Source organism: Chlamydotis macqueenii, chromosome 17 (genome assembly GCF_036417535.1).
Source record: "Chlamydotis macqueenii isolate bChlMac1 chromosome 17, bChlMac1.mat, whole genome shotgun sequence".
In the NCBI taxonomy this organism is placed as follows: Eukaryota; Metazoa; Chordata; class Aves; order Otidiformes; family Otididae; genus Chlamydotis; species Chlamydotis macqueenii.
Genome location: NC_141572.1, coordinates 2,427,924 through 2,562,539, shown reverse-complemented (window position 1 = coordinate 2,562,539; position 134,616 = coordinate 2,427,924). Strand labels below are relative to the sequence as shown.

The 134,616-nt window shown below is 54.9% G+C and overlaps 1 protein-coding gene across 3 annotated transcripts; it reads left to right on the top strand.

The window, feature by feature from the left end:
• The first annotated feature begins 16,617 nt into the window (after positions 1-16,617).
• On the top strand, positions 16,618-115,335 carry MN1 (MN1 proto-oncogene, transcriptional regulator). Of its 3 annotated transcripts, none has more exons than XM_086761550.1 (3): positions 16,618-20,135; positions 113,294-113,481; positions 115,050-115,335. In XM_086761550.1, exons 1-2 carry the CDS (start codon positions 16,718-16,720, stop codon positions 113,479-113,481), a joined length of 3,606 nt encoding a protein of 1,201 aa, XP_086617676.1. In that variant the 5' UTR covers positions 16,618-16,717; the 3' UTR covers positions 115,050-115,335. The 3 variants fall into 3 exon arrangements, with proteins under 3 accessions (XP_086617676.1, XP_086617674.1, XP_086617677.1); XM_086761548.1 differs by having other exon boundaries at positions 115,027-115,335; XM_086761551.1 differs by lacking the exons at positions 113,294-113,481; positions 115,050-115,335 and adding an exon at positions 49,659-54,860 and having other exon boundaries at positions 16,623-20,135.
• Positions 115,336-134,616: the final 19,281 nt, after the last annotated feature.

The window sequence follows — 134,616 nt, the reverse complement described above, 5'->3', positions numbered from 1 at the left end:
TTGTGATTTTAGCTCTTTTCATGTTGAAAATACACTTTGAAAGAGATGCGTACTTTCAGATATGATGAAAGTTTAAATTGTAGCATCTGACGTATTTCTCTGGTATTTGTCAGGAACAGACACACAAAAGAGAAGGTGGTGTACTAAAGACCTCCTGTAGATAGCTCTCAGATAGGGAAAACTCCAGCATTTTTTAAGGAAATATTCAGAACATATCATAGAATATATTATCAAAATGCTTGCTAGATCAGAAACAAATTATTTTAAAAACACTAGTTAGATAAAGTTCTGTTAATGCCTGGCTCTACTAATGCCCAGCATCCCCAGCAGCCGCAGTGGGGCAAGCCTTGCTTAAGCTTCTATCTTCATAATCTCAGATGCATCCAAGCGTTTCAGAACCGTGTTGGACCTACCTTGCTCGCAGAAGGAGCGAGCTGATTTCCATTGCGGGCGGTGACAAAATTTTCCGAAGCTCCCAGGCTGGGCTGGGTCTGCCACCTGACTTGCCCTGCGGGCACACGTGCCTGTCTGCTGCAGGGGCCGGCGCTGCCGCCGCTGCGGGGGTGGGCACTTGTCCTCTCTCCTGTGGAACTGCACCTTCCTACCCTCTGTGCTGCAAATTTTTTTTTGTTCTTTGCTGAATTAGCTGTTGAACGGTTAATTGTCCTCTGTACCATCAGGAGGTTGGTTTTGTAAATACTCGTAGACACGCGCACACATACAAACACGCCTGTGGTTTTGAACGTGCTTCCAGCCAGGAGCGCTGCGCACGCCTGGAATGTGCTGGAGTCCCAGTCCCGCTGTCGTTAACGTGAGTCATAACACAAACTGGGGAGAGGGACCCTACGATTTTCATGGTTTTGGGCTAGTTGTGAAACTTTGAGAGAATCTTGTAGTGGATGTAAAATGTTTAGTTTACTCTGGCAGTCTCTGGTGTGACTTACAGTAAAGCAGTCAATGAAATTTAATTAAATAAATTTGATCATAAAAAGCTCTGTCTCTTGTCTTAGGTATTAGTATTTGCAGTTTGCTAATGAGCTGACAGTTTTATCGAGCCGTATGAGAAGGTTGGAAGTCTTTGGTTGTGAGCTCAACCCTGCGTTTGAAGGTCGGTGGCAACTGGGGGAGGGAAGGGCCTGTTGGGATTTTTGTTTTGTTTTGGTATTTCCAGCTGAGCAACACGTTCTCAGCGGGGACCTCGCCACTAGCTAGAGCAGGGAGGAGGTGGTGTGCTTTTGTGCATTCCAGCTGCCTGCCTTACTGTGCCAGGCTGACAGTCTGCAGACGCCGGTGTTCAATGCTCGTGGTCTGCAGCGGCTCCCCGGTTGGTCAGTGGCTGTCTTCGTGTCGTACAGCTGCTGCGAATTCTGCATCTTGCCTGTGTGAGGAGGGGTCACCCTGCCGTGCGGAGGATGGGGCGGTGTAAGGCAGAGGCACCGAACCCCAGCCCAGCCTGGAAGGGCCCTGCCTGCTCTGGGCTTGGTGACCCTGGCCGCTGCCTTCAGGGCCCCGTTTCGTTGGGCAGACGCGAGGTGATGGGCAGCATCATTCACATGGGTTTTCTCTTGGTGAGAGGCTCAGAGCAAGGAAACGTCACTTCCTCAGGGTGTTTCTGAAAACGTAATCCAAAGCCTGACACGGTATGATCCAAGCAGGGCCACCCTCTGATCCGCACCCCGTGCTGCGTGCGTCCTTTTAGGGCAGGCTGGAAGAGTTTTCACAAACGCGGTTTAGGCTGGTCTCTGGTCCAGGTGGATGCTGCGGTGTGGAATTGGGTCTCTAAGGGGCTGTTGGGCGCAGCTGTGCCGGGAAACGGTGTGAGCTGCCCTCCGGCGCGGGCACGGCTCTGCCTCGCTGCGGGCAGACCTCTGCCTGCTACGGTTGTGTGATCGCCTGCTGTAAACTGAAACTTGTACGGCTCCTTTTGGTAAACGCAAAATTGAATTCTTTTTTACTACACAGCTTGTTTAGCTTCCAGATGGCAAACCAACATGAAGTAATGGAAGTGCACCATAGTTTTGTTATAATGGATATGTAAACGTGATATTTATTCACTGCGATAGACTGCTGTGAACCATATTCCAGCAGTAACCTTTTAAATCCATCACTTGGCTGCACATCAGTGTGGTCTGAAAGGAACTTGTGAGGAATTTGGTTTTTCTGGAGGATTTTTTTTAAATCATTGAAAAATAGGAGGAATGTTTTCCGTCTTTTGCCTTAATGTGTGGACCGGGAAATGTTAGGGGGGAAAAAAAACCAAAAATCTGCTGAGGGTTGTGTTTTGGGATTTTGGATGTGTTGGTGTTGGGGTTTTTTTAGGTACGCTCTGAGCGGCCTGAAAAACGTCTCTGACAAGACAACTTACTATGAACTTCCCAAAACTCAGTTTATTCAGCTGTTTTTAGGACCTACGTCACCCCGAAAGTGCCGCTGGGGACCAGGTGTGAGCTGAGCCCCACGCCCAGCACCAGGACTGGTTCCATCCCAGGGCCTCGTGGCTGAAGGCAGCCAGGGGTGACCGTGTTCGGGCAGACTGGCCAGTTTGTCCGCGGCGAAGGCGGCGTCTGCTGCTCAGAGGCTCTACGGGGCAGGATGCAGCCCCCGGATTCTTGTTTTGATGCAGCAAAACCCCTGACAGCTGAGGGCAGGTGTTGGAGCCCTGTTGTTTCTTTGTCTACTCACCTGTTTGTGGCAGCGGAACTTTTCTCAGTCTCCTGAACCAGCAACAAAGTCTTTGAGCAACTAAAAATGCGTTTAAAGCTGTTGCTCAGCTATGTGTTAATGGTGGCTGCAAGGAAAAAATGGAAACAAACTAAAAAGACTAAATCTGACTCAACAAGGTGCCTTTTTATAGCAGTCTGAGCACGGGCATGGGCCAGCCTGGGAGCAGGAGCGCAGGGAACGCCGAATTGCAGCAGGACCTGGCCTGGCTCCGACCCCTTCCTGCCATGGCAGACATCTCTCCGATGATTTAATGAGGTTCATTTAATCACCTGCCAAAATGCAGTTGCTCTGGCTGGACTCTCACAGGCCGCGTATGAGGGGAAACAATAGCTGCGAAGGATTTTGTGTTGCATTTCCACAGCGCTTCAAAATCCGGAAATGAATTCTGTTCCTGTTGGGCTTGCACTGCCTCTCCTCAGGGCAAAATCCTGCTCTGGGAGAGTTCTGCCAGCGCGAAGGACCAAATCCTGCTCCTGTCTCCCCAGTGGGACTGGAACAGCGTCTCCAAAGAGGTTTGTGTGGTTCCCCTAAACACTGATGAACTGTGTAAAACTGTGTCCCGTGTCGGCAGCTGCAGCACACGACAGCAGACAGCAAGCTGCGAGCTTTGGTGTGGCGGCCGTGTGGGTCCGGGTGAGTGCTGGGTCCGGCCCTGCCAGCGCCGCAGGGGTCGGTTACTCGCGATCAACAGCTTGGGACCGAGATACGGAAAAACTTACCTGTACCCAGTAAGCACCCGGGACAACAGTCAGGGTGACGGGCTGCGCAGGCGGAGGGCAAGCATCCTGCCAGCCACGCAGCTGGCCCCGTTCCTGGCTCGGGGCTGCTCCTGTGGCAGTGGGCAGCATCGGTCTAAAACGTCATCTTGCCATGAGCAGCTTCTGTTTTCTGTGTTGTTGGTGGCTTTGTAGTTTCAAAACCGCAGCGTGCTGCCATCATCTGCCAACATCCACCAGCAAAACCAGAGGATTAATGTTGCTCCTGGCACCCAACACCTGCGTGTTTGCAGCGCCTGGCCTCGTGGCCGCAGGCGGGCACCGACGCACGCCTCGGGAGCTCACAGCGCGTCCGACCCACAGATAACCCTGCGCCGGGTCTGGCGCTGATGTACAAGAGCTTCCGTCTCTTTGCTTTCCGTCCTTTGAACCCAGAGCTGTGGAGCAGCGGTGCCTTGAGGCCTTATTCCTCGTGGTTTTTAACCGTGCCCGACAGATGGATTTTAACACCATGACCTCTCCTCAAAGAGCTGGGCTAAGTAAGTGCTTCACTGTAAATATTGAAATAGTATGATTAGGCTTGTCAGGAAGAATAAAATAGCTTTGTAACGTTTAAGAAGCTTGCAACCTGTTTGCCACAGTGCTCAGCTCTGCAGGTACGCGGGCTCTCCTGGGGCACGGCGGCGTTAAGCGGAGGAGCGGGTTCTGCTCAGGGCTGATCAGGGCGGAGGCTGGGGTGGGTCGGGGGGCCGAGCACGGACCCCACAGGTTTGCAGCGGGTTGGAAACACTGCACGTGGCCACAGGCCCTGTCCCCAGGGCCGTCCCGGGGCGGCTGCCGTGGCTCTGCCCTGCCTGGGGGCAGACACAGGCGTGCGTGGGTGCCTGGGCCACGGCGGCCGCGCGGGGCCCTCCGTCCTGCACCTCCTGCTCCCATCGTGTTTTTGGCTGAGAGGAAGAACCGGAGGCTGATTGGCGGTTAGAGCAGTTGACGTTTCTGTGTATCACTAAATCATACTTGCTTGGTGGGAAGTGATTGAACATTAAAAATCAAACGCTGGTGTCGGTTACGCTGGCGAGCGGCCCCTCTCTGCGTGTGCCTGGAGCTCACCTCTGCAGAGGCGTGGGAGGGTTTGCGCCGGCTGATCCGGGGAAAAGCCTGGCGATGTGGAAACTGCGTTTTGTGCCGTTGCTCGTTGGTGGGCAGGTCCTAATGGCTTTTATTTGCTCTTGCCCATCACGTCTGTGGTGTGTGACTATTACTGCCTTTGACCGCAACACAGAGGGTTTCGCTGTTTTCTGGGATACAGAGTGCAGAGCTCCCAAAGTGGGCACGGTGAGGTGGTCCCTGCGCTGAGTGGAGGCCACGCTGGGAGCTGGAGAACTGCAGGTGCCTCCTTCCCGCAGTGCCTGGCTGGGGCAGAGGCTGCCCGGGGCGCAGTTCTGCCGCAGCCACCGCCTGCGCGGGGCTCAGGCATGGCGTTTGGGAGTGGCCTGTCGCATTCTGGGCCTGATTGTCCTTCGCCGCTGTTCGCTGTCGCTGCCTCCGGGCCTGTGAGGGCAAAGCTCCTTCAGGAAAAGGCTACAAGGTAATGAACCGGATTAACTGAGTTTGGGGGATTTTGAGAAGTATTTCCTTTTAAAAAAGTTCCACCGTGTTCACTGTTTTGCAGATGCCACCTCCCGTTTCTGTCTGCCTTGCGGAGCAGGAGGTGGCCGAGGTCCACTTGCTTCTTGCTTTTGTAGCCGCACCGCCAACCGCAGCTGCAGGGCCACGCCAGCTCGCCTGTTCCTTTGCTCTCTGGTAAAACTCGGTGCAGTGAAGAAGAAACACCTCAGGTGCCCGTGGTGACGGGGCGATTTGTTCTTGGTACATTTCCTCCCTCCTCAGAATCTCTGCAATGAGAAATGCTGTCACAGTCAACACACTCTAAATCAAGCGTTAGTAGAACACCATGTTGAAAGGAACAGATTTTTTTTTTTTATTTTATACCACTCATACACACAATTTAAACTTCAATCTTGGTCCCATGGGTCCTGCAGCAGGTATCTCCCTCCTCTCCCCAGCTCCTGTTGTCAAGGTCTCATGGGTTACAGCTGGAATAGGGGGTCAGAAGAAAATCGGAACACGGTCTCAGGTCACCATCAGCCCATCAGCAAAACCTTTTCCTCACATGCCTGCTAATTTGCCAGCTTCCCTGAAAAGGCTCTGTAGCCAGCATTAACGAGAGTGGAATATTTGCCAATTGCTTGAGCTTGAAAATGAATACAAAGGTACCTGAGGAGTGAGAGACCAGCCAGCGTCCCAGCCGCAGCACTGCGGGTACGGCGGGTCGCCCCCCGCAGCGGGTCTGCCCCCCGCACGTACTCATTGTGTCCCTGCATTGCATCCTTCCATTTGAAAAACTTGTTTCCTGAAACTTTATACCAGTAAATTGTCTTTAATTTGAAGCTGGTGGTAGTAGAATCAATATTTACAATAATTTTTTTGCAATTTATGTTATTCTGTTTAGGTAAAAAAAAAAAAATTCCTTCTGTGGCTCCATCTGAGGTGGGAGTGACCAGGATGTATTTCAGGAGTTTCCAGCTACTGAAAGCAGTGAGATTTCAAGGTAAGCATTAGACAATTTCCTAATAAACCAGCCACATATGACAGTACTTTTGAGTGTCTCAGGATCTGTTTATTCCATACAAATAAACTTTGATCTATTTCTTGTGAATGGCCATGGGCATTAACATTCTTCTCTGAAAGAGTAAACTTGCCTTTTTTTTTTTTTTTTTTTTTTTTTAGAACAAACTGGTAAAATCATGTGAAATGTATTTGCTGATCCAGAATTATGAAAATAAGGTGTATAAAAGGTAATATATAAAACTCAGTGGTGTTATTCACCATCTTTCTGCCTTGCCTTCGCATGGTTTTAGCCACGTTACGTTTATGAACACAGCATCTGTCATTCGTTTCTGCTGTAGCCTTCCCTCTCTGCGTGCGTTTCTCAGAAGTCAGAGCACGCAGAAGTCAGGCTGTTCTAATTTTGAAGCTGCATCATAAACTTTTAGCACAATAGAAAGAAATAGAAATAGTATTCAGTCAATTAGAGTGTCTTCTTATCTCAAGAGCATTTCATTGGTAACCAGGAAATAGTAGTTCACTGCACGTAAGAAATTTCTCGTTGCTAGAAAACATGTTAAAACCCTTTCAGATGTAGGTTTTAGGAACAAATCTCTCGGGGGACAGGCTGCAGCATTTCCAAACAGCGGAGGCTGACACAATGAAATACGGGCTGTGATTCTGCAATTGCTGCTGGATGGGGAAAAGGATCTGAGTGTTTGTGACGTAGTCTTCCAGTTCAGATCCAGCCTTATCTATAGCACCTTTTGCTGCTATGCAGCATTTGTGTTGGGCAATTAGCTGGAGCAGACATTTATTTTCACTTGCCATTAATTTGTAGATAATGGCGTCTCCCAAAGTTAACATCAGCTTTAGCAAACGATGATGCCTTGCAGAAGTTCGAGCCATCCTATTCCTTTTTACAGTAGTCCTGCGCCGGCCACGACGTCCTGGGCTTGTTCCGTGGCCGGCAGCCTTCCTGGCCAGGACTCTGCCCCTGTGCCCGCCGCAGTCACCCGTGCTGCAGCCTGTGCCCGCGGGCACCGCGAGGAAGAGCCGGGCTCTGTCCTTAGGCTTCCAGCAGGAACCGGGACGTCTGCCATGGCACACCACTTCCTTATGGATTCACGTCAGGGGGGAGGAGAACCTGTCGATCTGGTGGTGGGGATCAAACGATCTACGGCGAGGCTGTGGGTAATCCTATGGCAGATCTTTGTTTCTTCTGACGTAGAAATCTGTCGTTTTCTCTATGCTTGCATTTTGTAGCAAAAACATTTTTCCCAAGGGTCTTTGTTTTTAAGAACGATACTAGAATTACTTTAAAGACTTTTCCTGTTTTCACATTTTTTACTTTACAAAATTCCTGCATAAACAACAACAGAACTTAGTGGTAGTGGTTGCTACCCTTTTGTTGACCACTGCAAAAATTTCAGTGGCTGCTATCAGTGTTTTTCAATTCATCTGACAAAAAAAAAAAATTATTTTTTTAAGGATTGTTCAAAAATTAGGGTTGTTCTGAGATCTTGCACAGAGGACTTGGTCCCCACCGAGACGGTGGCTGGAGACAATGAACGGCTTTCTGCAGGGACAGCTCGGCTGGGTGCTGCCGGGTGAGTGAGGGCTCTCAGAGACGCTCCCGTCTCCTCGGCCTCTCTGCCCCACTTTCCACCGCTGCCTTGGGAGCTGCCTGCCCCTCTGCTCCCTGGCCCCAGGCAAGGCTTACGGGTCACGTAAAACTGAGAGCGCCCGGGTGCCATGCAAATACACTCTTTACGTGTCTGTCCTTAATTCGGCTTTCTGTGAGTTTCCCTTTGGGAATGCTATTTCTCACATAGGCCACAGAGGGGGAGGGAAAAAAAAAAAATAGCGAGTGCTTGTGCGTGGTATAGAGCTGCGGGTTTATGGCAAAGTCTGCAGCTTGGGGCTGTAACCGTGATTTTTTTTATTTGGTGCATGCAATTCAACAGAGTCTTCGCTATTGGATTATGTCACAACATAGACTTCAGAAAAAATATTTTCTTTGTAGTTTTGTAACTCTTTTTATGAAAGACTTTCTACTTGCTTGGATTTATATGGAGAATGAATTTTAATCAACAGCAACTAATTGGCAAGCCCGTAGTGCCGCCCTGCAAGCTTTGCCTCAGCCTTATTCACAGCTGGGCTGGAAATGAACGACTCTGATGGAACTTGCCGAAGTCAGGAAAGCGTCCCTTTCCTGAGGAGAAGAGGGTGGCTCTGAGCTCTGAGGAGAGCGGGAAACTGAGATCATCCAGAGGACGACGAGCGCCGTGCCTGCCAGCGGGGCGTTGAGCGGGGATTTTATCCACTGTTACTCGCAATAGCCTCCCCTGCTTTGGTACCTGCTGTGGGCAGAAATCTCTGTGCAAACCATCCCACGAAGAAAGTTCTGGCGTTGGCAGTAATTTAAAAGAACACCGGGTCAAACCCAGCTTTTGGAGGCATGTTTCCAGTGACCCCCACCTGAGGCATTGCCTACGTGGGGACAAGCTGGACTCTGAATTTGACTGGAGTGAAATTCTGACAGTTCAAGTATGTGCAGGATCCTGTGTGTCCTGTGTGCCGCTGCCGCTGCTTGGACAGTGGGCTATGGCTCTCGTGTTTCTCCCACTTCCTCACAGAGGAGCACCCGAGGCGGCTATTTTAATGTACAGGCAACAGAGAGAAGAGCGACTTGCTGTGTTTGGGTACGTATCGCGCGTCTGCTTTGCAATGCACTCTGCTGACAGGATCCGGAAGCAGTTCTGCTGTTGCCCTGTGCCTTATTTTCTAGTACTTGTTCTTCTACTTGTTTTGATACTTGTTCGTGCACGTACCCTGCATTGTTGATCTTTTCCTCCATTTTTCCTGTATTTCTCAAAGGCGAATCTCGGCGGGCACCCGCGCAGGCCGCGGTGTGCTAGCGTTACCTCTCGGTTAGATCTCTGCCGTCCATGCTTCAGAGCAGCTGTGTGTTTCTCATTGCTGTAAGCACAGGAAACTCACATTTAATTTTAAAACTTTATTTCCTCAGGTCGGAAACATGGTTCATTCTAGAAACCCATCTACCTTGTTTCTTTCTTCACTTTTTCTCTCTTGAATTATGTGGCTTCCTTTTTAGCATTGCATATCATGGATGTGGACAAGAAATTAAAGATATTTGGTGAATGTGAACTTTGCAGTGCTTCTCCAACCCCAGTTAAAATCGTCATACTCTAATTTAACAGATTTCCTAATTTTAAAAGCTTGGTTTTAGCACCCTCTGGAGCAGTATGTAGTGCCCGTGCTCCTTCTGCAGCGCGCTCCGTCTCCCTTGTTTCTTAGGGCCACCGAACGCAGCCGAAGGTAAACTGGGGGTCGGGTACCGTAAGGGCTTCTGAGCGACGCGGCAGCCACCAGCTAAACCGCACCGTGAAAAGAACCGAGCTGCGCCAACCAGCAAAGTCCCTGAAAACGCCTGGGAGCAAAATGGCTATAATTAAAACCTGAAAGCAACTACTTCATAAAGAAGTAAACCAAGAGGCAGGCTTTTTGTAAATGATGGTCTAAAAAGTGTTCTGGCTTGGGAGACCTCATTTCCAATGTATTCATGAAATCATATTTGAATCATTTAGCAGTTTGAACTCTACTGCACTGCTAATATCTTCAGGGGATTTTTTTTTCAGTAACAAAGAGGCCTTTGTTCCTGCTCGATGCTTGGGCTGCGCCTTGGATATTAGTTGGAAACTCGATAGCCTGACATCGCTAGAAGTCTGTGAGTACAATGTGCGTCGTCTGCAACCAGGATTAAATCAGGCCTTTTGTACGGAGATGCTGAGGGGCCATGTGATCCCGGAGAAGCGCTGGTTATGGATGGCAGGAGATGGTTAACCCTTTGTGCCTGTGGCGGGGAGCCGGGGGTTTGCTGCTGGCAGGGGCAGCCGGGGCTGCGCGTGCCAATTGTCACTGCGCCCGAGTAGCTCCTGCCGAAAAAGCAGATAGAGCCTTAGGTGGCGTGGATGAAATCCAGCCCCGTGCGAAGGCCCGGGCGGGGCTGGGATCCCTGGCCGGGGCTGTGGGGCACCTCTCGCAGCACAGCATCCCCTCTGCTCCGCGCGACACCCAGCCCTGCCTGCCCTGCTGGGGTGGCTGCCGGGGGCTGGCGCGGCCGCCGGGCCCTGCTGCCGAAACACACGCTCGCTGCCTTTGCGACGGCTCTTCACGTGCTCATGTGGGCAGAGGCGCTTTTGATTTAAACTGGACAAATCAGGACTATGAGCCAAGGGCTCAGAAACGTGAGTCATTCTGTAAAATCTTGTGAAGTAACATGGTAAATAATAAACACAGGATTATCTTTATTTGCTTAGTGGCTCTGAGTTCCGGGCACCACGCTCCCAGGCGTTCCTCTTGCCCGTAAGATGTGCAGCTTGCTCTTCAGCGGAGACTGGGAGGCACCAGGACCAAGAGCCTTACCAAAGACCCCGAGGGCTGGCGACGGGAACGCACTGGCAGCGTTCAGCAGGCATAGGGCGAGAGCGAAAAGCAGGGGATGCTCAGAAGTGCGGCCCATGGGGGGTTCTCCAGGAGAGGCCACTCTGGTCCGTGCTGGGCGAGTTCCTGCGAAACGGAGACAGCTAAACCCACATGCAGCAGCCCCCGCTGCTCCCCCAGCGCAGCCTGGGCAGAAAGACGCTGTCTTGCAAGTGACAGAGGGGAAGGACTTGCAAACGCAGCGTGTGAAATGTCGCAGGACGTCAGGATGTGAAAAGGAAGCACTAAGGTGAACACTCTCATGGAGCTAACGCTCAGGGAAAATTAACTCCTCAGGACTTTACAAAATAGCCTCTGGTTCTCTGCTTTCACAACAGTCCAATTTGTAAGATGATTAAAAATGGATTAACTTCAGTGGTTTAGCTGGCATCACCCACAGTGAGCTAGACTTTCCAGATGCTCCAAGATCGTTCCTGCTCCCCCAAGCTTACATAAATTCCCACCTGGTTCAAGTTTAAGAAAACAACAGAACAAAGCCAATCGTACAAGCTCCGTCACAAAATACTGAGGAGAGTTACACGCTGATTATCCATATAGAGAGGTACTGTTTTTTATTTGTGTTTCACTGAGTTATTTTAGGAAATATAAAACTTTTACAGTTCCCGCAGCCAAACTAATTCTTTTGTGCTGTACATATGATCTAATTTCTTTTTTCTTCCCCCTGCAATCAAATGTGTAACCCTAGGATGTGTGTTTTAGATGGGAATTTGGAGGGAAGAAGAAAAGCCCAGGAGGTGTACGATCATACAGTTATCAGAGACGGGAACATTTGCTTCAGCATTTCCTCGTGTTTTTTCAAGACTAACTGTGCAATCTCAATGTTGTATTATTTTAGCACTATCCTGGTTTTTAGTGATCTAAATTAGGAAAATTTAAATGTGTTCAACATGTACACCTCAGTGTCCTGTAAACCGTAAAGATTTTCACCCCACTGACACAAATGGGACCCAATACAGAGTTAATTGATGCAAAACTGCTCTTGGCAGACACGGAAAAACCTCCCAATATTGTGAAAATATCACGATCCACACTGAGGTATCTGAAAAACCCAACAGGACCGATATACAGCATAAGGTTGCAGAGATGTAAAGGCACTAAGCCAACCAACCAGCCTTGCGGAAGAGACAAACGGGAAAATCCTTGTGAAGGGCTGAGTTCTGAAACCGCGGCTGATCTCTGCTGGAAACGACAGGAACGGTTTTAGTCCTTCACTCTTCTTATTCAGCTGTGCATCTTTTTAAAATGGGAGGCAGTCAAGTGTCTGAAGGAATTTGCTTCAGACTTTCCAGAAAACAACGTTGTTGGCAAAACTAAGCATGAAATATTTACATGGCTAAGGCAAACTTTTGAGAAACTGAATGCAAATCAGGTTTTACAGATGAGATTGTCCTTAATCTCAATTACAAAATAGTCACTTCCAGACATTCAAGTAGGGAGGGACAAGGAGCGACGGAGGCGGTCGGATCCCCGGCCATGTTTACACACTGCCTTTCAGCGCGATGCCCAGTGCTGCCCGGCTCAGGAGCCCAGCGGTGCGATGGTCCCCAAAGCGAACCCCCGGCAGCCTGTTGGACCCCCGTGTGACGCATCTGCTCGGCGGCTGTGGGCACAGCCCGTGCCACAGGGGGCCCAGGGATCCGTGCCCCTGCCAGAAAAGAGCACTTCCATACCCACACCGTTCCAGGGAACTGAAGCAGGCGCACACAAATAAACATCTCCTCTGGAGGAACACCTTCCCTCGTGAGCTTGCTCCGCAGGCGCTGCGCTGCCGAGCTCATCTAATGATTTTACATCTTTGCCCTCAGAGTCGGTCCAGTCGCCGTGTTCGCTGTAATTTTGAGGAGAGGAAATGCAGTAGTTTCCCTGACTTCCAGGGAGAAATACGGAAAACCTTCCCGATAATGGCAGCCACCAGACTTCGAGACCTGTCCTTCACAATATTCAAATTCCTTTCACTGAATAGCCGTGCTAGGAGCAGAGCTCACTGCCAAGAAAAACCTATCCGCTTTCTCGCAACGTAACTGCTGGGAGCCCACGCTCTACAGACAGGACTCGTCGCTTCGGCTGGTACGTGACGCGTGGCGGCACCCGGTGCGTGCCTGCATTGCTCCAGATGGCTGCACCACCCGGCTCTGCAGAGGTTATTTAGCAGCTAAATTTCTATACCTGAACCCCGAGACGTTAATGAAATGGTGTCTTAGTAGCGCTGGGGGTACACACACCACAGAACAGTAAGACGTGGTTTTGCTTGACGGAAGGGTTTAAGAGGCTCCTGGCTGATGGCTAGCTGGGCTAAAGTTTTTCCAGCATATGGGCTTGTTTTGTACAGTTTGTGTGGTGGTTTCTTCGTTAGATTCTCAGTGGTAATGAGCCCACACAGTTGATTGCTGCAGGGAGAAAAAAAAATCATTCTGAATAGGTTTGCTGAATAATTATGAACTGAGCTGAACTCTTACATTTGCTTACTAATTGTATGGTTCGTGATGTTTTATGTATGATGCATTCATTTTGTTAAAAAGGAATTTTTTTTTTGCTGAGCAGCAACTTTTCTCAGTGCAAGTTAAACTGGCACAGTGGAAAGAGCTGAATTCAAGTCTGATGAATTGATGTTGTTTGAATTATTTTTTTTTTTAAACATCAACCCCATCATTTGGTTTTCAGAGCTTGCAATATGAAACCCCAAATTGTGCTATTGTCTTGAGAGTCAAAATAAATGAATCCCCTCAACTTTGGATTTGGCAGGAGCAATTACTATTGTTAATTTAGAAAATAATCCCCTGCAGCTACAACTATTTAAATAATGCCTTTCCCTGCTTCCCCCAAGATGACCAAAACCCAAAGACTGAAAGTAAAAATATGTTTTGTAAAATATACTTTTCACTACTCGGTACCATTTGAGAGAGGCTTCCTTCTTCTTGGCTGGGCGACCGGGGCCCTTTGCGGCCAGTGCTCCCCACTGTGCCGGCCTCAGCGCGGGGGCACCCTCCCCAGCACCGCACTGGGCCGCGAGGCGCACGCAGGCTGGCAGCCCTGGGGCGCGGTTAGCCCAGACCGGGCTCCAAGGCGGAAACCAGGGTCGAGCCGCCTTCCGACGGAGTGCTCGCACCGCGAGCCCGCAGAGCTCTGCAGCCAGGTCGGACAAGTCACTGGTTTTACTGTCAAATTGTTTAGGCTGATATTATCTCCATATTTGCCATCGGCCAGTTACGTACTGCTCCTGAGCCGCAGCCGGATCTGTGCAGCACTGCTGGTGAGTTACCGTGCTGAAATTTTGGAGTTAAAATCTGTTCCTGGAAGACAGTGATGCCTGGGCCAGCGGTGGAGGAGCAGAAGAGCCTTCTGGTGAAGCAGTTCGGCGCCGGAGCGAGCGGTTGGCCGCCGCTTGCAGAATACGGTGGCAAGCCTCGCCGCTGGCCCCGGCAGGGACATCTGCGGCTGCTGCTGATGGCACTGACCAGAAAGGAGCAGAGCGGAGGATTAACGCTTGTGTAACTGCTCCGAGACGGGCACTTCCCTGGCCCACCTGTCCCGGCGAGGCTGATCCGGTCCTCACCAGCCGAAGAGCCGCAGCCCTGCTGCCTGGCTCTGTGCTGGAAGGACTGGCGCTAAAATGCCAATATCGTTCTGCTTTACAAAGCTCTTACTTGTTCTGCTGCACCTACTGCTTTGGTTGGCACTCTTAAAATTAATCCAGCTTTTAAAATTTTTTTTTCACTAATCCAGTTTTTAAATGGGATGCTACTTCGGCCAGAACAACACTGGATCATAACCGAACGCTGCCTTACACGAGGATCGCCGGCCGTTTCAGGGCCGCAACAGGTGCCAGTGCAGACCCAGCGCGGGGCCCGTCTGCGCACGGGGGCGAGCGGGGAACTCCCGGCCCGTGCACGGCGCCGCAGCCCCGCAGCCCTGGGCCGCGCAGCGAGCGGGCGGGGCCCCGCGGGGGCGGGCCCGAGGCCCAGCTCGGGGGCGTGGGGCGCGGCGGGGCTGACCCGGCTGCCCCGGAGCAGGGTGAGTCGGGCGGCGAGGGGGCTGGGGCGGTGGGGAGCCGCGGAGCAGGGCCGGGACGAGCCAGGCCCAGCTGGGCCACGCCAGGCCGAGCTGAGCCAGGCCAACCCAGGCTGGACTGGGCCACGCTAAGCCGAGCCGACCTGTGCCAGGCCAGTCTGGGCCGAGCCAGGCCAAGTTGAGCCAAGCCAAGCCAGGTCAAACCGAGCCAGGCCAGGCCGAGCCGGGCCACTCTAGGCCAAGCCGGGCGAGCCCGGGCCGAGCCGGGCGCCAGGGGGCGCTGTGCCCGTTCGGAAGAGCCGGCTCCGACGGCGCGCACGCAGGCGCAGAGGGAGCGCGGCGGCGGCGCGGGCCCGGGCCGTCCCTGCCCCGCAGCCTCGGCGGGGAGCGGGGCCGCGGCGCGGGCGGGCGGGTCCGGGCCGCTGGCGCTGCGCGGGGCCGGGGGCGCAGGGGCCGCCGTTCCGCGGCGGACGAGGCTGTCCCGCTGTCCCTTTGTGCGGCTGTCGGGCTGCGCCGGCCTCGCTTCCCGCCCTGCCGCCAGCCCCGCGGCGCGGCCCGCGCCCCCCCGGCGCTTTGCTAAGTAATAATTTCCACGTCCGATTCCATTTCTTCTCCAGTTCTGAAATCTCCCAGCCATCAGCAAGGAGGATAGTTCACATGAAAACTAATTACACAAAATCAATATTTAATCACAGCGCGGCATCCTGATCCCGCAGAAAAAAAAAATCCCTTTAAAACTCTCCTGCCATATACAAATACTTCTCGGCCGCTTATTTATAGATCTCATTTTTTTTTGGTGGGAGTAATTTTCATTTTTATTTTTTCACACTATCGACACCTGCAGCGCGGTGCCCCGCCGGCTGCTCCCACCCCCCGGCCCGACGGACGCCTTTTCCCGCGGGCAGGCCGGGCTCCCGCTGGAACGCGAGTGGGGCGCTGCCCGCCCGCCTCCCCTGCGCGGCTCCGCCTGCCCGCCCGGGCGGCCCCGGCGGGACGCGGCGCTCGGGGACCGGCTCGTCCCGTCCGGACGGGCACCACGGGGTGGCTGGGTGTGCGGGGCCGGCTGTGCCGGGCGGGCGCCGTGGGGCCCCGGTGCGGCCCGTCGGTTCCACCCGGTGCCCCCCGCCGGGACCCCGGCACTCCACGGCCACCCGCGCTCCGCGGGAGCAGCCGGTCACGGGGACCAGCCCGCGCGGGCCGAGCGGAGCCGGGCCGGGCTAAGCTGAGCCACGCCAGGCCGAGCGCAGGCGGGCCGAGAGGAGTCGAGCCGGCCCGAGTCTAGCCGAGCCCAGCCGAACCGGGCCGAGCCCAGCCGAACCGGGCCGAGTCTAGCCGAGCCCAGCCGAACCGGGCCGAGCCCAGCCGAACTGGGCCGAGTCTAGCCGAGCTCAGCCGAACCGGCCCGACTCTAGCCGAGCCCAGCCGAACCGGCCCGAGTCTAGCCGAGCCCAGCCGAACCGGGCCGAGCCCAGCCGAACCGGGCCGAGTCTAGCCGAGCCCAGCCGAACCGGGCCGAGTCTAGCCGAGCCCAGCCGAACCGGGCCGAGTCTAGCCGAGCCCAGCCGAGGCGCGGGGCGGGCGGGGCGCGGGGCCGGGCGGCGCGGCGGAGCCACCTTAAGGGCGAGCCCCGCCCCGGGCCGCGCGGCGCTCATTGGCGCAGCCCCGATGGCTGAAATTCATCGCTGAAATGCAAAACTTGTTGCTGCTCCGCCAGCGCCGGGTGAGAGCGAGGGAGCGCGCAGGGGAGCGCGGCGCAGCCCTCCCAGCGCCCGCACGCAGCGCCGGCCCCGCCGCCCGCCCCGGCCCCGGCCCCGCCGCCGCCCGAGCCCTGCGAGCCGCGGGCAGCGCACGGCGGGCCGGCGATGCGGCGCGCAGCTCCCGGGCGCCGGAGCCTATGAGCGGCGGCGCGCCGCCCCGTCGGCTCTCGGGCAGCGCAGCGCGGCCGGCGCCGGGCGGCAGCGAGCGGGGAGCCGCCGGGGTGAGCGCGGGCGGGCGGCCGGTGCCAGCGGCGCGGAGCGGCGCGGCAGGATGTGAGCGGGGGGCGGCCGAGCGGCGGCCGGCGCGGCGGGGAGCGGGACGGCGGAGCGGAGCGGCGCGGCGCGGAGCGGCCATGCCCTTCTGAGGAGCCGCGCAGGATGTTCGGGCTGGAGCAGTTCGAGCCGCAGAGCAGCAGCCGGAGCGGCGGGCAGGGGGAGCGGGGCTTCGGCCAGCCCGGACTGAGCATGAGCGCGCACTTCAAGGCGCCGGCCTTCCCCGGCGGCGGCCCGGCGGCAGCTGTGGACCCGGCCCTGGGCGCGCTGGGCGAGCCGCCCCTCCTGGGCATGAACATGAGCCTGGCCGGGGACGCCTACGGCTTCCCGGGCCGCGGCCCCGCCGAGCTGCACGGCGGCGGCATGCAGCCGCCGGTGCACGGCTTCTTCGGCGGGCAGCAGGCGCACGGCGGCCACGGCGGCGCCCACCACCCCCACCAGCACCCCCCGCACTTCGGCGGCAACTTCGGGCCCGACCCCGGCGCCTCCTGCGTGCACGGCGGCCGGCTCCTGGGCTACAGCGGCGCGCTGGGCGGGCAGACGGCGTTCACCGACGGCTACGAGCACATGGCCGAGAGCCAGGGCGGCGAGGGCTTCGGGCAGCAGCGCCCCGGGACCCTGCCCGACTTCCAGCACCACAGCGCCGGCGCCTCCAGCCACGCCGTGCCGGCGCCCTGCCTGCCCCTCGACCAGTCCCCCAACCGCGCCGCCTCCTTCCACGGGCTGCCGGCGGCCGGCTCCTCCGAGCCCCACGGCCTGGAGCAGCGGCGGCTCCCCGCGCAGGGCGGCGTGGACTCGCTGGAATACAATTACCCCGGCGACGGCCCCGCGGGCCACTTCGAGCTGCCCGTCTTCTCCCCGTCGGAGCCCGAGGGGCAGCTGCCGCACTACGGCGGCGGGCGGCAGGTGCCGGCGGGCGGCGGGTTCGCGGGGGCGCCCGCCCTGCCCCGGGCTCCCGGCGTGGCCGTGGCCAAGGCGCATCCGCCACAGCAACACGGCGTCTTCTTCGAGCGCTTCGGTGGGACGCGGAAGATGTCCGCCGGCCTGGAGCCGGGGGCCAGCGCCAGGCACCCGCTGATGCAGCAGCAGCAGCCGCCGCCGCAGCAGCCGCCGGGCTTGCTGGCCAGACAGAACTCCTGCCCGCCAGCCATCCCTAGGCAACAGCAAACAGAAGCCAACGCTCCCAACCCCAACCTGCAGGACAATGGGCCCATAATGCAGAACCAGCATGCACAGTTTGAATACCCTATTCACAGACTGGAGAACAGGAATATGCATCCCTACACCGACCCCGTGTTTAATATGCAGCACCCTCCTCCGCAACAGCCACCAAATCAAAGACTGCAGCACTTCGATGCCCCCTACGTGAGCGTCGCCAAGAGGCCGCGGTTCGACTTCCCCAGTAACCCCGGCGTCGAGCGCTGCGCCTCCTGGGGCAGCGGCATGCATGGCCCCGCCATGGAGAGCCACCTCTCCCCGACGGCCTACCCCGGCCTGCCGGGCGAGTTCACCCCACCGGCGCCCGAGGCCTTCGGGGGGCCGCTGCCGCACGGCGGCCCTGAGCACCCAGCGCTGGCGCAGCGCCAGAACGCGGCCCTGGTGATGAAGCAGATGGCCTCGCGCAGCCAGCAGCGCCTGCGGCCGCCCAACCTGCAGCAGCTGGGGCACCACGGCGAGGTAGGCCCGCCTGGCGGCCTGCCCCCGCCCGCCTTTGACCGGGAGGCCGGCAGCGGCGGCCGCAACTTCGACCCACCGGCCCCACACCTGGCCCCCGACGGCGCCTGGTTCGCGGGACCGCCGCCGCCCGGGGAGCTGCTGCCGCGGCGCATGGCGGCACCGGGGCTGCCAGCCGAGGCGGCCCCCCACGAGCTGGGCCTGCAGCCGGGTGGTGCCACCGTGCTCTTCCGGCCGAGCGCCGGCGGGCTGGGGCTGCAGGAGCCTCTGCGGATGGCAGGTGAGGGGCCGGCGCAGGCCCTGCCTTCGCCCGGCGTCCACCCGCCCTTCGCACCCGCCATGGGCGGCCTCTCGCAGCTGCAGTCGCCGGGCGGCGGCGTGGCGCTGCCCAGCGCCCCTGCCGAGCGTCGTGGCCCCACCGACTTTGCCGCCCAACCTGGCTTCCCCTTCGCCGCAGCGGCACGCCAGCCGGCAGCCCACGGGGCCGCGCCCGCCCTCAGCGCCTCACCGGGTGCCTACCCGCCACCCCCGCCCGAGTTCCCCCCTCCGCCACCGCCGCGGCCCGCTGCCAGCAAGCTGGGCGCCCTCTCGCTGGGCTCCTTCAGCAAACCGGCCAGCAAGGACAACGTCTTTGGCCAGAGCTGCCTGGCTGCCCTCTCCACCGCCTGCCAGAACATGATCGCCAGCCTGGGTGCCCCCAACCTCAACGTCACCTTCAACAAGAAGAGCCCGGCGGAGGCCAAGCGCAAGCTCAGCCAGGCCGAGCCTGACCCGCCACCGCCCACCGCCCCGGACTACTTCCCAGCGGGGCCGCCGGCGGGCGGGGGTGGTGCAGGCAAGGCGGCGGGCGCTGCCCCGCTGCTGCCCGCCGAGAGCAGCCTCTCGCCCGGCTACGCGCTGGAGCCGGCGGCCGGCGGTGAGGGGAAGGCGGCCGGCGGGCGGGGGCGGGGCCGCCGGAAACGGGACAGCGGGCACGTCAGCCCTGGCACCTTCTTCGAGAAGTTCTCAGCCGCTGAGGGCAACGGGGCTGGTGTCAGCCCGGGGCAGCCTGCGGTGCCGGCAGCGGCAGGGGGCCCGCCGGGGGCCGCGGAGCGCGGTGGGGGTACCCCCCACGACAAGCCTCTGACCTCGCCCTCCTGGGGCAAGGGTGGTGAGCTGCTGCTGGGGGAGCAGCCGGACCTGATGTCCTCCCTGGACAGTGGCATTCAGAGTGTGACCAAGTCGGACGGCAGCTCGCCGCACGTGGACTTCCCTGACGAGGTCAGCACCAGCTACGGCAATGAGGACGAGGTGTCCTCCAGCTCCGACAACGCCGCCTCCAAGCCCACCCGCAGCCCGCTGCTGGGCGGCTCGCCCAAGCTTCCCCGCGGGGAGCACACACTTCTCAATGGACAGAAGCCCCTGGCCCTCGGCCTCCTCAGTACGTCTACCTCGACCCCTGACAGCTACGGGCTCAGCACCACGGCGGGCGCCCATCCCGGCACGCCGGGCATGGAGCAGGTGCGGACCCCCACGAGCACCTCGGCCCAGGATGAGATCCACCCCCTGGAGATCCTGCAGGCGCAGATCCAGCTCCAGCGGCAGCAGTTCAGCATCTCGGAAGACCAGCCCTTGGGGCTGAAGAGCAAGAAGGGCGAGTGCGCGGCGCAGAATGGGGACAGCGACCTGGGCAGCTGCTGCTCGGAGGGTGTCAAGGGCGCCATGAGCACCATCGACCTGGACTCCCTGATGGCGGAGCACAACTCCACCTGGTACCTGCCCGGCGAGAAGGCCCTGATGGAGGGGCAGGAGGAGGACAAGCCCATGGCGCCCTGGGAGAAGCCCAAGCCCACGAACCCCAGCAAAGAAGGTATTGGTTGTCCCGCGCGGGTGCCGGGGAGCTGCTTGGGGAAGGGGAGGTGGTGGGGCTCTGGCCCTGGGATGCCGGCCCCGGACCCACTCCACCCCCGGCGAGGACCGTGGTGGGTGCTGGGTGCCTTCCCGCACCGAGCTGGGCCTGCGGATGCCGGGGGGCCCTGCCAGGCGCCTGGCAGCGGGGACGAAGTGCCTGCTGCACAGCTGGCCCCGAGTGCCAGCCGGCCCTACGGCGTTCCCTGCCGCCAGCCCCGTCGCCATCGCTGCTCCTGGGGCTGCGGCCGCCCAGGCTGGCGCGGGGCTCCCGGGCCCGGGGTGCCTCGGAGCGGGGCTGCAGGCATGGGGGGCTGAGGAGGGGGCTCCCGCGGAGCCCCGTGCCGGCTGAGCCTTCCGGCCATTTCCCCCAAACTGTGATAGAGATCTTCCTAAACCGTGAAAAGGTGGATTTGGTAGTGGTGCTGTCCCTCCAATTCCAGGCGTTTCCCTGCCTGCGTGAAGAGCCTCCTAGCAGTGCAATACCGAACTGAAAGGCTCTTAACGTATTTTTTTCTGTACTAGAAAGGCAATTTAAAATAAGGCTCTGGGTCTGCTGGTATAAAATTTGCTTAGTTGACAGATGGTTAATTTCAACATTAGTTGTCATTTTTGATCCTTCCCTGTGTCCAGAGGGCATCATAATTCCCCAAGCTCAGGAAAAAAATATTTTAATGGAAAGCCCTCTGTTGTAAAAGCTGTTCAAGATAAAGGTCGTTACAGACTCAATTGGTTTCTTTTTTATCTTACCAAAGCTGTATTTTCCAAGCTGCTGTGTGTGAATACTACAATAGATGCACGTGCATCTACCTGCGATATGGATGCACACAGGCAATTTTTTGGCATGCTGTAAGTACATGTGTGTAATTTACACCATATAAACTCAGTATTCCTGCCTTGGAAAGCTGAGGTTTTGATACTACTAGTGTAGTTTGAAATTGTTTTCGCTACCTCTGGTTGTACGGACTGACTTTTTACAGTCCTCCACATTAGTAATTTCTCTAAGAAAGGTGTTGGGAAAATGAAAAGGGAGCTGGTTTGAAAACTGGGCAATTTCCTACCCCCGGTTCTGGTTGGCTTTCCAGCTTTGGCTTTCTGAAGCGTGAATCCTAGCCCCCACGGTTTGTCTCTTTGTTCGTGTTTAATGCCCAGCGCAGGAGACTCTCGTTTCAGGCGGGGGTGTTTAGCATGCACAGCAGACTCTGAGAAGCCCATCAGCATTCTCCATGCTTCACCCAGGCAAGGACATAAATTGGTTTGTTTGGGGCCCTTCTTTTCCATTTTTAAATGGAGTTGCACGCAGCATCCTTCCTGGCCCCTTCTCTTTTATTGTTTCTTGTACACAACATCTAGATCTGACTGGATCAATAGCTAGTTAGCACAAATCACAGTTCCTGTCACTTCTACCTTGGCAGGCTCGAACACGTAGATACGTTCTCTCCCAGCACACGCACCCGCACCCCCGTTACGTGTGCGCTCTCACACACGCACGCATACGGATACACAGAGCTACACATCGTGCTGTGTTTAGAAACAGATTTTAAGAGTGACTTACTCCGTAGATCTTAATTTAATGGATTACAAAAAAAAAAATCCTGAGCAGTGATTTAATCCTGAACAGCACATTTATTAAAAATATAATTTGGCTTAAAATTATGTGTATTTTGTATATGTGTGAGATACGGAGCAGTGCTTTCTGTAACGCCTTTAACAGCACTCCTACGTTCACTTTGATCACCCCTATTCTTAGTAACATCCAGTGAAACAGGGAATTGCTTTCTGGTCGCGATAACCACAGTGTTGCTGTTAAAACAGTTCATCGCTTGGAAGGAAAACCATTTGATCAGCCTTCCTATATAAGGGTATGTTTTAGTATTTCAGAGGCTTAACGTAAAATAGCAAACCAGTTTTACGACAATGCACAGAGGCGCTCATTTGGCTTCACACTTTAGTCGCTTGAAGGATTTGAATGGGCCGGTTCTTCGGGTGAGGAATCGGAGACCAGCGGAGGATTTACTTTAACTGTTGTTGGAAGTGATAAAGATACAATAGGTGGGACAGAGCAGGCCGTTCTCCTCAGTTAGTAGAAATAATTTAACTTTACATTGCCATACTCCCGAGTGTTTGAAACTGTGTTTAAGAAAAGGCTTCATTTGCCCAGTGATGAAAATTCTAAACCCGTTTAGGCGACTGGGATTTGTGTCCGTGGGATTTGTTCCAGCAGTTCCCCGGTGCACGCGCGCAGACCGAGCGCGCAGGCTTCAGGCAGCGCTCCTCCAAATTTCAAGCAGTTCTTAAATGTGCTTAATGCTGTGCCGGGGCAGCATTCTCGTTTCGTCGTAACAGAATATTACCAAGTGCGGTTAGTCCTTAGACCCCAGTTCCTTCGCCAGCACGTAGGCGTTGTTTGTGGGCTGCTTAATTGCACCTGCCGTGATGGGAGGGGAGCGTCCGGTGATTTATTCCTATTGTGGCACAGCCGCTGCACCGGTGGCTCTGCAGGCTCCGGGCAGGGCAGAGGAAGGGACGCGGGTGTCGGTGGGCAGGTCCCCTCGGCGAGCGCGAGGTCCCCCTCGGCGAGCGCTGCGTCCTCACGACTCCTCGCGCGGCGAATGCCAGGGCTTCACTGCGGGCCATGGAGGGGGGCTTCTGAAGGACAGGCTTCCTGAAACGCAGCAGAATTGGGAATGGTTTGGATGCTCCGTTAATGCCCGGGCTACTGGAGGAAACAACTTGTTTGAGTTGTTTTAATGGCTGGGCACATTCCTTCTAGCCCATCTCTTTTTTCTCGTAACGGCATTAAAGTGGCTTGCTCGTACGCAGCAGCCTGCGTGAGCTGGGCGTTTAAGGAGATGTGGGAGCGGGTAAGGTTATTGCAGCCCGTGCTGTGGGTGCCTGTGTAACGTGAACACCCCCACGTTGGTGAGCAACAGCCTGCAGCCAGTTCTGTGCCTGCCTCCATGCTTTGTTTCTGAATTTAATGTTTTTAATGCTGACTGGACACTGCTCTTCGCTGAAATGCGATTTTCTGTTAGGAGTTTTCTATGATACATTATTTCTTGCACTAATATGTTTTGTGTGAAGTGTCTGATAGTTTGGGTTTTTTCCCCAAAATGCTCTCTAGAATTTCACGTTTTCCTCTGCCATGCAGCTAAAGCTGGGAGTGAGATACACTAATTCTGAGTCCAGAGAGGCTGCGTTGACTTCCAACACCGCAGCTCCAGCTAACAAAGAATAGCCAGAGCAAATTCACTTAGAAACCCAGGGCCGGAGTAATGGGTTTTTGCTTTGCCTGGTTTGACTGAGCAATTTCCCCTCAGTGAAACGTTGATTAGTATTCTCTACAAACCCAGTAATTAAGTTCTGGTGGGCTTTTGTTTTTAGTTTTTAATTGAAATTTCTAAGGTCCCGTACTGCAGATGTCAGGTGAAGACATCAATGTGTAACCTAGAGCCATGCAGGTGCTGACTGGAGAAAATGGGAATGTACTTGGCTGCTCGGCGGCCGTGGGGCTCGTCTGCCCGAGCTACGGCCCGTGCAGAGCGGCTTGGTTCGTTTGGTCCTTGGAGTTTTTGTTGGTGCTTCGTCCTGACGCCGAACCTATCGTTTGAATGAGCCAGCAGGCCAGATCTCTTGACGAGGCAGCGTGCAACGTCTGTAAATTGCTACCAAACGAACGAACAAAGGTCAGATTTGGTCCAGATGCAGCTAGGAGCCTTTGTTTTCTTCCTCTTCCTAGCGTGTTCTGCTGCGTGCTTTTATTTCAAATGCTGCTAAATTATTTGAGAGGCTTTACCAAGGGATTAGGTTTGTTTACTGAGATGGAGTTTGTCAGCCCTCTTGTGCGGTATTTGAGGCGCTTCAATCCCAGGGAAAGCAGGATGTGATGTGGAAGGGGTTTGTGCTGTGGAAGGGCTGTTGGAAATGAGTTCACTGATGGAGCTCGGTGCCCTTTGCAGCGGTGGATCTGTGGCTGCCGGCGCTGCTTTGTTTCCTTGAAAGGGCTGCTTAAACTTACACAAGGAATTTTAGCAGTTACTGAAAAAAATGCTGTTACCTTGGCCAAGAAGTTGTGTGATGTGCTGCACAGATGTGAAATACGTATCGTTAATGCTCGGGATAAATGATCTGAGTTTGCATGCAGATTTATGAGGAAAGGGTATTCCCCTTGCATGGCTTAGGAGAGAGCTCAGTGTGTGTTAGGCTTGGGTTTAATACGATCTTTTAAACTCTTCTGACCTGGTTAAAAAAAAAAAAAAAAATCGAGAGGTTGCCCCCACTTGGCCTGTCTTCATGTGAATGACAGTGATACTCTATTGTTTACTTTCACTGACTCTCATTTTTCATATTTTGTGCTAGAAAATGGCCCTGTTTAGAAATGTTTTCCTTTGTTGTACAAACACTGCGGCAGTGTGTTTTAGACCTTTATGGCAAGGGGCAGAGTTTTCAGTATCATTTGCTCTTGCTGCTGTGATGCACTAAGACATTTAATGCAGAAAGTGTGTGAATTTATTGGCATTTCAGTAACCACCATTACCGCTCTGTTTGCCTGTACATCCATCCGTCCGTCTGTTTGGTTTTGGTCTTTGGATTTACCTGTCCCCACTTCAGGGGACAGTCTCACTGTATTTGGATTAATCCAGATTATAAATTTGGGTTGCATCATGCTTACTTTTACCGAAGTCTGTTATTTTATAACGGCACGTTTAGTTGTGAGCTTGGTTTTAACTGGGATGTGTTGTACACACTTGGTGTGGGAGAGTGCGTGAGACAGACTTTGGGGGATACATTTCTTGAAAATTGGTGTGTGAATGTGCTTCAGATCTTTACGTGTGATGTAAAAGGAAATGAATTAGACTTAATATTTATATATGAGCTTAGCTGAGAGCATAGATTTATTATATTCTATGATGTATTACAGCATGTCTGCTCTTAATTTTTAACACGCAATGCCTGTTTTTTTACCAATGACCTAGTGGAATACTCTGCCATAAAACTGCACATAATTTTTTTTCTAAAAAAAGTTATTAATCAGCAATATCTACAGATAGAGTTTGTTGTTATGTGTATGGAGCAAAGGACAAGGCATTAAGCAAAAGTCTGACCTAAAAGTACACAGGCTGCTTTTATCTGTAACAGCTGACTCCCAGCCTCTGCAGTGTTCTATGCCGGGGAGAGGTCTGGTACGGCAAAATGTCTTTATGTGGCCATATAAAATTTTAGTACTAGACAAATTACTGTGTGTTTTTAGTCTGCGGTTTCTCGTCTATTTCTATTAAATACCAGTGTGAGTAGAGTATCCACAGAAAGTGTAAAGCCAGCTCTAAAATGAATCTTCAGGTGGCCTAACACGTATGCTTTTTTAATGCTAAATTTACTGAAATACCATAAACAATTTAATTCCCTAATTCCTAGAGCACACTGAGAATATCCACAGAGACCAGTCAGATTGTGGTCAGTGGGATCCTTCCCCTGTTCTGTCCCTGGCCTAAACAGATCGTCCGTGCCGCGTTCCGGGCTGGAGCGCTCCGTATGCAGGCGGTGTGGAGGGCACGCGTCGGGCACTGGACACCTGCCTGTCCGTGGCGGCCACCGCTCCAGCCAGCAGCCGCCTTCCCGTCCGGCTGCTCTGGTTTTGTCCATTGAAAAATCTGAGCCCTTGACAAGAACAAGGTTCGCACCTGTAAATACATGCTTACAGTTTGCAGGAGATTTTTAAGATTGATGTGTTGTTTTTTTTTTTTAAATGCAGAATTATTTTGTTTCATTTATTTGAGGGGCGACTGAGAAGAGAGCTTCCATTCCTGAGGTTTATTTAGAACATGGCTTGCTTGTGCACTTCCTCAGCATCGGTTCTTGGGTAAGGGACATGGGCAGGGAATGCTACGGAAATTCAATAGGTGAAGCTGTGGAATCTTCCAGGAAACTTGGGGTCTGCCCTGGCTTTCCTGATCTTGTTTAGATTTCTCAACTTTTAAAATGCAAATCTGAATTTTTGCTCTTCAGTAGATAGACTCAGTTTGCACATAGTCATAATGTGACTAGCTTATGTAAAAATACTGAGTTCCTTGTTGCTAGCTGCTTTTCCTTTGCAAAACATTTTTGTGTTGCTGCCGTTAAAACATAATGAATTATTAGTGACCTTTTTTAATGCAAAGATTTTTTTTTTTTACAAATTTAAATGTATTTTGTGTATTATGTGCCAATGTTCCAAAGTCAAATACCTTTTAAATTTAAAGCTGAGAACTGAACAGTTGGAGGTCTAATCCATTAATTTTTACAAGCTGACTTTCCTAATGCTTCAAAGAGGACATCTTGGATGGCAGGGCTCTGCCGCCCTGCTCCTCGGCACCCCTTCTCCTCGCCCCCAACGCCCTCTCTCCTAAGCCGTCGAGTTCTGCTCATCCCCTGGCAGACGGCACGGCGTGCGTCCGTGGGGAGTGCATTTTCTGTAGGTGATGTAATGTGTTGTAGAAATGCGCGCTCTCGGTGTTGCGCTGTTTGTCGATGTGCTGGTGCAAAGAGTACTGTGGGCCCTGCTTTTCCAGCCGTCTTCTCCCCGCGCCCGGGTTATTTTTGTGGCAGTACGGGTGTTGCTGTGAGAGCGTTCATGCTCAGCAGCTGTGTGCGTCTTCTGGGCCCGTGCCCTTCCCAAACACCTGACCCAAATGTCCAGTGCATCCCTTTCCCACAGGATTGGCTCTGATCCCTGCTGCCCATTTGTAAATAAACTTTTTCCAAGTTTTGTCTTGTCCTTTGTGAGGCAGTAACGGCTTCAGCACATCTTACGATTCCGCTCCCCACGATGCACGTCGGTGTCAGTCCTGGGGAGGTCCTGGGGATGAACCGTTTCTGGTCTGCGTGCCGAACTGCTGCTGAGAGTCCTCAGTGGTGCGATTTATCTCTGTTTGTTAGCAATTTTAGGAAATCTATTTGTGTCTGTTTAGTATGTTAACATAAAAACGCAGCGCGTGACACTGCACTGTCTGAATTTCTGTTAGCTTCTAAGATTTGCCTAAAGAAGGTTCTTGTGGTTTGGTAAGCAGGAACCTGGTTACATGTAAGTGCTGCTTTGATGGCCTTTTTTACCTTGAAATGGGCAGAGTTTATTTGGGGTTAAGCACAGAGGAGGTGTGGAGCTGCGGAGGCCGCGCCAGCTCTCTGTGCAGCGTGCTGTGCTGGGGACTGTGCCGCGGCCTCGCGCTCCCGGCCAGTTCGCTTGAGCGTCTGGACATTCATCTTTTCTTTTTTTTTTTTGTGGGTTTTTTTTTTTTTTTTTTTTTGTTTTCCCCTCTCTTTGAAGCATTTAAAAAGCTAGATGAGGAAACTGAGTTGCTACCTTTTTTTTCTTTTAACTCTCTTACCTTTGGTTCTGACCACTGGGCCTGTAGGCCTTGATACTCTTGGTCACTGAAAAGCCTGTAATCAGTCAATGTTGGAAACAGTGGTTTTTTTTTTTGTGGTAAAATATATGTTTTCAGAGTTAAGTCTGCATTTAATTAATTTTGTGAATTAGTATTCACAAAATATTAGAAAGCATTTGTATTGCTAATAGAAAGATCATCCTGAGGCTGAGGAAGCACAGTTAATTGAAAAAGCAGCCGTTTGTAAAGTGAAGAAAATTTTAAAACATTTCATACTCTAATTAAGAATATACTCTTGATTTAAAATTGAGAATATTAATTCGCTGTGTGAAGCAAATACACTAAAAAACCCTGGAAACAGTCATATCCTTCCTTCCTCCTCTTAATCCTCTCCCAAAATGCAGTTTAAGAAGAAAGGCATGACTTTTTTTTTTTTTAAATGTAGCCTGAAACTGTTTTGCTAGCAAGATGTAAATTGATCTATTAACAGGAAATGAAGGCTGGACTAGGGTTATTACCCGCTCAGCATTTTAGGATCTCTTTCCTAGAAAAAACTACTGATTTTTTGGTGGGAGGGGTGTAATCTTCCTCTATAAAGACATTTTAAAGCCTGTTGGCCTTGGGTAGCAGTCAGGAGAAGCAGAGGATGCTGTGGATAGGGATGTCTAGGAGATACAGACGGGAGTGCGTGGCACACAGGGCCAGGTCCCCGGGGGTCCCTCCTATCCGCTCCCGGAGGTGATGCTCCGATCGGCTGTCGGTGGGAAGTGGCGGAGAGCGAGCTTCTGCCTGAGCGTTCCCATCTCCTGGCTAGATGGCACAGTCGGTCAAGTCATTACCATTGCGCTTATGGGCACTCAGGTTTATGCTTGATTCAGATCGCGGTGGAGTCCGTACTCAGGTTCCGCTCTATTACTGTTTTTATTATTTTAGATCGTATTTATTGCACCATAAATTGACACGGTGCTTTAGAAACCTGGGAGACATTCCCACTACTGAAGATTTACAGTCCCAATGAGATAAAACAGACATCGTTCAGCCGTGGGGCTTTGGCAGAGGATGCCGGTGGGGTGCGTGGTGGGGTCCCGTGCTGGCAGAGCTGGAGGGGCCCTGGGGATGTGTCTGGGCACTTGACTGGCGCACTGGGACCGAACGTTGCTGGGATGGAGCGTGTGGCCAGGGTTCTGGCTGTGGTGGTTGGGAAGTGCGTGTCGGTAGCGCATGGTGAGGGGGAAGGAAGAGCCAAGAGCATCTTCTCCCGCTCGGTAATCTCGTTTTTGCGTTGGTCGCTTCTTCCTCTGGCACGCTGCGTGAGGACGGCGCAGCCACACGCCCTCCCTGGTGCAGCCTTTCTCCTCTCCTGGACAAACAACAAAAAAACCCCAGTTATGGCACTTCTGATCCAGTGTGTGAGCGAATTTCTAAACGAATATCTCAGTCTGAGCACAGGAAAAGAGACCGGCCTGCTGTGGCAGTTGCGTGATGCGAGGTGGGTTCTCGCCCCCTCCAGACGCCGCGGGATGGAAGCAGCAGCGCGGGTGGGCATCTACGCCAAGGTTTGAGCTGTCTTTTCATCTGACACTCTTGCTTTGTTAATTTTTATTGGTGCCAAAATGTTATGCTGAAAAACTTTTTTTTTTTGCCTGGTCTGAAGAGTAGCCCAGATTTCAGACCAAATACAGTTTTATAAGCAAAAAAATAACAAATGTGCCTATTGTTTGTATTCTACCCAAAAAAAAAAAGGGAATTCCCCAGTAATCATAATAAAAATTACCACAATCTATGAGAATAATTCTGAAACACTTCAAAAATAGTATTATCATTCAAAGTGCAAAGCAGCTGGTATTTTGTGATGGAACAGATTTTATTGTTGCTGGATATAGGGTCAAACACTTGCAACACGTTCTTGATTTAAACAAAACAAAAACACAAGTACTTTTTTGAAGATAAAATCAGTATGATTTTTTCCCCCCTGGCTGCTGTAGTTCCTTTCTGTACCTCTAAATATAGGCACATGCTGCTCTTTTTATGCTGGGAGAAACAGCTAGCATCCCAGCTCTGTGCTCTCTTTACCATGCCATCGTTCTAGAGGCAGAGGAAAAAATAGGACTGTTTCAGTATAATTAAAATCTCATGCTAGCTATTTTGAGATAGGCAAATCACCAAAAAAGAGAGAATAGCAACAGATTTTTTTTTTTTTTTTTTTTTTTTTTTTTTTTACATTATCGTTATTTGCCACCAATGGGGAGTTTCATACCACGGGCTGTTAATTGGTTGTAGCTGTCTGAGGATGGGTGTGGGTTGTCTGGTTTATCTTAAGAGTTTAAACTTTGTGCGTGCGAGGTGGTGTTACGTACTGCTCGGTAGAGCGGTTTCTGCTGTAGGTGAATCCAGTTGGCATGCCGCGTCCTGACTGTGCTCGCTTTAGCTGGGATGGTGCTTACGGGAGCTGCAGAGGGGACTTTGCCGCCTGCGGCCGCGGGCCCCTGGGTGCTGCGGGTTCCCAGGGGAGGCTGGGGTGCTGCGGGGGCTCCCGGCCCGCACCCCGTGCGGTGGGCTCTGGGGGGCTGGCTACGGCGGGCTGACAGCACTGCTTGGGAAACCTCAGGCCTCAGCAAAGCAGGGAAGTTTTCCTCCAAGTAACTGTCCAAATCTTGTATTTTGTGTAGTTTTTTCAGAGCAGTTTATGCCAATGGTGCCGAAATATTTCAGTTACGGAAAAGAACAGATTAAAAATCTCTTCCTTGCATCAGACGAGCGTGAGCTTCAGGAGCTGGAGAAGCATACAGTTGGAGAGTGGTGATACAATTACAGTTTTATGTCTACCTATTAAGCATAATGAAGGGTTGGTTGCTGGCCTTAAATTTGGGAAGAGCTTACTGTAAAGCTTAAAGCAGAAGTAGATTCCTGTAATTACTGCTTTGCAGGGAGGAGTGTGGCTAGGTAAAGGGAATAAAAACCATTCATTGTCCAATTGTATTTCCACAACTGCTGCACGTTTAAACATCTGCTTTGAAAGATAAAATTTTTGATGATACTAATTTTCAGTAATCTAATGAAAGCCAACACAGGAAAAAAAAAAAGGTGAGGAATGTCAAATGCCTGACGCCTAGAAAATATACAGCTTTAACTTCTTTTGTGAGCTCTGCTACAGTATTTGGAGAATCAGTTGATTTGCTTATTAAACACAAGGCCAGTGTGTTTTGGTTTGTGTTTACGTGAGGTTGAGATATTTGATGATAGAATTTAGAATTTAAAAATCTTTGATTTTTGTGTTTGCCTTTATTTGCAGAATAAAGGCAAACATTTACCTTACCCTGGTAAAACATGCTTCAGTCCGTTCCGAGTCTGCTTTTGCTTTTACTTTTACTTGACTCCATCCTTGTTGCCTGGTGCCGTATATCAGGCAAACTTGGATCGTTGTGTCAATGGTTTGAAATTATTGTTTAGGTTATGTTCAGTTTCAAATGGAATGGAACTGTTCGTAGTGAGAAATGAGCATTTGTTTCTGATTATAAAAATAGGTTTTCATAGCCTACTTCTTTTTCATTGTATGTAACAGTAACTGTTACGGCTCAGAATATCCCCTTGCAATTTTTCAATGTGATAACGTGGCACCGCTTTGCTCTTGGTACGCGTCTGGGACTGGGTCCTGCCTTGAAGAGGAGCTCCTTCTGCTTCACCCAAGGAAGAGGAGAGGGAAGACCAAACCTTTTCTTGTCCCTTAGGAAAAAAAAAAGTAAAATACATCTCCCACTCAAAAATTTGGCGTACGTCTTTGAGATGGAGGGCCTTTTCCTACCATCGTTTAAGATGTGTGGTACTGGCCTTCCTCCTGCTTTTTGTGGAGCTTCTCTTGGAATCTGTTTGAAGGGTTATGTTGGAAATGTTCCTGAAGGCTGCTCCTGCCTTCCGCAGTGCTCTGGCCCAAATAGAGATGTGAAAAGTTCCCATTACTGAGCTGTAAAAGAATACTGTAAATGGGTTATGCAGGAGAAGCCATTTAGATAAAAATGCAATTTTCCCTTCCACATACACTGCTAAGAATTAATGGCACATTCTTCCTCTAATGGGTACTTCTATATTGTATTTTCACCTTAATGAAATTTTTCCAAAACAGGAGTGTTTCATTTAAAATTTCAGCGCAAAATGGATCTGTCTTTATCCTCGGTGCTCCCCCCCCTTTAGTTAAATCTTGCTGGAACAGCTACTGCGGGCTGTCCGGGTGCTTTATGGAAAATGGATGTTGGGTTCAAAGGTCAATGTCGCATCTGACTCCCCATCCCTTGGCGGGGTGTACGTCACGGGGTGGTTCTTACCGCTGCGATTTCCCGTCTGGATTTGTGCTCTGTCTGGGTGGCTTGTGGTGTGTGCGCCAGCTGTGCTGCTGCTGGCTCTGCTGCTCGGCCTGTGGCCACCGCGCGATGGAGACGGCAATGTGCCACTTCTCAGGTCCCTTTTCCTGATGTTTGTCACTCCGGGTCATCGTTCCGGTGAGCCGGGGTGGCTCCGGCAGCGGAGAGCGATGCTGGCCCTTCCCAGGGGGCACGGGCGTTGGTGAGGCAGGCGAGCGCACGGGGGCTTTCACCAGCACACCGTGGTCATAAACAGCAGAGAACCAAGGCGCGTATCCATGCTTTTTAACAGTTTCCTTTTTAATAAAAGGGTTTTAATAAAACGGTGAGAACAGAACTGTACTGTAGGGGCAGGGCTAATAGAAAGATTCCTGCTTTAAGCAGCCATTCACTGCTGAGTTGCAGTGGGGAAAATGCTTTTATTAAATAAATTACTTGGTGTTTTCATAGTATTAGTAAAATGGTTCCCACCTATAAGCAATGCTCGTAATGATGGAAACACGGCTAGGAGCTGATAGAACTCACAGTCTCCGTGTTAAAAAAAAAAAAAAAACAACTTTGGCAGTAATGCAGAGCAGTCTTTTGCGTCATTTTTGTGACAAACTGCTCTTGAAGGGACTCTCTGCTCGGGATATCCTCCAAGACGTGAAGTATGGGAAAAACATAAGGCCTTATTTTGTCGAAACAGTTCTGATGCCTGTGAAAGCGCTCCGGAGCTCTTCTCCATTATACTGTCTGAAAAGGTATTGTTTGGACGCCTTAGTTGAACCCAAAATCTAGCTGGCCTACTGCAGGTGTCCCGCAGTGGGGTTTCCATGGCTTTTGTACGCAGGCGTTGCTTCCCTGTCAGTGTTGGAAGGGTCTGCTCCCGCAGAGCTGCGTGACTGCCATCGGTGGAAGCACTGCTGCTGCCTCGGCGCTGCGTGGGCACGGTCGCATGCGGCAGGGGACCGCGGTTGTGAGTGTCCCCATCTGTTAGTTTGGAAAGTTGGGGAGGAGCTGCTGAGTAAACGCTCTTGAAAATCACCGTGTGCATTTGTCACCTGGGTGATGTAGTGCCCGGAGAACCAGAAGGTGCCCGACCTGCCCGTGTGTGTGTGGCAGGCGGGACGGCGAGGTTTGGCCGCTCGCGTCCTGACAAATGGCTTCGGCGGATTCCCCCTCCCACCGATTTGCAGTTTACTGGGAAATGGACCGCTGAGTTCTGCGATTCGTTGTTCAAAATGTGTTTTCAGGCTCCCTCGGCAAATGGTTACCAGTTCATCTGCGCTTGCGACTTTCTGTTCCTGTTGGTACCGTACTGAAGAGACTTGGCATCCGTTTGTTTTCTTTCTGACTCTTACTCCTAACTAACACTGCGCTTAATCCAAATTCCGGTTTTGAAAGGGGCATTTGTAGTCAGTGAGGCTCTGACTACTTACAGTCATCTTCCAATAGTCTTCCAGTCAAGGAACAGAAAAATACTACACTCCTCATTAGATGGGTTACCTAATAGCTATTTATTCAGTCACAAAATTTCCCTTCTGTGATTCACTTTTTGTGAATCACAGTAGTTCAGTGAAGATTGCGTATCACGACTTCTACAGCCAAATATGCAATTCCCTGGAAGCAAATGTTGAAAATTTAAATATGTCTGTGTAGTTCTTTGTAACTTGCAAGTTTTGTATTATCGGCACATTGGTTCTTGAGTTTTTGTGTAAAATGAAATTTTAAAAGGCTCACAAAAATGGCTTGAAGTAACTCAAAGTCAAACATTCCTGAACAGTGAGAGCCTGCCTTCTCACTTGCGGTACGTGAGGATGAGCGGTGTAGCGCGTAGCGTTTGCTCTATCATCACTCAGACGTGCTCTGCAGTGCGGCCGGCCCCTGCCGCGGGCGCGCGGAGGCCTCCATTGCCACCCGCCAGGCAGGACACGTCGCCGTGCAGAACGGGCCACTCCGCTCCTCAGGTGAGCGGACACCGCGAAAGCTGGGTGCCTGGCTCTTGCGCAGATGTTGTGTTGTTGGGAAACCTGAAGCTCAGTCTGAGAGGGAAAAGGCAGTGTGGCTAGCGGAACGGTGGGCTGCTCTGACTGCTGCCTTGGCGCATCGCCCCTGGGACAAGCGTGCCTGTCAGGGGGAGCGTTTGCTGCCCTGTGTGAGTGGTTAACCCTTCAAAGAGCGCTGCTTAATTCCACTCCAGGTATGAATTTCGTGTGCGTCACTGTTTATTTTTTTTTTTGCTGTTGGTGCTCAGCGTATGTGGCAGGCACGCTGAATATTCAGGTGTGCATTTAAGCATTGGTTGCTGCATTAAAAATCTTGATGGCCATTGTTTCTGTCAAAAAACCCTCTTCTCATCTTCAAAGTCACTGCTGTTAACAATAATCTTCTCTTTGAACATGTCAGGATTCTGTCTTTGATTATATACTGGATTGTCTCTTGTCATTGCATAATGACTTTTTTGGGGGTAGACAGAGACGTTTTTCAGTTCATCACAGTTCATCCCCCATCCCAGTACTGCGTTAAAAAAGAGACTGTGTTGGAAACAGGTATTTAAGAACATAGATCTTCAAGAAAATAACTAGTTTTGACTTCTTATTTTCCTAGGAATTTTATAAAGCTGATGTGAAATATAGCTTTCTTTTACAATTTGAACTTAGACTTTCAAAATTTCCCTTTTTCCCCCTTTGGTTCTTATTGCACCAGAAATCACTATGTCAGAGATTTTCTTCCACTTCTTAATTTACTGGTTTTGCAACTTACACTGCTGTAATTCTACCAGCAGTTTATTCAGCTTTAGACAAATTTTGAAAAAAAATAAAAGAGAATGAAAAAGGGAGTTTAGAAAATTAAATAACACTTATTCTTTTACCACAAAAAGAATGTGAAATACTAGATTTTTCCCTTTTGTGTGTTGCTATTCTCTGAAGCTGGGAAGGTTTTAGAAAAGAAATGTTAGAAAAGAAAATGGGGGGAGATAAGTGATTAAATAAGTATTAACACTTATTTTTGTGGTTACTGAGGGAATGCAAGAGAGGAAAGGATGAACTCTTATGGCCAGCTTTTAGAAAATATATGTGAAAATTAAAAAACATTTGGAATAAAGAGCAGGCTGGTGCCATGCTAGTGATGCTGTTCTGTCGGCCAGCTCTGCCGCTCAGCATCCCTGCTCCTCGCTGCATGGCAGTGGAGGAGGCACGGCTGCCAGCGCGGTGGAGGTTGGCTGTGTGGTTGGGTTGGGTGGGTTGGCTGTGTGGTTGGGTTGGGTGGGTTGGGTTGGTTGGCTGGCTTTGGGGTTGGTTGTCTGGGTGGTTGGTTTTTAAGGTGACTGTGTGACCTCAGGGACCGAGAGCTCTGCTGACAGACCCTCCCCACCCTGCTCTCTGTTGAGGACTGGTTCAAAGCCTTGGCCAGTGCTCACCAAGGCCACGTCCATCAGAAGCCGTTTTCTGGTTTGTATGATGAGTACTGGTGGTCTGCCCACTTCGCAGGGACAAGAGTTTCCGTGGCTGCTGTGATGGGTGCTCACTGGCGAAGTGAAAGCCCAGGGACAGAGGTGTTTGCTGTTGCCTTGCTCCGTGTGTCTGTGCAGTCTCTTCCATCACTGAGTGATGTTGATGTCACCAGGGTAATGGGAAAACCGGATGAAAATGGGGGATAGTAGAGGCGTGTCAAGCACCGAGCAGATTTATCCCTTGGAAGATGGGTGTTCTGTAAGAACAGCAGGAGACCCCAAGCCCAGGTAAAATCTGCAGACCCGAATCTGGTTATGATTACGTGTGCGCATGCTTGCAGCAGGTTGTTGTAAAAACACATGACTTGTTGGATATATTGCTGCAGCGGGGTAAGTACGACTAAATCCAGGGTGCCCTCTCAGTGGGGCTTCATGCGTGGTTTCGTGTGGTGGAAGTCTCTGTGTGGAGTTTGTAAATCCCAGCTGTGGCTTTGAACAGGCGCCTCCTGCCCTTGTGTTTTGTAAGGAAAAGAGCTAAAAAGGACTTGCTGTGTCTGTAAACTTGCAGATCCCCCAAACCTCGCAGGGACTTCGAAGGGGGAAGGGACCCTTTCAGGATCAATTAAACAGAGATGTCTTGCTGTAGACTTGAGGGTTTACTGATGAACCCAGCCCCTCACCCACGTCTGGTGGTGGCTGCTATTATTTAATCCGGGCTATCACAAGAAATCTGAGAAATCCTCCCTTTCTTCTCCTCTGTCTTCCATGTGTCTGTCCTCCCGACGGCTTTGTCTGCGTACGGTTGGGTCTGCCATGCCAGGGAGAGGCAGAGTGGAAATGTCAGGGGTCAGGCCGCAGGCAGGGCAGGGGGAACAGCAGCCCAGCGCCCCTGCAGCCCTTGGCTTTCTGAGAAATGCGTGTTCCCGGCGGGATTAACTCTGTCAGCTCAGCTCCTTCTGCGCAGAAAAATGGGGAGGACTGGAGAGAAGGTGGGTACGTGAGCACGCGGAGTTCCGTCTCTGTTCCTGCATCTGTCCTTGCGGTGCCGTTGGTGCGGGGCGCTGCCGCTGTCCCTTCGCTCGCCTCCACCTGAGCCCGGCAGCCCAGCATCTCGTCTGCCATGCTGCTGGAGGGGCTGCCTGGACCCAGGCCTCTGAGAAGAACGCAGGAGAACCTAATTTGTTGCAGTGCTGTTATGGATACTTGTTTTCTAGCATGTTTTCCTGTAAACAAGGTGTTAATCCACAAAGGGTGCGATGCTACTGTTTGGAGACATGATTTTGAGCAGAGCGGTGGCTCGCGGTTCAGCACTCAGAAGATGCCTAAAGGACAGTCTGAGTGCCCGTGCCTTCAGGACACCCAGTTTTGGTGTTGGGCCAGGTGAGTCTGTGTCTCTCAGGCGTTAAGGTGTGTGTAGCGCAGTGGTTTACGTGCACAGCAGCCCTGGCTGATGCCACAGCGATAGCTGGGGTTTGGTGAGCGTTTTGGTTGTGACTGAAGCCGTCCTGCCTGCGTCTCGCCCCACCTGTGTGAGTGAAACGCGTGGCTCAGCGGTGGGGTGGAGGACTTCGTGTGGGGCCTTCTCTGTGGTTGCGTTGCGGTAGCGGAGCGGGTGCTGAAGAGCCAAGTTTGGGGGAGCATCAGCGCGTGCACAGTGCCCCGCTTGGGACAGCTGGGGTGGAGAATACGAGGCAGTCCTTACGCTGTCGCGTGGTGGCTTCTTCAGGTTTGCCTTTATTTCAGCGGTGAGGGGTTTGTGTGGAGCTTGCCGGCACTGAGCTAAGGGGCGCTCCGAGGGGCGGGACAGGGGCGCGAGGTGACCGTCACCTCGTGGGTGTCAGGGTTGCATTTGCAAACAACGTCCGTTCACAGAGGGGTCCCAGTCTCGGTGCTTTGTGTCTGATGTGGCCGTGTTTGTAAGCTTTAAGGGCCTTGCAGCCTGCGGGTGCGGGAAGGTTACGTGGCTGTCGCCCCATCAGCTCGTCCCCAGAACGCTGTCCCGTGCCGCAGAACCGCTTTGTATGGGGGTGATGAGCCCCCCCATAGCACATTTCTCTGTGTAACTCACGCGGGTTAAGGAATGGTGTGGCCTCTGTCCGGAAGGATGAGGCCGCTTGCGCCAGCGTTCCCCTCCAATGGGCCGTGCCACGTCCAGCGCCCGTCGGGGTGGGGGGACGAGCACGCTGTCTGTCGCCCCTCGTGGTGTGCCCCGCGGGGCTGGGCGTGGGGGGCAGTGAGGAGCTCCCCGCTTCCTCTGTGCGCTCTGCTCCTCTCGCCGAGGGCTGCGTGCATGCGGTACTTGCTTGAAACTTGCCTTCCTCCACCGCGGCCTGTGACTCGGCTCGCGGGACGTGGTGCAGCAGGGGAGAGCATCGCTGTCTCTGGAGGCCGTGCTGCTGGGAGCCTGGCGACCGCGGGCTCGGCCCTTCCAGCAGGACGGTCCCCGCTCCTGCACCGCCCGGGCGGAACCGGGCTGAGAGCAGCTGTCAAACAGCCGTGGTGGCGGGTGGGACAGGAATGAACTCCACTCTTGGGGCTGCTCCTGCATGGGGTCCCCCTGCGGTGAGGTCCCTGGGGACCTGCCACGCTCCCATGTGCTGGCCCTGCTCGGCCCCCGCCCTTGCCAGGGGCGCCGGCGCTTTGGGCATCCCCTCCCGAGTGCCATAGGGCAGAGCCCACGCAGCTGCCAGCATAGCGGGGCGAGCTAATCTTCATTTTCCAGGGATACTGAAATTGCTGCGGGTCACAGACCACCTGAGCACAGGCTAGAGAGGGAACACGGCCCGCGTATCAGCTTTGGGCTTGACGTGAGCCTGTCCGTCCTGGGTGGTGCTGCCCGTTTCATTGATTTCTGGCCTGTGAAACTTTGGAGTTAATTTTTCATGGAAGCAGTGAAAGTCTGTCTACCCTGACTTTCTTGCTTGAACAGCTGTTTGCTCCTGATTCGCTGCTATTCTGAGAATTTCATGAAGACTCTCCACAGTGATGTGACAATTGGAAGAAAAAGATGAGCTTATATTTTTCTCATCCTGGTAGTGGCACTTACGGACGTACTGAAGAAAGCCAGGTTTCTTTGCGTAGGGTTGTTTGGTTTTTTTTAAGGTGAATTTCCCTTGCTGCCATTGCTCCTTCACATGGTTGTGTATTTCTTCTGTCTGATGATTCTTTTGCTTTTTCTTCAGGTAGATTTAATTTTAAAATTAAAAATGGTGGTCGAACAAACCCTGATCCTCCATCAGATTTATGACCCCCCGCTGAATCACCGCCCCTTTCTGCTGCCTTAGGGGGTGTTTCCGAATGCACCAAATCAGTTATACGGCAACAACATTTCCCTCGCTTTTTGTAGCCAAGATAAAATGTTGGGTATACCAGAATTTGGGGGTTTTCTATAGCAGAAAAGACCTAGGAAGAATTTACCCAGAAAGGTATTTTGAGTTGATAGCATCGTAACAGTCTGATTTGTAAATGCGCACATGTTTTCCAGCAGAGACTTTGACCCTTCTTTAACAAACTCAGGCTTCCTCACAATTCTACTTTTTAAAGTTACTTTTCTTAGACTCCTTAGCAGTCATCCATGAATTACTAGGAATTTGCAAACTGTGATTTGAAACCCACTGGTTTTGGAGTGTCACACCTCTTGCGTTCCTCGCACAGAGCGGGTCGAGGGCTGTCCCTGCTCTCGCTTTTTTCTTCTCTCTGCGTGGTGAAATTGTTTGAGCTCCTCTGGATTTCAGGGAGGCTGTTTCCCAAGGTCCCCTCGTATCAGCTGCTGCTTTCCAGACACCAGACTGCAGCCGGAGGTAGCCGAGGGAGGAAAGGGGTGTATTTCGAGGTAATGCTGTAAATAAATGGGATAAAAGAGCTGAAGATGCTGGATGCTGTTTCTGCTCGCGTGCTATTAGCCTTTGGTAAACTCCAGTAGTATTTTCACGAATACCCTTGAACTCGCGTGGTTTAACCCAGGCAGTAATGTACACGATCACCATTTCTTGGTGTGCAGGAGCCTCGGATGTGGGGCCCTTGGGACAGATTGACTTTGCCTGTGGCAGTTCTGTGTTACGGTCTCTCGTAACGGTGAGTTATAGACGGGGCAGAGGCACTTCCAGGAGCTGCAGGCGGAGCTGGGGAGGAGGTGGGGGGCACGGAGGGGTGGGCGGCCGCAGGGCCCCCGATTCCCCGGCCCTGGCCGTCGCGCTGGAGGCAGATCTGGCTTTGGGCTCTGAGGACATGGCTCCTCTGGATTTCTTGGGAGCAAGGCGATTAAACACGTAAAAGTCTTTGGCTAGCTGCATCCAAGCCTTCACCTCGCAAGAGGCTGGCAATATTTCAGAGACAAATCCTTTTTTTTTTTTTTTTTTTACACTTGGCTAACAAGTGCTCATTTAATTTGCATCCTGAAACCAAGCGACCACAAACAAAGTTCTTAGAAGGGAATCTTCTTCTTTCATTCTGTTTTCACTTCATTTAAGGAAAATAGAGATTTCCATGTATAATATGCAGGGCTTAAATATCCTACTTACTGTTGTCATTTCTATTTTTTCCCCAGCAATTATGTAGAAGCTCTTGCACAAATCTGACGAGGGAAAGCTGGAATTTACAGGCTTCCTCCTCGGTTGCGCTCTGTGCGTAATCACCCTCTATTCATTGCTGTTACGGACCCCGTTCATACACCCACTTCCCTTGCCAGCGTGAGTGGGCATTGTGCTATTTTGGGAGGCCTGCTCCGTGCACTGACACGCGCGTTAGGCTGAAGGTGACACTGGTGCTTTTGACCTGTGTGTCCTCAAGAAGAAACGAGAGGCAGCAAAACTTGGTAAAATGATCCGGCAGGTTGTAGAATGAGCTGACAGGTAAAGCAGATATTGCTCTTCGGGCACCGTCCCCTGGTGAAGGTGGAGGTGCAGCGGCAGCGCAAAGCTCAGGCCGGCGCGAGCCATTTTTCAGTATTTAACATGCATTAAAAGGTTGGGAAAACCAGCTCGGGGATGGATCAAGGCCGGCAGGTAGTCTGGGACTCCATCTGAAGGCAGTCTGACGCTGTTGGAGGCCGGCAGCGAGCTCTCGGGAGCGTGGGCCGGTGGTGGCCGCTTGTGCAGGCCCATGGGAGGGAGCAGGTCGGTGAGGCGATCCCGCGCGGGGAAATGGCAGGCATTAGGCCCCCTTATTCGGCTTCGCTTCTCCGTTGAGTTGCTCAGTGGCAATTTAATGCAGAACATTTAAGTAGTGTCTTTTTTTGAGTTTTGGCCTGTCCTGAAATAATACTAGGCAGTGTCCGGGACCTGCTTTTTGTTAAATGAGGGCACAGTGAACAATTTCATGTTACTTCCGTGCAGGCAGAAAATTCCACTTTGGATTTTCTGAACAACCTTTTATTTGCTCAGGCGTTCAGGCTGTCAGGGGATGGATTTCACGCGGGTTGGGTTGTGCGTAAAGCTCCCCTATGATAATTTGCGTGCATATGAAATAAATTGTAAAGTATTGGGTGCAAAACCCAGCATTTCCTTACTCACCGTGGATGTGTGGGTTGTTACCCTTGCAGAAAATAGGCTCCAAGCATTTAGTTAGTGCAAGCGAGTGGTGTACGCCAACAGCAGGGAAAACACGTAACCAGTCAGCCGATACGCCCTCCTCCTGTGCAGTTCTCCTTTCTGCCTTGGCTGCTGGCTGCAGACATGGGGACGTGGCTGAGGCAGCCGCCGTCCTTCGCAGGGAGGGTTGGGAGGGGGCATTCGTAGCCTTCTTCCCAGAGCTGGGTCTGGGTGTAAATGTGATGGAGCCGGCGGTGGGATTTAGGCAGCTCACTCCTTTCCGAGAGGAGCAGAGGTGCTCAGTTTTTGCAGGGGGAGGACAGGCCCCAGACAGTAACCGGAAGCTCCCAGAGGATTTGCTGGTCCCGGATGGCAGTGTATGAACGTCAGGAGCGTCGAGCTGGCTGTGCAGGGATGGGTTGCAGTCACCAGACTCCCATTTGTTTTCTCGTGGAAACACCCAGAAATGGTTTGACTGTTGGTGGCGGTTGGTTTGGTTTGATTTTTTTTTAAGGCAATTCTCCTCACTTGAGCAGGGTCGTAGCTTCTCGTACCGTGCAGAGCTAGGAGAGCACGGTGTTGGTGATGGCCGTGGGGAGCCCAGCCGGCAGGTCAGAGCCAGCGGCTGGGCTGGCTTAGACTCTGGTTGAAGGTTTGGCTGTCAGTAGGTCAGCCTTGAGCAGCTGTTACACATGAGCCGTGGTTTCTTTGCGCGGGGGAAGGCAGGACCCATCTCGCAGGAAGCAGCACTGCAGCGCTGTCGTTGCGATGGGACCTGGTTTGCAGGAAGGGTCTTCTATTGTGCGAGAACCAAAGCCCCAACATCAGCCTCTTCGCAAGGGGAGCAGGCAGAACTCCCCTCTGCGGTTTGCTGTTTTGCAGTAAAGCCAGTCTGGGAGTCAGGGTGTTGAACCAAAATGAGGAACTGGAGGGAGCCAGGAGAGAGGAAGGATGTGAGTTAAAAACAGCCTCTGGTCCCCGCGGCCGCCTGGCAGGGCACAGGCACAGCTGCCGTCCCGGGGTGCGGAGCTTCTGGCTTCCCCCTCGGACACAGGGCTTACGTTTCTGCCCTGGGAATCGTGGAGAGGGAAAGCAGTAATTTAACAGCAGCTTCCAGAGAAATAAATGGGTGTAGGCAGCTTCATGCTTTCCTGTAAAGCCATAGATGGGCTTTGCTGTCCCGCTGGGCAGTGGGCAGCAGAGCGGGGAACCGTGTGTTCCCCCTTGTTTGTCTTCTCCCGGCATGGTGGAGGGAACGTGGTTTTTGAAACTGCAAAGTCGTTCTCATCCCCACATCGTCCGTTCTGCACTCATCCACACATCGTTCGTTCTGTATCTTCAAGGTCATGCTATGTCTAAGATGCCCGCTGCCCTTCCCACTGACAGGGTTAGCATTTTTTCTGCTTGATGGTGTTTTCACCCGTTTCTTCAGAGACCGGCATGTGGCCAGCAGTCTGAATCTATCCTCAAGTGGTATCAGCCCCAGCTTGGCGTTGGAGCTGTAGGGTAGGACGCTGTGGTCTGACCGTAGCCCTGCAGCCATAACAGTGAACCCTTAATGCTGCCATGGGTTTGGGCGGCCTCTCTGTCGTGGCATGCGCATCCTTCCGTTGCTCCTGGTGAAAACAGGAGCGTGAAAAGAGGTCAAGGGAGAAAAAAGAAAAATATGTATTCGCAGCAAGCGCTCTGTGTCTCTTGTTATCTAAATTCTGTGCAAGCAGCGACGGAGCTCCGTGCGAGCTCTGAGACCACTGAAAGCAAAATAAACATCTTTGCAGCATGGGCTGATGCCTGCTCCCTTTAGAGGCGCAGGCACCTCCAGTCAGTCCTGCTGTCTGTGGAGGAAGAGGCTCTGAGGATCAGAGGACGTGGCCAGACCTGGTGGGCTGAGGAGGGCTGGGCACTGCTCAGCGTTAAGGGTACCACGCAGCCCGAGCGAGCGGGGACGCCGCGCCGTGCCTTCCCGTGCCTTCAGCTGAGCGGTGCCGTGCCTGTGCAGCAGCCAAATGCTTTAGTCCCGGTTTGCGGGATGCGTTAGTGGTGTGGGACAGTGCTTGCTGCTGTGCGCACGTTTTCAAGTCAAGAGCCTTCCCTCCTTTGTGAAAGGGCTCTCTCAGGGCAGCTCCGCTGGCTGGGTCTCAGCAATAAATCTGTGGGCTGACCACGCCAAACGACTTCTTGAAATGTTAATGGGCGAGATGTGGCCAGTTCCCGGGAGCTGGGCTGTCCGCACGGCGCTGCTGGTCAGTGGGGAGGGCAGGTTGCAGCTGCCATGTTTGTGTTTCTCAACAAATGCAAACCCTCTGCTGGCTTCTGCTCCCGGGTCAGGAAAACGATCCTCCGTCGAGGGTTGTGTCAGCGGTGCCTTGGCCAGGGAGGAGATGGCTCGTTTGTTTATCAACACAAATGATCTCGTTGTGTTTAAAAATACAATCTGTGGAGTAAATTAATCTGTGGAGACTGGGTCCAGTGTGCGGGGAAACATGAAATGTTTTCAGACCTTGTTTTTCTTGAAAACTGAAAAAGATGATTCCGTAGTGTGTACAAGTGCAGAGCTATGTGCCTGAACCAATATGTCAAACTGTCATGTGGGAGATTTGGTGAAAAACATCTTGTCCTAAGGGAATAATTTTAAACACTATATGTAGGTTTGCTGCCTCATAAGAGATCATTACTCAAATCTATTCCCTCTTATGGTAGCTTGGCCTCTCCTTAACGGGCGCAGAGCGAACAGAAGCCCGTTAATGCATCCTTTAAGAGTGGTTATCAGATGGTAAAGGGAAAGCTGATTTCTGATCAGGGAATACAGTGTTTTTAGCCAAATCCTCTGATTTAGCCTTAACAAGATGAGTGGCAATCTAGGGGCTTCACGCTCGGCTGGCCATCGAGGGCGGTGGCGGCGGGGCCATGCTGTGCCGGGCGGCCGGACCCTGGGCAGCGCGGGCGGCTGCGGCTTTGTCAGAGCCGGTGAAGAAGTGTGAGGGACGAGCCCTGGGGCAAGGAGTGGTTCCAGGGATCTTCACCTCCTGTTTGTCACTTCAATCTCACAGGAACGCTGAAATGTGGAGTGGAACCCATTCCCAACCAGACCCCTACCAGACTGTGACTGCGCTCTCGCTCCTGCTGTCGCTGCCTCCCCTTCCTTTTGTTGGTGGTGGTTTGGCAAAAATGGGAGAACGGCACGAGCGGCACCTGGAGAGCAGCGCAAACCGCTGGCGCCTCTGTGTAGCATCCACCGTTGCCTTGACTACGTGCCGTCCCTCCCTCACGTAACCTGCTCTCTCTCGAGATGATGCATGTAATGCGTTCTCGCGTTGCGGGTGAACCCGGTTTTAATGGGATTAGCTTACCTAAAAATGGGGACGCGTCTGGGTTTGCGTAGTGTTCGGTGGGGTTGTCACAGCGAAGAGAACATGTTTATTTTTGAAGAATTCATGTGAAGGCACTACACGAGGGGAGAGGCTTTACAGGGCAGCTTAGCGTGGGCTGAGGAAGAGGGAGCGAGAAGGGAGCTGGAGGGAAGGGGAGTGCGCGTACGCGGTGTCTCCAGCAGTGCGGAGAGCCAGGTCTGACCTCGCCAGAAGGAAAGGTGGTTTTCCTGGGCCGATGTGAAAGGCAGTCTGTGGTGCGCCTGTTGAATTTTGGTGAGCAGACCCCCTCGTCTCCTCCCCGTGTCCCGGCCGTGGGTTCCTGGAGGCTCCTGCCGTAGCTCCCAGGCCGCTGCTGCCGCTGCGTAAACAAACAAACAGCAACCTTTTCTTCTCTGAAGGCGCGTGTGCCTTTGCAAAGTAGAGCAGAACGAAAGAGCAGCTTCCTGGACGCGGAGGTCGGGGCAGGGGGTACGGGGCCTGGGAGAGTGGCGGGGCGAGGTCCACGCGCTTCTGTCCGTCGGCTGGTTTCTTCGGGACCTAACGGCTGAAATGTGTTCCTGTGGCAAAGCCTCTTCAGAAGCTTAATGTGTAGCTTTTACGTACAAGCAAACTTTAATATTATTTTTAAAAAAAAAGCTTTTTTGGTCTTTTGGGAAGGTGAAGCTGTCTGTGTATGCGTTTGGCGCTGCGAAGGAGAGCAGCCCGGCGTTTCTCCCCCAGCCACGTGATGCAGTTCTTGCAGCTCCTGTGTATGTTGCTGAGCTGGCGATGTTACCAAGCTGCTCCCAGAACACTGTGAGATGTTTCCCTAAAACATACCGTTCAAACGGCAGTAAACAAACTTGCTGGAGTCCTGGCTGAGCACGAGCATGTGAGGGCTGTGAAAACGGCCGGGCTTAATTCACTTCCGTGTTTCAGTGAATGTGTGCCAGTATTTCTTTGCCGTAGCCGCCCAGCTCCTCCGGGTGTTGTGGCTGGCTCTCGGAAGTGCCTGTGTGCCAGCTGAGCTAGTAATATTGATCAGAGCTCACATTAGCGGCCAGGGCACTCCGTGATTACTGCGGAATGTTCTCTGCTGTGAGCAACCTTGCACAGCTGGTTGGGATGTGCGGTGGAGGGTTTTCCCCGTCTTTATCCTGCTCTGAAGTACGGAGTGCGGGTTGCTGCTGGGCAGGATGGTGCTGGGATGGGCCGTTGTAATCCAAGTTAAAGGAAGAACTCTTTTCCAGTGCTAGAAATCGACGCTCGATCCGCGCAGTAACTGGTGTCGGGGACCAGCATGACTTCACCCGGTCATGGTGTGAGCGACGGGGCTGCTGCCGCGGGGCGGGAGCGGGGTGTGCCGGAGGAGCCCCGCTGCCGTCAGGGGCAGCCTGCGGCCTTTGCTCTGCAGGTGACTGTGCTCCCTGGCGTCGCAGCCACCGCCGTGTAGGGGAGTCGCAGAGGCTGCCACGGCCAGGACGTGCACGGGTCACCGCTTTTGGTGCGAGGATACTGTCACGGTTGAGCCGTTCCACACTCCTTTTGGTCTTTGGTCACTGTATTGCTTTGAGTGTCATTGCTTTATTCCCCGTGAACACGCTGTGTGCTCACATGTGATGTCCTGTCTCCTATCTCTGCTTCCACATTTGCCGTTTTCAGGCAGCACAAGCTGTCCCGCGCACCGGGTGGTTTCGCTTGCGTCTGTCCCAGGTTCTGCTGTGTCACGTCCTCTGGTTTGGGGAGGAAGTCTCCACCCAGAGCATCTTGAGATCTTGGGTGTGGAGGATGGCTCTTATTACAAGGCTGTTGCTTTGTTAATAACACTTACAGCTTTTGTGCTAATAGAGGCAGTTGTGCAGTTGAGACATTGGTTTGAAAATTCCGTGCTTTCAGTTAGGTGTACTTCATGACTGACAGCGATTTATCGGAAGCTTGGCAGCTGCGAGGCAGTGACGGGATGACACCCCTTGCGTTACCTGGCTCGGCTTACCCCGCTGCGTCCCATCAGTCTCCGCTAACGACGCCCCTCAGGCCTGCGAGCGCTGCGGAGGGTGGGTGCTGGGGCACTGCTGGTGTGAAGCCCTGTAGCTTTCTAAAGACAGAAATACTGGAAAAACATTAATCGGACGCAGTATTTCCCTCCAGATTGACTTTGATAACACTTGTGCCCGGGCAGGCCTCGCGGCAGGCTCTCAGCCTCTTCTCTTTTGGATTTGGACGCATCCCTTCTGTGCCCTGAGCAGCAGGCCAGGGGAGCTGGAGCTCCCGCGCAGTGATGTTGCGTTAGGCGTCGTGTGAACGCTGGCAGTCAGCATTAACTTGGCGAGCTCAGGGTCAGTCCCTGCTCACCTCGTTTGCTGGGGTTTTCTTTGAACCCTGTTCATCGCTGCGGGGCAGATTCTGCATCGATTCCTGTATCAGTAGTTTGCTTATGCATTTCATCCACAGCAAACGTTTTAGAAATAATGTCCTGACCTACAAGTAAATAAGCCTCATCTGTTCTTCAGGTGCCTGTGGCACATGAACTTCCTCACTTGATCCTTGGCTGAGGACCTGAGCCTTGCTGGGTGTCGGTGGTGCCTGCAGGGCCGATGCCAGCGCAGCGCAGCGAGCTCCGGCTCTGATCCCGGCCAGGCACGCGCAGCGGCTGGGTGCTGGGTCCCGCTCTGGGAACCGCTGTCGCTGCCTCTTGTCTGGGCGTGCTCGGGCGAGAGGCCAGACCCCTGGAGCCCGCAGGCAGTGCTCCTTGCGGGAACGCCACCGAGATCCCTGGCCCCTCGTGACCGCCGTGCAGCAGTGGCACTCTTTCCTCTTTCTCCGCGGCAGAGGAAGAAAGCTGCTGTCACAAAGACTAATCTCAAGGCGCTGGCTTTTCCTGTGCCGAGACCAGCATGTCCTGTACGCTCAGGGAGACCTAAGAATAAAAAATACTGGGTCCTGTGCGCTGGAAGGGATGTGAGCAAATACAAATAAGAAAAACATTTCTCTTTCTCAGTTCTCTGCAATCCCATTTGAGTTTTAGACTTTTTACAAGTAAAAAGTTATTCAGGTGTATTTACGTTCAGGACCGTAAGTTTAAATTGAACACTTGATCAAGTAGCGTTCATTTGGGGAGTCTCTTTTATTCCTGGCGATTTTCCCGGGGTGACACCGTAACGTCAGCTTGGGATCCTTCGGTCTGCACGGCTGCAGCTGCCAGCCGTGTGCTGCGGAGCAGCGCGAGCCATTCCCTGCCCCACGCAGCCCATGGAGCAGCTCCGCGGCACAGGCGTGTTCCTTGCGCCGGGCCCGGGCTGGAGGCGCTCTGCCGGGAGGCAGAGCCGCTCGTTCCTCTTCGGGGGCAGGCGCAGAGGATGCAGGGGCGCGATGGGGTACAGGGGGAAGGGGAAAGGAGAGACAATGTCCCTGCGTTGGAGCAAAGGCGGGCTGTGCCAGTGCTGGCTCTGCCCGCTGAAACCCCGCATTTGGGTGTACCACGCCGAGCTCTGCTCCTCGCTCCTGCTTGTTTATCAAGACTGACTTCAAAACCCGGCGCCAGCTGCGGGGGACTGTAATCCCCTCTGGAGTGCAGAGAGGTGAGCACCTCTGCCTTGCTGATGCCGAATTCTTTGTTCGCGCAGAGAGGGAGGGCGTCGTACAGAGACGCGGACGCGGCGAGCGGCTGAGTGCGTATGGAGCTTTGTGTTGGTTGTGCGCATGGTTGCGCTGGCACGGCGCATGGCTGAGCAGGCAGCAGCGCTGCGCGGGAGCCGCGTGCCTTCTCCCGTTGTTCGTAGCATCGCATCCCCAGTTCCAATTTGTTTCTCTCTGTGGTGTTATGATAGCATTTTGAATACGAGCATCTCTGACATCCTGTAATCAAACATTAAACGCATTTTCCAGTTTGAATCAGGGATTTCCAGAGTAGTTTAAGATTATTTTTTAATGTCACTGTGATTGTGTAATGGAGCTTCTCCGTTCCTGTTTCGTATCGGGTGTAGCGGCTGCTTAAATGAAACCAATACAGCTTGCTCTGTGAAGTGTGGCGAACTCGGATGGCTTGGCTTTGTGGAAGGTTGGAAAGCCGATGTGAACAGAAGTCTAAAGGAGGCTGAATGTCCACAGGCATTTTTTGGCATCTTTGGTGTGCTTCAGCATCACCCTCGGCCCTGCGTGATGGGAAGTGTTGGGGTCTGCTGGAGACATTGCGGTCCCCGCGTTCGCTGGTGCCGCGGGGCTCTGCTCGCACCTCTTGTGCGCTGGGTGAATGTGAACGAAATGGTGGACGTGAGGAGGTGCAGGCTGCCTGTCATGATGTTCTTGGCTTTTTTGTCTTGCCTTGCCCCGTTCTGCTGTTTCCTCCCTGTTTTTCTCACAGAAGCCCTCCGTCCGGGCCGGGGGGGCTGCCTGCGCTGGCTCGGGCAGAAGCAGCGGTGTTGCCGGGGGCGCGTTGGCGCCGAGAGGGTTCTCTGTGGTCTCGGGCTGGGGCAGCCGCTGCCCTGCCGCTTCAGGGGCTCCCTGGGGAGAAGCCGCGGAGGGGCTCCGGGGGACGAGAGGACTTGGAAGGCAGGGGGGAGGCTGGGGGGGTTTGTCCTTGGGCTTTGTTTGGTGGTTTGACTACAAGCGGTGAGGAAGAACTAAGGAGGTGATTTGTTTGAGCGAGGACGAAGGCGATGAAAGAAAGATGTCCCCGGCTGCACCGGGCAGGGAGAGGGCACAGGCACCCAGGCAGATTTGGAAGGTGAGAGAAGATTACTGAAAGTATTAAGAACAAAAGCAAGGAAAATCAATGGAGTGGCAGTGGGAACAAGTCATGAGTGCATGGTAGCATGCTTTGGAGGGAGCGGCTCTAGCTACGCCTCACACTGGCTGTAACATGCAGAGGAAGGGCCTGGGACGTGGATTAGGGTGTTCAGTTAGAGTCTTGAACTTCTGTGGTTAGTGAAAACTAATGGTGGCTGAAGATTATACAACGTCCCAAAATGAAGAAATGATAAGAAAGATGTTACTGTGGCGCTCCATTAAAAGGGGGGAACGGGGAGACCCCTGCCTGTTCGAGACCGACGATGGGAGTGACCTGGAGGACACAGAGGGGTCGGGGCCAGTGTCCTCCTCCGGGAGGTTTCGGTGCTGCCGTCAAATGGTGGGGGGCGCACGAGGAGCAGAAGCTCCCAGTTGTGCTGCAGTCCAGGACACAGATAATGGGTCATGTGCGCATCCCCAGCGCTCAGACGTAGGGCCGGTTCCCTTCAGGACGAGTGCATGCGGAAGGGAATGGTTTTGGTGTTCTCTGGCATGGTGAGAAATCAGCCAGCGGGAGGAGGGAGCCGTACCGGTGGTGGGGGCGCGGGCTGGCAGGGCCCAGGCGGGTGCGGAGACGCGGGGCCGTGCCCGCTCCCCGCGTGCCACCGGGCGTGCGAGGTGATGGGGTGGGGTGGCACCTCCTAACGTTGTCTCTGAACCTTTCCAGCCCACGACCTTCCCCCGAGCAAGACCTCGGCCGCGGCGCAGAGCGGCAGCCACCTGCAGTGCCTCTCGGTCCACTGCACGGACGACGTGGGCGAGGCGAAGGGCCGGACTGCGGTGCCGACGTGGAGGTCCCTGCACTCGGACATCTCCAACAGATTTGGGACTTTTGTGGCTGCCCTGACTTGAACAAAAGAAATTATTTTTTTTCTCTTTTTAATTTCAAAGGGCCGCTACTGCTAGGTGGACTATTTTTCTAGGTTGGTACCTGCTTAGTGGCATATGGACTGGAAAGGGTTAATTTAAAGTAAACCTCAATTTTTTTTTTAATCTTCTGCCACAGTATGTTACCAGTGTTAACCCTTCTGCAGTTAGCACACTTTTGCTTAAGATTTTCCTGCTAGACCACTTTTCCCCATTATTCTGTAACCTTGGCATACATTTATAGATGAGGCCTTTTCCTTTTTCATCTCAGCGTATGTCCAAGTCACGTATGTCATGATAAGACAAAGATCCTCCTCCTCCTCTACTTCCTCGTTTGCTTTGTTTTTCTTTTTCTTTTTTTTTTTGTTTTGTTTTTTGTTTTGCTTTGTTCAGTGCTTATTACGATGGTGATCCTGAAGAACAGCAGTTCAGGAATAAACGCCGGTTAAAGTGAAATGGTCATCATGGTATTATATACTGTATCGACACCCAGCTTTTGCCAGTCACGTACAAACCAAACAGTTAATGCTCTGTTGAGTATTGAGGCAGCGAGTCTGCCCTTGCCTGGGAAAATGATGTTCTGTCATTAATAACGTTCAGCCTCGTTTGCTCTCCACCTTCCCCTCTGAGGCGAGGACGCTCGCTCCTGTATTTACCTTGGTGAAGCCCAGAGATGGAGCTCTGTCATGAACGGGCTGGTTCAGACACAGCCGGGGAAGGTACAGAGACGGAATTTTTTAAATAAGTCTAACAGGAAGTTTGCTTAATAATGCAGAATCATTATCTCCTCCACTGAGCGCCCAGGCTCCCGCTCTGCTTGCGAGGAGGAGCAGGGGGTGCTCCCCAGCGTGGCCGCAGCCTCCTGCTCCTGGTGATGCCCCCAGCTGTGGCCAGCATCCCCAGGCCCTGCCAAGCGGCACTGCCGCACCGTGCCCATTTTTCACCTGTTTTTAGCTGAAGGAAGCCACTGTTGATTGGCAGCGGGTGCAGCATCCCGTGCCCGTGGCACGCCACAGCCATCTCGGTATGATGGCAGTGGTCGGGGACGGCCCAGGCGGGGGGATGTGGGTGGCTGTATGCCCAAGGTCAGCGTTTCCTAACCTGCCAGGGCAGGGTGACCTATCGTAGCCCCCTCCAAACTCATTCAAGGCCCCATTTTTGCCGTGCACTGAAGAACGGCGTTACTAGATGCACACAATAAAAGGAAAACCGTATTTTCCTGCTTGTGATAGATAATATTCATTTGGGAAGAAAGTTGGAAGCAAACCAGATAAAAACACGCCTGACACGATGATCCGACGCTCCTGTGGTTTTACGTAACACTGCCCATTATTTGTGTATCCTCTGCGCACAGGGAGCGCGAGCCGTCCCGCCCCGCTCAGGCCAGCTCGCTTTCCTCTGCGCCCCGGAGCTTCGTAACGCCGCTGGAGATTTAGGTTTGAGCTGCGAGGTAAAGGTCGGCCTCTCTGGGGTTATTTATTACTGTCGAGAATTCACAAAATGTGTCCCTCCTCAAGGGATGGAGTTTGAAGACTGCTTTGTATTTTACCTTCGATGATTGTGCTGAGCCTTTAATTATTTTGCAGTAATGTTCTCAGTAGACACCAATGGCGAGGGAGTTCTGCCTAAAATGCCAGTGGTGCAGGGTGGTCTGAAATCCTCACCCGATCGTACGTGGCTTCAGAGAGACTCACAGTGTGGAAATGTTATTGGAATGTGCCCTTGTTAACCGTGCATGGATTGATTTCCTCTTATGGTTCTGGTCAGTGACTTGGGAGTTTTTAACCTTGATTTTCAGTGTTATTTTGCTTTGTATTGAAGCTGGAGCTACCACGAGGATGAGGGTTTTTGTCCGTCCTGGAGCGATTGGCTGTGGAGCTGCCTCACGCCCGCTTGGTTTGGAACGAAGGGATGGGATGTTTTGTACCTTCTGTAGGTGTGCGCTGCCCAGAGCTCCTCCACCCTCCCAGAAAAGCACCTGCCGGTAGGATCCCTGTCAGCCCCTGCTCTGGAAGTTGCCTCTTTGCCTGTGATTTCTTAAGCCCCGGTTCAGCAAAATATGTGTTGAACTTTAACTCCTGTCTAGCAAAGCACTGGGGGGCTCTGTGCCTGCTGCTGCGGGCCAGTGCTGCGTGCTGGGTTGGGTCCGCAGCTCCCACCGCGCCCTCGCAGCTCCTGCCCGTTCCCGCGGGTGGGTCTGGGAGTCACCCCTGCGAAACATGTGCCGAGACACATGATGCTGCGTTTCAGTGCTTGGCGCTGAAAATTTAGGAAGAGTTCATGGTCTGGTGGCATTCCTGTACTGGAGTGCAGCCCCATGGCTTGCTTCTTTGTTTTTAGTTTTTCCTGCTGCGTTGAAGAGAACAGGTTTTTCAGGCTTCCTGAGGTCAGGGATGCACACCCTGTGCTACCAGGAAGAGACCTCTCAGTGAGATCCAGCATTTCACATGGCTGTTAAAGAGAAACCCTGCTTTGAGGAGAAACCCGGTGACTCACTGGGTCCCACCCACCCTTTTCTCCTGGCTTGCTCCCTGCAGCTTGTGCTTCTCCGGGAGTTGTCCTTCTCGTCCGCTTGGGACTTACTTTCTCATTTGCTCATAGAAATCCAAAGCGGAAGCAACGCCTTAAAACCCAGCGCAGTCCTAGCAGGTTTAAAAGCTGTGAAGTGAGGAGGACGGGGCTGTGCTGAAGGGGATGTGTCTTCAGCTGCCGAGCGTGGAGTTGTGGCAGCCGTGGCACGGGGCCGCCGCCGGGTCTGCTCCCACCGAGCTGCTCTGCGGGGCCCCTGAGGTGGATGCCATGGGAGAACGGGGTTTGTAGGCAGTGAGGAGTCAGAAGGAGTGGCTGATTGTCTTCTGGGCCTTGTTGTCCCTGTAGTTTTGGTGAATAATGCGGTCACACGCAGTCCTTTCGCTAACCTCCCGTCTATTCGGTCTCGCTGAATGTAAGTGACGTTACCAGCTGAGCAAAAGGAGACAGTGCAAGCCCTACTTGGGGCAGCTGCCAGCAATGCCAGGTCCAACCTTTATGGTTGCTTTGCTTTTTGCTTAAGATCAGAACAGAAGCAGTGCACACGACCGACCAGGATGGGCCTTGCTTCGTGCTCATAACCGGTGTTTGTGGTACTGACAGGACAGGCAGAAGGCTGGAGCTTTGTGCAGAGCTTGTGCTGCCCGTGGTAACCTCATTGTGCTCATTTTCTCCATTAATGTGGCACTGAATGCGCAGGGGTTTTCTTAACATCCTAGAAAATATCAGCATAGCCCTGCATGGTAAGAACTGAAATGATGTGATTTGGTGAACACTGATGCTTCCAAGCGGAGCGTGTTTGAGAGCTGTAGGTAAGAGCGGTTGTGCGAGGTGTAGGGTGCACTTCTGTGGAGAGGGAAACTGAGGCACGACAGCATCAGCCCGAGCTGGGCCAAAGGCACGTCGGTGGCAGAGCTGGGCTGTGCCCGAGCTCTGACCTCCGCTCTCAGCCCTGGTCGCTGAGCCGCGTGGCGTGAGGCTGGCTGCCTTCGGGGGACGAGCTGCTGCACGGAGGGTGGAATTTCATGAGCTACAATTCCCCAAATGGCCGGGCAAAGCCAGAGTAACTAAACTCGCACCTGCTTGTCCCACAGGGCTGCCAGACACCGGGCTGAGAAGTCAGAGAGCTGTGGTAAATGTGCCACGGGGTCTGCACAATCCTTGCTCTGCATCGTGACTGACAGCTGAAACGCGGCTTCGTTTGTGTTGGGGCCTCTCCCTGCCCTGCCCGGTGCGTTGTCCCAGGGAGCCTGACGTCGCTGCCCGGCCCCAGCTCGCTCAGACCTTCGGCGTTTCTTAAAAGAAACTGCACTTAGTGTTCAGCTTAAAATGTGCTGGCAAACTGAGGAAAATCTGTCTGGCGTTTAAATTGGGAGGAGAGGTAAAACATCTCTTTGCCAAACAAAGGAGAGAATAGACCTCATTTATGAAATACGCTGGTGAATTGTCCCCAGATCGTTGTTCCTGCGGTTGCTAGTGCTGTGCTGCTCTAGCTCCGCTGTAAGAGCGCAGTGAGAGGTTCACACGCGGGTTGGTTTGGTTACGGGGACTTTCCTCAGGCAGGTAAGGATTTCCTGGTGTGGTAGGGTGCAAGGGAATGAGCATCAGAGTCGTGTCCTCTAGGTCATTCAGGGAACGCTTCCCCATGCTGCGTGGCCGTTCCAAGGCTGCTGGCCTTCCCAAAGCAGGAATCGGGCTGGGGTGGCCAGGCACCGGCCGCGGGGCAAAGTGAGGCCTTTGGCAAGGGGGGCTGGCCTCAGGGGGCGGGGGGGCGCAAACAGAAACCAAACTGGGAAATTGGGATCATTTTGGGTAAGCTGCAGTGTAAGGTTTTCTCACCTGCTTGATTCACAGCCGGTGGGTGGCTGGTGTGGAAGAGCATAACCCATTTTTGTAGAATGGTTTCTCCTTTATGGCTTAAGGCTAATGGAGGAAATCCTCTAATTTTGTCTTAGAAATTCTCGATTGGCATTGTTGGTGTGAGTCCATCCGCTCGTAGATCCTGGCTGATGAAACTGCAGGCTCTGATTTCCGGCAGTTACAACTTTATCGCTGTTCACTGCCCGAGAATATTACAGCTTTAAAACAGCCTTAAGCAAAAGGATGTTATTTCTTTGTACTAAATTTGGTTCATGGAAAAGAAAAAAACTCCAAACACTGGTAATCCGTACTGCATAGCAAACTCTTCTGAAAAACGGTATTGCACATGTAAGATATGAAAACTTGACTCTGCTGTGTGTTAGGCAATCCTGTAATCTTTTTCTGTTTCTTTTTTTTTTTTTTTTTTTTTTAATTCTTGTTAAATTCATTATGCTTGGTTGGAAGACTGTGACAATAGCTCATGAAATTGAGTGTTATTTTTCTTTCTTTTTTTAAATATGTAAAGTGCAGTCTTCTGTATTCATGCATATTGTACATATCTGTATATGTTTTACTGAGCAACTAAATAACAATAAATATGATGTTAATGGTGGCTATTGGATATTTCATACCATGTTTGTCAATTTTTGTAGTCAATCCTTTTTCCTCTAAGACGGGAAGTAGCGAAGTGATGCTCTCCACGTACAGGTAAACCTTGCACCTCACAATGTTCGGCACAAATTTTGCCGGTTGTCTGCGGAAATCCTCACCAGCAGCTGCTTTCCGGGGCTGGCAGCGCTGGTGCCCAGAGCCGGGTGACGAGAGGAAGGCGTGGGGACACGCGTTCTTCCTGGCGCTCCTGCCCTTCGCAGACGGCCTCTGGCCTGCAGCAGGGCCACCTCCTGCTTCGGCAGCGCGGGTCCCCGGGAGCTCCCGGCACAGCCCCGCGGCCAGGCCCAGCCCTCGGCCCCCGTTCAGAGGGTGATGGAGACGGAGGCCGTCACGGCTGGAACCGACCAGGGCAACTGGAAACATCTTCTTAGCGAAAGTCACTTCTCCTCTGAGGTCCCAGACAGCAAATCCGTGGGGTTTGCTGAGCTCCCCTCTCTGTGGTAGATGGGGCTCTGTAAGGAAACGCAAACTCCCCAGGACCAGCTGCTGAACTGGGAGGAGGCTGCTCCCCAGGTTTGGAGGATTCCTGGGATGAGAGGAGGTTCCTCCTGGCCTTGCTGTAAGTCAAAGCACTGGATCCACAGAACGACTTCTGGCCAGGTCTTTGAGCTGAATTCTGTGAGTGAAATGTAAACAGGCTGGAGCTTTTACTGAGATTCTTAAAAACCCCCTCATCTCTGTTATTCAAATTTCAAACTCTTAATCCTTTCACATTTCCCTGAGTTTTCAGAGTCCTTCAGGAGAAATATTGCATGGTATTTTCCAAAGCAAAAATGAAAATGCGCACTAGCCCAGGCGATGTTCAAACACGTTGGTTTTGAGCTGAAGAAACAACCCTCCGCATCTTTCATACCCGCAGGCCATACAGGAGTGGTGCCCGGCCTCACGCATTTCTCCCATTTCTCCGGCGTGCGCTGCGGGCAGAAGGCTGCAGAGCGCTCGCAGCGCAGCTTGGCGCTTCCTGTGTCAGCGCGAGAGGACGGGGCGCCGCGCCCCCAGCCCGGCACTGTTTCTGTGTGCCGAGGGGGGCTTCCGGGAGCTCGCACGTGGTGCATCAAACAAATAAAGTACCACGGCATTGTACATCCGATTCCCTCCACGTTTTGTGCTAACATTGGAAGCACCAATGGAAAAATAAAAAATGTTGAGAGCCATTTTGAGTCAATTGAGGGAGAAAGCTTTGCTTAATTTTCAAGTCATGCTTTTAATATTCGTGAAGGCACAAACAGTGCATGGAAGAGAGGTGTAATCTGCTTCAAAGACGCGAGCTCACCTTGTTATGTCGGCCAGGCGTGGAGGTCGCTGACAGAAATTCGTTAAATTTAACTGTAAAAGCTATTTTGTTTTGAAATATTCTGGCTTATTAAATCTGGTAAGTATATGCTAGGTACTTTGTAACTCTAGCTTTAAAAAAAAACCCAACAAACTTGCTCACTTTTTTCTGTTTGCAGCCCTTCCAAGGAGTAAATCGTTTGTTCTCACAGCTTTTTGCTCCTTGCTGTGTAAGTAGTACGCATGTTTTTCCCCAACTTTCAGCTCAAAACCATTGAAATAATTGAAATTGCTTTTCCAGTATTGGTATATTTTAAGTTTGGATGACTCTTTGATCCTGAGAGAGAAATCAGCAGCGTTTCTGGCAGCTGTGCAGTTCCTTCATCGCAGTGGAAACCTGCAGAAGGTGAGACCTTCCCCGCGCCCCGTGCAGCCGCCGGCTCCCCGCTGGGACCCGTGCCTGGGTTGGTGGCAGGGAGCTCCTGGTGTTCCTCACCCCCCTCTCCCCAGCCCATCCCAGAGACGCTCGCGTGGTGCTGACCCCGTGCGTGGAGACCACTGGGACCCTCTCAGTCACTGGGTGTTTGGGACGTTCGGTGCAGCTCGCGGCCACTTTGCCCAAGCGCCGAGCGGGGATTCTCCGGGCTGTCCTGTCCCCTCGCTGTGCCCTCTCTGCAGCGTTTCTCTGTGTCCTCTTGTCACCGGTGGCTCTGGAGCTTGTCAGGAGAGGACGGACCCCGCTGCAGCGCGGCTGTGGCTGGAGCCGCTGCGGTGAGGTGAGAGCGGCCGCCCTGGGGCAGCTCCAGAGCCTGTGTAAAGCGGCGCGGCTCCCGTCATGCCTGACTTCTTCCAGTAAAGCTGGCCATGAGCTCTGTTAACAGCTGGATTCGCGCGGCTCCTCGGGTGCGTGGTGGCTGTTTCTCGACAGCCAGGTCTCCTGTGCAAAGGCTCCTTTTGCTGCTGACCTACGGCACCGGCAACGCTCCTCTTGAGCTTCTCCTGCCTGCAAAGAGCCAGAGCTCGCTCGTCGCTGTGTGCCACGTTAGCAAGTTAAAACAAATTGGCCGATCTTTGATTTCCTACTCTTCACTTGTTGTCTGGTAACGCTTGTGACCTCTGGTGATGCTGGCACGATGCTTGCCTACCCCGAACGCTCGCCTCCGTGCCTGGTGCTCTGTGCTCAGGGGCCTGTTTCTGGTCCGTGTCAGTGCTAAGCAGGGATTAGTTTATTAGCTAAAGAAAAGCAAGTATTTGGTCAGAGAGTTTTATAGTTCTTGCTGTCCTCATCGTTGTTCCCTGTGCCCTGAGACTGTGCTGAGAGTTGAAATCTGGCTGTAGCTGTGTCTTTTTCTTAATTATGTCCTTTGAGTTATTTTCTGCAGGAGGCTGTGGCATTCCTGTCACGGAGGAGACCCTGTAAATATTTATCATATGTTCAGCAGTCAGGATCCATCGGCAGCGCAGCTGGATCCCGTGTGCCGAGATCCGCCCAGCTTCCCCGCAGCCACCCAGCAGCGTGAAGGCCGGGCACGGGAGCGGGCACGCGGCAGCCTGGGCAGCTCTGTCCCTGCGTGGCCGACGTGCCGGCTCTTCAGCGGGGTGGCTGTGAGCGCGGCAGAGCGCTCGGGCACGGCTCTCGGATGAGTTTGGCCATTAGGCCTTGGAAGCCGTTCCCCTGCGGAGCCTCCCCTCCGAACCTCTCGGGCCGTGGCAGTAACACGCGTGTCCAGGGCAGGGCAGGGCCGCACAGATGGGCAGGAACGCGTGCTGTGTTGCTGTCTGTGCGACTCCAGGGCCATTTAACCCCCTTTTCCCAGGGTGCTGGCTGTGCTGGCTGCCGACAGACTGCTGCTGGTTTCATGAGAGTATGGCAGAAGGCACCGCTTTCCCTGGAAGTGGAAGTAAACACAGAAGTGAAAATTTGGGTCAATGACATCCTTTTAGCTGAGAAACTGGTCAGAAAATGGCATTTTGATGGTTTTCTTTTCATATGAATTGAGTATTTCCACAGGTCTCCAAGCCACATGCCAGAAGCAGTTACCTTCCTGCCCCGTGACCGGAGTTTGTAGCTGCCCCGGCAGTTTTACCTTTATTGCCAATAACACCACGTGTGTTCAGCTTGGAAAATGTCTGAGAGCTCCTCGCTCAGGTGAGCTCAGCAACGCTGTGCCTGCTGGGCAGAGGTGGAAACAGAGATGATGTCTGCTCTGAGCTCTCCTCCTTTCTGAGACCTTACCAGAGCTTATTAATGACAGCGCAGAAAGTGGAGGTGACAAGACCTAAGAAGAAAATTTAGGTCATCTTTGGTTAATTAGTGCAGGATTGCTCCCTGTCCTCTAATTCCCACACAGCTCTGACCAGCACAACTAAAACTGACAGAGCAGTGGGGGGGGGTGGTCCTTAACCTTTTAGTTAAAAGACATAAAACCAACCAACCAAACACCCCCTCATCCCCAGCTGATGGGTGGGGATGACGCGCGAAGTGACGGAAGGGGAGAGGAGCCCCCGGCCGTGCAGGCTGTGCTGGAATCCCAGCACCCCTTTTCCGGCACTTGCAGGCAGCGGTGGGTTTGTGCATCCGCAGAGCCTGGGCGGGGGGGCACGCAGGGGAGCTCCTGCGGGACCCCGATGGCCTGCGGTGCTGAGACGGCGTGTGGCGCACGGGTGGGATGTGGGAGTGGGCACAGAGGCTCCCTCGGGTTCTCACTGGGCCTTGGACGCGGCGTCACTGCAAGGCTTGTCGGCCACGGCTTGGCCTCGGTATTTCTCTTGCTTGTATCACCACCTGGAAAAGCGGCCCAAGGGAAGCGGGGAGCCCTGGTTAGTGTTTGCTGTGTCCTTACAGGGGCTAACGTTATGAACCCACATACACGGAAGCTGCTGAAGTGTCCCCCTGAATTTGATGTTAAAACGGTAATTTCTAAAGGCTGAAGGTTGGTGTTAGGAGGGCTCACGTCCCGCTGAAACATCCCCAAGGGTTTGTAGTGCAGCGGGTTAACTGGTGGAGAATATTCAGCGTTGGAGCTTCAGGAGGTGGGAACTTTTCTCAATTTCCTTTTATCCTCTGCAAAATGCCCCTCTCTCCCTTCCCCTTTTCTTCCCCCCACCCCCTTTTCTCTTTATAAAGCTGGAATTCTTCCAGACTCTGCTCTGGGCTTGCAAGAAAACTTTACTGTGTAAATTTGCTCTTTGTGTTGGGAGTCCTTTGTTTAAACAGCATTGTGAGCTTGCTGGGGAGGGATGGAGAGAGGGGGAGCTGGGAGGAAGAATTTGAAAAGCCCTGACCCCTGATGAATAAAATCCAGCACATTAACACATTCTTCAATAAATTCATGATTGCAGATAAGGTGGGAGTCCCCAGGGCCGGGCTTTTCATTAACCCCCTGCTGACTAACCCAAACAGACGGCAGTGTTTTGTTAGCGCGCCAGGACAAGCAGACCCCTTTTGTGGCGGAGGGGCCGAGCGCGCATGGGGAGATCTCCGCTAGGAAGCCAGGTTACAAAATGGGACTCTATTTCAGAACAAACTCCTTTTGGTTAGTTTGATGAGATTACAGAAGGGAAAAGGCTTTAACAAGGGGCTTATTGGAGCTAAGTAACTGTTCTGAATACAGTGGGGAGCAGGGCAGAAAACATATGATTCCCAAGTAAATAGGCACCTCTACAGTACGGCTGAAACCACGGAGCTGGCCGTGCTCAGCGTGGTGGTTACGTGGCATGCGCGGACGCTTGGAGGCGTGAACACGTGTGGGACTCCCGCGATAACCCGCTCATGGCACCAGGCACGCGGCCTGGCACCGCCGGCCAGGGCTGCCGCAGCGCCGACGCGTCCCTTGGTGCTGCTTCCCATCCACGCGCCGCTCTGGGCCACAAAGCAGAGGTCATTTGTTCGTCCATTCATTTGTTTGCAACGGGCCGTTTAACCTCAGGGGCTGTGAGGGTGCTCACATATGATAAATACACATATGCTCACACCCCAGGTTGTGAGGGTGCTCACATATGATAAATAATTCCAAATTATTTCCTGTTGCTGCTGAGAGAAACATTTTGTCAATTTCCATGGAAAATACTTACTCTCTTGCCTGCGCTCCTGGCCCCACGGGCCATCTCCTCTCGTAAGCGCGAGGAAACACCACGTACCCCTCAGTTCAGGTTTCCCTGACTGATGGCTGATGCCCTCAGCTCTGAGCTCTCCCTGTGTCTAGCACAACGCCCCGCACGGCTTTCGGCCTGAAACAACCCCAGTGGCTTGCACCGCGTGTGAATAACCTCCGAAACGTGTTTGCCTTGTAAGCGCGATCCACCTTATCAACGCTCTCGCTTACAAGCCCTCGCGAAGGCAGCCCGTTGTGTCAGAGATTGCTGCCACTTCAGTGCCATTTAGCATTTCTCCAGTGCTCCGTCGCATTGCCGAGAAGCACCTGGAAAGGACAAACCTGGGTGCCTGGGAGGGAGCGGCAGGCTCAGGCTCCGGCTGCGGGCGCCTGTGAATTGCTGCCTGTCTGCCTTGTGCCAGGCTGAGGGGCGTTTCCCTCTGAATTTCCCCAAAATATCCCCAGAGCCCCCTGCTAGCTGCTGCCCTAGCAAAGGGAACGGGTTTAATGCTTTGCACACATGGCTCCGCGGGGCTGACGCGTTTGACTGGAAGGAGCAGTCGCAGCTCCTTCCCATGGAAAATCCATCTGTTCCCCTGCATTCCCTGGTGCGTGGGGTCTCGGTGCCGGGGCGGGGGCGATGGCAGAGCGGGTATTATTCACCGTGCACCCCGCTCGGCTGAGTGACGCTGTGTGGCGCTGGAGGTGGTTAGGAGGGGTCACTCAGGCGTGTTCCCCCCCTTCCTTTTCCTTCACTTATTATTTGAGACTTTGCTTTGTAAGAAAAGCCTATTTTTACACGTGGGGCTGTGTTATTGATTCCCTCTGGCTGTGTCCCTGCTCCGCAGAGGGCCGCGCAGCCCCTTGGAAGAGCACTGAGGGCAGCCAGTGCCGGGGGCCAGGGCCCAGGTGCTGCGGCCGGGCTCCGCAGCGGGGGGCTGCAGGAAGGGTCTTCTCAGGGTGGAGGCCTGGGGATTAACCTGAAGGCAGGGGTTTTGTGGATTTTTCCCCTGGAATATTTTAAGCTCAGCTCTTTTCAGACACTGGTAGCCCTCCAGCAGGACTGCGGAGGGATGGTCGCGAGGCAGTGGGAGTGTGCTTGCCGCCCTGAGGACTGCCGAGCCCCGAGCCCTGCCGAGCTGACGGTGGGCGCGGGCTGCGGGAGCGCTGCCGCTGCCAAGGACGGCTGCGTGGACTCCAGCCTCAGCCCCAGCCGCGCTCACCTGGTGTCCGCTCATCTCTGCAGGATCTCGGTTTTGGGTTGGCCTCCCTCACGGCCCGGCAGCATGTGCTGGTGCTGGCAGCCGGCGGCACAGACTAGGGCATTGTTGCTCTCCATCCTGAGCTGGCTGTTGCTGAACAGTCATTAACTGATGGTGACTGGCCCAGTTGCTGGCCTGGCCGGGTGGGTGGTCAGCCCGGCTCCCTGGTCCACCCACGCCTGGCTGCAGCAGCTCTGCCCCCCGCATGGCCGGCACGTCCCCAGGCAGGGCATCCCGCACCCTCTGCGGCCGGCGCCTGGGAGATCGCACGTGGCCGGGGGACGGCACAGGTAGCTGCTGGCCTGACAATGAAGGCATTTTTATCTTAATTTGAGCTGTTACGAAGCATCCCTTTTCCGTGATTTGTGGTGCCCAGATCAGGCTAGGAGACGCACGTGGGTCCAGCTCTGCTGGCAGGGAGCGTTCCCGGTGGGACCCCGGCGGGGCCGTTACAGCCCGTAACGGGGCTGGCTGGGCCTTTCAGTAGTTTAAAGGCTGTTTGTGTTTGATGAGCTGATGCGTATCAAATGCAATCCAGCTTCCCACTGTCTGCTCTGTCAGCCCCCTGATGTTGGCCTTTGACAGATAAAGCACCCCCTCCCCGAATTTCTGATTTCACACTGATGCACAAACATTCTTTGGCAATTTGAGCCCATTGTATTAAAGTAGTTAAATTCCTTAAGCATGTGCCTCTGAGTATACAGCAGTGATGCTCCCTACAAAAACAGCAGTGTGGTGGCAGTGCCAGCACTCCGGCCGCATCGGGAGGCCCACGGCGGTGACGGTTCCTCTGGGCCGTGAGGCAGCAGGAAGGGCAGAAAACCTCCTGAGGATGTGCCCACGCCACGGGCGCGCAGCGCCAGGGAGGCTGCGGCATGTCCTGAAACACACGGGCGTCCCTCGCTGTCTGAGGTGCTGCTGCAGCCGGCGCAGCGGTGCGTTCCGGCAGGGTCCGCAGCCTGGGTGTCTGAAGAAGCGGTACTCACACAGCCCAAGGAGTGTGGGGTGTGGGCTGGCTGCTGTTGGGGGGCGGTGAACGAGGAGGTGTTAAACCGCCTGTCTTGCAAACTGCCTTGGCCTTGGTGTTGGAAAGCACTCTGGCCACCCTAATTTCTGAACATTGTGGGATTTGGCTATCGGGCCTGTTCTGGAAGCCTCTTTCCCCACCCAAGAGTGCCCGCGGGGTCCAGGAGCAGCCCGGGAATCAGGAAGAAAGGTCCCAGGAAGAGAAGCAGCTTTGGCAAATGCAAGGATTTAATTGTTCTTTGCTACGTGGGAGAGCTGGAGGGGGGCACCAGTGTGGGGGTCGGTTACAGTCCTGCGTCTGCTCTGCTAGCCCGTCCCTCAGAAACTGCCCCGCGTGATGCAGTCACTTGTGAGTTAAGATTTAGTTTCAAATGTCTTAAGTTATTATTGATGCTTGAAAAGGTTACATCTGCAACTCATTTTCTATGTCACTGACGTTCTTTTCTGACAAATAATTTCAGAAATATGCAGCAAAATGTTTTGGCCCACAAATGCTGCAGCTCACCAAGTGTGCAGACCACATCTTTACACATTTTGTGAGAGAAAGCTTAACTCCTCGTGTGCTTGCACAGCTCTGCCCGCCTCAGCAGGGCTCGGGGCTGCCGGGAAGCGCTCGCTGCTGACCAGACCCTGCTGCTAACGCAGTGCCCGGCGGGGGTGACGTGGGGCGCGGCGGAGCGGAGGGTGCGGGGCAGCAGCAGTGCCCCCCCTCACCGCTCTGCATTGGGGCTGGCGTGGGTTGGGGCTGCGGGGGGCTGGCTGTGTCCCTTCTCCAGTGCTTGATGCATGATGGAAGCCCAAGGGCAGAAAATAGGTAGGTGGCCTGTTCCGGTGACAGCCACGTCTTTCGTTCTAGAGAAATGCGGTTTGGGAAGGGAGCAGTCCTGGGTGCCAGTTCTCTACAGGTTGGTTGAAACACAGGCTTCAAAGTGCAGGTGTTAGGTGGGGTCAAGACCTGGAAGAGCTTCAGACATCGCACAAGCCACACATCTGGGAGAGAATTTGATCGTTTTGCTGGTGTAGTCAGACACTGGGTTTGCCACTGCATCCCAGCGCGCTGCTGGGGCCGCTCCGTTCCCTGGCTCCCAGGCGTGCTCCTGGCAGCTGTACAGCGGCGGAGGGAAGTGCTGTCACTGGGCTTCCCCGCTGCTGTCACAACGTGGTGATGATTCCAGGGAGATACAATCCAGACTGTTGAATGAGAGAGCGGTGAGTGACCTTGGCTTTCTGGTGAATGCCCAGGTGTAAAAAGGGGAAATAAGAGAGTGTTGCCTCCTAGGAATCATCAGCAAAGCCAGGCGTCACTCATGTAGTTTGCTTTGGAAGGTGGAACTTGTCTTTTATTTACCAAGCGCTGCTGATGTCCAAGATAACATTTATATCAGATGGAAGCTTTTAAAGTGCTGCTCAGCCAGGGCTGCTGACCTTCTTCTGCTCTTATTAAATGTGACGCATTGACACCCTCTCTCCTGTTATCTGAACGGCCAGCCTGGCTGAGAAAGGTGGCTGCTGGAGCGAGCTGGGTGAGGTTAGATGTCATCCGCGTGTCTCTGCTTGACGTGCCTCTGCAGGCAGAGCTCAGCGGGAACTTTGCTATTGGGATGAAAGCCGTAGCTTAACCTATGGGCGGTTTGAAATAACTTCATTGTGGAATGGTATCCAGAGTGAAGATGGGACTCCACAGGAACGCTTCCCTTTCCCCAGCTCGCCTTTGTTGTTGCTTCTTTGGTGAATATTAAGAGGGGTTGCTGACCCTTGCAGGCCCATGACCTCTGTATCTGAAAGGCTGGTGGAGGAGAGCTTCTTCTCAACCTTGCGTGCCAGTCTTTCCCCAGCGACCTTCTTTCTTTGGCAGCGTGACACTATGGAAATGCAAGCTATGGAAATGCACCTTCAGAGCCGCCACCCTTGGAGCAGATTTGGTGCGCTCCCACCATGTGCGGCTGGCTGCTCTGCTCCGCGTCCCTTGGGCAGGGTCATGCCTCCTCCGGGAAGGGAATCGGCAGGCAGTCTGGCTCACATCCTGCAAGTGAGACCGGGTGGATCATGTGCCTGATAAAAAGGTCCAGAGAGCACAGAGGAAACCTATCTGGGAGGAATGCGGGAGGCACGCAGCTGTAGGCTGCGCGTTGATCTAAGGAAACGGCACATGAAAGTCTGCAGTGGCTCGCCTAAGCAGCTTCTCTGTGCAGCGGCGTTGCTGCGCCGTTACACCCTGCATGCACGGGCTGCCCCGTCCATCGCATGCCATCTTGCTGCCTGGCTCTTCCATCGCAAGGGCGACACCTGGAATACAGTGCGTCATTGTGAAGTTAAAATCTGTGACCAGATTTTAACTTTACAATGTCCTCCTGTTCAGGCGCTGGGCACCCTGTGTGTCTGTCAGGAGCTGCATGGGCACATTTCCCCGACGCAGGGGAAGCTGCAGCGAGGGTACGAGGCAGCCCCCAGTCCGACTCCCACCCTGCGCAGCTGGGCACAGCACCTCTTCCCCCGCAGGTGTGGGAACGCGTTCCTTAAGGACAGGGACACCCGGGAGGGAATTTGGTGAACTCAGTGGAAAGGTTCTGGGTCACCGCACAAGGAGGAAAGGCTCGGGTAACGCCACCCCTCAGAATCCGCTAACACGGCTGGCCCAGGCGGTGCGGCCAGACCCAGCTCCGGGTCCGGCGACCCACTTCGCGCCTCCCCGCCAGCCTCGCGCTCCCCTCGCCCCCACCGCGGCGGGGCGGGACGCAGCGCGCGGGCTCGGGCGAGCGGGAGGGGGCTTCTGGGCTGCCATTGGCTGGAGCTGGCCAATCCCGGCTGGCCCCGCCCCCGACAGGTATATAAGGCGCAGCGGGAGCAGCTGGAGCGTTTTTCCTGCGCTTCGAGCGCGAGTGGCGCTGTTCGCGGCTCGGCTCGGCTCGGCTCGGCTCGGCTCGGCTCGGCTCGGCTCGGCTCGGCTCGGCTCGGCTCGGCTCGGCTCGGCTCGGCTCGGCTCGGCTCGGCTCGGCTCGGCTCGGCTCGGCTCGGCTCGGCGCGCAGCAGGTGAGCAGGCAGCGTTCCCTGGCAGGAGGGTGTGACCTTCCCAGTCTGCACACAAGCATTTTGGAGGATGGGAGTTAATTAAAGAGACTTGATAGATTCTTGCTTGTCTGTAATAGGAACTGTAAGAGGATCCGTGATCTGCTGGTGGACTGTGCTCAGAGTTGTGTTTGTTTCCCCTTGTTGCTGAAGCTCTAAATGAGCTTTCTGGCTGTAGCAAGATCGATGTGCACCAGGGTTTGATAGAGCTAATCGCAGAGAACACCTCGTTCCACCAGAGCAAGCGACGTGAAAGCGAGTGTTAGATTTAGGGCTGACCCTCGCCGCTGGTGGGCGCCAGCGGGAGCTGGGTGCTTGCGGAGCTCGGCCCCGGTGCTGCGTGGAGCTGTGACTGGCGCAGCATGGAGCAAGGGCAGTGCAGCCTGTCCACCTGCACCAGGGATGTGGTTGCGTCCCCAGAGGGTCGTGAGGGGACTGTGGTGGGGGCTTGCCCAACTGAGGAATGAGGAAACTTCCCCGCAGTGTCATACCAAACTTTTACACTTTTCTGAACAAGTAATTATCATTTCCTTGGTATTCCCAGGCTACCTGCCTGCACTGTGTACTTGAGGTGATGTTTTCTGTGGTATTTTTCTCAACAAGATAATGGAAAAATGCTGCTTCTACCTCAGGTTAAGCTCTTTGCTTGTGGGAAGATCATTAATTCAAGCTATAGCCACAACTAAAAAATATATTGCTCCTTAGACCTCTGCTTCATTTCCCAAATGTAAAATGGCAACATGCAGGCTTTCTTCCAGGGAGACTTATGACAAAGGAGTGCGGTGCTGAGGTGAGATGGACCTGTGGCACGACTGGGGGCTGTGGGGATGCGGCTTCTGCCTTGACAGAGCGGGCATAATCATTGTGTTTTTTCGAATGGGTCCTTGTATTTGAAATTATTTCCTAGGCTGGCCCTGACTTGGTTTCATAGCCTCCTTCTTGGCTCCATGTTGCAGTTCCACAGGGTGGCTGGCAGGACGTGCTCCTGTGGGAGCCAGTGCCTGCAGCCAAACCTGTCCGTGGTGCTTTGCATGCGATGACTCAGCCAGCCCTCCTCTCTACCAAGGGGGAAGATCTCCCTCCTGGATGTTTGTTTTCTAATTCTGGTCATTTCTTTGTAATTTGCAGAGTAGGTGCAAGATCAATAGAGTTGCTTTGTAAATTGGTGATAGGAAACATAATTAACAGTGTTAGGGATTTAGCTAACAGTGTTGGTTAGGAATCCTAAAGAGCCGCCTAATTTGTGGCATGGCTTTTGACTGGGGATTTGGCTGACTTGATCGGGCAAAGGTGGCAAGTGAGACACTTGTCACTTGTTCGTAGGTGAGAATATGGATTAACCTGGAAAAAGCAAACGTGTGTGAAGTGTATGTGAGATGCTGCTAGTACAGGAGGCTTTGAGACATAAGTCACCTCTAGAGCCTTCAGGCAATGAGCTTAAAACCTGCATGGAAGTTATTTACATGGGGCAAGTTGTGGGCAGTTCTTGAGCTGATGATGATCCTGGGCAACAAGTAGGTGTTTCCAGGAGTCTTTCTCTCCGTCTCAGGTCTGGGGGTGCTGATGGCCCAGAGGCTCCCAGGAGAGCGAACGCGGAAGGCCCAAGCAGAGGCGGGTGCTGGGAGGGCGGTTGCTTTCCCTGCCCTCAGGGTGCCAGGCTGCGAGGGGGAGCAGAGCTGTGGGTCAGGGCAGCTCGGGGTCGGCAGTGCACGCGCAGCTCTCCTGCATTGCCCCAGCCCAGCTGCTTGGTTCAGAACGGCTTTGGTGAGCCCTGCCTGGAGAAGGGCCTTCAGGTGACAGCTGGCTTATGAATGCTTGTGCTTATGCAGCCCATAGCTGTGAGAACCAGCTCCCCAGCATTGCTGGACCTGGAAAATGTGGTGGTGTAACAATTGTATAACAAGTCACTTAAACTGCATTCTAACGTATGTGAAAGCAGAGCAAGGGGGGGACCCCGTGGATGTTTCTGGGCTCCTGTGGTGTCTTCAGGCTGGGGGTGTTGGAGCTCCCCATCCGTGCTGGTGGAGCTGGTGCTCTGGAGGGGTCCCCTCAGCCCTGCAGCACCCAGTTGGGTGCACCCCGGGCGCTGTGCTCAGACCAGGGCTGGTGTTGAGGGGAGCTGGTGTGTGAGCCGCGCTGGTCTTTTCCCGCTGTGTGCCATGCTGTTGCGTGTGGGAGGAGGGAAGGCTAGAGCTGGTGGCTGCTCTTGGTGGGCTTTGTGGCCCCGTGAGCTGTGGCATGTGGCCCTTGCCAACGGCCAGGAGAGCAGGTGCTGGTCTGGAGCTGTCTGAGCCCTGTGTGGCTCCCACCAGCACCACAGGCCAGGGCCAAGGCTGGGCACGCCGCACCTCTGCGGCTCTCTGCTCCGGCGGCAGCTCAGCTGCCCGGCCCCGTGGCAGTCTGCTGTGGTGCCCCACAGTTCCATTGGTGCTGCAGCTGGACTCTGCCCCACAGAGGGTGGGCACCACAGCGGTGGGGCTGTGCCCATCTCACCCATTCTTTGGAGGCACGGCGGGGGTGGCCCTGGTTGCTTCCATGCCGCTGCCTGCTGGGGCTGGATGTGACATTTGGCTGGTGTTGTGAGGCCACTGGGACTGTGGAGCTCTTTCTCTGCAGCTTGTTCTCCTGGGGCACAAATTCCATCTCTTAAAAAGCACTTAATAAACGAACAATGGCTTGAAAGGAGGCAGTGAAGGGAGTGACATCCCAGGGAGGCAATGAGGAGCTGGAGCAGGAGAACCTGCGAGGAGTGCCAGCGCAGAGCTGCTTGCAGGAAGGGCACTGGCTTCACCTCCTCTGGGCGAGAGCCCTAGTGCCACCATCCTCCCATTACCTCTGCCCGTTCCAAACTGGTGGCAGTTAGCAGGGTGCGTGGTGCCAGCGGTTCGTAATCCTGTTGTAGATGGGGAAGCAGAACCTGAGCCTCTGATTTGTTTGCATGCTGCGGAGCAAAGGGAGGTGCATACTCAGGCGCTTCCTCTGGTTGAAGCGCAATGGGGACTTTGGGGAATAAATAATGTGATGACACCAGGACTTACACGCTTGTTCAGCTGCATTGATTTCATTCAAAGGGTCTTGCAGTTGTATTGATCTGGGTCTTTCTGCTACCTGCAGAGCCTGGGGAGCGGGAGGGCTGGGCCCAAACCCAAGGAGCGCGTGTATGGTATCGTACCAACGCCTCTCGGTGCTTTGCAAACAGCTGCTCAGCACCCCGGGGTGTTTGCCCAGGTGCCTGCGCAGGGGAAGTCTCCCCAAAGGGCGATGTCGTTAATTGTACGGATGGGTGAGCAAGAACCTCTATCTGTTTATGCTCTTTAATTACTCCACTGAAACGACTTAATGCATAGGCTAACCTAACAGAATTAACAACAGTAAAAAAGACCCTAAGCACCCCCATCCCCACCGCAGACCAGTCTGTTTCTTCCGTGCGCTCGCCCTGTGCCAGAGTTCCTTGCCCCTCTCATCAGGGAAGAAGCAGTCTTCAGGGTCACTTGCCCTCCCCGGCTGTGCCAGGCCGTGTCTGCCCCCGACCCTCCTGGCTCACCCCCTCATTCTTAACCGGGGGCTCTGCTCTTGTCTCTCGAGGGCTGAACTTGTTATAATGAATCACACTTGGCATATCTCCCTGTGGTGCCTCTCCAGATAAAAGTGGTCCCAGCTCTCATGCTCTATTTCTGTTTTGTTTCTGTATGTGACAATTTTCCCTATACAAAACCCTCTTTTGTCAGTTTGTAGAAGAGATTATGGGGAGACAAGAGCCTGCATTTTTTATATCCATCTTGCGTTTTCTCATGGCTCCGCGAGTGGCATTGTTCGTGGCCAAGGAACAATGACATTTTTCTGTTCCCATATCTGATGTGATTAAAGGAGCTGCAGAGCAGAAGTTACACTGAAGATTATAATGAACAGAGGAGACCTTGCTCCTGGACATGAGATGCAAGGGAAGATTTTGGCCCTGGACTTGCTTCCTCTAAAATAAATCCCCTTTTTTTCTAATCCGCAAAAACGCCTGGAGTTATGCCCTCGATAAAGACTGTAAGTGGATAGAGTGCATCCTTCGTGTGCTCTCCTAGCCCCAGAGTGCCTTCGTGTTGGGCTCAGCGTGAGAGCAGCCACCTGTGCTCCCCAGGATGCTGCGTGGCCGCGGGTGGGAAGAGTGCGTTGACATGAAAAAGCAGAAGGAAAAGACTGGCCAGCAAGCTGTTAGGTGAGGGGCTGTAGCCCTTTTAAGAAGGCCACAGAGGAACTTGCATTTAAAAATTTCTAGCTGAAAGGGGCCTGAGACATCTGTCAAAGAGCAGGAGGTGAGAAAGCTGGCTCTCTCTGGCTGGGCTCAGGCTCTCTTTAATGGCAAGGAGAGTCCTGCTGAGGGCTTGTTGAAGAGGCTTGGGAACTGCTGAGGGCTTTTTAGCCTCGTTTCCTGAGGAAACCAGGAGTATGCTGTTTGTTCCTCACCTGCTAGAGTGAAAGCCCTGTTGCCAGGTTGTGACCTGATGGGTGGAGGAAGAGGTGTGGGAGGGCTGAAAGGATCAGGCTGGTGGCCGCTCCAGCCCTGGCGAGGTGGAGGAGCAGGCTGTGTCCTGGTGCCTGCCCTCAGCTGGCCAGCGCAGCCTGGCTGGGCGCAGGGATGCGTGGGGAGCAGCTGCTGAGGGGCCGAGCCCCAGCCGCAGCTCGGCGTGGGGTGTTCCTGGAGGGCAGGGTGCAGCCAGGAGGGGTGTGCATGGGGCACTGCATGCACTGTGACCTGGGGATGGGGAGGATGGGCTGGTGCGTGCTTTTCAGTGGGAAGGACCTCTCTGCTGATGGGCAAAAAGGCCTCTGAGGCTCTCTTCTCTGTGCTTCTCTTACCTGGGAGCCCTTGCCCCTCTCGGAGGGGAAGCTGCCTTTGCCTTTCGGGGCAGGAGGGCTATGTGGAGGCCAGTCTGAGTTCTGGAGGGGAAGGATTTGTTTCCTGCCTCCCTAGGATTTGCCCACAGTCTCCCTTGTCTGCTGGGGGGTGCTCAGCCTTCACATCCTTTTCTTCTCTTTTCCTGCAGCTTGCATTGTCATGTGCTTCGTTATTGACATGTTAAATGGCCCCTCCGTAGGCTCCCAGGCACTTCTGCTGCTGAAAAGAGGTTAGAGTCAGGCTGTGATGGGGTAGGGCCCTGCTTTCAGTGCCGGTGGTGGGAGCCGGTGTGCTGGGCAGTGGCGGCCACAGCCAGGGACCCTGCTCTGGGCTACCCCGGGTGCAAAGCACAGGCATGGTGAGTCCACAGAGATCCAGGAGGCACCAAGGAACCTGGGTGGCTGGGATCTTCCCAGGTACTGGGACAACTGAAATCCAGATGTGGACAAGCAACAGATCTTGCTGGTGACAGCAGTGGATGAGGCAGCCTGATCTGGTAACTGTGTGGCCAAGTCCTACAAGGGCCAGTGAGACCTCGTGGAAGCTGGACTGGCAAAGCTTAAGCTAACTGCCAGCCTGATGTGGGCTCCTGACCACCAATCTCTAGGAGCTGTGAGCATTGCTGGTGGAGAGGTGGGAGCTTGCTGTCACCTGAGGATGCCTGCCATCCAGGCTGATTTCAGAACCCCTCTCCTTCCTTACAAGGCACCACTGGTCTATGTTTTGGTATATCTCCCTGATGTTCTCCTAGATCTTATTCTCCAGGCACAGAGCTTTAGGCTGCTACTGGTAACTTGGACAAATACACACAATGTGCAAAATAGCTGGGCAGGAACTGATCTCAGCATCTGTCCCCCTCTGGCCCTGGATTCTCATTCCAAAAGCTGGGGATTGAGTGGCAGCCTGGGGAAGGACCAATCTGTCTGGGCAAGGAGCTCAGATCTGCTGCTGTTGTGGACACCTGGGGCACAGGGGAGGCTGTTCCCAGCTGAGGGGTGCCGCAGGGGATGGGGAGTGGTGCTTTCTGAGAGCTGGCGAGTGCTTGTACGGAAGGTGGATGTGTGCTGAGTTAGCATAAAGAGCAGTGACAGGTCTGTTTGTGGGGAGGGGGGTACACAGGAGCACAAGGTGAAGACAGTCTCGTACTTTTATTTCAGTTTTCAGAGTTGTGGAAGAAGGGTGTCTGAGGCCTTTCAGTGACTGGCACTCTTGCATGCAATTAGTCACCCTGGAGCTGGCGTCAGAAGGAGCAGGACATGCTTTGTATTGCAGTTGTGTTCTTCACTGCACTCACTGTTTGCTGTACACATTTGTTTTTCCTCTTGCTAACCTCTCTGTGGGCTCTTGCACCAAAAACAGTATTTACCAATGCATATTCCATCTACGGTGTGGTGTGGAGACGCGCGGCTGGAATACCAAGTCATCTCCGTCACAAGGCATGGCTGGTTCCTGCAGGAGGCCCTGCTCCGCAACAGCGTGAGCACCACTTCTGCAGACCTGGCTGGCGGAGGCCAAAGAACGGTTAACTCCTGTTCCCAAATGCTTTTAACTGTGACCATCTGTCCTGTGACTGTGGGAGGCCTGGGGATCTCTTGCCGAGGGACAGAGGTTCCCCTCTGCTGTCCATCGTCTCCCCAGGAGGCAGGGTTGGTGAGAGCGTGGAAATGGGGTGTCTGGCAGCCGTCTGCTCGGCGTGCCAATGCGGTCTGTGCCTGCGTCACTGCGCTCTGCCCAGCGTCACTGTGGGACTTGGGAGCTGTTTGTAAAGTTGCCAGAGCAGGGATTTGGGTGCTCAGGTCGGCTGGATTTGGTTCTTATTTTTCAGAGTTACTCTCTGGAAGTTACTCTTGCTTGATGTTTTTCTTTGGGTTCACGGAGGCAACTTCAATGACTGCGTATGTATAAAAGGAGAAGGTGGTTTATAAAAAAAATCAGGTTTCTGGTGACAGCTGCTGTTACTGCGCTTGGTTTTGCATGGCCAGAACAGAAGAGATTTCTGTCCTGAGGTCCCTATGCTCTTACTAGGCAAAAAGAGGGAGGTGCTGGGTGGGGTAGAGCTGCAGTAGGCACGGTGTGACGCTGGAGGAGACCCCGTGGTGATGGGACACCCTCCAGCTCTGCTCACCTCTGCAGTTTCCTCAAATGCATCATTGACTGCATTGACTGTGGCAGTGGGGAAATGTGTTCGTGCTTTCCCCTGGAAGGAGGGAAAAACCCAATTTCTTTTCTAAAAAAAAAAATCCTTGACAAGCTCTTTCCACAATATGTATGGTCTTGTATCAGCATGGAAGGGGTTAATCCTGGCTTGAAGGGCAGAGGGCTGCTGTCAGCCAGGCAGCACAGTACCTAGTGTGTTAAACAGGAAGCTGTACGAGGGAGAAAATCTTTTCTACCCACAAGGTGAGGCAGGAATCAATGAATCAAAGACATAGGTATTTCATAAAGCATGTGGCAGGAGGCAGCTCTTGGATTACTAGGAATAATGTGATATATTAGCCCTTGATTTGGCAGAGTCTGCCTTATACTAAAGAGGAGGAGAGTGTAAATTGTGATGATTTGTGTCGAGTTTCTGACATTATCTTGGCAAAAAAGGGCCATCTGTACAGATAAATGCGCTTGATTGAAATTTTGTGTGTGCATTTTAATATGCACTTTTTTTTCCTGTGATTAGAGAGGTCCTGTGTAAAATGAGGCTTCATAACAAATATAATTTGCAGTCTGGGGGAGAAGACCTCTGTGTGATTTTACTTTCCTTAAGGAAATGATTTTGCCACTACCAAGACCCTCAGGGTTACAATGAAGCATCCCAGGGTGAGGGCCACGGCTGTGCGTGGAAGAGGAGGTCCTCGGTGCGGGTCAGGGAGCTCCCACTGCGCCGAGCCTCAGAAGGTGCGTGCCTCCTGCCCTCAGAGTACGGAGATTCCAGATACCGCGCCTTTCCTGGGGAGGCTGCAGGGCGGAGGGTGTGCGCTACCCTGGATATTGCCAGCTTCCCGTGCGGAGCAGCTCCTGTGGCTTGACACGGGGTTGACAGGTGCTCGTGGCGTCCCTCCGGCATGCTGGAAATGGCGGGACAGCACCGGAGAGCCCGGCTGCAGAACGACCTGGGAGAAGACGAACAAAATGCCAAGGGTTTTGTTAGTGGGAGCTCCGCTGCTGTGTTCTCTGTGCAGTTGGCTCAGCTGCTTTCCCCTGCAGCACTACCTGCTGTACGCTGTAAATGAAGCTTGCCTGTAAATAAGAGAGAAAACATCCTCATTCTCCGTTGTTCGGAGTTAGAGCTTCAGCTGCCTGTGAGTGGAGATAAGTGAGGATGTTTATGCTCCGGTTTTGTGTTGATGGACCTTTTTTCTGCATTAGTTGCTTGGTAGTTGCTCTATATACAAATGCACGTTGCTCTTTCTGTCTGTGCATTGCAAATCCCACCTACCAATAAGCTGGACGTACTGTTAAAGTCATCACTACCCAAACAACTTGCTTTGTGTTTAGGCTTTCAAGTCCAAGGGTTTTAGTTTGTGTCTAATGCTAAATTCCAGCTTGTGGCATTGCGGGGCTGCAGGTTGTTTGTCTCTACAGGAGTCAGGCTGTACTGTCAGAGTGGGCTGTGAGGATGTGAAGTTTTGGACCATGTATGTCTCGCTGACTGGAATTCAATTAATTGCTCTGATTTTGTAGGGTAGAGCAGTGGCTGAGTGAAGTATATGCCTGTGGAGGTAAGGTCAGTGCTGGATTCAGATGGTCACACTGGGATCTGGTGCTGTGCAGACAAGACCGTGCTGAGCGTGCCTGCCGGGGCTGTGCAGAGCGGCGGGTTCTGTGTGCATATGGGCGTAGAAGTCTTATAGCATGTACCTGGGGAACACATTTTAAAAATGGAAGGAGGTCATGCCAACACAGGCCTCTGATGAAGTTCCTTAACCCTTTAAGGACAGATCACACTTCTGACGGATGACAGTGGAGCCGTGCGTGGCCAGGACCCTGGCTGCAGGGTCTGGCAGAAGGGTGGAGCGGGGAGAGGACCGGCGCAGGTCCCAGCACCATGCCGAGGGGCCTGAGGAGCCCCTGCGCTGCTGGCACAGTGCGTGGCTGCGGGCAGATGGCCCGCGGGCGGGCTCTGCACAGGATGCTTTGAACACTAATGTAACTTCCCTGACCATAATTCTTTCTCCTCCATTATTTCATTGGCTCTAAGTGTTCCCGCTTCATATAACCCTGCAAAATCAACAGTTGAATTTAATATGACTGAGTAATTCATATGGCACAGGTACTGACAGTGGTAATTCAGCCTCTAAATTATGATCATAAATTTCCATGGCATGGCACGGCATTGCCGAGGGGGGTGATGATTTTATTGGGCAGAGCAGAGTCACTCAACTCATTAAACAGGGAGAGAAACGTTTGGCAGCCTGGGGTGCGGCACAGTGTACGCGTGGCCGGCTCGCAGCACGGGCGGGTGCCAGGGTGTGCTGGGGCAGCGCGACACCAGCCCGCTTGGACCTCTGTTAAAAGCGTCTGTGCTTGCTCTGGTCCCCGGCAGAGGTGGTGGTGGCTCTGCAAGTGCTGCCTGCATCCAGAGAAGAGCGAGCAGCGCAGTGCTGGCGGCTGGTCGGCGTCAGGTGAGGGTGACAGCAAAAGGCAGGCAGGTGGACGGGGGGTGGATGTGCCTCGTGCTCCGGCGGTGGCGATGCCTGGTGGTGGCGATGCCTGGCTGTGCTGACCGTTAGCTCTGGAGCCAGGCTGCAATGGTCACATTTACAGGGCTGACTTGGTAAGATGAGAGATGTAAATTTCTGTGTCAAGAGGTGAGTCAGGTCTCTTAGTGCTCTGCTGAATCGCAATAAAATAGTCTTTAAACAGGTTATAATTTGATTTATTAAGAGACTAAAACCTACCTATTGCTTCCTGTTCCTGTATTAGGAAAGACCAGTTTTGACCCGTGTATTCCCTGCTGAGCTCAGCTGTGGCTTTAGGTAAAGAGATACTGTGAGCAGGGGGCACCCCACGCCGTGAGCGCTGGGGCTGGGAAACGTGATGCCTCTGGTGCCCGGGCGGTGAAGTGGAACGAGGGGGAGCGGGAAGAAGCAGCATGGGTGTTGCACGTATATGGGAGCCAGGTGCCTGGCGATCTCGTGGAGGTGGTGATGGCACGCTGGGCTTCTGGTCACACACAGCATCTCTTGGCTCAGAGCCGGCGCTGCTGCGGCTGCAGCTGGGTAACCTTGCCATGGGCACTGCTGGGCTCTGAGCCAAGAGATGCTGTGTGTGACCTAACAAGTGGGAAATGAAGGGCAGGTGCCCAGGACCCACCAGGCACGCAGGGGCTCCCACCTGCGATGGAAGTGCGGCGTCAGGCGTGGGAAGCACGCTCTGCTGCTCAGCCCAGGCTAGGGGAGCCTGCGTGCACTGGACCAGGGCCGGCTCCTGACTGGTTTGCAGGAGCAGCCCCGCTCACTGGTCGCGGCATTGGTGCTGCTGTGCTGGCTAGCATGCACGGGGGTGTCGTGCCAGGGCCGACTCCTTGGCCGAAAAGTACAGGTAGGGCCTGAGCTAGTGAACCGTGGGAGGGGTTTATGAGCCAGACATGCAAGAATGGTCCAGAGTTAGAGAAAATGTATTTATTACAACACTTTTCGTGGGCAAGGTATCATTTTGTCAAACTTTATTAGAAAAAGTAATTAATGGGCTGTAAAAGGTGCTAGTGCGTAGCCAGTAAAAGAGCTAGTCCTGTGCAAATTGGCAGTTCATAGATTTATGGCTCCTTCTTTCCCCATTTATTAATCTGGAGAATGCACATGAAGTGTGTTATATGTATGGCTGGTGAGCGCTGCTGTTTGTGTGCAGGCGCTGCGCTGCGTTCCTGGGGACTGGCTGTGGTGAGGGTGGGGGTGAGCGGGGGGCTGCACAGGCTGCTGGGGTGCCATGGCCTGATCCTCTGCGTCATCTCCCCGGGTTCTGGTGCCTCTGCGTGGCCAGCAGTGCTGAGGCCGAGCAATGATTAAATACATTGCGCCTGTCCTGGGCTGCAGCCCCTGCCCAGGGGGGCTGGCATGGTGTGGGAGGCGCTCAGTCTGTGCCTAGGCTGGGCGTCCTGTGGGCCCGGAGGGAAGAGATGCGTGTCCCAGGGGAAAGGGAGGAGACGTCCCGCGCTAAGGAGCGTGAAGTAGAAGCCATTGCTCTGCTCTTGAGGGTGATCGCAGCCTGCCCCAGGCCGAGGGGCCGGCCGCACGCTCTGTCAGGCTCTGCGACCCACTGCTCTCTGTGGCACAGCCCCGGCAGGCCGGCTGTTTGCAAACACCGTGCGGTGCTAGTGGGGGCTCAGCTGCAAGCCGCTCGTGGGCACGTGCTGGTGTTCTGGGCACTGAGCTGCCAGTGCTGATTGTACAGGACTGTACGTCTGTGCTCCTCGTCTTGCTGTTGTAGGGTTATGTGGGAGCTGATTTAGTTTAATTATGCCGGGGAAAAGGAACCGATTGTTCGAAGCAGAGATCTGCCGGCGGACCTTCAGGGACTTCACAGCCGGCTATGAGCATCAGGAGAAGAAAGGGAGGTAGCCAGCACGCTGGCCCTATCGTGTTCCTCTGAATTAGGTTTGTGCCAAGACGTATCAAGCCCGTGATCCGGGACTCGTATCCCCTCCACCCAGTGGTGGTGCTGTCCTGGGTGGGATAGCTGTTGTTTGTCTGGTGTGATGCTGTTGGCAAATCCTTCAGGATGTTCTTGCATTCGTGAGCAAGGTGTATTCAAAAGGGCTACAGCAGCAAAACTAAACCTTTCCGCTTCAGACTGCGGGTGAAGATGCTCATTATAGATAAGCAGCGAGCGCACTTGGTACCCAGCTGTCCTCTTGCTGAGCAGTTCGGGCAGATTTGGCAGCTTTCAAGAAAATGGTGCAAGCTGATGTAATTTCCCCAATTATTTCACCTTCTGAATGGCAGGTCAGGATCTTGGACTATCAGTTTCTAGATGCCTTCTCAGTGTTTACGAGTGAGCTGCTTGCCTGATCTGCAGGCAGCACAGCCCCTGCGTTAGCAGCGCGATGCCTGTCCTGCATGGCTCTGCATCCCGGGGTGGGACGTGCTCTCGGGACAGAGCACAGTGCTGATGCAAGGAAACGAGAAGCAATCCTGTGTGCTGGTCTTTAATCTAAAGATTTCTTTCAGATGTTTAAAGGAATCTCCTGTGATACTTATCTGCTGATCAGATATGGTGAAAGTTCTGGGCCAGTTACTGAGACGGATAAAACAAATAACCGAGAAAGTTTTTACTTATGATTGTGAAAAACACGATTTTTAGTGTTCAGCAGCAGTAAACATCAGGGATGGCTGTGCAGATCTGAGCAAATGGTGAATCTCTTCCTGCCTTGTGGGACCCCAAGGGATGTCTGGGAGGTCCCAGACCTGCCCTCTCCGGCTTGGCTGCCTTTGTCACCCTGCTGTGCTGCCATTGAGCCCTGACCCACGCCTGGCCGGCGCGTAGTGATGGCTGAGGGCAAGCCCCTTGCTGCAGTGGAACGAGGATGGCTGGCAGTGAGCGTGGCTCTGTCCCTGTGCTGCTGCTGTGGCTGGCTGGAGCTGCAGGTGTCCTCCCTCTCTCGGGACCCCCCACCACTGCTGCAGTGCCTGAGCCCCCCGTGCAGGGTGGGTCCCGGGTGGGCAGCGTGGTGCTCACGGCAGCACTGGGAGCTGTGCTTGGTCAGCCCCTCTTGCTCGTGGGGTGGTCTGCGGCTCGCTGTCCTTCACCCACCAGTTGGTACATGTCACTGCACGAGCCAGAGCCTGCAGGACACAGGCTGCTGTTTATCAGCGTCTCTTCATGCAGATGAGCACCAGAGATGCCACTTGTCTGTTTTGGAAGAGCAGAAATAGGATGAGTGTAGGGTGCAGCCTCAGTGCTGAGGGGAGCTCTGTCCTTGCAAAGGGGCCGAGCCTTGGGGGCTGATGTACCGGGACGCTTGGTACGCGGGGTGGCCCAGACCCCCGGGCGGCAGCCAGCGCTGTGCAGTGGCTGTTCACCCCCGTGCTCGGGGAGGTGGAGCTGGGCTGCAGCAGCTGCTGTGCACGTGAGCCAGGCCGGCGGCCTCGGTGCCAGCCCTTCCCGAGGCCGTGGTGGCTGCAGCGTGGGGCTGGGGAGGTGGTTTCTATTCTGTGCTCTTGGCCCAGCTGGAGCCCCTGCCTGGCCTTTCCGCACAGGGACCTCTCCTTCCCAGCCAAAGGTCCCTTTCTCCTTGTCCTGATCTGCTCCTGTCCCCGCTCTGTGCGTGGTGTCTTATTTTCTCCTGGGGATTACATTAATACCATTGATTGGTTTGTTTTAAATAGCTCTGGCTGCTAGGTCATTATTACTAGATGCTGATGCATAATTTATTGATAGAAATATTGACTGCCTGGTAGAGGGGCATTGACTCCACCTGTTAACCCTTCACCTGCCTGCATGACCTCTCGTTGTTTCTGGGGTCTCCTAACACCCAACTTTTTCCAGACTGTAGAGGGTGATTTTATTTTCCACAAGCTTCCTTCTCTTCCTCCTCTGAAAGGGAAGACAGACAGGTCTGCATTAGTGACTGCCTGAACAGCCAGGAAAAGAGTGTGGGTAAGTGGCTGGATTGAAAGCAGAGTATGTGTTAATGCCCATGGCTGGCACTGGTTTATACTGGTCTCGTCTCCCTGTTGCAGAGCGCTCCCCATGCCTCTGCTGCCTTGGTTCGGGATGCTTGTGGGCATGCTTGCAGAGAGGCTGGGACAAGGAGCTTTGCCTGGTGGGAGGAGTGGGATGGTGCTGCTTTCCCCCAGGGAGCCGAGCCCAGCTGCTCCTGCGTTGAGGGATGCTGCCAGTCCGTATGCACTGGGGCCAGGGCTCCGTCTCCAGCCTGGAGCTGGCAGTTTGCAGGAAATCTATTGGCACAGGTCAGGCTGCTGGCACGGAGCAGAGTGCTGCGTTGGGGAGCTGTTGGCTGGGACTGGGGAGTGCCTGATGTTTAAAAGATCAGAAACATGAAACCAGAACTAGCCAGTGAAAACAAGGGATTTTGCTCAGGCTCCACAATTGCTGCCTGCTGCTCTGCTTCTGCTATTATCGCACTTCCTACAGTGCCAGGAGCTAATCCAGGCTTCCCTCTGCGCTGGACACTCAGCCGCACGGAGCCTGCGTGTCGCTTGCTGGCCAGGCTCTTGCCCCGAGAACCCGGGACAGCCTGTTCCGTCGCGTCGGTGGAGAGGCGTGCTAGGGCAGTGCCTTTGCACCGCCGCCCTGCGCCCGTGGCAGAGGGCGAGATCTCGGCGCACTGCACGGAGAGGCGGCTGTGTTCGCGTACCAGTCCCGCTTACAGCGACTCTGCAGTCCTGGGCCCCTGCAGATGTGGCATGTGAAAGGCAGCGTGGCAGGAGAACTGCCCGAGTTCCCCCGCAGAAACCTGAGGGTCAGGCGTGTGTCTGAAATCTCTGTGGGGCTGGGTGTCTCCTGCCAAGAGCCTGTAGCCCCCAAACCCCTCTCTGAATTCTGCCTCGGCTTTCAAATCAGACACTGGCTATGTGGAGTTAGTTTACACGAATTATCTGTAGAACAACTGGGATCAACACATTTTATTTTCTACAAGCTTTTTTTTTTTTCCAGATACACAAAGTGTGTGCCCTTCTGTCTGTCTATCCTAGGGAGCACCTACTTACCTCCCCAAAGAGGAGGAATGAACCTGGAGCTTGAATCCCCTCCAGACAGGGATTGCCCTGGCTGCTGCTGTGCTCCTGGGTGAGGTGTTCTCGCCATCTTGGGTGATGGGAGTCCCTCGTGGTGGCTGCCCTTCAGAAACAGGACCAGGGCTCTGCTTTGCACAGGCAGTTTTTTGGGAAACTTCTGTGGAAGAGACCTCCTGAACCCTTCTAAGACCAAGCACAGGTTGCAGGGCGTTGGGTTGCTGACTCCTGGTTTCTGGTCCTGCCTTCCCATTCAAATCCACTGTGAGCCCAAGTGCCTTCCTGTGCCAACCTTCTGATGTGGTGTAAGACCCTCCGAGTGGATGCTCGTGTCCTGGCAGGGACCAGGAAACATCTTGCAGCGAAGTGCTGCGGTTGCGGCTTTAGTCTGTGGAGGCGAGGAAATGGGTGGCTACTTTCTCTGCGGGCCATGGTCAAATGCGTTTTATCTTGCATTGCCCTGGTTTGCTGATGTTCATGCAGATCCTAATTTCTGTGTCCCTTGCTTCTGCTGCCAGCATGGCAAAAGTCTTGCAGGCACCCCTCCAAGCACGTCCTTCGTCTTGCCTCATCTTGTGTTGATCAATAGGCTGCTTGGGGCGCGCTGCTAGCTGTAGCCTTGCTGCTGTCAGTGGAGACCCACCCATGCCCACCCTCTGCAGTGGGAGGAAGGCAACCAGATGTTCCTCATGGGCTCAGGAGACAGGAACATGGAAACAAAGCCTGGCCAGCATTCATGTCTCATACTGCTGGTCTGCTCTTCTGGGCCAAGGAATGCTGCTCGAGCACAGCGTGATTCAGGGCCTTACAACACTATTGTCCTAGGACTTCACTGAGCAGGCCCGCAGTAATCCTCTGGTGGCTTCAGTGGGAAATGTATGTATGTCTTCTGCACCAGACCTTGGCTTCTGAGATGTGCATGTTGATGAGATGCATGGGTATCGCAGCCCAGGTCTGAACGCTTTCAGAGCTTCCTCTGAAGACCCTTGGTACCCTGGCGTGCCAAAAAAACACTTCAGAAAAGGCTGTTTGCAGGGTGTCTGGTGCTTCCAGCCAGAAGAACAGAGGGAGGATATACAAACGTGTGATTATCTTTAAAAGTGATCCAGATGTACTTTCTGGCCTTTCTTTGGCATGCCCTGAACTGGTTTCAGTCTTCCTTGCTGTAGGTTCTCAAAAGCTTGGAGAAAATGGATTTTTGGAAGGTGAGGGAGGGAGAAATCAATGAAGTCAGATGCAAATTTCACAACTAAAACATGCAAAATGTCCCATTTAAGTGGCAGAGCAGCAGCTGGCTGGTTTCTCTTGGTGTGTTTCTGCCTGTGGTGACAAAGCGTTGCAGCGCAGTGATGAGAGCATCGGGTGGGGGCCTGGGATGAGCAGGGCACTGGCCCCTTCCCTGTGTTGGTTTTCCTGGCTGCAGCATGCTGATACCCTGGCTCCACTCCCTGTTTATGAAAGAAAGATTGAAGTTTGGTTTGTTTTTCAGATTGTTCCCAGTCCCCAGGAAAGTTAATTTTAAGCCCTTCCAAGGTTTTTAATTAGCAGGTTTGCAAGCTGCAGAGGGCTGCTTTAGGTTGGGGTTTGCTGCAAATGCTACCTCTGTTCTTTGTGTCCATGCGTGGCTTCTGTCAGAGATGGCACAGGAGGGAGTGCCAGCGTTTCATCTGTCCCTGCTTAAACCTCCTAGCCGGCTTTCCAACTCCGTGTCAGGCGAGGGACTCCTTTAGCACACGGCATTCATTCGCAGTGAAGCCTCTGGCAGCTGTTTTCCTTGGATGCGTTCCCTAGATCAAGAGTCAGCACATGCTCACCACGAGATCTGTTTGGTAAACGGGTTGAGAACAGAGATAATCTTGGACTAGTTTGGTTTGTGTATGCGGACTGACACAGGCTCAGTTTGTGTTTGAATATGACTTCAGAGCTGGAGCTTGCTGTTAGGTTCAGTCATGCAGCTCTTGGTCAGGTTGCTGTCACATGAACGTGGATCTGCGTGTATCCGATGGCCTGGTGTCTGCGTGCAGGTGACCCTTGTGCCATGAAGGAGGAGCAGAAATGGAGCCAGTTCAGTCATTCAAACCCAGGTAAATGAATCCATGTTTAATGTGTACTCTGCAATCCTTGTATCCTCATCTTGCTTGTGTGTCCTAGAGAAACAAACCTCTGTGCCCAGCTCCTCTAAGAACTCTTTCCTTTTCCCCAAAGCTTGTCCTTATGAAGAGCATTGGATCTTCTGGATGAAGTCACAGTGTAATAGGTGCTGGGGACCCAGCTTATCCACTCGCCAGTATGGATGTCATCTTTGCCCAGAGCGTGGACATCTGTGTTGGAATATTGCAGGTGGATTTCTTTGAATTTTACCAGCAGCTGTGTTTAAGTTGCTATCAACATAGATCTCTGCTTTACCATACTCAAAGATCCCATTAGGTGATCTACCCTGATATTCTGTGTTTAGCAGGAGAATTAGCAGCTGTTAAAATGCGAAGTCATATGCCATTGACAATCTATCACCAGCGGCAATTCCTGGGTAATTGTCACTTAGTCAACGCAACGCATCGGGTGCAGGACATGGGGTGCCACCAGCAGCTCTGCTGGGAGGGAATCCGTGCCCTGGGCACGTTCCTGCTGCGTCTGCTTTTCCGAGCTTTCAGGCTGGTGCTGCTCGAGGCATTTCTAGCTGTGATGGAGACGGTGGTGGTGGTGTCTGGCCCGTTTGGGAGCTGGCCCTTGGTGCGAAGTGGCATAGCGATGCGATTTCAAAGGTCCTTCTCTTCCTCACATCCATTTTTGCCAGAGCTGTCTGAGCACTGTGACTGCCAGGTAAATCAATTGAGACAAATCCGCTTTATCTGGTGGAGCTGAGCCTGGGCGGGATGTAAAGTGGAGAGAAGAGGTGGTACTGTGCAGGCGCTCGCACCCCAGGCCCACGCCGTGCGCCAGCTGGGGAGGTCTGGACGGAGGTGCTGTGCTGCCTGCTGGCACTGCCCGCTCTGCGCCACGCAGCGCTCCTCGGGTCTTCGGCCTCTGGGAATGCAGCTGCAGATCACTGGGCACGCTTAAAGCTGTGTGCAGGAGTTGCTCGGAGAAAATCCAGTTCCAGGAGCCGGTTTGCAAAAAGGAAAAAGATTTGTGCCGAAACGCCCACGCAGCGTTTTGTGCGTTCACCCACTCTGACAGGGATTGGACACCCATCTGAACAGCGCTGCGGCTCAGCACGTGCTGCCTCGGATTTGCGGTGCTTAACAGCAGGAATCAAATGCTCCTGTACCAGCAGAGATACAACGCAGAACTGAATGCTGCTTGTCCTTACCATGTGCTATTTGTATGGAAGAATAATCCATAAATCAAGATATTACAAGGTTATTTAGTGATTCTTCAACTGTTACATGTGTGTCAACAACAAATAAAAGAAACATTTGATAGCATTAGTCTGTGTGCCAGGAAATCCTCCCGGTTCCTGTCCTTACCTAGAGAAGGGGAGACCTGAGGCTATTTGGATTAGCGCGCTGTGCTGCGATGCTCCGGCACAGGCAGCGCCTTCTTCCTCAGCACTGCCAAGAACTTGCTTGTCACAGAGATGTGTAATGTGATTGCCGTGAAAAATACATGCAAATGTTTAGCTGCCTCTTTTTTTTCTAGAGGGGAAGAGATCTTGATTAAACGGTAATTAAGAGTGTGTTGGACAACACGAGGCAGTCTCTCTCCCAGGTGCTTAATAAGTGCCAAGGCTGTTGAGTGAAGTGTTTATTTAGCATCGCAATGGGAGGCGACTATTGCCAGGCTCTCCACAGCCCAGTCTCTACTCTATCCGCAACCTTGGGCAGCGTGTGCTGCGCGCTCTGCCCCATCCAGGGCGATGTGGGGGCTGAAAAGCTGCCTACCTGCCCCCCGACCATGCTGGGGCTCCTTCCCCCATGTCTGCTTCGTGGGGCTGCGGCGCAGCGCTGCCCAGGTGGTGCCCAGGACAGGTACCGGGCTCAGGTTTTTCTGCAGCACTGGACTTAAAGGGTGGAGAAAGCAGCTTGTCTTGGATTGCTGGTATTTTTCTCAAAGATGCTGTTTGCATTGATAGATTTTCAGATGATGCTCTAGCAAAAAAAAAAAAAATCAATGTCCCAGTGATTGTACCAGGAAGGGCAGTCGATTGGTGAAAAAGCTGCAGCAGGCGTATTGGGAAATGGATTTTTTTCTGCCCTCCAGACATTAACTTGAAATTCTTTGAAATGAGGAGAAAACAATCTGTGTCAGAAATGAAAAATTAAGGAGGTTAATGTGGTGCCTTTTCCACTTTTAATTTCTTTGAATTCCGGGATGTCCTTGGAGGTGGTGGGGAGCCGAATGAGAGTGCTGTTCCCGAGCCCCGCTCTGCCGGCTCCCGCTGCTCCGGGCAGGACTGCCGGACACTCCCGTGGCTGTGGCACTGACGGCCGGCGGCAGGGCCGGGAGGCGCGCAGTGCCCTCGTGGTTGTGCGAGAGGTTGTTGCTGGGTGTGTTCAGAGCAGAGGGGAGGACCCGCTGCGGGTGAGCTTGCTCCGAGTGTTGCAATAGCTGGGTCTCTTTGGAGATCAGCTGCCTGACGGGCCGTTTGCCCGACAGCACTGACGAGCAGCAATCCAGGGTCTCTGAGCAGGGAAGGTGCTGTACAGTGTTTGGGCAGGGAAGTGTTTCCTGTGCCCGAGATGCTCCCAGTTTTTCCGTGAGGACACATGCCAGTGTGCGCACACGCGCGCACGTACACGCGCGGGTACCTGCTCCCGTGCCGGCAGCTGCTTCGCCTGCAGCCTGGCCAGGGCTCCTGCTCAGGGCTCTCGGAGGGGAAAACCGAGCAGATTTCATGCTGTTGTTTTTCTGCTTCGGGTAATTGTCTGCACTTCAGTCTTTCTAAACAAAATGCCTCTTTCTTTCCTGTGGGGACCACTTTTCCCAGTCCCTTGGGTGGTCTTTTCATGCAGGTTTTTATCCCCTCTGTGGTAGGCTATAGGCAGCTCTCCAGAGAGCCAGAAGAACCTCTGCTTGCTTTACCCTATTGCAGAGGGAAAACCGAACTCCCAGAGTCTTGGTTTTGGGAAATTACAAAGCAAGACAAACACTAAAAGGAAACGTAAATAACAGGAGGCCTTTCATCCCCTCTGAGCTCTGGAGGGGGGGTTGGGTTCTCCGTGCCCCCGAGGTGGGCTGTGCAAGCCTCTGCCGAGGCTGGGGAGATGCAGACGTGCTGTCCCTGCAGAGCAAGCGCCCTGCCCTGCACTCGCTGGCGGCTCCTGCCCTCTGTGGAGGGCACCTTCTGCTTCCCGGAGCCGACTGCAGATGCTGCGGTACCAGACCCTCTGCAGACACGGCTGGAGAGCTCTCCGGGCCCTGCTGCGGCACAGGGCCAGGCGGAGCGGGCAGCCTGCTTGGGGCATGCTGCCTCTTCTGCTGGCCCTGCGTTATCTGCCAGCAGGCAACGATTGCTTCCGATGCGTTTATCATTTGAAACTATTGCATGGGTGCGGTGTGAGTCAGCCCAGCAGCACGCAGGAGCAGCCAGGACTGGGGGAGGATGCTGGCATCTTCCTCGGGATGGCGGCTGGGGTCAGGATCTAGCAATTATTTCCTCACAAGAGGCATAGGGTGACCATCGTGTCTGACGGCCATGCATGGCCAAAGAGGATAGAAGACCAGCAAAATTAGTTGTACTGTTAAGGTGCTGCAGAGATCTTTGCATGTGCAATTTAAATATAGTGAGCGCTGTTCTTGCTCCATCTTGCAAAAAAGCAGAATAAATCTCTGAAGAGGCTGAGAGGAGAAGGTGGCGTGAAGTAGCTTCTGCACAAGGAAGGCTGGAAGAGCAGGCCCATCCAGCTGGGAAAGACGTGTTGTGTTGGTCCTGGGGGTGCTAGCCAGCTGTGTGTAGTCATGTGTGCAAGGCAAAGGTTGATTAGAAAACAATTAATTGTTTTCTCACAGTGCAAGAGCTAGGGGTACACAATTAAGTTAGCCAGCAGTTTTGAAACGGATGTGCCCTTTGTCATGGTGTTTAACTGTGCTGCTGAAGTTATGGTTATGGATTGTTGTAGAAGCCAAAGCAGAAATGGATTCAAAGGGGAAATGGGCGAGTGCATGGGACAGAAGGCCATTTATGGTTACTGGTGGTGATGGTTTGAGCGGTTTGGCTCAGTCAATCCCTAAATAGGTAGTTGTGAGGCAGGAGGGTGTTACCCTGTCCTGGGGAAGGGAGCAATCTCCTGGGTCCAATTTATTGTGTTTTTTTTTTTCTCTAAGCATTGGGATGGGCCATTGGTTGAGGCAAACCCCAGCTGGACAGAAAACCTTCTGTCTGCTGTGGGGTAAGGGTACAGCCATGCTGGGGGATGTACCCTGCTCCTGTCGTGAACACCCAGCGCCTTTGGCAAGGATACGTGTAAGGAATGGGTCTTCTCTCTTCACCCGAGTCATCTGAGCCACGTGGGTGTAAGCTAGGGCAGGATTTGGCACATTAAGTTTATAACGTGGATGTAATTAAGAGAAGACATGTACTTCCTCAACTTCACTGGCGTTATTTATCGTATTAACTAGAAGGCAGAGTCAGTGGCCACTTCACTTGCTCCAATCTGCATGAAAGTTTATCATTCGATTCATTTCCCTTTATTTTAGCTTTGCAGAAGTGCAGAGGAGAATCACTGAAGTTAACCGTGAGGTAGCGGAACAGCGAAGGACATATGGGTATGTAAGGGAAGCAGATGGCCTATCTGACTAAACCACATCATATAAGTTTATGAGTCAGGCAGGTGCTCTTTCCTGCTGTTTTATAGTGATATCTTAAGGATTTCCCTTTTGATATACGAGGGCAAATCGTCAGCTGAGCCCTTCTCTATCAGAGGCTAATCCAAAAGTAAATCACTCTAAAGCAGCAGGAGAGAGGTCTTGCAAGGCACCCACTATAGAGATATTCTTTTGTTATAAATCATCAGAGTCATGTTCTTAAGAGATTATGCTGGAAAAAGCAAACAATATAAAAAGGTCAAATACAAATAGTAAAAATGAAATAGTTAGTTGCCTTCTTCTGTCTGCTCACAGAGGAAAGACCACTCAGCTTGGGAGAAGAGATGGCTCTTCAGTCTCACTGGAGCCAGGGCTGGGGTTGGGCGGAGGGGACCAGCGAGGGAGCTGTGCCGAGCGTGGAGGTGAGAGGCACCTGCCTGCTGGTGGGCGTCTGTCCAGGGAAAGGGCTGCTGCCGCCAGCCTGCCCTTGCGCCCTGCCCCTCTGGACACTGGGGATCTGTTCCTTGGCGTCTGTGGGAGCACCCTCGGGCTGTGCAGCCCATGCTGGCTGCCTGCATGTGGGGTGTTGGTGGCGGAGAGGGAGCAGCGGCTGTTCACACAGCCAGGCACCTTGCAATGGGCTAGCGTTTGTGTTTGCTGGGGGCGTGCGAGGTGCGTGGGGCAGCACAGGGTGTGTGGGTGCCCCCAGTGCGTGGGCATGGCGGGAGGTTTCGCTGGGACGTCTGCCTCTGGATTGAGCCCAGCAGAGCTGGCTAATGGGTAATGCTGTCTCATCACTGCTTGTGCTGCTGTTGGGGAAAACCCTCTCCCCATGAGAGGCATTAAACTGCTTTGCAGCAGCTCTTGGTGTACTATCAAAACTTTGGGGAAATGTAAGTGAAAGAACATGCTCGCTGCTGGCCTGCCATATGGACATGCTGTCTGAGAGCTGGTGGTGATGTGTCAGCTCGGTGGCACGTCCTGCTGTGCAAAGCGTAGCGCTTCACTTTGCAGGAGAGATTAATTCCTCATGCTTTAGTGCAACCTGAGCCCCTGTTCGCCAGGTAGGAAGCACAAATCCAGGCCCCGAGCTCTCCTGCCGGGAAGGCGCTCGGCAGTAGTGCCCTTCAGCTCTGTGGGCTGTCTCACAGCTTTGTGTTCACCTTCAGCACGCCCTGGTAGGAGCCCTGCGATGCAAGGCTGGGGAGCGGGGCCAGCGCCCTGTTCCCTGTGCTTCCCATCATAATAACTGGCTGCAGTTATGCCTCTTCTAGAGAACTGGGTTTGTTGTTTTGAAGGTAAGGTGGCAAACTGTGTTCCTACCTGTGGATGCTGGGAATCCCCATGGCCATCCACACGTGCTGGGGCGACCTGGGGCACTGATCTTTGCTCTCTTGCCTCTCCCTCCTGTTGCAGCTGGCCTGGGCTGGTGTTTCCCATGCGATGTCTCAGGGAGGCTGTGATTTGCTGTGAGAGTGGAGGTGATCCTGGTCTTGTAGGTTTTACACTCTGTCATGGGGCAAGGTACAATCACTTGGCAATGCCAGTAAACAGCTGTGCCACTTTCTTCTCCAAATCTCAAAGCATAACTATGAATAATATGAGGAAAACCACCGTCGCTGCTGCTGGGGGCTCTGACACGCTTTGGCTCTTTAACGTGACATCTCCGCATGGGCAGGCTTGAGCTCCGTCTGGCTGAGCGGTGGGTGTGCACACCCCACTGCTGCTTTAAAATAGGGATACATACTGCTTGGCTGCCCACGGGCTGAGGCAGTCCCTCTTCTGTGGCATCCCTGGTTTCCCTGCCCTCTGAAAGAGCGAGCTCAGTTACAGCAAGGGCCTGGCTTTGGGGAGTGACCTGTCCCCAGCTGCCCGGGATGGAGGGCTGCGAGCTGGTGTGGGGCGGGCAGGCAAGGCGGGGCACCCCCCGGGCTGCGGGGCTGTGCTCTGGTGCCCAGCGCCGGTGGCTGCCACCTTCCCCTGCTCCGTCGTGTCAGATCAGTAGCAGCATCTCTGCTGCCAGAGCGTGAGCGTGTGCCTCCCTGCAATTATCTTTAGGCCACTGGCTGTCCCTGACACAGACTCGCATTAGGAGTCCCCGTGCTGACGCGCTGACAGGTCGGCCTTGTTCGGTGTCCAGTTAAGTGTGCAATTCATCAGCGCACGAGTGCGGCCAGTCCTGCATGCGTGCTGCCCGCTGGCAGGCTCAGCCTGTGCCCTGCAGCCCTGAGTCTTCCTGCAGCTCTGCGAAGTGGGTCAGCCATGCAGCGGGGCTCGCCTGGCCCGGGGCAGGGTTTCTGTGGGGTTGGGAGAGCTGCTGGGTCTGCAGGCCGTGGCACTCTGTGGGCTGTGAGCTGCTGCCCTGGGTGCTGCCAGCCTGCACATCACCCCCTGCGCCGTCAGGGTGCCCCTCGCTCTCCAGCCCCGTGCAGGCTCTCGGAAACCTGGCAGCAGTGCCTGGGTGGCACCACGCACAGGATGCACCAGTGGGGATTCCCAAACCAGTGGTGTTTTGGGAAGGTGCGTCATCTGCCCTTAACCAAACCACCATTTTTTCCTCCCATACATGCACCTTCCAGGTCCAGCAGGTAAAGCTGGATTATAATGGCAGCAGCATCCACCGCTTCGCATCTGCAGTTCGTCTGTGGAGCAGCTCCCGCACCCAGCACGCTGGCTGCGCAGAGCTTCGGGGAGGAAAACCAGCGTAACCAAAGTCTGCCGCAATCCAAACAAGAAGGTCAAATTCAGGTTGTACAGGCAATCCTAATTCTGGCATTTCCTAACTTCTGAGTGCTGGGCTGGAGATGCAGAAATAATGTCCTTGTGACATAGTACTTGGTGTAATGCAGTTTTATGAGTCTGCGGGAGCACGAATGGTCCCCTTGCTGAGGTTAACATTTTTAGCTTTAAAACCAATGAACTGATTTTCTTTCAATTCAGCTTCACTTTAAAATACTGACTGTGTTTTCTTCGATCTTGGCCAGCTCTGTGGGTTTCATTGAGACCTCAGGAGCTCCCGGCCTTTAGAACTCTGGGGACTGCAAGTGTGCAGGCAGCTGAGGTGGCTGTAACGATGCTGCTTAAGCTGTGTGTTACTGCATGTTGTTTAGGGCAGTAACTAACGGGGGTATCTCCGTAAATCAAACTCCCATTTTCAAATCATCCAAGGCCAAAGCTCTCCCCCTTCCCCCCGCCCCTTACATTGTAACCATCTTTACCAAAATCTTGTTTGGCATGCTATTGCTGCGTTTGTAGGGGGCAAAAATCCCCCCCTCCCTGTTCTTTGGCTCACTATACCTAAAGTTTTTTCATCTCTGCTGATATCACAGATTCACCAGCCAGTCGAGTCCAGGATGGGCTGACTGAGAAAGCCATTGACATGTGCTTGCAGGTAGTCAGGACGGTGAAAGTCAGCTGAGCAGCTTGCCCAGTGGCGGCCGATTCTGGGCCGAGTTGTGTCCCTCCTGGGCAGCAGGACGCCTGCCTCGCCAGGGCGCTGGGCACCGGCACCAGTCTGCGTTGCCCTGGCCGTTGCAGGTCAGGACGTGGACGTGGTGCTCGGGATGCTCCCAGCAGCTTGGGGCACAAGTGCAGGGTGAGCCCTGCTTGTCCTTTGCTTTGAGCCCTCCACCTGGAGGGCTTGGTCTGGAGGGAGCTTAGCTGCTAAAATCTGACAGCTGGCAAGGAAGGGGAAAGAGTTTTTTGAAAGACTTAAGTGGGTGAGTTTGTTCAGTTTTTCACAGGATGACAGAAAAAGGTCATTGTTGGTATTAAACCTGGCAGAGATCCTTGGGTCTTGAACCTTTTGTCAAAACATGGGAATATGCTTTTGCCCTGTGAAGTGAAGAGAGTGGGAGAGATGGGGAGCTTACTTTGGAAATATTTCTCAGAAATAACTGAGTAGTTCTGAATTAAATCTTTGAATCAATATATTCAGCCTGGCTGATGTATTTGCTGTGAAGAAATGGGCTCTGATCAATTAACTCTTGGCAAATTTATAAGCAAAATGAGGCTTTCCAGTCAGACGTTTCTGACAATCTTACACACGGATGGGACAGCTGCAGGTAGGGGCGGGTGCCAGGGGGGATGCTGCATCTGCCGGCTGGGGAGGATGCGAGGGCTGGGTTAGGGCTCCAGGGTGCCCAGTGGGCCTTACCCTCAGTGGTGATGGAAAGAAAGGAAATTCTCCTGCTTTTTCCTCTGAAGAGAAACAAACCCAGCAAGCCTCCTAGGAATTAAGATGCAGAAGGTCAAGTTAATGAAGTGAGACTGCACTGCTAAGTGCTGAAAAGTTAAAATATGCAAAACTTAACCTCAGGTGCACCACTCTGACTCTGCCCCCTTGTGCATATTCATTAAAATACAGGCTCTAATTACATGTCGTAAGTTGTGACCGCGTGTGTCCCTAAGCAGAGCGGTGAAAGCTCTGTTGTACTGTGCGCTGTGATGCTGGGGGTGCGTTACCGGTTGGAGGCCACGAGGCTGCTGAGACCCGAGCTCTGCCGAGCCGGACACGCGGGTGCCTCGCCCCGCAGCCCCGTGCAGCTCTGCCTTTGGCCGCGGGGTAGAGCTGGCTCCGTACTGTCCCCGTGCTGGTGTGTAGCAATGGAGATGCTGCTTGCATCCATCCAGTACCCATGGACGTTTGCTTTTGAGATTTGGTTTTTTTTATTCTGACTTTTTTGGTGCTGTCTGACCTGGAGCACCTGGACCGAAGGCAGCGGGGACCCAAAGCGAGCGGGTGAGGTGGCCCGGAGCCTGGCCAGGCGTTCTGCCCACGCCCTCACGCGGGCTGGGGCCAGGCTGCAGACAGACCCTTGTGCTGCCTCCGCTGGGCTCCAGTGAAATGGGGGCACTCCAGCCTGCGCCCACCTCCTTCTGTGGTGCACACGCAGAATGACGGACTTACCCGAGCAGCGAGGCACAAAGGACTGTAGAGCTGAGCTGTCATCAGTTGCCGTGCGTGCCTTGCAGGCCCAGCCACCCAAGAAGTGTGGTTAGGATGTGGCAATGCGTTCTCAGCTGGACTTTCCTGGGCTCAGAAAATGGATTTAGAAGATTTTTAAAAGATTTTTCTGCTGTTGTTCAAAATATCCCACTCTGATTAGAAAGAGCATGTAAGACAGGAAGAGATAGCTTTGGTGAGCTCCTGGAAACATCAGAACGATATTGGCTTTTGACTCCTGACTCCCACCTGTGCTCCCCACACCTTTGCACTAGCAGTGATCCCTGTTCACACACAGCACCTGCACTGAGCTTACCTGCTGCTTAACCCTATTTAGTGCCAGCCAGAAGTGTGTGGTGTCTCGGTGGTGCCTCTGCTCCTGTTAGGAGCTCAGGTGAGCTCTTTGCCTTGCCCTGCACCTCCATGCAGCTGGTAGGGTGCAAATTCTGTTGAGAGGAAATTCGTACGGTGTTTCAAAAGAGATCCTCTGGATGCTGCCCGAGGATGGTGGGGGCTTGCACCTCTTGACTGCTGCCCAGAGTGGAGATTTTATCCATGCAAGGCTCAGTTAGTGACCCAGTGGCTGCTATTGCCCATAGCTGTGGAGCTTTGATTAGCGTTGGCTGGGTCTGGTCCTGATGTCTCCCCTCAGCTGTCTCTGTAAAGGGCTGATAAATTAAAGCTCCAGCAGCATCTTGTGCAGGTGATAATGCAACCAGCTTGGGGACTAAGCAGTGCAATTAAGAGGCTTTTCCTTAAGTTTAGAAGTTACAACAGCTCCTGCCATGTAGGGAGTCACACTGGAAACAGGAACAGGAGCATGTATCATGTGCGAGCTGGTGCTGGTGGCCTTCCTTGCAGGAGTGCCCGGCTGAGACGTTGCTTGGAGTAGGCTGCAGATGGTTGTGTGGTGGCTCACTTGCTTCTCCAGCAGTAGGAGGTTAATGGTGCTGGCATTTTGGTATTATGGATGGGGCCTCTTCCTGGTTAACTTCAAACCAGGTGTTAGAGCCCATTGTGTGGACTCCAACAAGAGAGACATGTGACTTACCTGTTTCTGATGACAGCTTTTAGGTGTCTAATTCTAGTTAGTTGAGAGGAAACTCACCAGTTAGCTCACCTCAGCTCTTTGCGGATGAGGATGGGAGCAGCTCCAGGCTCTGCCTTCAGGCTGCCAGATTACCTGGTGTCCAGCACCAGTGTACATCCCGTGTGCTTTTGAGAGTGGTGCACGGTGCAGGACTGAAGCTAACAGTGGTAACAAGGTGGTAGCTACCCAGGAGTGGTGCCCACTCCTGCTGAGTGCAGTGACAGTTTAGCTCTGGAGTCACGGATGGAGGTGTTCACTTTGAAACAGTGTAATGATAAAACATCTGTCTGGAAAATGGTGTAAAATACCCCATTTTCCTCCTCCTCATATTTATCATTTTGAAACCCTTCTCAAGGTCTGCTAATCCTGCCATGGGCTGCTTGTTGGCACAGAGCCCTACGTGCCCCACATCTCGCCTTGGCAGCATCGCGGCGAGGGGCTGGGATGCCTTTCAAGGGTCAGGCCTGTGCGACTCGCCCAGTGCATGGCGCTGAGCTGAGCCTGAGCTTCAGTGTCTTTGCGGAGGAGCTCTCTTGGAGCTTGGGTTTTAGGGCGGGGGGGGGTTAGATAAAACATGCTTTCTTCCAAGGTGACAGTGCAAACAAAGCACTGCTAGGAAAGGGTTAATAGCGGTCTGTCTGCAGATGTCCTGATGGAATGAAGGCAAGCAATGATATTTTATATCATTTTGATATCCGGTCTAAATTAGGCCTGAGGGAAAGACTGTGGCCTATTTAACCCAGCATCTGTCAGTTATCATTATTTTCAGCCAACTTTAGTAGTTTCAATATAAAATGTATATCTGGGGGGAGGAGAGGAAGAGAGGCTAGTAGGAGCTGGGTTTGGCTACCTCAGCTGTGGTTGAAAGAGTTTGCAGTGCCTTCTAGGAGTTGTTACGCAAGATGGCACTGGGTGAAACTGGTCACTGATGGAGAGCTGTGTGGAGGGTGGCACAAGGAAGACGAGGGAAGGATGCTAGTGAGGCTTTCAAGGGTTAGCCTTGGGTCTGAGTAGTGTTTGGTTAATTGTGTTGCAAAAAAACCTAGAATTTGGTTATGAAATTTGATGATAACGTAACCTTGACAGGCATTCTTGACAGCTGTGGATCCATCCTGATGGGCAGGCAGCAGGGCAGCAGCCAGGGGCTGGGGCGCAAGGTCCGCAGCCTCGCCGAGGGGTGTGCGTGCCACAGCTGAGGAGGTGCAGAGCCCGGGGGCGGCTGGTGAGAGGGCGAGGGCTTGAGAGCTGCTGGTGGGATGCAGCTGTGAAAGAGGCAAATCTCATCTCCCTGGGGGTTTTTGGGAGAGGTGTAGCTGTGCCCACACCGGCCCGCAATGTGAGAAGGAGCTCCGTGGGCAGACCCACACCCTTGGGGTGCCTTTGGCTTCATCCTCCCCTGCACAGACAACCGGCGCTGGAGCGGAGCAGAGCCCAGTGTGAGTCACTGGTTCGTGCTGGGACCTGTGCTGCCTTGCTGGGGAGGGAGAGCCCTGTCGTAACTACCTGAGCTGGGTCTGGGTGGTTACCAGAAAACAGGCCCGCTCCTGTCCTGCCGCGCAGTTGCTAAGCCGCGCGCCGTGTGCGGTGCGCAGAGCGGACTCGTCCTGCCTCCCGCGGGTGCTGCTGGCTGCGGTCAGGCAGCTGAGCCGTTTTTTTACCTGCTGTCATCTGAAACCGAGCAGAAACCCTGAACTCCTGATGACTGGCTAATGCAATTGCCCTTTTATTTCCTGATACTTCCTTGAGAACCAGAGGGACTCCGAAGCCTGCCTTGTTGTAAATCCTTGCTCAGGCTGCAGGCGTCTTGCGCGGGTGCAGAAAATGGAAACTTCAGCTGGGGAGAAACTCAAACCTCACTGTGGTGTATACTTTTTTTTTACACATTGGAGATGTACTGGGTGGATTTTGAGAGACCAAAGCTTCACCCCTGCTGTATGGCAGCACCTGGCAGTGCTTTTCCTCCTCCCAGCAGCTCAGAGCAGGAGTTATGAGTTGCTGGTGACCACAGTGCTGCTGTTGTCACCCAGCTGAAATCTGCGTCAGACTGCTGCTTGTCTCTCCCGCTACTTTCTAACAAAAATGCCTTTAAATTCTCTAGAAGTTAAAACATTTTTGTCCAACAAGGAGCTCCCCTGGTCCTGAGATGTGGGGTGAAACCCATCTCTTCCCAGCACATGGTGGAGCAGCGCCTGCTCTTGTCTCTTGGCACGCAGGCGTGCCGGGCTGTGCCATGCCGCGCTGTGCCGTGCCGCCTCTCCCCAGGAGCCATCTGAAAGGGTCAGTGAGGAGGTGGCCTGGTGGGGAACGTGCTTTTGTGTGACCAGTGGTGGGTTTGCTGTCCCAGCACGCTGCCGGCTCCAGCGTTTCAAGGTGTGCCCGTCCCGTCCTTATGCAATCTGCTGAAGCTGTGTTGTGTAATGCTGTTGTGTAAGCAGGGCATGGGCGGGTGTTGGGGTTCTGGCACCCGAGCCACACTCTCCATCGTGCTCCCTGTGTTTCCCAGCATGCAGCCTGGAAGGGATCTGTCCCAGGGACTTCCCATCGGCTTCCCGCTGGCATTGCGGCGCTAGCTGCCAGCGCCGTTCCTCAGAGCGTGCTGGTGGTGGAAGGGTGTTCCTTAGGCTGGGGGTGGTTGGCACACGCGGCTGACTCCTGCTTCCATCTTTAGCAGCACCTTTTCCAGGGACGATGGCAGATGTGGTAGGGGCCACGTTCATCTTTGCAGGATGCGAAGCCACCAGTGCGCCTGGACGCTAATGAGAGCGGCTTGGCAGGAGCCTCTGTGTTCAGGCAGTGCTGCCTTGCTCTCTGCTCCTCTTCCAGCTGACATTACTGCGGGCACCCTGCTGCCTGTTGCACAGCTGCCTTGCAGAGGGAATGCCAGGTCTTTCTTCCAGAGGGAATGCCAGGTCTTCCACAGCACCGGCACCTCAAAGGGGTGCTCGAAAGGAGCTCAGAGGGGAAAAATATCCCCCTGCCTGCGGTGACACTGGTGCGGTCTGGAACATGGCGAGCAGGCTTTGAATGTCGGCGCATTGTTCATAGCAAGATACGTGTCATGTTGCATTAGCTCAGGCCAGCAGCTACCGGTGGGAAAATATTTCTGCGAGTTCCTCGGCGTGCCCCCACCTCCTGCAGGCAAGGACTTGTGCCTGTGGAGACAGCAACAGAGCTGTACCCAGCCGTACTGGGGGAGCGGTGAGACCAGCTGGTGCCCGCGTACGTGGAAAGTCATCCGAGTGTTGTGTCCAAAGGGCAAGCCTGCCCGCGCTGGTAGCACATTTGTGGAGAAAGCATCTGAGCGTTTAGGAGAAAAAGCTCAGCTCTATTTCTTGGTAACCTCTGCTTGCGGGAGAGGAGATGGGGTTAGCGTGACTTACGTGGTGAAATGCACCGTGCCCAGACCAAAGGCAGCAGCTGGCAGCTCTGGGAGCAGAGGAAGCCCTCCTGTTCCTGCCCGCAGGCTGCAGAGATCAGGAGCTGGAAGCATGCTGGGTGGTTCGTGAGCATGCCCTCATCTGCAGATGCAGCTCTTGGTGGGGCCAGCTCCTTTTGTAATGCACCGCTCTTTCCGAGCGAGCTGAGCGGGCACCAGGCTCCGTGCTGAGCGGCAGAGCGGCAGTGTGTCCGGTGGTACCTCCTTGCAGTGGTTTGTTGCTCTCTAGTTCCAGCACTCTTCTGAGTTGGGTCCAGCCCCAGTTACAGGGTGCTGCTGGTGCCAGCCGGGAGCTGGCGGTGGTAGGTGGCAGGGAGCGCAAGGGCCAGCACCGGTGCCTGGAACTCCTGGGTGCCTCGGCGCAGGCTTGCTGGGTGCCTGCAGCGGTGCGTGCTGGCTCCGCCGCTCTTGGCCCGCGGGTCCCCTCTGCCTGGGCTGGCTCCAGCCATGCCTGGCAGCGGGCTGCTGCCTTCAGAGCGCTGCCAGCTCTCATTATTCTGTTACTCCAGCATCAGCTTTTCTGAGCCTCTCTTTATTTTCTTCCAATGTCAAAAAGGTGAGGAGGTCAAACGCTAATGCAGTATTTCTTCCCTTTCGTAAAACGCACCTAGCAGATGAGGAGTGTCAACACTGATTTGTTTTTCAAGTGTTTCTGCAGGATTATTTTCTTGTTAAAAGTGACAAGGAGGTGCAGAACTGCCGGCCTTTAGCCAGAGATGTCACCTCGTCTTTGAGCAGGTGAACGGGCACAAGATGACAGAGCACTTTTTGTGGGAAAGATGAAAAGTTGGTCCCAATTTAATTTCCTTAAAAAAACAGAAGAACATGCTGCTTATCTTTTTCTGTTCTTCAGTAATGAGAGGCCAGAAAGGAAGAGCCTGTCAGGCCAGAGCTGGTGCAGGGCAGCTCATTCACGCGTGTTCTTGCAGACCCGTGTTCAGAACCAAAGTGCATGGCTTGAGCATGGTTATTCGTGGCCTTTCCAAGCTTTGCTGCGTCTTATGACTGCAAACTCTGATGATGGTTTTGGCAAAGGTAAGGTGCTCCTGTCGTAGCTGCAGTATGGACCACGTGGGGAAGTCATTCTGGGTTTCAGCTGCGCTCTCGTGACTTACTGGGAAGATGCTCTGTGCCCGGGAGCCTGCGAGCGGCTGCGCGCTGCTGGCTGGCCCGGCTGCTGCCCCTGCTGCTGCGCCAGCGCCGTGGAGGTGCCGTCTTCTGTGCCTAATTGCAAGTGCTCCTCAGATGATCAGTCCAGCATCTGGCTTTCCACGAGCCCAAGCCATAGCCCCTGACCTGTGCTGGGGTTGAGGAGCAGGGGAGGGGTCAGGGGTGGGCTGGGGGTGCGATGCTGCTCCTTGGTCACCCTTCAGTATGCTGCACACGTCCTGGCACCGGAGAGAGGAGTTGCTCAATGTGGCACTTGGGTCTCTCAGAGCTGATGTTTTCTGGCAGTTAAGGGGACTAATAAATGACTCGCCGCTTGATGTAATCATTAAGGGGTCTGCTGTGCTGTGAAAACCCTCTCCCCTCCTGCCTCCACGCAGCCTCCAGTCACCCTCTGGGAAAGGGAGCACTCTTGATTAACGACGTTGGGTGTGGGATGGAGCCGAGGGAGCTGGACTCACGTGGATGGCACCGGCCTTGGCGCACGGAGCTGAGCGCGGGTGGTGCAGCACACCGTGGGACCAGCCCCAGCGCTGGGGTTTACAAAGGGGTCAGCAGACAGGCAGATCGGGAGCGCAGGCGGACTGGAGACACGCTTGGGTATGGGAGGATTCATGCCCTCGAGGCTGCCCACGCGTGGGGCCATGCCAGTCCCCCTGTCCACATCTGCTTTGCTGGTTTCATACTGGTTCGTACTGGCCACTCTCCCTGTGGTGAGGCATCTCCAAGCATAGCCTGTGCCTGCCCTCCGGGGCGAGAGTGGAGCTGCGTTGGCGCGGTTTCCGGCACAGTTCTCTGGCTGCGGCATAGGCAGGGCAGTGTCACCCCGGCTCTGCCAGCCGTGGCTTTGCCCTTGGAGCTTCCCTTTGCCCTGTGCTGTTTCCGGGGGGTTTCTGTAACCGTCAGGCGTGGCGGTTAAACCTGGATGGCACGTGTGCTGAGACTGGAGCTGTGCCACCGGGACGCAGGTGAGCTGTGGACTCGGGGGACGCTACTGGAAGTGTTCTTCTCCGTAAATCCTCCTCTTTTCAGATAGTCTGGCAGATCCGTTTTGCCTCAGTTTGGTCAGAGTACTAAAAAAAACCACACAGTTTTAAGAAGACTTCCACGGCGGCACTTCTGAACACAGCCTGCATTTTTCCTTTCGCAAAGCAGCGCCAGGGACTAGCAACCACATCTTTTTTTTTTTTAGTAGGGTGATGAAAACAACCTCATACGGCAAGGCGGAACGCTCCCGGACTCAGCAGCTTTGTGCGGATTCCAGAGCACCAGGATAAGAGGTGCTTAGTGAAAACTTTCTTTTCTAATTTCCCTTTTCTCCTCAGAACTCGAGTTCTGCGGCATTGCAGCAGAGACGCTGCCGAAGCGAGGGGAGCAGCTCTTCTGGAGCCCAGCTGCTTCGTGCTTTTGTGCCGACTTTGTGAACGGTGACCCGTCGGACTGAAACTTTCCCTGCTTTTTGCAGCCCCTGTGATGTGTGTGTGCAGACAGGTTGTTAAAATGGATTTTTTTTTCCCCCATCAGTTGTTAATACCTCATCAGGAAGACGGCACAGTTTTAGGACAGCCTTGCTGAAGCGTTTTAGCAGCGCGCCTGTTTGTTCAAGCTGGTAACACAGTTTCCTTACATGTGAGAGATGAGGCAAAGGTAGCTTTTGGAAGAGAGCCAGCTTGAAGCGAAAGTGGAATGCTTCTCCCGAAGCCTTTTACTTAAAAATGTGCTCACAATCAAACAATTTAGCTCTTCATAGAAAAAAACAACGCTGGAAAAACAGGCGGGCTGGAGGCAGCGTATGAAACGATCCCTGCAGGGAGATGTCAGACAGCGGGAGCAGACAGAGCGGGAAGGAGCGGGTGAATCAGTGTCGTCTTTTGTCATCCCTCCAAGTCCAGAAATCCAACAACTTTGGAGAAAGTTGTAGTTAGAGGAGTAATAAAGAGGCAGCTGACTCACATGGAAACAGCATCAGGGAATAAATCCATACCAAAACAAAGTGGGTGAGGCTCAGGCTGCTGCAAGAGACTTTAGGGGAGTTCAGTGCGCTCACATCTGTGGTGCTGGAAACACATTACAGCACCCATGATGAGTCTAGCCTTGTCCAGAAATAAATTACCAGAACTAAATAACTTATATCCACCTTCCTGTGAGTTCTGGCTTCGTTAACAGTGATATCATGCCGTGCTTGTAGCAGCTTTTGTGATGTCGCGGCAAAGTATTTTTAAAAATCAAGATAATTCTTTTGTTTGAAAAAAAAAAAAGGAAGAAAACCCTCCTAAAAGCCCTGAAGTGACCTTTTATTCTAAGCGAAGGAACAGGCAGGCTGATGGCTTTTTCAGATACGAAGAGTCATGGCAAAGCAGCCCGAACGCTGGCCGGCACTGCGATGTGGGAGCGCTGCCGGCAGCACACACTTGGCCCCATTGTCTCTGGGCTTGTGTGGACTAGGCAGTGGGAAATGAGGTATTTCCTCTTTGCAGCTTGCTTGTGTTAGAGCGCTGGGATCGGATCCTGCTCTGCCTTGTGCCACAGTACGGCCCGCGTAACGCTGGGGTTTTGTGAGGTTTATGCCGGCGGGAGCAAATCCGATTCTGTGCCAGGTGTCTGGGAGGCTATGACCTCCTGGGTCTGCTGGGGCATCGTAAGTTAAACATGTTCTGATTAGCCTGCACTGTAAATCCAGCGTTTTAATTCGTTCCATATGTAAGATTCAGTCTAATAAGCCAAAGTTTAAGACCATGCAATCTATTTGGAATAACCATATGGATTAGGAGTCAGACTGTGCTTTCTGCTTCTTGTATTTATACTAATATAGAGACATTTGCTAATGCGCGTGTAGCTCATGCTGGTATCCATTTTTTAAAAATATGACACCAAATGGCTTGCATTAAAATATTTGAGAAGCAGTAAAACTGTGAAAGTTTCTCTCGCGCGAAGACAGACACATCTGTGCAATGGAGCGTCTCCAGGCAGCACCGTTCCATCCCCCGGAGGCTTATCGGTGGGGCTGGAGACCCTGCCAGGCTCTGGGCCAGCCTGAGCCCCCCGGGCTTGCTGCCGTTCTCCACGCCCACCAGGCCAGCATCAGCCTGACGCCTCCGAGGCCCCCCAGGGCACAGGGGAGAGCAGTCCTGGGGACAAGGAGGAGCTGGCTGAGCCAGAGCCCTCCTGCAGCGGCCAGGGCTCTTCTTGGACAGGAGCTCGTGGCCGTGGAGAGCCCAGGGGCCACCTGCGCACGTGGTTCTGTCACCCCCCCCCGCTGTCGGGAGGTATTCTGGCCGGGGGTCCACCCTGCTGATGCCCTCCTGTGTGCTGGAGAGAAGAGCGGCAGAGCTGGGAGCCAGGCACGTACTCTGATACTCTGTCTTCATCGAAGTCGTTAAGGTTTACTGGGCTTTTTCTGCACTTTCTTGGTTTTCTGGGGAAGATCCCCTTCCTCCTGTCTTTCCCTTGCCTCACCAGTTTGATTCTTTCTCTAGCTTTCTATTTTCCTTTATTTAACATTAAGTTATGGGTTTGAAATACTATTTTAAAAGAGAAGTAGCAGTGGTCTGTTTTTGAAGCTCTGCTCTTGTGCTCTGCGGTGAGTGTCCCTCAGGAGATGGTCGCGCAGGCTGTTTAGGGTCACCTCTTCTGCAGGTCTTGCCAGCACTGGGGGTGGTGGCGGGGGTTATGGATGGGCTCCCAGCTCTCGGCGGTGTCCGGCAGGCTCTGGAGTCCGCTTTGCTGCTGGCTCCCGCTTTGTGACGTGGTGTGCCGTGCCACCTCCTGAAGGTGCCAGGCCTGGCAGCTGGTGTAACCTCTGTGTCCGAACTTCACCGGTTTTTCGTTTTGTGTTAATGAAAGGGTTGCTTTGTCTTTCTGCAGCCAACGGTTTGAGGGCACTGTGGCTGAGAGTGCTGAGGAGAGTCCAGTGTGTGTCCCCAAGGTGAGGACAGTTGGTCTGTTTGCTGTTCATGGCTCTGGCTCTGTCCGGAAGAGGCATCTGGGTCAGGATTATAAAGCGGTTGGCTTGTCGTGGGAGCCAGAGTCAGGCCCAGGTCTGCGCGAGTGCTGGAAAGCATTTCCGAGTGGGAGTTACTCTCTGCCATCCGTCATTTGCTCAGACGGTGAGGAGGGAGTCAGCGTGAGACATGGCAACTTCTTCCTCCCTGTCTCCAGCATTAATCTAAATGCCAAAATGCAGACCTTGTGGAATGCAGCGGCGCTGCGGCGAGCACCAGCCCCTAATTCCATACAGCACGGAAATATCCCCCAGGTAGCATCTCACAGCCGCCCAGCGCTGGCTGACGGCGCGCGGGTCAGGACTGCCAGCGTGGCTGCTGCTCTGTGCTGGGGGTAGGCCATGTTGAGGAGCCGCTGGATCGGGCGGCCCGGTGTGAGGAGAGTGCGAGGGGAGCGTGGAGATGCTCCCAGTGCTGGGATGGAAATTGTTTATTGAAGGGAAAGGATTATATTACACTCAATTTTTGCTGAGTTTATCTCAGTTTTTATCAGATTACACTCAAGGATAACTCATCAATATTGTGATCCTGCTGACACGTAAGTGAGCCACTGCATAATTCATGGCTGCTGCAGGGCTCTGGCAATGGCAGGCCCATATTTAATGAGGCACCTCACCATTCTGCTCTTCTGGAGCAGCCCGGGGATTGTGCCCACGGAGCTGGATGCCGCGGTGGCCCTGCGTGCCGCAGCCCCCGGCTGCCTTGCAGAAGGCGTGCGGGCGCTGTGCCTGGCGCCCAGCGCGGTGGCAGAACACTGTGTCACAGCCTCATGGCGCAGCGCTTTCGGGGACACCCGACACCTGGGCAGCGTGCTCCGTGTCGGGCTGAGGATGGCATGGCCCGCTGCAGAGCAGTTCAGCCTGTGCTGTCCTTGGCGGACCCCTGCTTCAGGAGTGGTCTGTGGAGGAGCAAGTGTCCCCAAGCCGTGGTGGCCTTGTGTAGGGGCCTGTTGCGCTCTTCTCTGTGCCCTCCCTGTGAGTCGCACCGGAGCTGATGCGTGGCTGGGTTGCGTGGCCAACCGCACCAGCTCTCTGCAGGAGAAAGCTTCTCATGCCCATCAGCTGAAGTGAACGTGCTGCTGCGGCCGCCGGCTCTCTGCCAGGGCGTGGGCCGGCCCGTCCCAGGGACCACGTGCTGGGTCACCCGCCGGACAGCGGGCAGGGACCCTGGGAGCGGAGCTCCTGAGCACAGGACTTTCCAAGGTCAATCTCAGCACCTTCCTGCAGCAGTGAAGTCCAGAGCTGGGTTATGTGTTCATGGAAAAGTCTTCCTCAACAGTCTTGAATTTCTCACTCATCGTCTCCTTCATCTTGGGCTTCAGGGCAGAGGCAGCGGTCACCGCTGCCCCCTCTCTCTAGGTCACCCCCAGAGTTATATGATCGCTGTCGTACCCTGCTCATAATCTGCCTCCCATGGTGAGCAGCGTCCGGTTGCGTTCCGGGGGGGCCAGCGGTGGGCCCCTCCCCAGTGCTCATCTTTTGTCTGACTGTGTTCAAGGCAGTGCGTGTGTCTCCCTTCCTCTCACAAGCTGTTTGAAAATGTGTCGGGGATAGTGAGGATTTTTTTCCATTTTTGTGGTGCTTCCCTCCATTAATTTCCTGGTTGTAGTACATTACTCATGGATAATTAAGAGTGAGCTATTAATACAACATTTAATATTCAAGTGCAGTGAAGAGGAGAGAACAATAAGTCAAGGAATCATATACTACAAGACGTTTTGGTTTAGTGGTGAAATTTTTTTGCTGGCTTTGGCTATCGGAGCATAGTGCTGCTTCCATTTAAGTGTGGTCCTGAGAACTTCATTTATTGATAGAATACAAATAGGACATTAAATCAGGGGCAGTGAATTTGAATTGCTGGCCATAGATACAATTATGAACGGGATTGGCTGCTTCTATCTAGTGTATCTTAAGTTAGAAGAATTATGTTAGAGACCGCTAAAGAGAGCTTAGAGTGTCTTAAAATTAATGAGATTGAAGTCTGTCTAGGAAAAAAAATTAACAGTAAAATGCAGCTCTTGCATTAGGGATGAAGAAATTGCCTTAGCAAAGTGGTTGTGCTTTGTCCAGATGGAGAAACGCAGGACGGGCAGGCTGTGTACCAGCATCAGATAAACACATCTCGGCCTGGAGTGCCCCTCCTCGCCCTGCCGCCCTCCTGGGCGGGGATGAGCTGATTCAGGCAGCAGGGAGGAGAGGGGAGCTTTCATCTGCGCCTGGCTGGGACAGGGGCCGTGATACAGCCCGTCACCGCGTTCCCAGCCTTCTCCTTTCCTGGTTTCTTGGCTGCTTCCAGCACTGCGCACCTGCTCCGAGCAACCAAGCCACACGCCTGCAGAGTCTCCCGCTCTGGTATTTTGGAGGGTCCCTGGGGAGCATTCTCCCGTCCCCCAGAGGCTGTGGAGTTGTGTCCTGTATCTGCAGCGCGGTGCTTTCTGGGGTGGCTTCTCAGACGGCTGCTGCTTTGAGGGATGTGCTGAGGCATTTCAGACCAGCCATCGACAGTGTGGCTTTCTCCTTGTGCCACAGGTCTGTGTGCCCTTTGGAGATGAGGAGGGAGGCTTGGCCCTGCCAGCGCGCCTGTCTGAAACGCGCCGTGGTGCTGGCAGCATGCGCCTGGCCAGAGATCTCCGCTCCCTGGGCAGGGACTGGAGCTGGGGCACGAGGGGTGGGCGCAGAGCCGCGGCCCCACGGTGGAGTGGGGACAAGGGGTCCGGCAGCGCGGTGCATCCTGGCTGGGTGACCTTGGTGGGGCAGTGGGAGCGCTGGCACTGTAGTGGGAGGCAGCTTTGCCGAGCCACACCAGGAGCTCTCCGGAGGTGGAGTGCGTAAAGATGTCACGAGTCAAGCACATGTAAAGGTTGCCATTTACAAGCAAGTAATTGCAAGAGTTACCTCACAGCTGTCTCTGCGACAGCGCAGGATATTGTTATTTATATCCCCGCCGCTCGCACGCTGCTCAAACACGCGCCTCTGCCCCCGAGCAGAGTGGCCGTGCCGCTGCCTGCCAGCAAGCACCGCCGTGGTTGGGTACCTGGGTGGCTGCCGCCTTCCCTGGTGAGCGGGGGTCCACCGCCGGCGCAGCGGGGCTTGCCTGGCCCTCGTGCGCTAGTTACACTGTCCAGACCTCGCACAACCTCGTCTCCCAGCACGGGGCTTCCTCTGGCTGTGCCAGATGCACCTGATCACACACGCGTGCGTGCACAAGCACATGTAAATACTTGCGCGTGGTTTTCTTTGATGAGCTGAATAATTGGTGGTTTACAGATGGGAAGGGTAACCGTGCTTCTGTCCCCTCTTCTGCGGGCTGGTCATAGTTCATAACCATCCTGCTAACTACCTCCGTGTCTAAGGGGGCCGTTCCCTCCTGCGGGCGGTCTCTGTGCTCTGACTCCAACACGCAGTCCCTGATTTCTGCAGGGACGGGCCGATCCCAACCGTTCCGAAATGGGGAGTGTAATTAAACATAGACACTGTATTGATTCCCAATTAAGTAGCAACAAAACAAATTATTTACTAGTACAATAAAAATGTTGTCAGAGTGCTGACAGTATTTAGGCAGAAAGCTTTCCCAAGCCCATTGTGGGCACACATTTGTAAGTGTCATGCGGATAGCTGCGTTTGTCAGCGGGGACCTGCGGCACAGCTGCCTGGGGTAAAACCGCGTTTGCGCCTCTGGACATCGGAGACTGCGCAGCAGGTAGGAAACGGCCACTCCCAGCAGTGACTGCTCACCAGCATATGCCATGCAGAGGAGTGGGTCCGGCACTGGAGCCATGGGTGAGCAGGGCTTGGGGGACGCCGGGCTCCAGAGGTGTCCGGTGCCAGGGGCACAGCGGAGGCCAGGCTTGGGTGAGCCCCAGGATCCTCAGAGGTGTTTTATGTGCCGTGTCAGCGTTTGAAACGATTTAAGCATTTAAGCTGGACTGGACTTCAATAGCCCACGTTACAGATGCCGTGCCTGTGCAGCCGGCCATGCTGGAGCAGCGCAGCGCCTAGCTGAGCCGCAGCCCCTGCCCCCGCCCCACGCTGCGTCGCTGCCCGCCCTGCCCTGCCCGGGCGCTGCCATGCCGGCTCTGAGAGCCGCAGCTTTGGGGTTCCCCCGGTCTGACCCGCCACCGAGGGCCGTGCTGCGCTCAGCTTCTCTGCCTTTTGGCGGCTGTGCCGAGGTGGCCTGTGGCTGGTCGTTTCCAGACGCAGGAGCAGAGCAGCCTTGCGCGGCACTGCGGTGGGTGAGCTGCCAGTGAGCAGGCAGAGCCTGCCAGGGTAACCCTTCTGCTGGGGATCGGTGCCTTTTGCTGTGAAACCCCCCAACTTTGGGGTGGTGTGAAGAAATGGAGAAATCGTGCATTGCCCATCAGGCGATCCGTCATGAGAGCGGGGTCTCTGCTGGACGGGTGTTTCTAACCATGGTCTGTGGTGGCTCTGGTCTGCTGGGTTTGAATTTGCCCAGGCACTTGGCCGCCCGTCGGTACCAGAGGAGCAGTGATTCCCAGTGCTGCCAGCGTGCAGAGGGGACCAAAGGGTCAGCTAGGAACATGAGTTGGCCTTCACCACTGGTTTTCCACTGGGCTCATTTGGCTGCTCACTGGGAGAGGGCCTTGCCCAACTTCGGTGTGAGAGAGCCTGCAAAAGTACTGGTAGCCCTGATGTTAGGATCCTCCCCGCGTGCCCGGGGAGCGCTGTGCAGCCGCTGCGGCGTGCCTGACTGCGGGGCAAGCGTGGGTTTTCTGGGAGGAGCCGCATCACTTGGTGAAGCTTCTCCATCTCTGTGGAGCAGAGCGTGAGTGCGCGAGCATGAGGCTGCGAACAGGGATCTGGGGGAGGGGAAGGTTTCAGCAAACATTTCCTTACCAAAACAGCCCTGACCTTTGCGGGGATGGAGCTGTCTGATGCAACAGGCTGAACCTTTCCAGACTCCAACTCCAACCTAAAATGCTTCAGAGCAAAATTGATGGCCGCTGCACTGGCCCCGGTGTTTACATCCAGGGCTTGCCCGGCTGTTGCCGGAGGGTGGGGAGAGGGATCTAAAAGAAAAGTGGGAGCCCCAGTCTGTGTTTTTCATGCATTGCCTGGCGCTGACCGATGCTCGTGGGCATCACGCTGAGGCCGTGGACACCTGTGCTCTCTTGGGCCCTTCGCTTGGGGAGCAGCGGGTGCTGGCACGGAGCGAGGGCTGTGCGGGGCTGGGGCGCGGGAGGTGGTGTGCTGCGGAGCAGCCAGCTTTGGTTTGCAGGGATGGGCAGAGGTGTTCGTTTTTACTGTAAGCGAGAGTCAGCTGGGGACTCAAACCCAGTTCAGTGAAACCAAGTGGGGGTTTATTTGTCGGCACTCACAGTGTGCGGGCGGGAGCTGCCGTGCTCCGGGGATCGGTGCTGAGAGGGGTCGTCGCTGCCCGGCTCTCCGGCAAACCAGCTGTTAGTTACAGGGATGTTGTTGTTTCTGTGTCCTGCGGTGAATAAAATTAAACAACTCTTTATTTCTGAATGACAGCCCAGGGACTGCACTTGTGCTCTGGCTCGGTGTGGAGTGGCTTCATCCCAGAGCGGGTCCTCTGGGGCCTGGAGCCCTCGATTCATTAGTTGTCAGGCTTGTAGGTGGGTTCTGCATTAGGCCTTTAATTGAGTGTATTGCCATGGGCTACTGACCACATGACACTGCTCGAATGTGAGCAAATCTAACGAGGATCCGGGACTGCTCTTTAATTTGGTGAGAATAACAGTGAGCAGGGCCCAGCGAGTGTTAATCATGGAGGAAAACTGGCTGAAACCAGGTCAGCCGGTGCTGGTTCTGCGTGCGACGTGGCGGGGAGGGGGTGCGGGGGGCAGAGCGGGGAGCACTGTGAGCCCCAGCGCCCCGTGGTGCCAGTGATCCCCCTCTGCCCGTGGCGGGAAGCGCCATGGCCCCGGCAGCAGCGTGCCATCTTTCCTGTCCTCTCCCTCTGGTCCCAGCTGCCACCCACCCGCGCCGCGGTCCTGCCTGGGGTCGCTCGGCACAAGCACCTCCGAGCTGATCGCTCCTCGTGCTGAGCGGCGTCCAGCCCCGTGGTTGGATTTGTTTCATACAATAAACAAATTCCCGCTGCTCTCCTGCTGGCTGTTCCTGGATGGGGCCACAGCTCCCCTCGGCATGCTTCGCGCAGATTTATTGCGTTGTGTTGGAGCGGTGCCTGAGCTTGGCTGGTTTCTTTAAATCTTCTCTTTCGGAGAGGGGTGGGCGCTGGGAGAGGGGCACAGAAACCCTCTGCAGTAATTCCTGTTGACTGCAGTGACCAGTGAGGCAGAACTGATCAACTGCAGGCTTCCCTGCTGCTGAACTCCACCAGCAAAGTGCTTACATCTGCTTTTACACTAATGGGAACTTTATGGACTGGCGTGTCCCCCCCAGGAGCAAATTCCAGCAAGGTCAGAATCCAGAAAGCTGCCACTTGACACCGGCCGTGAAGCCCTGCGGCAGCCGGAGGAGGCCGGGTTGCACCGAGGACCTTCTGGGGCAGGAGATCTAATGCTGTTGCCTGCAACTGATAGCCTGGAGGCCTCCCGAACGCCGCTGCTGCCACCCCGCCTCGCGGCTGCTCGGCCCCGCTCCGGCCCCCAGGCATGCTGCCGGAGGAGCTGTGCAGATATTCGCCGTGTGGAGCGAGGCTCTGAGTCGTGCTGCTCCACAAACAGGGAGGCGTGATGAGAGGCCAGCCCCCGGCAGCGCTCCACGTTTTGGGAGAGTCTGTTCACCGTTAGCGTGACCTTACTAGTGCCACTCACGTGTGGCACCTGGTGCCATGATGATGGTGTGGGCAGTAGGCGCAGATGCAGATTTGGAGCTGTGCGCGTGCGCAGCCAAGCCATCGTGTTGTGGCTGGGCAGAGCCGGCTGGAGGCAGGGCACGGCACAGCTGAGCCAGGGTCAAGGCAGACTCGCCGGCTCTTGCTGCCGCAGCGGAGTCCTGCTCCAGGGCTGCGCTGCAGATTGCTCGTCCCCGGGCAGAGCGCTCCGGAGCAGTCCTCACCCACACTGCGCGTTCATGGCGGTAGGGACTCCGCTCAATACGGAGTGGAGATGGGCACTGCGTGCGTGTGGCTTCCACCACGGAGCGGGCAGGGAGTCGCGCCAGGTGCGGTGGGTAACCGGTGGATACGGGAAGGCAGCGGCACAGCCGCAGAAGGCGTTTGGGGGAGAGCCGTTGGCAGCCCTGGCTTCTGGAGGTGTGGGGGCCTTGTGGCACTGGACATCTCCGTTTCTCTTGGCTCCTTGCTGTATGTCACAAGCTGTTCTCTCTGGAGGCAGACGTGGACACAAACTTTCTAGACCCCCTTTTGCACTGATGTCGGGGTACCAGCAGAGCTGGAAATCTATGGCTTTGTGCTTAAAAAGAGAAGCTTAATGAAATTCCTGCTGTTAGTCTTGTACCCTATTTTTGGTTCCTTGACTGTACGGGCAGGTGATGCTGTTCTCTCACAAACCTAGAAGCTTGTGATACGGCACTGATACGATGATGGCAAAGGCGGGCAGCGGTGCTGCTCCCGGCGCTGGGTCCGTGCCTGGCGCGGCCGCGGCTGCCCTGCTGCTGGCACAGGGGTGCAGGGTGGAGCTGGGCAGGGACCGCGTGTGCTGTGCACAGAGGAGCACGAGTGCTGTATGTGGATGTGCTGGGCGCTGAAATCGTGAAATTGTGGAATGGTTGCTTTGAGGGCATGTATTTTCCTGAATTTAATGAATGATCATTCCACATTAATGTTTATTAAGGTGATTAATACTTTAATTTGTGTGGAAGAGAGTTTGCAGAAACATAACTTGCTTCTACACAAGAGTTACTGTTCATTTTTCAGGAAATACAGTCAGTCCAGACAAGGCCTGCTGAATTGTGGCCTGCTTTGGCAGCCTGAGCGTGAAGGATTATGGATGGTCTCCGATGGGTTGTCTCTTTTTTTTAATCCATTGCAGGGCCTGAATTGTTTTGGCTTTGGCTTTGAAGAGAAGATGGTTTCTGCAAAGGCGTCCCATGGAGCTGTGCTGTGTGCGGCTGCTGGCCCCAGGTGCGGCAGTCGGGGTTGGGTCACAGCCTTCCCCATGCCCGTGCGGTTACCCGCTGTCGCATGTCCCGTGTTGCTCTCCCAGGGTGTTGGTTGGGTTTTGTGCTATGTAGGGTGCGGGCGGGCCCAACTTCTCGTTGCTCCTTACCTGAACAGGGACCGGCCAGTACTGAAGGGGCTCCTGCATCCCCCCTGCGGGGCACAGGCTGATGGTCACCACATACCGTCCATCCGGTGCAAGACACAGAGCCTGTGCTGTCGGGTGCAAGAGTATTTGTCAGCAGGGTAAGATGCAGAGTGTGCATGCGGTAGAGTCTTCAGATCTCTGTATCTGGGCAGAACAGCATGGCCTTGTGCACATGGGGCCATGTTAGACCAACCCTGGGCAGGAGAAGGTTTGGGGAGAAGGGCGGTGTGACTCTGCTGTGAGGGACACTGGATGTGACCTGTGTTGGCACCCGTCTGGCTCCTGACGTGGGGACATCTTGCTCTGAAATGACCGTACCAGCGCCATGGCTGCCCGTGTGTGAGTCTGGCTCACACCAGTGAGGCATCTCCTCTGTTTCCTCTGCAGCGGTGGGTGAGGAGCGTAGCTAATGTGCAGCATTAGGAGAGGGGCGACCACTGGGCAGGACCCAGTATCCACTGCGCCAGTGGGGCAGCACCGCATCCTGGCTCCCTTCCTGCTGCACCAGATCTGCATGACACAGGACCTCCGGGGCTGGCGCCGAGCCCCCCAGTCCTTGGGGAATGGCCTCACCGTGCTGAGCACCTGCTGGGCTTGGGGACCCTGCCCCAGCCACCCAATGTGCAGGGCAGCACAGACAGGTCTCCTCTGAGGTGGGAGGATTTTGAAGTTTGGGAAGGGGACATCCTTGCAGAGCCTTTACGGCGGCCTTGCGCAGGCACGCTGTCCTGCGGCACCTCAGTGAGTCTGCCCCATGCTGCTCCCGCAGGCTCCTGCCCCGAAGTCGTGCCTGAGCGTGGGGCTGTCCAGCTGCTGCGGGGCGGTGAAAGAGGCGGGAGCATCCCTCCCGAGCGCGGCGCCTCCTCTCCTTCCTTCACCTTGCTCGAAGCTTTGTCTGGTTTTAGCTCTTTGAAAGAAAGCCTAAGCCATCCTGCAAGTGCCCTGTGGCTCAGGGATGGCTGGGACGAACGTGCCCGGGCATGGTGGTGGGAGAGGACAGGAGGCCGGTGGTCGGGAACAGAAGAGGCTGTGGAAGGCGATGGCAGCAGGTCAGTAGGAATCCATCCTGCCCAGCACCCCGGAGGGTCCCCTGGGGGGAGATGGCCCCGGGTCATCGCTCCCGCTCCCATCGCCCAGACGCAGGGGCTGCCCTGTCCCGTACCCGGCACAGCTCCGGCGCACAGACTGGTCCCAGAAGGGGATGAGTGGCTCTGCTCCTCGTTGCTGGAGACGTGACCGCCGTGTCGCAGCTGGTGGGAAGGGGCTCTGGCCTGCCTGGTGCCAGCGGAGCCTGGTGCTTTCCATGGCAATGCCCCAAATGCTGGCTGTGCCAGCCTGGCCCCCGTCTCCTCCCTGCTGCGGTTTGCCGCGACTGCTGCCTCTGAGCACACTGAAAGGCGATTTCCGAGCATGCAGCAGTGAGTGAATTCTGTTTTTCTTGAGCATTTAGTGTTGCTTTCAGTTTGCTTTGATGATGCCTTCTCACAACTAGAGTAAACAGACTGCGCGCCGGGGAGCACTCACATGTGTACGAGAAGCTGCACATGAAAGACAGAAGCATCCTGAAAGCCGTAATAACGCTGAGTGCCAGTTAAAGGATTTGTCACTGTAAGCACTGTACAGATAGAAAGAACTTATTAACTAGTGTGACTAACAGCTTGCAAGGTTTAATTGATGTGTGTTTGTTGTCTTTTTAGATCTCTCCCCTCATCTTCCTCTTGGCACCGATTCCAGCAGTTGCTGGTGCGAGAGCAGCAGCCCCGCAGCTGAATAGGTACCAGGGATAAAGGCAAGGCCAAGCCCTGCCTGGGGTGTCCCAGGTCCGGTCGGGCTGCAGTGGCCCCAGAAGCTCATCCTCGCCATCCGATTCCCCCTTAGGAGCTGAGGTTGGGCTCTGGTTCTGTTATTCCTCCCTAAATGACGCTGAGTTTTTGAAGATAAAGCTTTTCAATGCATGAATAGTGTGGATAATTAATATTTCTGCCAGACAGGCTACTCATTGCGAGATTGATTGACTATTAAGGTCATAACGCAGAAGCCACCCACACGAAACAAACAAGCTAATGTTAGGCTGCAGCTTAAGCCACGCGTTGGTCAGCTGTCTGTGGTCACAGTGGGGGCTTCCAGTCGTCTGTCAGCAAGTGATTGATTGATGTGGACACCTTCCAATCTTATTCTGATTATTCTCAGCAGCTTGCCTGGTGGCCATTTTTCAGGAGTTGGCAGCACTCAGACCTCCAAGACTCAGCGCGATGACTGCGTGGGGGTTAACCCTTTCCTTTGATCCGGAATGTCTTTATATGGGCGGCAACCGCGGCGCACGAGGGGAGGATTGCGTTTGTGAGCCCCGGTTACAGACACACGGGGAAACTCCCTGGGATCACAAGCGAGGATGATGCTTTGGTTTCCAGACAGTTCTAACTGACTTGGCCGAGTAAAGCTGCGAGCGGGGTCTGCAGAGAATCCATCTGGAGCAGAGCAGACACAGCTTTGTGACCTGGCTTCTTTATCGCGCTCTCTTTCGTGGGCAGTGCAGTGTGCCACAGAGCAAACCGCGTGTGTCAAGGCCCCAGCAGCAGGGGGGCAAATTCTGCTAACTCAGAGCTTGATAGTCCGAGGCGAAAAAATACAGACTGGGATGTCGTTGCTCCGGTGTGAGAGACAATGAGTTAGAGGGCTCTGCTGGTTTTGAGGATAGCTCCTAGTTCAGCACTTTGAATTCAGTGGCAGAGATTTGTTGCTTGGATGCTTTCTGTATGTGCCCATGAAGATGGCTTAAATATATCTCTGTAGTGTTTTATGTACGTGTTGTACGTGGTGTGTGCCCACACACATGCCAGTGAGAAAGTGAAATTGTAATTACGTGTGCCATACAGTGTACGTTTACAATGTATAAACGTGTTCTGGAGTTCTTCTGGTTGCAGGCGTGTACTATAGATTTCCATTTTGTTGTAGGTTTTTCAGCAGTTTTGGTTCAACTGTTTTGGAGGGCCTGGTGCCTATCTTCACCTTCCTGTGCACTTCCCGTTCATTTTAGTGTTCATAACGTACCTGAAAAAGCCTGCTGTGGGGAGGCGTCAAGAGCCCTTTCTCTTCCAAGAGCTGGATCTTTACATAACTCAAGTGCATCATTGCATTTTCATGGTGCAGTCCAAGTGCTGAACGCGGCAGAGCTGCCTCAGAGCTGTTGTGCACAGGATTGCGACAGGAGAGCTGTGCTGAACTGCTGTGGGTGCTGGTGCGTTGGCGTGCACGCCTCAGGCCCCAGCACGGCCTGGAGGCCCTTCACAGGCCCAGCAATGCGCTGCAGTCTGATATTTTTCCTTTGGAAGGTGCTGCAGCAGGCGCCAACCCAGGGCCCCTTCTCGCCAGCCCCTTTCCGACCGAGCAGGGACTGGGTCTGAAGCCAAGGGAGCTGGGAGCTGGGCTTCCGTAACTGTGGGCGCGGTTTGCTAATCCCGGCTGCTCTCCATCCCTCGCAGGTGGTGATTCGTCCCAGAGCCACGCGGGTGCCTGCTCGGACGGTGCCCCTGCGCAGCGCCACGCCGGCCTTGTTGCTGACTGTCTCCTGGACTCCAAGGACCACCTTCCCCTGCGTGGCTGGGCAGCTTCCCGCCCGGAGCTGCTGCGCTGGGCAGGCTCCCTGGCAGCGGCTCTGACCTGCACCTAGGTGAGCACGGCGCCCAGTAAGTGCGGTAGGCTCCTGGCGGGAGGCAGGGCGGGCGGGAGTGTCAGCCAGCCTTTGCCCACAGGCAGGTGTGGAACAGTCATGCTGGTGGAGAGAGCAAGGTGGGGTGTATACGGGTTTGTGGGGTATGCTGGAAGCCGGTACCCCTTTGGGAGAGTTAATTTAATTGCATGAATGCCACCAGCCAGCTGCGTTCACACACCCAAAGGTGTGTTCTGTAGCGAGGATGCAAAGTGTAGGACGTGGACCTGGCTGGAGATGCTGACGGGCCCTTCTCTGCAGCCACAGAGCGGGTGCCACTGGGGCAGCAGCAGCAGCAAAGGTCCCCCTGAGCTCCTGCTCGCCTTGCAGGGTAGTGGGGCGCTGGGGTCTCTGAGGCAGATACCTGCCCAGGCAAGATCCAGCGTGTGGGTGCAAAGTGACCTGTGTGGTAAACTGAAACAGGGGACTGAAATGCCACATGCCCTCCGCAGAGCTTTTTCAGGGTCAGCGTGGGTCCAGTGGCAGCAGGGTGGCCTTGGTGCCCCTTGTGATACTCCACTTGCCGTCCCTTGGCCTGGCATCCCCTGCGGGATGGCCATCTCACTGGGCTGCCTGCGCTGAGCGCAGAGCTGTGCTAGCTCCTGGAGCCCGCCCCGGTCCTCCCACACAGTGTGGCATCCCGGGGCCCGCGGGCAGGATCTCCGTGCTGAGCCAAGGATGCGATAGCCTGCGAGCTGGCAGCGTTGCTGCTGTGGACGAGGGCTGGGAGCGAGCAACCTGGTGGTGCTTGCCTTCCCCACCAGCAAGCCTCGATCTCCCCATGGTGTGAGCCCAGCCAGCGTGGCCTCAGGGCTGCTCCTGAGGCAGCTTCGGTATAATAACACTGATGAAAAACTGATAAATCCTTTTAAGTGAGCTGCAGTAGCTTCCCTCTAGAACTGAAGAGATTACCACTGATTTGTCATCCTGATTGTTTCAAAGAGAGGTGCAATTAGTTGCTCTAATTTAGCTTCTCTTCTCACTGAGTGGCATGACAACTGAGATGTAATCAGCAGATCCGCACGCGATGGCAGCCACCGATGGGTGCAGCTGCGCCTGCCACCATTTTGCATGCAGAGGACGGCCGCCAAAATGGTGGAGGACTGCGTGCTGGCGTTCGAGGGGCAAAGTCCCCTCGGTGCCATGTGGCCACGAGGCAGCGGAGCGGCCCTGGCTGGTGGTGCTCACCTGTGCGGCAGGCGGGGGTTTTTTTTGCAGCCTGCCGAGGGAGGCAGCGGGAACGCTGCAGGAACAGCGACCCGATCCGAGCCGCGCTGCTGGGGCTGGCGCTTGGCAGGGCCCGACGCCTGAGCGGGCTCCCGCAGGCGCTGGTGGTTCAGGAGGCTCTTGGGCAGGCACAGCGAGAGCAGTGGGTGCCCACCTGAGACCCCCGTCTGGGCAGTGGGTTGCGCTGGATGTGGGCATGACATTTCACTCAGTGTTATTGAGAGGGGAAAAAAAGGGAGGTGGAAGGAAATCTTGTTTTTCTTCCTCTGCCTGCCCCAGCGATTGTTCCTGTTCTTTGCCAGCTGCGATAAAACCGATACCAGGTAGAGGAGAGGGGCGAGTATTTCGCTTGAGGCCTCCCTTCCTGAGGACTGTCTCTGCTTTGGAAGAGGTGCAGGGCTGCCAAGGAAAAGGAGAGCGCGTGGCGCGTCTCTCCTCAGCAGGCACAGCCTCCAGCTCACCGCTCTGGGTCAGCAGCCAGCCTCCCTCCGGGCACGGCAGCACTTGGTGTTTCAAAATGTGTCCGTTCTCGGTGAAACAAGTCACATGAAAATTCAATTCAAAATGAACAAAATAAAAATGCTTTAAAAACAAAACCTGCCTTTGGCTATTGCTTGGTTGAAGCTGTCTCTATTTTATTTTTTTTTTTCCCTGGGAAGGCGTTTTGTTTTTGAAGAGAGCTGGCTGTGCCTGCTGGGGAGGGTCTTCGTGGGGTGGCCCGGAGCAGCTCTGTGTACTGGCCCCTGGCAGCCTGTGCCCCTCATCCCCCAGCCAAGCACCGCGCAGCTGCTCGGCTCATGTTCCCTGGCTGTGGCCCGGCGCTCCCTGTGTCACTGCAAGGTCGTGCTTTTCCCCGGCTGCGCGGCCCCTCGTGCCCGGCCGTCAGCTGTCGTCCCCTGCCAGGCTGGCAGCCCTGCCGCCCCGCGGCACCCAGGGGACCCCGTGCTGGCTGCGGGACCGCGCATGTCGTGTGTGAGTTCAGCACTGGGGCTGCATTCTGCACGCTGCTCTGCAGCTGGGCCTGGGCTGGTGCAGAGCTGGACCTGCCCCTCCATCGCTGGGGCCTGGTTGGGGCTCTGCTCAGCTCCCCCCGAGCACGCAGGAACAGCCGTGGGCCAACGCTGTGCCCAGGCCAGCAGCTCTGCCACGGTGTGGGGTGAGGAGCCGGCTGATGTGCGGCGCGGGCTTTGCCTAGAAAAAGCCCCCTGGCAGGGTTTCCAGAGCCAGCGGTCAGTCAGTTGTTCTCCGCGCCCTCAGCCCCTGCCCAGTGCCATGACCCACGTCCCCTGCCCAGGGCAGATGCGTGCAGTGAGCTCACTGGTGTGGGAGCTGTGCGGTTGGCTCAGTGCGACGGCCCACGCATGGCGCACAGCGCGGTGCCGCTTCGGTGCCAGAGCCGGCCAGCTTGGCAGGAGCCCGTCTGAGACCCTGAGGCGGAGATGAGCTCGGCTGCGGTGCACCGGTCTGGCCGGCCGTGCCCCCGTCCCATGTCTTCCTCATGCACAGGAGCGTGCAGCGAGCGCAGCTCAACGCTTCCCGGCAGCAGCTCTCCCCCAGCGCACAGGGGCTGGCCAGCTTGCTGTGGCGCCCACCACGCCGCTGTCAGTTGATCCAAAGGGCAGCTGGGGTCTTGGCGGTGCCAGGTGCGCCGGGCCAGACAAGTGCCATCGGCTGGGACACGTTCCCCTTGCCTTTCCTGGCTCCGGTCAAGGTTGGCCTCCGTGAACTGGTTGAGGGGCCGCCTGGCACAGGGAGCCCCAGCAGGACACTTTCAAGTGCTCTTGCTCCTCTCAGCTAAATATAAGCCCCAGTGGGAAGCCTACCTCTTGCTAGTTTTATGTTTCTTGCCTCTGCCTCTGTGCTTCCTAAACCTGGCAGCAGGCCCAGCTGTCTCCAAGTCTAAGATGAAAATACCCTTGCAAATCCCGCTCATAAAAATACCTGCTGTATTCCCAAAACATGCCTGAGATAGCTTCCAGAGAGGATGGGGAGCTAAAATAAGATGCATGAGCTCAGAGCCCCATTTTCCACTGACCCCACGGTTCCCATCGCTGCAGCGCACCGTGCTATGGACTGAAATGGAAGTGCTGCAGCAAGAGGTGGCTTTGACTGGGAACCGGACGGGCTGCAGCTCTCCTCGGAGCAGCAGCTGTTGCAAACCTCGTCTGCGCCAGCAAAGGCTCGCGCTCTGTGCTTACCGGCTGGTTTGCACAACCTGGGCAATCGCCCTGATCAGCAGCATCAGCCTCAGTAGAGGAAACCTGCGTCTAGAGCGGGGTACGGAGCTGGGGACAGTGTTTGGTCCCCAAGCTTGAGGCAGATGAAAGGCTCTGTGAAGAGCAGCAGAAGGCTGCCCTGCCCTGGGAGGCCCGCGGGGCCAGGCTGTGCGGGCGATGCCTCCCACCCTCGGGACGGGGACGCGAGCGCTCTGCTGCAGGCCTGGGATCCACCGCGTGCCGCTCCTGGCCAGCCTTCAGCCGCAGGGACTGACAGGGGGACACAGGTCTGCTGTGCCCGCCAAAAGGCGCAAGCCTGCACAGCAGCCGGGTACCGGGCAGGAGCCCCCCGCGCAGTGACCAGCTCCTGGCAGGGGCACAGCCCTCAGAACGGGGTGCCGGGCTGCCTGGGAGCCTAAATCTCAGCTTGGACTTTTCGAAAATGCTCACCTACAGTCTGGGAATGTATCCCAGATCTTTTCACGCTCGCACTTTGATTTTTTTCCTCTTTAATGGCCCACTGCTTCTGTTTTGATGGGAAAACGTTTCCTGGATCGGGGACAGATGTTCCTGCAGTCACGTCCTGCCATTGTCCCTGCTGGGCTACTCCAGCCTGTCCACGGCGGCGGTGGCAGATGCGCCCGCTGGTTTTCCCCCAACTGTGGGCAGGGATGTGGCGGTCGTGGCGCTGGGTGGGGAGAGCGTCTGCCTGCCCAGTGGGTCTAGGGGCTGGCCACGGGGCCATTCGCCAGTCCAGGTGCCCAGGCTTGGGACGGGGCGGTCGCAGGGACACAAGACCCTCAGCGGCCATCAAAGCCGTGCTGCTGCACCTCTGCAGTGCATGCCCTGAACACAGCCATCTGCTCGCGCTGCTGGCATCAGAGACCCCTGCCTGTGCCTGTACCTGCTGGGCTCTGTGCAAAGCCGGCTGGGGTCTGCTTTTGCCCTTCAGGCTTTTTGGGGCAGGCTGCTCTGCACTGTGCCGCTCCCAAGACCTTGGAGGGTTTTGTTCCCCAGGGAACACCAGTGAGCACAATGGAGAGGAAGGCCCTTTCGGGCTCAGAACCGGGATGCCGATGGGCCCCGGGCAGCCTTTGTGTCCCCGTGAGGCAACCAGTGGTGACCGAGCGGTGCGGGGCAGCACGCGCATCCTGCAGCCCGGCGCCCCGGTGATAGCATTATTGCCAGGCGCTGTCATGGGCGCTGTGAGCTGAGCTTTATTTGGCAGGGCGAGAGCTGTCCCCTCTCTTTGGACAATTAGTTCCTGAATCTCATTTAGCACTGGGTGGGTGGCAATATTCAAAGTTAACCACTCCACTTGCATTGCCTTATATGTCAGCAAGTGCTACTTAATGATCTGTGAATGGAGGGAATGCCGGGAATGGGACGGACCGCATGTGGTGTGAAACATCTATCCGGAGTCTATAAATAATGCAGCCTCTTTCTGCTGCACGCAGTTCGGAGCTTCATGGGAGGAGCATCTCCCGCTATGACTGGAGGAGCCTATAAGTGATTTGGAGTGAAACAAAGGCGATGAGATGCAAAGAGAGGGACCGTTCGGTTTCTGAAAGACCCTGCGAATGTGCCTCAGCCACTTAGGGCCAGCTCCTGCGCTGCCACCAGCGCCCCACGGGCTGTGCCCAGGTGTGCCAGGACGTGGCCCCCAACACTGACCCCGCACCCACTGACCGCAAAAATGTCGGCGGGAGCAGGGCCCATCTCCCCTCCCGTTGTTCTGCCTGTCACCCGTAATTACGATGAGACCGGGGCTGCCCACACTCAGCACCTTCTCACTGGCACTGGTTGCAATCGCCAAGTGAGCGGCAGCATTTCCGGCTGTCAGCCCTGACTTGCGGGCTCTTCCCGCCTGTGGCCGCGGCGAGCAGTCCCTGACCTCGGCTGCTTCTGCGGCCGTGGATTTCTGGCTCGCTCCCTTTTCCTGCTAAGGAAAAGACCTGGCAGTGGGGAAATAAAGGTGGGTTTCTGTTAGAGCAGCTTTCTGTCTGGTAGGTTTTCTAGGGCAATGTGTGGGTTTCCCTGCGCGTTTGGGAGCTGCCAGTTTTTGTTGGAAATGCCAGGCGGAGGCGGGCTGCATCAGCCTTGCCGCAACGTGGGTGTTCAGCAGCCCTCGCTGGACACGCCGAGGTTGTCTTCTCCAAGACATGCTAACCGCCAAGGAAAACCACGGCTGCCGTGCGCCGACATGCAGGCGAATGGGCCCTTCCGCTGGCACTGGTCGTTTTCTACCGGCCAGTAACAGCAACCTGTCCCTGCTGGGCTGGCCGGCGGGGGGTGGCTTCCCGGGCACAGAGGGTCCGCGCTGCCTGGGCAGGGAAGGGTCGCCTTCATTTGATTAATTATGGGATACGCTTGGCATCCCTTCTGAAATTTACTGTACACAGCGCTTGGGATGACATCTGCGTAATTAATAACTGCGGAGCAGGGCTGAGCTGGGGTTGCACCAGCGTGGCAACGACTGGAGAGAGCAGGGCTGGTCTCCGGCGCAGGCCCGCTGTTATCTGCTGCGGAGCAGGTGGAGCAGCCCCAGCGCGGGGCTCGCTGCCGCGGCTGTGCCTGGCTTTTATTTTTAACACCCTGCTCCCAGGCGGTGACAAGCCTTCGCTAAGTGAGGTAATAGCCAATTGATTTTGTTCCGTTTTGCAGTGGGCAGTAATAAATCACACGGCTTGTCAGGGGGTGTTTCATGTTTTCAGTGAGAGTGTGCCAGCAATTAACCATCAGAAAGCTCTTGTGGCTCCGCTCTTGAAGACGTGGCTGCAGCCTGAAACTCTGGAATGCGGGGCCTTCCGCCACCAAAACAGAGCGGCCACAGCGGAGATTTACAGGGAGGTTTTATTTCCAGGCTCCAAAGTGGATGGAGCAGGAATTGATTGATGAGCGGGAGGAGCAGCTGCCCCATTCAGGGTCACGGCCGCCTGCGAGGGGACATGGGAAGGGTGGAGCTGCAGGACATCCCCGTCCTCATCATCATTCTCATCCTCATCCCAATCCTTGTCCCCATCCCCAGCCTCATCCCCATCCTCGTCCCTGTCCTCACCCCCATCCCACCCCTGTCCCCACCTGCTCATGTCCCCATCCCCATCATCCCCAGCTGGGTCCCCCCCATGCCCAGGGGACCCCAGCGCCGGCGGAGGCGTGTGACCGGAGTAGGGCAGCCAGTCTGGCCACCGGGTCTGCAGCCGTGCTGGCAGGGACCGAGCGATGTGGACAGGGTGAGCCGGAGCTGCCGGGCGCTTTCTGGTTCTGCTGTTGCTGTCACCGTGTGCCGCCGTCCCGGGCTGCCTGTGCCCAGCTCTGGGGCAGCACTGGGGTGCAAGGAGGCAAGTGGCAGCCGCGCTTACCTCCCGCCCCGTAAGCAAGACGCAGGGTGTCATGCCCGTGCTGTGCAGGCTCGGAGCCCCTCAAGCCGTGCCACAGCGGTTGCAGCGGGGCCGGGTCCCTGCAGCCCATGCCGGGCTCCTGGGCTTGGGCTGGGCTTCGGCACGCATGGCGGGGGCCGAGGGGTCAGCCCGGTCACTGAAGCCCGCGCCTTCCCTCTGGGCTCCTGCTTGATGGTTCCCAGATGGTAATCGCTCTGCTTTTATTTCTGTAACCTTTGTTCCTCTGGGAAGGCAGAGCTCAGAGTCAGAGATGGAGGCTGGGGTGAGGGACCTGGTGCGGAGGGTCGGGACCCCGGGGAATAATACCGGTTTCAAAGCAAGGCCTTTCACAGGCCTCATCTGCATTTGGAAATGAGGAGCGACTGCTTTGCATTCAGAGCTGGAGGCCGCGGGTCCCGGGGGAACAAACAGGAGCAAGTGGTCGCTTGATCCCTGATCGGCGGAAGCCAGCGATCTTCGGGGTTCCCCTCTGCTCGGTGTCCAGGGCTCCGGCCACCAAAGAGCCGTCTCCTCCAGTCGGCCTGGCTGCCCGCGTCGGCTGGGGTCAGGCTGTAACGTTCTTTCTCACTGCAGTGTGGCAAATAAAACATCCAGCGGCGCAGGAGAAGGGGGGTGGCGCAGAGAGCACCCCGAGCCGCCGTGTCACTCCTGGTTAGATCAGAGCAGGGCTGCCTGCTCCCAGGGCTCCGCTGCTCCCCAGGACGCTGCTGGAGATGACATGCCGAAGCTCCAGTGTCTGTCGTAGGGACACTAATAAACAAAAAAGCAGAATGGCAGCGAGGGGGGCTGCGGCTCGTTGGCGGTGGGCGATGGCTCTGCTGCTTCCTGCGGCTGGGAACAGTGCGCCCAGTGCCTTTCGCCACCTCGAAGTGTGAATAAAGCAGGAACTTTTCAAAGGCTGTTGCTTTGCTCACCTGGATCTCTTCTGCTGTCCCACCAGGTACTGCCACTCTCCGAGCGTTCTCCTGATGCTCGTTATGTGCAATTACTTTTATTCTAAGGGGCTTGAGATATAATAAATAGGTTAATATTTTCTTTTGTTATTACAACCTTGCTTTTTCTGAAACAATTGCGGGAGTGATTTTAAAGGAAGAAAATGAATTATTGGAGGATTTGTTCCCTAATTTACACAGCTGTCTGTGGTACAGTCTCACACTCACACATGAGTGTGTGCGCGTGTGTGTGACGGCTGGAGGAGGCCCTTGGGCAGGCTCCTGCGTGGCGGGAAGGGCTGTGCACCTGTCCCTCCCTCCCTGGGACCTGACTGCCCAGCAAGGCCAGTTTCCCCAGTTGCTACAGCCCTGTGACACCAAGGCACCGGCATCCCGCAGCGTCAGCCCAAGCGTGGCTAGGAAAGGGGCTGGATGTTTTCATGGAAATGCAGCTGAGATTTCATGGGTTTGTTATGGGTTAAAATTCCAGATGTGACATTTTTGTCATGGAGCTTTGGCCAGCAAAAGCCGTGGAGAAATCCCAGCGAGCGCATGCTGGGTGCCGCGCTGTGCCTGCTCCTGTCCGAGCTGAGCTCGTCTCGTGTGCGCAGGTCAGTTCTTGGAGTCACCCCATTAGGAAGGGGCTCCTAACACCTACCATGGGGTCCCCAACACAGCCACCCCGCGGGGCAACTGCTGGCGGCCCTGCACAGCCAGGCAAGCAGGACCCGTCCCATGGCTGCCGGGCAGCGCGTCACACGTGGACAGAAGGACAGTTGTTTCAAAACCTCCTCCATGGGAGGCAGTGGATGGACGGGAAAGGCAGTCCTTCCTCCCCCCAGGACCCCAGCATTTTTGTGATTTCACGGGAACTTGCAGGAAAGGAGTACGTGTTTCCCACAGCTCTGGGAGGAGGAGCATGGTTCACGGGGTTTGGTGACAGAGCAGGATTTCGTGGGCCCCTGGGCGAGCAGTGAGCCAGGTTCTCCTCCTGGAGAGGTACCTGACTGCGTGGGAGGAGAGCCTGGCTCACTACGAAGATGCTAAAGAAGAGCAGATGCTGCACGTGTTGGCATGAGGATGGAGAAGTCCTCTTAGAGCCGTGCTGGAGCAGTGACGTCGGGAGCCAGACCTGAAGCTGGCTGCCCGTGCAGCAGCATGAGGAGTGAGCCAGGGGAAAGCTCTGGAGCACGCATGTGCCCTGGGTCTCTACATGGAGCTGCAGCGTGCCGAACGCCCTTACGGCAAGCCGCGGGGCTGGCAGAGCCAACGCGAGCAGGGGGCTGCACTGCCTGGGGCTGAGGGCTCACGAGCCAGCCAGCCCCCACCTCTCTGTACGGCTGCAGGATGAGAAAATGAGTGAAAAGGGAAAGACAAAGCTGGTTTGGTGGCTGGCGTTACTGGACGTTGAGGCAGGGTGATAGAGCCTGCCTACATCTCTGTTACGCCCTCTGTGGGCTTTTCTCATCTGCTCCTCACTTCCAGTTTATTTTTTCCATCCTTGCATTCATTTTCTAACGTCCCGGGTGATTTCTGTGTTACGTGATTAATATGCCTTGTGAACTTGCAGCCTGGAGTTCTATGTGTTGCTGGGAGCTGCGTGGCAGCCAGAGGCAGGTGATGCTCTGTCTCTGACTCCAGCAGCCTGTTCTCTCGCAGACTTCGGGGTGGAAAACATTCTGTCTCCACTTGGACTCTTATTTATTGGCACAGTGTGAGCCTGATTAGGGGTGACACGGCTCACACGAGTCCAGGTAATGCCTCATACGGTAGCAAGTGACCCAGAAACGTCCTGGAAAAGTGCAGCCGAGGAAATCGCCCCTTGGAGTAAGGCAGGGTGTTTGCAGGCGTTAGCTGTCTCCTGCGTCTCGCTGCCCGCTGTGATCCGGCGAGGAGGATTGCTTCTGCCACGGTTCAGTCTTAGGCAGCATCAGCGGCCGCGAGGTCTGGTCACGGGCAGATCTGTTGAAAAGTCTGAAACATTATTTTATATCTGCAAGAAGCTGGTGTTTTTGTCTAGTTGTTTCACAAATATCTAAGTGACGGTGCTGCAAAACAGCCCTGGGTTTGTCTTTGCCCCGTGCCAGGGCTCCTTCCTGCAGTATTAATTGCCAATAAAAGTTAACGGCCGGTGCCAGAGGAGTCGGGGGCACAGCGGCATGTGGGGGGCTTGCGTGTGCGGCGCGCTGCCTTCCCAGCACACTGGGCTTGTTGAGCCCCGCCGCTGCAATAACGCTGCCTTTGCTGCACATCCTCGCGCTGCGCAGGGAGCGTGGACAAGGAGCCGATTCAGGAGCGGGAGGGATCCGCAAACACCCGCTGCTGGCCGGAGGCTCCCTGAGTCCGGTTCCTCGCGCAGAATGCGGAAACTGCAGCGCGTGGCCCCTGCTGCCCACTTCCCTCAGAAGGGCGCCTTTCCCTCCTTTTCCTAAACTTGTCAGTTAGTTGTCTGTGGAAAGCGCTCCATACAGTTCTCATCCCGCCGGCACGCCCAGCAGACAGGTTTGTGTGGTACCCACAGCTGGCTGGGGTGGGAGTTTGTCTTTGGCCTCACACCCACCCATGTCAGCACGCAAACTGGCGACGCTCCGACGGCTGGCAACGCACATAAAAAGGGCATTTTGTGCTGGGTAAAGCTCACAGCTCTCGGACAGAGCGTAAAGCAGAGTCATTTATAAAAGGCAAAGATAAAACAGCAGCTTGGGCGCCTGGCCGTGGCTTTGCTAGGGGATCTGCTGCCTCCAGCCCTTGGACCTGCACCAGCCGAGCAGCGACATCCACGGCTGGGGGCTGGCATCGGGATCGTAGCGCTGGGAGGAGGAGGAAGCGCAATTCCCAGTCATCGTGGTCGTTGCTGTACCTCTTTATGAAGTCATTTTCTCAGGCGCCCTCGGTGAGGGCGATGGGGTGGGAGGTTCCCCGCCTGGTTTGGGTGAAGGACTCTGAAGCTGGCTTCCCGCGAACGTCCCACTGCAGCCCTGGCCAGCTGCCCGCCGACCGGGAGCTCGTGGTGCCTGGTGGAGTTGCCCACTGTTGCTGTGCCGTGGCACCATGCGTAGTGCCGTGCCGTGCCATGGCGCAGTGCGGTGATGTGGCAGCTTGGCCCTGTCCAGCCCGTCCTGCCCTCCAGAGTGACCGCGAGCACATGGCCGCACGTGCTCGCGTGCAGGCGTGAGCCTCCACTCCGGCACACACACAGGTCTCTCCTGCTTTGGTGGGCACCCAGCGGGACACGGAGACCCCTCGACTGCCGCGATCAGGTGGGCAGCGTGGAGCAGACCGCAGAGCTGATTCTGCACTGCCCACAGAAAGCAAAGAGATGGAGAGCAAGTATGAACCTCTCCACTTAAAGTCCCGAAAGGTTCAGTCCCCTTTCACCACGGCTGCAACAAAGCCCACTCATCTCATCCAGAGCGCAGGGAAGCTCGGAGCTTGTTCCTCGCGTGAGGGCGACGCGGGGGCATCCGGGGTGTGTGCATTTCACAGTGGAGGGTGTTCTTACAAAATGTGAAGTCGTAGTTGGACTTTCTAGAGGCAGCGTGTGCTGGCCACAGTGTGTTTGGCTCAGCAGTCGGTGCGGACGTGGTGAACAACATATTTTTAAGAAACGGAACAGAACTGCAGGGCTCGGCAGCGCCTGTCCACAGCAACTGTGCGTGCGTTAGATCGGCTGACGGGCTTCAGCTGTCAGTGCCGAGCACTGCAACGCGCGAGCTGCCCGGCGAACTGCCCGCCCTCCAGAAACGGGGCTGCCGGCCACAGCCGGCGAGATGAGAGCCGAGACCCGGGGCGGCTCCTCGTCCATGGCCCCCGGCAAGTGACTGAGCGAGGAGGGGTCTGCAAAGGATTGCTGTTCAGCTCAGAGGAACTGGTACCAACAGCACTGGCAATCTCTTGAGCGACATTTCTGAAGCATTGCTGCACATGTCTTGTTTCTATAAAAAGAAACCAAGGACAGATTTGAAGTTGTCAATGTCTTCTTTGCCCTGCTAAAATAAAAGATTTTCCAGTCCTTGCTGTCTATGTTAGAGAGAAGGAACGTGTAGGGTTCCTAAAGACTGGACATGGATTTTTTGTCTCCAAACAATACAGTGTAAAATCAGAGCGCAGTGTGCACTAGACACGTTAAACAGGAGAGACGTTCACGTGCATGAGAACGTGCGTGCTACAAGAGTTGTGCCAGCACTGCACCTCTGAGCTGCTTTGGCTTAGGGTAAACGCTGACCCGACCAACGCGCAGTGTCTGAAGTGCAGGCCGTGCCTTTCTCCCCCATGTCCCCCCGCTCTTCTCATGTGAACTGGGGCTGCCGTGCAGGACCCTGCTCCTGGGAACATGTGTAGGACACGGACTGTCCGTGTAGGACACGGACTGCAAGACCTAGAAGCACAGCTCTCCTTTATGTCTGTTTCCATCCTCTCGTGGTTCCTCGCTCGGCCGCAGCGCCGGGCCAGGTCGCGACGCAGCCAGGCTTTGTTACAGACTGTGGGACAAATCAACATCTTCCCATTAGGAAGTGATGACAAACCAGTCCATTTGGGGTGATTAATTGACATCTTAAATTAATCACGAGCACTCCTAATGCTGTGACGCACGATATTAACTGTTCCACCAGCCGCATGAGAAAGAGCAGAGACCATTACGAGGAGCATTTGTCAACCCGTCACTTGCGCAGCCATTGTGGTGGCTGAAAAAAGGTCAAGTGGCTCTGTTACTGTTAAGTAGGGAGCAGACCGAAACTCCTAATTCCTTACTATGTGTTTAATGTGCCAGTTAAGTAGTGGTAATTGGCAGCAGCTGTGCCCTGGAACCGAGGGGTTCTTACTGGAGTGGGAAGCCCTAATGTGCTAAATGGGGCGGTGTGGGGTGTGGGGGTGTTTATAAAGCAGGAGCCGGGAAGGGGAGGGTAAATCCCAGTCCCAGGGAGCTGGAGGTGCTGGGGGCTGCTCTGCTGCGGGGATGAGGAGGAAGCAGGTAAGAAGTGAGCTCGTGCCGATTTGAGAATTTACAAATCAAAATGCGGTTTTCCTGGGGGTTAATGCAGCGGTGGTGATAAACTGCTGGGGTGAGCGTGGCTGTTACTGGTGCTGCTGGGTGGCAGCTGGAGAGCGGCTGGGTCGGACCCGGAGGCAGCGCTGTGCCCCGGCTGTGAGGGGGTGCTGCTCTCCCTGTCCCGGGCCGGGGAAGGAGGGACCCCCGTGGGGGCTGCACGGGGGCTCCGCACCCCCTGCCTCTGCTCTGGGAGCCCCTCGGCTGTGGGTGCTGGGGGGATGTGCCCCGCCCCTCCGGCTGCGGGGAGTCCCTGGCCCGGTGGACCGGGGAAGCAGAGGTGTTCTGTGCTGGGCGGTCTCGGTGTGTCTGGTACGGACCAGCGCTTTTCTAAGGCTGGAACCACACTGGCAGCAGCGGGGAGCCGGTGGTCCCCTCTCCCCCCTGGCACACGGACGGAAGGCTGTGGCCGTGCCGTGCTGTGTTGGGAAGCGCGGGTGCGGTACGGGCTGGGCTGGGCCAGGAGGATGCGGGGTTTGCAGCGGAGGCTCCCGCAGCCGGCTCTCCTGCGTGGAGGGTGGGCAGGGGGCCCGGGCCGGAGATGCTGCTCAGTGGGGGAGTCCCCTTCTCCAGCCTGAGTCTCCCGGCTGTGCGTGCTGGGGGCAGAGCCGTGCCACCTCGGCTTCATCCCGAGTGCCGTGCCCGCCTGGAGGCACGGGGGTGCTCAGCGCAGGGACCTGCTCCTGGCTCCGTCCCGGTTCTCACCCGCCGTGCTCCGGGCCGAACCGTGCAAGCGCTGGGCTGCTGGGAGCGATGGTGGCAGCCGGGTGTCAGTCGTTTCTGGCTCGGGGCGGTTGTGTAAGGGTTTCAGTCCTGTTTCCAGGCCTGCAAAGTTTGCACAGCTTTGTAGAAACAAGTGATCTTTCAGGTGTAAACGCAGCGTGAGCAAAATCTCCCGCTGGCTCCTGGGGCTCTGGCTGTTTCCTGCCGAGCCCTGGGAGTGAGATGCGTGGTGGCGATAAGTGATGCTGGAGGCAGGTCAGGAATGCTCTGCAGACTGAACATCAGCCACCCTTCTGCCTGTGGAGGCACAGACTGGAGCCGCTCTTGCCCATCTGAGCTGTTTCACCTAGAACAACCTGCCCACGCCCCGGCATGGCACCGTGGCTGGGGGCCGTGCCTGGAACCTCTTGGCCTATGTATCCAGCCCAGAGGGCACCTCTCCACATCCAGCCCTGTCCCGGGACGGAGCAGTGTGCCTGGTCCATTGGTGCTTGTGCCCCAATGAGCCGTAGTGTCTGTGCAGGTGGCAGGGGGCTGAGGGGGACCTGTCTTGGGGGACCCTCTCCTGCTGACAGCTGGCGGGCAGAGCACCTTTGAGAATAATGTGTCCAAGCTGCTGCAGCAGCACTAAGTGGGTGGTTGTGAAGCGGAATTAGCAGACAGTCCCCTCCTGCAGCTGGCTGGAAACCTCTGCCTCGTCGCCTGCAGTCATCGTTTCCCTCTGCCAATCTGGAGTCTTAATATCTGAGTGCTCGGAGTGTTTATTTTTCATGTTGCTTACTGACACCAGGAAAGGGAAATGAGTAAATCTTTATGCGCTTTTAATCACCTGTTAGTGGAGGAGCTGCAGGGCACTGCTGCTTTATGTCTGGAGATAAAGAATTGCGGGTGGGTTTGCCAGGGAGAGGTGGCTGGCACAGCGCTGCGTGGGTGCCTGCGGAGGAGGCGCGGAGCCGCACCCCGGGCAAGAGAAGCCACCGGCCAGGAGAGCTTTGGTGGGGTTACGACAAGGAGAGGATGGCACAGCTGCTTTCTCCCTGGCGTGGGAGGGCAGCCCGTGCTCCCGGCCTCCCTGGCAGCAGCGGCGGGGGCTGCGGTGGTCCGGCCCCCTTGAGCTGCAGGCAGGGCTCCCTGTGCCTGGGTGCCCACGGGCGGTGCTGCCTCTGTGCTTGGGCACCCGAGGGCCGGCCCTGCTCTTTGGGCTCCGGGGATCGTGGCAAGGGGCTCCTGCCCGCACCAGCGCGATGAGACCCTTGTCCCCGTGGTGGGGTGGGGGGATGTGCTGGGGGAAGTTAAGGAAGAGGAAGGGTCTTCCAGGGGAAGCCATGTTTAATCGATGTCCTTGAAAGGCTTAGCTGAGGGTCTTACTGTTGTGGTGTTATCATTGATAAGGGCAGCGTTTAAAGTGAAACAGCTGACAGGTGCAGTGGAATAGCGGTCACTTTAATATTCTCCTTTTCATTCTGTATGTAAAATCCCTGTCAGCCTCCGGTGAGGAACAAGGAGAATTTATGATGAAAAATCAAAGATGTCCGTGAGAATCAAGGATGAGCTCAGTGGGCTGATGGATGGATGGCTGGCACGGGAGCGCCCATCGCTGCTGAGGTGCTCCTGGCAGGTGATGGGAGCTGCAGCTCCCTGCACGAAATCGCAATGCCAGCCCCTTCCTTTGCTGCTTTTGTGGAAATACAGGTCTGTGCCAGGGGAGCTGCTCCTCGGGTGCCTTTACTCCCTGTGCAGATGTCCCCTGTGTTTTGCAGAAGGTGCAGCCTTCTCCACTGCCTCTCACCAGCTGGCCCACGGCTGAGGCTGGGGTTTGCTGGGGTGCAGTGGAGCCCGCTGTCTCTAGGAGCAGGGTGCCTGCTGCCCAGAAGGGCAGGAAACCTGTGGTGGCATCTCCCTCGGCCCTGCTGCCGCCCCTGGCCCCGGGGATGCTCCGGGTGCTCCCACGGTCACTGAGGCGTCTCACCAGCCCCGGGTGGACGCGATCTGAGTGACCCATGAGCAGCCCTCAGCTCGGCTCCCTGAGCCTGTGGTCCCCAATGCTCAGGGGCTGGTGCGGTGCCTGAGCAGCCCTCGGTGCCCCTGCACGCTCCTGGCACAGCAGCGATTCAGGCGACTCCTGGTAACACTACTGCGGTTCCACTTACCAGTATAAGAGAAATGCCCGCTGCGCAAAGGAAGTTCCTTGCTCCATAGCCCTGTTCAAAAGAAGATTTCTCTTAAGCCATCAACCTATGGTGCTGACCAGTACTGCTCACCGGGCAGCGCGTGTGGGAGGCTGTGCCCGTGCTGGGGACGGGGCTCCCTGTGCCCCCATGCACTTGGTGAAGGGCACTGTGCCGGGGCACCCACTGCTGTTCTGCCAGTGCAACGCTGCGAGGACGTGCGCTCGCAGCTAATTAGCAACCCCGCAAAGTTCATCAATAATGGATCTTATGGCAGCAGCTGATTGCCGGCTCGCAGCGGGTGGGCACCGGGTGGTAAATCAGCCTGATTGATTGTTGACCACTCCAGTTTTTCCAGCAGTAATTTAAAGCAATTAAAAGGCCTCCCTCGGAAATTAACAAGGTAAATAATGCCAGTGGCGGAGGGCCCCCAGGGAGCTGGGTGCGCTGGGAGCCGTGGTCCTGCCAGGCAGGGGCCCGGGGATGCGGCTGTGCTCCCGGCTGGGCTGCGTGGTGCAGGACCCAGAGCAGCTGTGGTGCGCACACGTTTGCAGCGCATGACGTGTGCTGCTGCTCGTGCAGAGCCTGTCCTGGTTGGCAGGGGCCACGTGTGCAGGGAAGGAGGTGGAAAGCCGCAGGTTTCTCGGTGCTGGAGCAGCCCTGGGCAGCCCGGGTGTTCGCAGGGAAATGTGCAGCGCTGCGTGGGCACAGGGCTCTGCTCAATGGCAGGAGGTTGTTCCTAGTGAGTGTGCCGTGCTGGGATGAAACGCCAGTGGGAACGTGGGACCAGAGCGAGCTTCCCACTGTGCTGGTCCTGGGAAGTGGCATGGCTCAGCTTTGGGCTTAAATCTTTGACTCGGGCCTCTACCCAGGACGTAAAACCCCTAAACGCTGGATTTTCCCTTTAACGGGAATTGTGCCTGGCCATTCTGCTGCAGCTCCTGTTTTAATTGCCCAGTCTATCAATCCTGCTGCTGTGGTACAAATAGAGGCTGCTTCACCCATGAAGGGTGATTATCTTTTACAGGCGTGGAAGATTATAACTCATGAGGTGCGATGGGGAGAGTGGGGAGAGAAGGGAGTCACTGCATGCAGCAGACAGTCTGCTTAGGACATGGGAAGGGCTTGCTTCTGATCAAAACCTGGGCTCTTCAGGGGTGAATACGAGGTCAGGATGGGTTTGGCAGCAGTTGCCAAAGCTTCTGCCCAGACTGGTGGCCCTGTGGATGTTCCTGGGCTGCTGCTCTTGGCCAATGGCGCAGAGGGATGGGTCACAGCTACAGGGCAAGGTGTTTGGGCACAGTGTGTGGTTCTGGGCGCCCGGTGCGGGGTCTGAGCTCCTCCAGGCACTGGGCACCTCTCTGCTGGCGTGGCCAGGCTGGGGTGATCCCTCCAGCTCTCCATCACTTGCCGAGTCCCGGTGCGGGCGCTCTCTTCCCGCGGGGCACTGACAGAGGCACCTCTTGCCGCTCTCCTGGCGATGGCCCTTGCTGTTTGCCTTGCTGTGCGCCCAGCCCTCAGAGCTCTGCGTGTTCCGGCACCCCAGAGCAGGGTGTGTGGAGTCAAGTGGGGCCTTGCAGCCTTGTTTGTGCCAGCGACGTGTCCCTGGCGCCGATCGGCAGTTAAATTGGCTGGCGCTGTAACAGGGCAGCGGCGTGCAGGGAACGCTGCGGGGCAGGGGCTCTGGGGAGGGGGGCAGGACACCCGGACGGGGCAGGATTTGCCAGCGGAGCCCTTCCCTGTGCCTGGGATGTGCTCTGCAGCCCTGACCCTGGGCGGCTCTGCTCATGGCCAGGATCTTTCCCGTAGCTCTTCAAAGAGCTGGGCAGGATGGCTGCCAGCAGATCCTTTTGGAAAACTTAAGGCAGTCTGTCTCCCCCAGCACCTTGCTGATTTTCTTGCCTGCGGCTCGCTCGGGCTGGACTGGCTTGGCTGGTGGGTCCCGCGGCCCATCAGGCCTTAGCACTTGGACCAGGTGGGAAGAGCCTGGTCTGTTTTGTGTCCAAAGCTGTGTTTGTTTATCTCGGCTCTTTAGCAATATTTATGTGGCTGTAAGTGATTAGTTTGTGTGCTGGCAAACACCTCCTCGGGAAAATGCATCTGTGTTTTGGAGGGCTGCTGGGAGCTGTGTGTGTGGACCCCTCCTCCGGACCCTTGCCTGCGGCCGTCTGTAGATGTGCAGGTTCCTGGACAGAAGCACAGTGCTCCTTTCCTCTGGATGCGGGGGTGTCCCCGGTCTGTGGTGTGCCCCTCAATGTGGGATTTGCTAATGCTTTGCAGGGATTTTCCCTCCTTTTTGGAAGGCTGCTGAAGTTGTGTGGGGTTTGATCTCCAGTATCTCCACCTACGCCTTGTGAAGTGTCCCGATCCATGCAAGAGCGCCGGGGAATGGCTGCCCACCCTAGGGAGAGGTGCCGGTAACTGGGGACTCGGGAGCTGCTCAGCTCCATAGAAGGTGTTAAAAATGTAATTTTTGAGAGCAACTTATGCTGCTGGCAGCCTGTCCTGTGCTGGTTCCTAACTGGAAAGAGGTGGGCCAGTTAAACTGGAGACTGGTAGTGGGAGGTTTCAGGTGTTTGACACGTGCAGGAATCGGTTGTGTCTCTGCAGCCACACGTAAAATCCAGGCAGCAATTACAAACTCCTGCTTTTACGTGCGGCCTGGGCTCCTACGCTGAGAGTTTGCGGCTGCGCAACAGCAGCTGAGAGTGACCTGACCCTGCATGCCACGGGCTGCGTGACTGCGCTGGTTCTGCTCTTGGCTGGAGACACCGCATGGGTGCTGCGTGACGGTGCTGGGACGGGAGCTCGGGACGAGGTGCGGGAGCTGAGACCACGCACAGCCCTGGTCCTCCCCGTGGTGTCTGGCTGGGTGTGCGTGGCCGTGTTGCTGGTCCTGGGGGCAGCAGTGGGGACAGGCTGGGTTAGCATGGGGCTGAGCTCGTGCTGCTGCAGAGAGGGACGGGCCCCCAGGCCCCGTGAGCAGGAGGCTGCTCTGCAGAACCCATGGGTGCCTTCCCGATGGGCATCCCCTCCCCTCCCCTCGCCAGCTCTGCCCTGCGGATGCTGGAGGGGGAATGCCAGCGTGCTGCTTACGGCATGGCAGAGCTTTCTGCCAGCTGCCCGCCCTGACTTGCTTCAGAGAGATGCTTCCAGCCTGATCTGAGCCTTTATGTAACGTGGGGAGGTGTGCTTAGAATGGGCTCCTGTGGTGTGAGCTCAGGTTGATCAGGAGCTCAGCCCTGGTATTTTGCTGCGTGCGGTCGGGAGCGGCACGTGCTGTTCTGGGGCCTGCGTGGCTGCTCCCCCACCGCAGGGTGGATGGCGTCGCCTCTGCGGTGGCTGCTGCACTGGGCAGAGGGCCAGGCGCTGGCTGCAGCAAGCCCCTGGCAGCCCAAGGAGCAGTGAAAGGGACACAAGGTGACAGGGAAGTCCCAGCTGTTCTGGTACAGGGAGCTGTGGTCTAGAGAAATGCTTCCTAATGGAGAACATGGATCGCTACTGAGAATGCTTTCTTATCCTGTCTGGATGCTATTTTTGTTATTTCAAGAGCTTTGTTTTCATGCATTGGTGTGTGTGATAAAGTGAAATCAGACCAGTTCCTTGCAATCCAGAGCACTTCAGCCTTGCCCAAGCCTCTGGGTTCCTGCAATCGCTGCAGCCCCGCACGCAGTTCCTCTCTTTCACTCTGTTCCCTCATGCCTGCTCTCCTGTTTGCGTTCCTAAACCACGTTCAGAGCCAAGTGTGGACCCAGCCTGGATGACTCCTCAGGAAAACCTGCCTTCAGAGGCTGGGCCGCTCCAGCTAGCGTGCTCAGGGGCTGTGACTGTGCGCTCCTCTGCAACCTCAGCACTGGTGCCCGCGGCTGCCACCCCCTCCCCGGGAGGTGAGACCAGGACCACCTTTCTTCAGGGCTGCAGCATTGGGTGCATCTTCATCTGTCCCTGCCAGCTCCCAGCACAGCTCGTGTGCACTTGCGTGCCGTCCATATCGGATGATCAATAGGGGCTCAGCGACACTCTAACAGCCCAATCTGACATGCAGATGTTCTTAAGGAACTGGCTGTTTCTCACTGTGTCATTGTGGTGTATTTTGGATTATGTCATTTGTCACTCATGTGGTGGCACTGGGTCTGGAAGTATCCTGAGCTCCTTGCCAGTAGGTGTGCTTCAGGTGACAGCATCTGGTGAAGCTGGATAGTCTTGGAGCCTTCCCTCTGACTTGGCTCACCCACAGCATGCCATGGTCACCCACCCCGGGACATCTGGGCTTTGGAGGGGACTTGTGTGAGGGGATGGCAGGGCCACGTGTGCTGTCCCTGGGGCAGCCAGGGTGTTGCTGGTGGCTGCTGTGACTGGGGACGCATCTGGTCCCATCCAGGCACACCAATGCCCATTAGTAAACGTGTGCTCCTCTCACTTTTCTTTTATTCAGTGTTTGTTTCTGTTCAGAGAATCAAAAAAGTAAAGGAAACCCTCTGCCCGGCAGAAGAGGGGTTCATGGGATGCCGTTTACTTTGAATAATCTGCAGAAAGTCAAAGCAAGTTGTATGTTAAGAGTAATTTCATTAATTTAAGATGTAGTGTCCCATCTGCTGTAGTTCGGATGCTGAACAGAAAGGCATGAAGTGTAATTTGTCAGGCTCTTGTGTAACTGCTGCGTTGCCATTAAAAGAATATGATCCTACAGAAGAGGTAGGATGCTAAATCCAGCAGAGTAATTAAGGTACTCATCTAATTGAAAGTTCTGTGATTTATTGAGCTATAAACCCCAATTCTTTCCACTTACTGACCGGGACCTACGATATATGCTATTGCCTGATGGATTCTCATTTCCAGCTGGGCAATATGCTCCTTAAAAACAGTGTTAAAAGTGTCACTGAGGAAGGCATCCTTCATCGCTGGCAGTGATTTAGCCCATCTGAAGTCTGCAGCACACCAGAGCTATTCCTGCGAAGGACCATGGGACCCTGTAATGGCCATGTGCGCCAGCACCTGCGGGAGCAGAGCTCCCCAGGGAGGAGGTGGGGGCCAGGGGTGATGCCAGAGGTGTTCAGCAGATGGTGTGTGGAGATCGTAGGGGAGGTTAAGGTGCAGCCACCCGCTTGCACCACAGTTGGTAAGGTACGCACACTTCTGCTGGTTGCCAAAGCCTGGCATCAGGCTGATGGGGCAGGGGCAGCTTTTCCGGGAGGGGTGGAGGGGATGGCTGTCCAGTGCTGGGGCACTGGTGACAGAGGTGCTCTGGGTCACTTGTGGACAGCATTGCCAGCCGTGTCCCCAGGGCCCAGGCTGGGTGGCACCAGGAGCTCATCCAGCACCATGGAGTGATTTCTCTGAAACATTGCCCTGCTGGCATACGGGACTGCTTTGCTCTCCTGC

Excerpts from the sequence above, each read along its gene's own strand:
- MN1 (XM_086761550.1), top strand. The coding sequence starts at position 16,718 with ATGTTCGGGCTGGAGCAGTTCGAGCCGCAGAGCAGCAGCCGGAGCGGC. Across the intron at positions 20,136-113,293 it reads CACGAACCCCAGCAAAGAAG|GTGGTGATTCGTCCCAGAGC; the intron begins GTATTGGTTGTC and ends CATCCCTCGCAG.